Raw genomic sequence first — 143,606 nt, forward strand, 5'->3', positions numbered from 1 at the left:
AATTTGCAACCAATTGAACCCCAGCATCCATATTCTGGGGTGAACATTAGCCAAAAGCTAATAGCAGATCTACAAGCTCACAGTATGTCACAACGCGACACGTTTAAAGATTGCTTGTAGAACGGCTATTTTGGCCGAAGAGATTTGGTGTAGACGGAAAAAAAAGGTACAGAGCCAACTCGGGTTCAGTTCAGAGGGTTTAAGTGGTATACTGTGCTGTGGCTAAAACAAAATGTTTTGGTTAAAAAGAGAAAGCTATATATTCTGATAGAAATCATTGCTATCTAGAGTGTTTGTTCAGTAACAGGTCTCTCTGTCTCTCCAGCGCTTTAATACATAGAAAATAGATTTTCAGGGGGGTCACCAATTTCAGCTAGGAGAGAGAAACCATTTATCAGCTTAAATTTTTGTTCCAGTTCCAATTTTGCGTGCTCATTTGTTTGTTTTTTTCATCACTTTAAATTTTACTTGTTTATCCTACCCTGTATGAGTTCTCTATCCTGATTGATTGGATGAAATTGGTATCCTGACCTGAAAATGTAATTTCTGTTTACTGAAGAGCCACCCGAAGAGACATCCATTTTAACAAACACTCTATACTTAATACTCAATACTTTTTGTTTTACACTCTAAAGAGTTAAATTAACACTCTAGATGTTCTGTTCTGTTTTGTTATAGATCTGCAACTATCTGCAAAATATAATAAGAAAAATCATCAATCATGCCGTTTGACAGTTTGGGGATGTATTTTTGCTCTAACTTCAAATAAAAATAAAATACAATAATCTCCAAGTTTTAGATCGTCTTATGGTGGATTTTCCCCTATCGACTTTAACACTAGTGAAACACCTTGAATCAATATTTTGGGCATGTCATTATAGGCATTTAAAATAAATACATATAAATAGCAGATCTACAAGCTCACAAGACTTTGCAGACGGAACAGCTCGTCTTCCTCACAGACCTGTCAAACCACCTGTCAGCTCAATCAGAACAGCTCGTCTTTGTCACCAGCGGCGGCCAGGAACCCTGACGCATTGGTTTCCATGGTGCCGTTGTCATTCTGGAATAGGACACTGAGGATGACAGGAAAATACAGGATGGCCTTTCCAGGACATTTATGTGCGTGAAATGGTAAATAGATCAGCTCCGACGCAAAAAGGTCACCGGTCATTGCCGTTTTAGTGGCAGTGACATTTCAGGGAAAATAGGTAAAGGATTATGGTGGAATGTGATATAGTTTCACAAGGAAAGATTATTAAATAGTTACATGGGGGAATGGTTTTTATGACTGTGTTATCAGTTTGTGAGGTTGTAAGCGTGCTTTCTGAGGTCTGGGGAATAATTATAAAATAAAATAAAAAGACTTGTATTTTGGACTTAGCCATTGATTTTCCAGGATAATGATGACCGCTGCGATATTCATTTTCCAGGTGTTTCCATGGTTGGAAATCCACTCAACAAAGATTTGGATGGAACATTGACAAATGTTTCACAAAGTCATAAATCCAGTGTATCGAGGGAATTCTCTTTCTTCATTAACAATGATGTACAAATAAAGAAAAGCCATTGTGAATAATACAATATATTACATATATACAGTACATTATTCATATGCTGAAAGGAGGGAAAAAAACTAAGTTATTGTGCCTCTTAATTGCAACTTGGTCAGGAAGTATCCACTTTTTACAAAAATTACCTTTCTGGTAAGTCAGACCAAGGTAGCCAACTATAAATAAGTGTGGTCTATTCTAGACATAATATCAAAACTGAAGAGGAGGGAATGAATACAGCAGAAGACTTTATGAGCACATTCTGAGAATGATCTCATGGTCAAGTTGAGGATGGCAGTGAGAGGTTTGGTTGAAATGGCTGCATGATAAACCACAACATTATAAAAATAGAACATCTTACCCGCTAATCAGGTAAACCACCTACCCACTGGGTGCCAATCATACGTCCAGTCAGTACAGTCCTTGTAAACATCTCTGGGAAAACACGTGTGTGTGTGTGTGTGTGTGAGAGAGAGTCAATGTTTGTGTGTGTGTGTGCGTGTGTGTGTGTGTGCATGTGACAGATTGTAAATACAATAAATCAAAAAATATATCCATTGGTATAAAAAACTATAAAAAAGAAATTCACAGTAGCTTCTGCTCTCTCCATCCCTCACCTTGTCTTCTTCTCTCCTCTATTTCTGCATGTATCTCTCCGTTTTCTTGCCAAGTCATATCCCGTATAGACAGTGTTTATCCAGACTGCCATTTTCCAGGATAATTGGATGCCCTCTGTGATATAATATTTTCAGAGGTTTCCATAGGGAAATTAACTCAACACTTTGCGTGTGTGTCACGTTTTGGCTAAAACTTTCAAACAAAACATTTTCCAAGAAATTTCAAAATGTTCAGTTATTACAGTAGCTCCTATTTGTCGAATGACAAAGTATACAGTATATGGCTTAAGTGGTTAACCACTTGAACCCTAGAGTCCCTATTCTGGGCATGTCATAGTAGGTGAAGATTTGGAATTAATAAGCAGCCATTCATCAAAAAATAGTCAATCAACAAGCTTGCACTGTACATAAGATATTTTTGACAAATGGCGTAGCGTAGAGGGAAAAAAATGAGCGGACAAAGCATAGAGAAGTGGTTTAAAACAATGTCTTTCTCCTGTTCTCGTTCCGTGTCCTTCTCCTCTATCTGTCACAGCTCAGAGTGCAGTGGAGCTGTGGACGGATCGGACCCCATGTCGTCTCCTCCTCTACCCCTCAGCACCTCCTCGTCCTCATGGTTTTTGTCTTCTTCGCTGTCATTTCTTCCCACGCCCCTTCCTCTCTTCTCCTTGGTCTTTGGCGTTCGCTGCTGGGCGTGACCAGGTGCTTCCTGGTCCATGACCGACAGGAAGTCGTAAAATGGAGCCGCGGGCCTCCATCGTTCATTACCCATCATTCCTAGAGGTTGAGGGAGAGGTAGGTTGACAGATATGGTAATTTTTACTTGATTACTTTTTTTTTTTAAATATAATTTTGGGTCTTTTTCTGCCTTTATTTGAGAGGAAAGGAGGCTGACAGGAAATGGGGAGAGAGATGGGGGGGTGACATGCAGCAAAGGCCGTCGGGATCAGGAGTCGAACCTGTGACACGCTGTCAGACTGGATTACCAGCCTATGTGGTATGCGCCTGGACCACTAGGCCAGCGGGTGCCCTGCTTACTTGTTCATATTAATTGGATGTGTACACCCGTGTACAGAACGGGTGCAGAATCAACTAGAAAAGTGTGCTCTTCTGAGCACAAATCCCCGCCAGGCCAGGTTGCCAACCCAGGGCTGTGCCAGTCATGGGATGCAGTCGGCAGGACATGAGCAAGTTGGTGGGTATATGTCTATACTCCCTCTTTCTGTGTTGCCCAGGTGGCGCCTAAACCCTAACCTCACAAACACTATGCCTAACCTCACATAAACTATGCCTAAACCTAACCTCAAAACCACGCCCACCTAGGCGAAACACCGGGAAAAGACAGAGTCCGAGGTCTATAGAGGCCCCTCAACATAGAAAAAAAAACTTTTACCCGTCTATTCTGAATCAATGATGATCGTTAACAAGCCATCAATGTATAGTGAACAAATCCAACCCCCCCCCAGTCTGTCCGTCTCAACCAGGACATTACTGAATCAAAGCGAAAGAGAGAGTGAGAGTGCCACATAATTATTACGGTCAAGTGTTGGGTTTATCAACTTCTCATGATTCTTCGAGCAGGTGAGTTTATTTGTGACAAAGCGCCTCCATCGCTGTGTGCACACACACACACAACCAACGCACGTCATAATCCCCCAGTCTAATCAACATTTCAACGACGTGTAGATTGCTTAGATTGCTTTGCGTTGCACTTTGTCTTGTGATGTTCAGCCATGAAAATGTAATGCATTTCATTCCATTCCATGCATGCATACGATAGATAATGACAGTATCAGTATGCTATACAGTACCTGGTCAGATTTACATCAGACATGATGAAATTCATTCCAACGGTATGATAATGTCCGTTTCAGGACAACAATATGAAATATCAACATTATGCAAGTATAAAAACAGTAAAATTGTACATACATGGTTAATAATGAATAAATATTTAGTAAGTTACTTGATTCTGTCCCGGGGTCCGGGATTGAAGGTATTGAAAATACTGGAAGGGGTTCTTGGGGCAAAAAAAAAGATTGGGTAGTAGCCCTGGTTCAGAGGCTCCAAAATGTGTGATTTAGATTTGGAGCAGATGGAACGCTGCCATCGTGATGATGTATTTTGTGCAAAACAGGCTTTGAAAGGAATCTGAGTTTGAAGTTCCAATTTAAAACTGTTGCTGGTGGGGGACGACATGTTTACTAATTGCTTGTAAGTATTTTACTAACACTAACATGACATATAAAAGGTTCCTACGGTAAAGTCGTCTCAAACTACCACCCGTTCTGATTTTATTAAGACTGGACTGCGACAGTGAAATCGTTTAGAAGTCGGTTGGTGTAAGGCCACTATAAACAATCTCAGCTTGCCTTGCAAAAAATAAGCCAGTAAGTAGATTGTTGGCAAATACTTAATCTAGCCTACCGGTAAACAAAACACATCTGTGGAGGTTTAACAGAGAAAATGAATGGAATGTTGTTGGTAATAGTGACAGATTGGTTATGGAGTGTCTGGCAGATCAGAGACGACAGACGAGTATGAACGAGACCGTTGCTGCTGTGTTCAGGCGTTCAACTATACTGGTCAAAGTTCAAAACAGCCAAAGGTTCATGACTTAACCCTTAAATTAACTGAACGATCACCATCACCATCATCAGTAGCAGCAGCAGCACTTAGAGACCCTTTTATTATGAGAATTAGAATGAGGTCTGCATTCTTATTCTCATCTACATTCTTCTCACACAGAGTAATGCCTTCAGGTGAGATCATCACAATTCAAGTGGATCGAGAACCACTGCAGAGTAAAATCTGCGGTGGTACTTTTAACTCTGTGAGGTTACATTTGTACACTCTCAGAGTTACAAATGGATGAATTAACACAGAAGATTTTAGAAATACGTATTGAGTGCAAAAACATTTACGAGGCCCTGCTCAACGCTGAGAGATAGCAGACACCACCGCACGCTGCCATGACTGCATTAATGGATGGAAATTACCCCAGCTATAGGCTCACATATCACTGTAAAATCCCTTTCATATTAGTTGTAAAAACGTAATTTTGCTTGTCCATTTTTTTCCACATGAGGCCATTTATGAGCTTTAGCTTCCAGATTAAAATAGCAGACTGACTGCCCCATACTTTCCACCTAATCTCCACTCACTAACTGACCAAGGTTTTCACTGTCAAATAGCATTTTGTGCTGTTGTAATTGTGTATTGTACTGTGAATTTATACTGTAGTTATGTGCTTGCAACCCCTGATAGGACTGAATATTGGCGTGTAGCCATCTCTGGTGCAATTCTTTTTTCCCCTTAATTGTGCACGATCTCTGTTAAATAAACAATACATGAAGTGATTGAAAATGAAAATAAATAATACAGCCTAAAAACTCAAACACATTTTTTACGATGATTTGTGTGTGGTTTCAAAACAAAGCCTTAAAGGTACACTGAGGTCCTTGAGGCGGTTCCAGGGGATCCCCAGCTAAATGATTGATAGGAACCAAATGGACCCTTAAGGTCTGTAACGCTGAGAGTTATATTAACAGTACATTTTAGAGTGTACATAGATCGTGGTCCCAGATATTTAAAAAAGAAACATCAAATGGGGAATTACTGTTCTCCTCAATCTTTACTTATGGTCCACAGTTGGTTTGTAACAGTGTTTTTGTATCAGAAGAGAGCATCATTCCAAAACAAGAGTATATCTGGGGTTGGCTTTCACCCGCTGACAAGAACTTAAGGAGTGGAGGAGAGGACAACTTGGCACATCGTTTACAAGTGACAGAATGCAACTCAGCATATCTTTAAAACCAATTACGTAATGCAACATAAACTGCAATGTGTTGAAATATGAAATATGTACTGAAAATCTGTCTGTTGGTAATTAATTACACACTAAATGCTGAGATGGGTACAGCTCAGATACCTTATATGACATACTTTTACTTGTGCATTCCAACAGCGTCCTCTTGAAGTCCTGCGTTCTGCGTCTGGGTAATCTAATTCCTCAACCTCACATTCTCTGTAGTAAGGGGACCCCCGCTGATATATTCAAAGCACGTTGGCTTATCCCAGAAAGCATACTGGATACCGCTTGCTGTTTTAACTAATAGATGTTAGGACAGCAAATCCTGCTGTATTTCCTGCTAGACAAAGTTCTTTGGATGGCCACAGTCTCACAGTCTCTCTCTCTCTTTGTCTCTGTGTGTCTCTTTCCCTCCATCTCTCAGGCCTATACAAACCTGACACGGTGACCACAGTGTGATAGGCTAAAGCTGGCAGATGGAGTGAGGTCATATCTGTTGATGTGCAAGCAGTTATTATCTTGGCCTGCTGCTAACATATGTCAAAGGCGCATTTGTCTGCAAGCAGAGCTCGAGTTTCAGCATGCGCTCATGCCACAGAAAGAGACACAATGAGAGACAGAGAGAGAGAGAGAAAGAAAGACAGAAAGAGTGAGAGAAAGAGACAGTAAAAGAAGAGAGAAAGCCAGGGAGATTTACTGTATGCTGTATAGTGTAGGGTTTTAGGCAATTAGCTGACTTAACCAGAGCAAATGAAAACAATATGAGCTTGTGGGGCACCAAGATTGTAACAAACTAATAGCAAGGAGAACAAGTGTCAGAACCATAGAATATTAGATGTTTACAGCACACAGTGTTCCTGAGATGTGAAAAGATTAGATGAAAGTGAAGAGGCAGTGTATGAATCAGGAATAGGGCAAATTCACTGCAGAGGTAATTTTAAGCCTGGAAAAATAACGTTGCTCAACTTAAACCAGATTGGAAGACAGTACAGTTACTTCAGCACCACAATTTGGTTTTAGAAAACCATGACAGTTGTACTTTACTTCCCCCTAGAGGGTAAAACATGAACTGCAACATGAGGTTGAAACATTTGAAAGTGCTGTCTATCAGCGATCTGGATAGAATAGGTCTCTTCTCCTCTACTCCATTAATTTCCCTTTTAAAATGTCATACATTTCCAGAACTTGTTTGTATGTCTTTTCCTTTCTACCAGTATGTTGTATTCTATCATCTTATACGGTAGCATATATCCCCCACCTCCACCACCCCCAATCTTACCTGCAGGTGGTTCAGTCCCGTCCGCTATCCTCTTTAGCCACTGCATGATGGAGTGTGCCACTATGGGGGAGTTAGGGGGGTAGTGGTAGAGCTCCCGTCCAGTGGGCAGATGGGAGAGAACCAGAGCAGGGAGGGCGGGCAGAGTGCCCAGGTAGGACTCTAGGACAGAGGCTCCAGCTGGAGTATGGCCTCTTAGGAAGAAAGAGCAGGGGAAATATTTAGTTATCATTTTCAGTCAGTCAATAAATCAGTATTCCACAAACAGAACTGGTGAAGGACACTAACATTTGAATTGTTGGATAAACTGTTTTTGTTGTCTTTTATATTTTCTCCCCAATTTAGTCCTTATGCCAATTCCCCTAATGTAAATAGTTCCTGTCACTGTGCCAACACCTACTGGTTGGTTTTGGGAAGGGTGTAGACCACTGTTTCCAAAACTATGGCTTGGGACCCATTTGTGGGTCACGGACACAGTTTTATGGGTCGTGAGTAAAGTAAATATATATTTTTTCTTCATACATAAAAGAAAAGTAAAGTAAAAAAGAAAAATAGTACTGAAGATAGTTGATCTACAAGATCACAAGGTGTCGCATCAGGGTGCGCTGTGAGGTTTGAGTTTGTCTATTTTCACTAGTTTGGGAGATACAAATTTCACAAGCTAAAACGTTTGGGAACCACTGGTGAAGACAACCACATCCCCCTATATACATGGAGTCACCAGCCTGGCGGTGAGGAGTTTCACCAGGAGGACATTACGCATGGGGAGGAACAAACTCCCTCCCAGTTCTGCTCTCTCCTGAATAGGCCAAGCTGTAGGAGTTGCTAGATCACTGTCAACTTCCTACCCACGAGCGCGGCCAGTTGTATTTGTTGGAGCATCTTTGAACCATTCATCCCTCTCCTATGCACCCGTCTCAAAAAAATTATGTGCAGTGTTTGTTTGTTCCACAGCCATCAATATAACCACATGAACCCTAGCATCTCTATTCTGGGCATGTAATAATAGGCAAACATTCAGCGAATATAAGCAAACATTTGGCGAAAATATCAGATCTACAAGCTCACAATGTGTCATGTTGCGATGTGTTGTGAGCTTGTAGATTCTCAGGTGCAATATAAAGCATAAATACCAGATATTAATTAACGACATGAACCCTTGCATCTATGAGCTTGTAGATTGGCTATTTTCTGTGAATATATTTGGTGTAGACAAGAGGGGAAAAAGAAGGGAAGAAGAAGTATAGACCCCTGGGGGACCCCAGTCAATGAAGTATAAAGGTTTTAAGTGGTTAAAACATATGGACAGTTACGCATTGGATGATGTTGATGCAGTATGCATTTTGACTAACTTATTTAGTTCTAGTCTCTGCTCCTTGTTTTCCTTTTGTTCAGCACTGCGTTCCATTTTTGGAGATAAGAGGAGGTGACGTTATCACCCTGTCTTCCTTTGTGTTTGTGTGTGCAGTTGCCACAATAAAGAATTAATTCATTGAGTAGTCGCTGGCATCTCTTGTTCTTTGTGTGAGCAATGCTCGGGTCATTAAACAAAGATTGGCAGCCATAATTTGTTGTTTTTTACGCTGTTGGCTGCCGCCTATCCGGACACTGTGTGAACGAACGGACAGTCACAAGACTGATTTGCACTTTGACCAGTCTGACATTCAGTAAAACAACATCAATGAATTAACCACTTAAACCCGACATACTTCATTTACCAGGGTCCCCCAGGGGTCTGTACTTGACCCCCTCCTTTTCTCCCCCTCTACACCAAATGGAACCATTAAGTTCCATTTGTACACTCTCAGAGTTATGGGGGTCCTTGAAATTAAATTCCTCGGCAGTACGTACAGGTGAATCCAGCAGGGCAGGTATCTCTCCACCTCCTCTCCTCCTCCTGCTCTCTCCACTACTCCTCCCATCTCCTCCACCGCCGCCTCGTTCTCCCTCCTCCCTCGCTCGTCCTCCTCCTCTCCCACAAACAGCAGCAGGAGGGGTTTGCCCAGCGAGAGGTAGGAGGGCAGGTTGTCCACCGTCAGCTCCGGCTGAAGGAGAGGGAGACAGATTGGAAGATGGAGGAGGAGGAGGAGGAGGGTGCGAGAGGTGAGGGAGATGGATGTAGAATGGAATAGGAGGCGAGGGAGATGGATAGGAGGAGAGAGAGAGAACGAGAGAGAGAGGGGAGGGCAGGGCAGAAAGAGTAGGATAAGAGAGAGAAAGCAGGGGTGCAGAAAGAGTGAAGAATGGAACATTCAAAGGCGTTGGTTCCGTGTTAACGCAGCTGCGAACGTTTACTTTAGTGTGCGCGCAAAGTCAAACACACACATGCGCGCACCGCCCTCTGTGACGAAGGACTCATTTGACCTTGGAGAAACCCTGTGCCGAGTGCACTGTCAGTCTCCATATGGAGCTTGTTAGCTGGGACATACCGCTGAGTGCATCCATATGCGAGCCAACAAAACGTCCTGGGAGTTTCATAAACATTCTTTATGTGGCTGTTATCCCAACGTCTGTTTACATAGGGACGGAATCCCAACAGCTCATGAAATCAAGGCATGTGATCGTGAGACACTAGTTGGATTTCGGCTTTGTTTGTCACGATAGGGACAAATTTTTTTTTGTATGGGCACCACTGTCAACCAAAAAAACAAATGGCTATGTTAATATAGAACATAGACATTCATTCAAATGATCACTACGGCAGACACACTACTACTTGTTACGTTGTTAGTAGGTACTAGCTTGTTTTTACGTAACTCATAACAAGCATGCAGGTCCATACAATCTTCCACAATCACACATAGCACCCCACACACGTCCACTATATTAATTAACCGCAAGAACCCCAACGTCCCTATTCTGGGGTGAACATTCTGCAAAAATAGCCGATCTACGAGCAACGCAACGTGCATGTAGATTGGCTATTTGCCATTAGCTATTCAGTGTTGTGAGCCTGCAGATCGGCTATTTTCGGTGAAGAGATTTGGTGTCTGGGAAAAAAGAAGCAGACCTAGGGATAGAGCCCAGGGGGACCCCGGTCAACCAAGTATAGGGTTTAAGTGGTAAACACATCACACACACAAGCACTTGACACTTTGTATACTAAGATTGCACACACAAACATGCACACATACATGTGCAGTACACATACACATACTTTACCACGCACACACTTTGCATATCAAGACTGCACACACCAACGTATGCACACTGTGTGATGTACAGTATACACATGTAAATAGATAATAATACACACATACTGTGCAGTGCGCACATACACACACATATGGATAACATTAAGAACCATGCTTCAAGCATCTCACTGTACGTACATACTTTGCTATTTCTTACTGTTATTGCTATTTTTTATTATTTCTTTGTTATTGCAGTTATTGTTGCTACAATGTTGGGATAAGCCAAACCAAAGAACGAGTACACAAGAAGTACTCTTATGTACTCGTATTTGACATGTAACAAACAAACTCTTGAATCTTGAATACAAACATAAGGAACACATTCACAAACACACATGTGCCCCCCCGCCCCACACACACAGTCAGACGTACCAGGCTGTGGAGCAGGGCGGAGTGTATGTGTGTGGCCAGCTCTTCAGAAGACGACGGGATGGGGATGGAGGAGGGGTGTGTGTGTGTCCTAGAAGATCCAAATACCAGCACCACAGGAAGGTCTACATCGTAGTCCACGGCCCTGCACGCACGCACACACGCACGCACACGCACACACACACACACATTATAAGTACACAAGTAAGACGCGCGAACGCTGGAAGCGAACGCAGCTCGAAAATATTGTGTATTTACGGACTTGTAATCCGTGTTATTTCACCGTGATGGGGAGAGAACATTGACATTGTGTGTGTGTGTGTGTGTGTGTGTGTGTGTGGCAGGCTGTTGTGCATTGTAATCAGAGCAGGCTGTTGTGTATTGTAATCAGAGCATTATGAGAGCATGAACACAGACTGACACACAGACAGACAGACACACAACCTGAGCAGGGTTACATAGTAAGCTCCACTTGGTCGGAGGCGCCGCGTTCGCAATATTAAGTGTCGCGCACAGAAAATCGCAGATCTACACAACGCATCGCACTGACACGCGTTGTGAGCTTGTAGACCGACTATATTTGGTGTGCGACACAATGTGCAACCCATTCTTTTTTTTTAAATATGTTTTTTCTGGCTTTTTGGCCTTTATTGATAGATTACAGTAGAGACAGACAGGAAACAAGGAGAGAGGTGGGGAAAGACATGCAGCAAAGATCGCCGGGAACGGGACTCGAACCTGCGACGCGCTGTCAGGCTACATTAGAGCCTAGGTGCCCGGACCGGCTTATTAAGGGTTGTTCACACCAAGGGCTATAACAATTACTATGAATATATCGTTCATCATTGTCTTTGTTATAGCTGTGGTGTGAACTCTGCTATTCACTTGACTTAGAAAGAAACTATATACAGTATGTATAGTAGTTATAATTACATTTATAGTTGCTTGGCCCTTTAAATCAGGCATTTCTGTATTTTACAAGCTGATGAGAGGAAATACAGACAATGTATATAAATACATATCTAGCTATAATCATGAAAAGGACAAACCAGACGTATAGATTGAGACTGACCAAAGTCTGTGCTAACACGTGGGTTGGATGAGAATGCACAGACTGTGTAGGAATGTGCTTCTCCAGACACGCTTGTTTTTCTTACATAGTTCTTCCTCTGTATTTATAGTGTTTATATAGTGTCAGTGCTGGTACTTGCCCTGTAAATGACTTCAATCTCTGTAATGGGTTTAAAGAGTCAATTCTTAAAACATGTACCATCTCATTTCACCTTATGCTATACTGTAGGTCTGGCTGTGGTGCAGGCTGTAAACGAAACACTCAATTTGTAGTACATGAGAGTGAATCAAACCGATTCTGGTTCTTTTAAGCGAGTGCACACAGCCGTGTGTTAAGGGCTACTATACTTACCATCGTTCCGCAAGTCCATCCGTCAGTAAAGCTGTCAGCACTTCTCCTCTTAGTGACTTCGCTGCTTCAATAAAGACTGGTACATCTAAGACAGACAGACGGACAGACAGAAGTGGCAAGTCCAGTTACAGTAAAAGCTTAGTTCAGACCAAAGATTTGTGCCGAGATGAAAACGTTTTAAACCAGATCAATACTTACCTAAGTCGTACGATGGTGTCACACGCCTAAAATAGTCGATCTACAAGTTCACAACGTGTTGCATCTGCGACGCGTTGTGAACTTGCAGATCGGCTACAGTGAAGAACTTGTAGATCAGCCATCATAACATGTAAATCTGGTGATGGTGTATTTAGTCACCATAGTAGTTCTACTCTCTGGAACAACCTTTCTGATTACCTGAGATCTGCTACAACTGTGTCATCATCTTTTAAAAGCAGGCTTTCTAATGTTCACAGTTCCCACGTCTTTGATTAGTCCCAATTAAATGGTGTGACATAACAAATTAGTCTCACACACACACACACACACACACACATCCCCCATGTACAGTACCTGTGTCTGTGTGCGTCCGGAACAGCCCCAGTACCCTGTCAGGCCTGTAGTCAGCTAGGTACGGTAGGGGCACTTCCTGGAGAAATAATGTCACTTCCTCTTGGGAGGCCAACAGGACAGGGGATGCCAAACGACTCCTGAGGAGTGAGACCAGACCACACACTTGTAGTTACACAAAAACACACAAAACCAGCTTTTACTGGACCGTTCATTGTTTCCAGTTGGATTAGGAAACAGGAAAGACCAACGTAAACACACACAGCTCATTTGCATGTGTGTGTGTAACTGACTCAGTGTTCCTTTCCCGTCTGTATTTATTTATGCATTCATGTATAAGACCGACCGATATATGGGTTTGGCCGATTTATCGGGTATTATTTGACATTTTTGACATTATTGGTATCTGCAATTATGCTGCCAATGTGACCTTATTTTTAACCTTTAAATTAAAATAAAAAATGATAAAATAGCTGATTTGCAGTTTGTAGACCTGCTTCTTTTTTTGCATTTTAAATAGGGCATAAATGTTTAAATAAAATAAAGTTCAGTTCATGTGTATTTTATATTTACTTGTTTGTATAATCAAACCCAAATCTTCTTTTCATATATTGATGTTTAATATGGCTAATAAAAAAAAAATCTATCAAATATTTATTTGTGTTTATTTTCTATTTAATTATTTACTTATAAGTTAAACTACAAATACAAGACTTGCCTTTTTTCCCCTTGTTAAGTTCTTTAACAAAACATTGGTAATCAGTGGGCTACCAAAATAGGGATCGAACTTAAAATCTAGCACTAGTCTGGCTCTAGTGTGTAGCTGACTCAGTGTTCCTTTTGCATCTGTGTCCATGCATAAATTACAGGGAACAAATGTGGTTCACATTAAGGCTGGTCAACATGGAATATGGAATTCAGAGCAAAGGTGTTTATGAACTTCATGTTCCATTGTACCTCTTTACGTGGTTGTTAGCAAGAACTCACAGCATTATGAAACGATGCAGCGCCTCACTACCCAGCATTCCATTGTAGCGCTGAGCAACATCCTGGGGGCGGAGCAGCAGCACGCTGGGGAAGGCCGTGATTGGCTGGAACGGAGCAGGGTGGGAGCCGACTGGCTGCGCAGCGCAGAGGAGCGTCCACTCTCCACAGTCGACCACGCCCAGCTGCACGTCTTGAACCTCCAAGTCTGAACAGGCAATCAACCAGTTAACGAGAATGATCAATTGGTCGATATCTTTCAGTCTACGTAGACGTATGCATCTATGTATGCACTATCTATCCATCCATCTATCTATCCATCTACTTACCTACCTACAGTACCTATCTAGCTATCCATCGACCCCTAGAGTCATTAATGTAGCTAGCTACATTTTGCTAATGTTTATGTATGAATGAACAATAGTTCCGTTTTCAACTGGTTCTTAGTTCATTCTAAGGCCAATCAGCCACTTTAACACCCCATGAAAAAAAGTGAAAATAACTCGTAATACACTCATGTCTTGAAACGAAACAAAATGAAACCTGCCGAGATAACGGTTCTACTGTGGTGACATCTTTACCTGCCAGTCTCTCTGCCACCTCAACGAAGGAGCTGAGAAAAGCCATGGAAACTGCATCCCCTGGTGGTGAGAGGAAGCCATTACATCAGAACATTGCGACACTACCCTATTATACATAATATTATTACATTTTAATTATAATGAATTAAAAAAAAGTTTATTAAGTTTTCGAGAACAAAACACATAAAACAAAAGACAAACAATAGACATCACATATGCTGCCAAACATCATCTTATATAATAATAAAATAAAATAGAATAGAAGGAAGGCACAGGTGCGATAGTAAATGAAAACTGTATATTTTCTGTTCAAAAGGTTTTAGCTCGTTCAATTCTTACAACAACCAGTTTCATTTATATCATCTCACACATAGTACCTTCTCCCTAGATCGTCAGAAAAGAAAAACATATATACACATATATAAATATATATATATTTAAGAAGTCATGCGTTGTGTATATACAGTACATGAGTATGTATGTCATGGGTTAAGTATTGTATCAAGACCAAACACAGATATTTATTTGAAATAACTATCCTATTCCCTAGACCTCTTGTCGCTCATAATCAATCCATTTCCCCCATTTGTTCTCAAATATCTCTTTCTTCATCCTCAAGTTAGCAGTCATCCTCTCCATGTCACAAATCTCAGAGACTACTTGAAGCCAATCTTCCGCAGATGGAGATTCCGTCTGTAGCCATTTACGAGTAATGACTTTTTTCCCTGCAGCCATGAATATTTTCATAAGATATCTGTCACTTCCTGAAATTTCCTCTGGTAAGTGTCCCAGGTACAGCTATAATGAATTGATTTAAACATTTTCATAAAACTTTACATTTTAAATATCATTTGTGGACACTCATGTGGATATCAATTACTACAAACAAATTAAATCAACACGACACACAAACATAGTGTGATCCAGGTAAAACTGACGATGTCAAGCTCTATCACCAACAACTTGAGTTGTGCTGACTTACATTTGAGGTAGAAGAGTGCCACCGTGAGGCCACTTTGAGCTACTGCATCGTGGAAGTTGTCTGAGGTCAGCTGGGTGACAGAGTCCATGTCCAGAGAATGGCCTCTGTTTCTGTAGACAGATTCGCCCACTTCATCGTCCAACATATCTAGCAACAGAAAGACAGACAGAAATACAGTCAGAGACAGAAATATAGACAGTCTCTTCATCCCTTGCTGTTTCTGAAGTATTTTTACACTTGCTTCAGGTGGAAACAGTTTTTGTGAACACAGAATTTATGTAATAATAAATAGCAACGTAATCTTTTCAAACAATAATCATTTTTCTCATAATTTTTTTTCTCTCTCTTTCTCACCTATCGTTGACCACTTTTCCTCTGCCTCTTCTTCCTCATCTTCCTCCTCCTCTCCGTGTTGCTCCTCCTCGCCCCCTTGGTCTGTGAAGAGTTCCAAGACCTCCTCAAGGTTGGTCAAGGTCAAATATTTCACCTCTGACCCCTAGGGAAAAGGAATACAAAGTATTGATGGTATAAACATGTTAATATTGACGCACAGTAAACATACAGACAGTTACTTCTATGGAAAATGAACAACTTTACCTGCCCAGGCAGCCTGTAAGCAGCATTATATTCCTGAGGAGTTTTCACTGCAGGACTCTCCCTGGAAACACAGAAACAGAACACACACACACACACACACACACACACACACACACACACACACACACACACACACACACACACACACACACACACACACACACACACACACACACACACACACACACACACACACACACACACACACACACACACACACACACACACACACACACACACACACACACACACACAGCATAAATCACGGCGATGTACGAAGTGAACCACTGACTCGTAACCCTGATTACCCACTGGGGTTAACCTGAAGTTACAGTACCTTGCTTCGTACCAGCTTTGTAGTACAGGCCCTGGATTTGTGTATATGCGTGTGTGTATCTATTTTTGTCACTCACCTGTGTACCAACACCAGCTGGGCAAGGCCTCGGAGCCTCCAGGCTAGAGTAGTGGCTGTGTCCAGGTCCAGGTGCTCAGTGCCGGGGCGCGAGAACAGGAAGAGCAGTGGGGTGTGGAGATGGGGACCCTGGGACAGATGGACAGAGGACGGGTCCTCGTACACCTCAGACTGTTGGTCATGGAGGTGTGACAGGTTGGGTGGAGGGCACATAAAAACATGTTATTAGACTTCAGATGCTCTTGTTCAGGGTCACCACTTGTACGGTGGATCGAGACAGCGGCAATTCAGCACACGTCTATGGGAAGCTCTCTGGTGGTTGTAAATAAGAAGGCAATAACGAAGTGACAGCGCGCGTCGTGGGCGTAATCTCACTTTCATTTCATCCCTCAACACATGACTGCACAGTAAGATCCTGACACAGGTGCATTTTTACACTCTCAGAGGTAAATTAACACTCGGAATTTGACTGTGCAGTCTTGCATCCTTCTATGTCAGGTATAATTAGTGAGCTGCATTGATTTTGTAATAGCTTTATAAAGTATGTCAACAAACGATACAAGGTGAGTCCGCCGTGAGGTTTACCACTAGCGGAGCCTCCATGAGCTGCAAGAAGGAGTAGAGGTTGAGGGTGGACAGAGGCTTCCTCATAGGGGTCAAAGGGCATCGGTCAGAGGTCATGGGGATCATGAGGCCTCGGTGGACCCTGCAGTGGAGGAACCATACGCCTGACGAGCGAGAGGACGAACCCACTCTGAGAGAGATGAAGGGACGCGAGAGAGAGAGAGAGAGAGACAGGGAAAGGAGAAACAGAAATAGGGCAATACAAGAGAGAGGGAGAGGAAGAGAGGGGGAGGCAAGGGGAGAGAGAGAAATTGGGAGGGATAGAGGGAGGGAGAAGGAGAAAAGGGAGAGGAAGAGTGAAGGGAAAGAGGGGGTAAGAGAGAGGAACGGCAGTACAAACCACAAGGTAAAAACATTAGACCATAACAGAATGAAATCGAATAGAATCGAATAGAATCGAACTGAATAAAAATACGTAAAATGATTAAATAGAATAGACTAGAATCTACCCTAGGTGGTCCAGTATGGGTCCTCCAGTGGTCAGTACAAACTGGTACTTGGCTCCGTAAACAAACACGGTCTCCATCAACGACCTGTGTTCTGATAAGGACCATAAATCACTGGCATTAAAGCAATATCAACCCAATCAATAATAATCACACAATCATTGACCACTAATCTAATCGATACAATATCAGCCTTTCTAGCATTATTTTTCTCCATTTCTTCCATCATTCCTCTGTCCTTGCGTTACCTGGTGTTCCCAGCATCTGGATGTATCCCAGCACCATGTCTGTCTTTCCTCTAGCTGTCCTCTCCAAGGCCTGCAGGTCAGCATCTGACTGCACGTATCTCACCTCATCAAACAGAATGGCACTAAGACAGAGACAGACATGTGATACATACAACATTGACATGGTCTATGTGTTCATTCATATAGTATTACCTATGTAGATGCACTGCGGCGCGACAGCGGAGCTAACAACACTGCAGAGCTCAAGGGTGTGGAGAGCAGCGATTCAGGAGGCCTGAGTTGGTGTTGGCTAGACCAATGGTTCCCAAACTGGGGGTCCCCAAATGATTTTGGGGGGTCCCAAGATGATTAGCTTAAAATGCAACATTGTTTTCTCACTCAACAGTAAACAAATCAACATACAGTATAAGTGTATATAGGGTATCTGCACATTTCTAAAGTTTTTAAATTGTATTACCTTTAAGACCTTTTTAATACCAAATTGTCCAATATTACGTAAGAAAGAGGCAAGCATAGTGAAAATAGCCGATCTACAAGTACACAACGTTGTGAGTTGTTGTAGTTCGGTTATTTTCACAATATTTATCTGTGGAACAAAGTCAAACTAAATGTAATGCCTATATTCCAAGTGCTTGCCAGGGTGGCGGGTCCCCAGTTCAAATATGATTATTTTGGGGGGGTCTCAGCCTGAAAAGTTTGGGAACCCTTGGGCTAGACCGCACTCTCGCATCGCATCACTGAAAGCTGAAATCTGTAACTCTTGTACCGTACCTGGGATTCAAACCCGGGTCTTTCGTATGATCAACCAAATCTCTACCAGGGAAGATATTGCACTTACCACACAGATTATAATATATAAGTTATAACATATAACAATGAACATATGGCATCTGAAGGATGCTTTTACTCAGTGGGCCTCAATGCCAGTGCCATGCTCTAACCTCACTGTGCAAAACACAGCGAATGGAATCCTTTCCCCTAGCGCCATGTGGAACAGCTTCAGGAACAAGGGGCCCTTGAACCCATGAAATTGCAGGCTACACACACTTCCGACTGTTTGTGTAACATCACAGTCCAATCCTCTGTATCGTAATTCTAGCCTTTCCCCTGAAAGTAGTGTGTAGAACTATGGATCTAACCCCTAATCCTGGCGGTGTAAGTCCCATGCAGCAGGCCTACCGTACAAACACAATAGAAACAAATATAGGAGAAAAACATCTCCTTGCGTTCCGTTTCCTTTGGGCATTTACCTACGTCAGTGGTTCTCAACCACCTCTGGATCAGGGCCCACTTGAAAAATCTAATTTTCAGAGCATGTTTATTTTAATGATCAATCAATCGTTTGTGTTCCGGCATGGATCAAAATACTTATTTATCACGATGAAAAGACATTTTCAAGGTTTTAAAGAAAACATATCATGAAGTTCTTTTTTATATTAATGTTTTGATATGAATATCATATTATCAATCAAATCTTCATGTTTTGCCAATTATTTGGGGGCCCACTTGTAATATCTTCACGGCCCAACAGTGAGCCCCGGCCCACAGGTTGAGAGTCGCTGACCTGCGTGGTGTAAAATAAATCAGAGTCCAGTTAACTTACAACAGGATGTGAGAGACTATGGCGTTGACATCAAACACAGTGTCCAGGTCAAAGCTCTTCAGTACCTCACCACCCCTGAGAGACAGAAAACCAACACATACCTGTAAGGCAAGGCAAGTTTATTTGTCTAGCTAGGACAGTGTTTCCCAAACAATGGGTCAGGAAGTCTGCTTGGCAGACTCAATTTTTGGGTCAAACAACCATTTTTATGTAAGAAGTAAATATCCCTTTTCAGAAAAAAGAAAAACATTATTCAAAAGAATTCCAGAAATGTTAAAAAAGTAAAAGAAGATCCATAAATGTAAAAAATATTTTATTAAATAGTGAAAATAGCAGATCTACAAGCTGTATTTTTGTACGTTTGGGTCCTAGAAAGACAACAAAATGTTCTTTTGGGTCTCTCAGCTGTAAACGTTTGGGAATTAACCTGGTATAGGATATTTCATACACAAGGGTAATGCGAGGTTCTTTACATGAGCCATAACAAGGCATCCTTCCACACCAAGGAGTCTGCCCAGATCCTTATCCAAGCCTCCTTTCTCCACGCTTGACTATTGCAAATTCCTCCTTGCTGGTCTGCTTGAAAACACCCTACAACTGATCCAGTGTGCCACAGCACACCTGGTCTTCAACCTCCCACACTTCTCAGGTCTTGTCCTTAAGCGCAGTGGTTTCCAAACTTTTTAGCTTGAGACCCAAAAGAGAAATTTCGCCAAACTAGTGAAAACAGCCGATCTATAAGGATCTTGTGGATCTGCTATTTTCACTACTTCTGAAGAGTATTTTTTCCCTCTAATTAATGGATTTGTATTAGTTTTTTATGGAATTCTTTTGAAAAAAAAACGTTTGCATTTGTTTTTAACTCGTGAAAAATCGTGAATGTTTTGAAAATCTTTTGAAATAATAATAATAAAAAACTAAATGTAGGATACAAGAAATAAAGGGGTATTTGAGTCGCGACCCATAAAAATTGGTCCGCGACCCACATATGGGTCCCGACCCACTGTTTGGGAAACAGTGCTTTAGCATCCCCTTCATTGACTTCTTCACCCACAGTACAAAACACTGGTGATGAACTACGGCAACTTACTAGGCATTCAAGGGCATGGTACCCCCGTACCTTCAGGGCATGAGTCCCCCCTACACCCCTTCTCATGAATACAGGTCGAGTGGGAACCTAAACATTGTGGGCACCTCAATGTTAAATTGGCTATTATTTCCAAAATGAAACATTTTCAGAAATAATGTAAAGTATATATGATTTGAACATGAACAGTGCATCAGACCAAAGTTTTGTCTGCAACTTCTTGTTTATGCCCAAATTGACTGGCTATCCACAGGTTTGTACCCCTATCAGTTTGTTTTATATATGTTTATATATAACAGAAAAGTATTCAAAAGATGTGAAATCTCCAAATGATAGCTGCTATCTTAGTTTTGTTTTGTTTGTTTATTATTTTTATTTATGCATCTTTATTTAATGATGCATTCCAAACACATCATTAAAGTATACAGCTACTCCACCTGCTTTCCTATCAGCTCTGACAACATCTACAGACTTCAAATTAGGGGGCGCTGACTCAATAAGTACTGCTGCACTGCAATTTCTGTCTAACCAGGCATGAAATTAGGTTTATAAACAGTAATGACAATGTAAATATCAATCTACTTTTTATTTTATTTTTTACATCCACTTGCTGATATGATTGGATAAATATAATTACATTTCATAGTAGGCATAGATCAAGTGTGTATGTTTAAATGAGCCACAAAGCAATGCTGAACTACTGTAATGAGGCTGTGTATCCATTAGAGGGTGCAGAAAACTCTCACACATTACCAGAAAACCAAATCAAATGAAAGACTATGAGCCAAGCAGCTCAGTTATCCTTATCTGTAGGTTGAGTCTGTTTCCTCTGGGTCCGTCAACATAGTTATTCAGAATATAACCAGTAAAAAAAAAGGTAAAACAGGAGACAATAACTGCATATCTCTAGTGAGAAAGGCTGGATCTTGGAAGCTAGTGCTACAGATGCTGTTTTCCTGTCCTCTGATGGTATTGTTGGTGGGACCATCAGCATGTATCTACATTATATCTATGCAACTTACCTGAATAAATAGGCTTTCTTCATCAACTTCTCTCCTGTGCAGAATTGGCCACCTGCTCTTTACTGCAATTCACCTGCAGAGACAAAGCGATCATTACTAAAACATCATCCCTCCCTCCATCCATCATCAAACCATCAATTATTTTACTGGGGTAGAAACAGACTTTATATGCCTTGAACCAGCCTTAAGTGCATCCACTCTGGAAATTGCCCCTAGGCCATGAAAAAAGTGGCAGCTTCTATCGGTAAATGGTAATTATAGCAGAGCCTGTGGATGAAATGACTTTGGTTTAGAGCAGAAAGGTGCTCTTGGGGTTTAGTTACTATAAATATAAAAATGAACATCAGTTCTGAGCCCAGGCCACTGGCATGTATGCTTCAGTAGAACTTGAAGAACAACTAAGTAACCTTGGCAACAGATATCCCATAATCGAGTAGAGCCTCAGCAGACTTCTCCAGCTGGACCAGGAACAAGGAGATGTCAGGAGACACTGGACAAAGAAATGGAGAGCATGACAGTTAAGCCCTATTTTCAAAAATAAATGAAAGGAAGTGGAAAAATGTGGAATATTTTCAAAGGATTTTAACAACACAAATCTCATATTTTTTTCAGATGGTGTCTACGGCAAATTACATATTCATTTGAGGAAAAGGTTTGAGAAAGAGAGAGAGAGAGAGAGAGAGAGAGAGAGAGAGAGAGAGAGAGAGAGAGAGAGAGAGAGAGAGAGAGAGAGAGAGAGAGAGAGAGAGAGAGAGAGAGAGAGAGAGAGAGAGAGAGAGAGAGAGAGAAGAGAGAGAGAGAGAGAGAGAGAGAGAGAGAGAGAGAGAGAGAGATGAGAGAGAGAGAGAGAGAGAGAGCGTGCGTGCGTGCGTGCGTGCGTGCGTGCGTGCGTGCGTGCGTGCGTGCGTGCGTGCGTGCGTGCGTGCGTGCGTGCGTGCGTGCGTGCGTGCGTAGACAAAAGTGCAACTAAGGCATAATATTCTCTATTATTACCTAGAGCTATATTTTTGGATTACAGTGACATTTCAGTAAGTCTTTTTACTTATTATGTGATTACACTAAGTTCTCTATTATTGTTGAGGGGATTTTTTTTTATTATAGTCAGGGACATTTCAATAAGTCATTTATTTATTATGTGATTACACTAAAGTTCTCTATTATTGTTGAGAGTACACAGTGACATTTCAATAAGTCATTTATTTATTATGTGATTACACTAAAGTTCTCTATTATTGTTGAGAGCACACAGTGACATTTCAATCAGTCTTTTACGTATTATGTGATTAGGGCTGGCCAGACAAAATCAAATATCCCAGACGATATCTAGTGTCATATCACAATACCTATATAAAATTTATATATTGGAGCGTATTGTTTTGTAGTGGGGTCGCTACAATATATTACCCAGCCCTATACGTCACTGGTTCTCAATGTTGGGTCCGGAGACCCAGGGGGTCCAAATGGACCATTACAGGTCGGTAACTTAGTTAAATGAACACTGAGAATTTTACATTGTAGATTGGGTCCTATAGATAATTTAAAAAATGGTTCCATTTGTACTTACTCTCAGAGTAAGAGACCCATAAGGGTCCATTTGGACCCCTGGACCAGACTTTGAGAAACAGTACTAAATGATTGCTTGATTGAGGAGGAAGCCCAGCCCAGCCCATATGGACTTACAGGACTTACTTTTGTGTTCATTTAACATAAACAATGAACCGACGTGACAATTCACAAACAAATGATCAAACACAAAACCAACAAAAACACCCAAGCTACATACAGGGCAACCTAAACCAACCCAAGCTATATGTGACTTAGTGACTATACTAAAGATTGACTAGCTTACTGCATTGGTTCTCAAAGTGGGGTCCGGGTGGGGGCCATACCAGGGGGTCCCCAGCAAAATGTGATAATAAAGAGTCACAATCATTTTAACCCCTTTATCCATATACTTTGGTTATTCAAAAATAGCAGATCTACACGTTCATAGTGCGGCACTGAGAGTCGCGCTACGAGCTTGTAAATCTGCTATTTTTGAAAAATCTAAAAAATGTGTGCAAATCTTTAAATCTTTTTTTTTAAAGGCTAACATTTTTTTTTTTTTTAACTAAAATTTTTAGCCCACGATTTTGTAACCCCATTTTTTACACCCAGTGCCAATTGTCTATGTAATCCTGGATTCCTGGGCACTACACTCCCTCTGCCAACCTAGGGAGGCCAGGGCCGAGCTCATGCCTCCTTCAATGCATGAGAGCCAACTGACCTTCTTGTCACCTGACAGGGGAGAGGTCCCTGGTTGGACGTAGCGTGTGGAAGGAACACGTTATTCCAACCAGTTCCTTTCCCCTCCATCAGGCGCCCCGGCTGGCCAGGGGGAGGCAGTATAGTGACTGGGATTACTGCATGTTTTTGTGAGGGTACCTACCCTAGGAGACACAGGGAGAACATGCAAACTCCACAAAGAAAGGCCCTTTCACCAACCCCACCTAGGGTATGGGCACTGATGACGCGGAGGAGAACATGCCCCCAGCGCCCACAGCGTCCCCTGCGGGAATCGAACCCAGGACCTTTTAGCTGTGAGGCTAACATTTTTAACACAAATCTTTGATTCTGGGGGTCCCTGGCACAATACATTTTCTCAGGTGGGGATCCACGGCCACATACATATCAATTTGGGGGTCCATGGCACAAAAAAGTTTGAGAACCACTGGCTTACTGTACCTTGATGGCCAAAGTAGACAAAGAGTGTCTTCCCAGAATGAGCTTTCTCACTAAAGCTGGCTGCTGTGTATTCCACCAGGTCTGATGCGTTTCCTGAGGCTGTGCATTGTGACAGCGCTGGACCCAGCATGAGGATCACTGATACACACATCCATGACATGGTGAACTACCGAAGAACCACTTCCGTTCTTCAAACAAACACACGCAGCTGTGTTCTGTGTGGAGAAAAGGTCTTTGTTGTTAGACTGTAAGATGTAGATGCAAAAAGAAAATGTCATCCATGAAAAAGAATGGAGTGCCTCCATTCATTCTAAAAGGTTTGTACTTTGTTTAATCTCTCAAGACAGAAAAAAACGAAGAAAAAAACGAATTTTTTATACATTTTCTACATTTGAAACCTGTGAAATGGGACATTCTGCATAATAGTACTTTTACTTTTGGTACTTTAAGTACATTTTGATGCCAATACTTTTGTAGTTTTACTCAAGTACATTTATACCAGACTTTTACTTGTAAGTTGTAACAGAGTATTTCTACATTGCAGTATTGATACTTGTTACTTAAGTAAAACAATTTAGTACTTTTTCCACAGCTGTAACTAAGCACTTGGAGCAAATTTCTTGCCTGAAATTAGAATGCTGACCTTAACTATTTAGTGAATAGTCAGTCACCCATATACACTTGGCATCATGATGAATTGAATACATGATAGGACCATAATAGAAACAAGTCCCCAGGACCTTTTCGTGTTATCCTTTTAGCTCAAATGTGTGACAGTTTTCTAATAAAGTATTCAATCAATAAATCAACCAATCACGACCTACATTACCTGGAAATGTGAAGGCCAGATCCAACCTCAATGATGTTGTCCTGGTTAGTGGATCATGTTGTACACTGTGATGTTATCACACTATTAATAATACAATGATAAACAGTTGCACTTCTAATTTGACCATCTTACTGACGTGCAAGCTACCATATAGCGGCATATTTTGCGCAAATGTATAACATTTCTTAACAAATAAATAATATTTCATCAACTGGTCATCAAAACATCAGAAACATCCCAGGCCAGTTTCTCTCGGACTCTGTCTTTCCCAGATGTTTCGCCCGGGTGGGCGTGGTTTTGAGGTTATGTTAAGGCAATGGTTCACCATTTGTGAGTCGCGGACCCATTTTATGTTTGTGTCACGAATGGCAAGCAAATATCCCCTTTTTTAAAACTTCTTATTTAAAAAAATATTTATATATTTCAAAATATTTTCAATTCCTTTTTTCATTTTTTTCTTCACAATTATTCATAATAAAATAAATCTAAATTCCATAAAAAATGCATTAAAAACAACTTTACAAGTAGTAAAAATAGCAGATCTACTGTGAACTTGTAGATCAGCTATTTTCTGTGAGATTAGGAACCTTAGGTTTAGGCATATAACCACGCCCACCTGGGCGAAACACCAAAAAAATAAGAGGGAGTCCCCTACTTTGGTGTCTCTCTTCCTGTTACACAAAAGCCACGTGCTGAACCGGCCAATGAGATGGTCGTATGTTTTTTGACTTGATTAAAGCTCCAATCACACGCAAGCAAGGGGCGGATACTTCTTCCACAGCTGACATCATCACCGACCAATCGGGTGAGTTGATCCGTGGGGGCTGGGCGGGGAGATGGCCAATGGGTTGACGTATCAGTTACGTGGGCGTGGTTACGACGCTCGCTTTGGAGTTCCCCACGGAAACTGGGCTGGAATTGTGGCTGAGGCTCTAATATCACTCACACAGACACACACTGTGGTTGAAAAGGTACTCACATTTTTTACATTTTTTAAAAAGTATCAATACTGCAATGCAGAAATACCCTGTTACAAGTAAAAGTCCGGAATTCATAATTTACTTGAGTAAAAGTACAAAAGTATTGGTATCAAAATGTAAAATACCAAACGTAGAAAGTGCAGAATGTCCCATTTCATAAGTTTACAAATGTATTTTTTAAAAAAAAATCACCTATTTTCAAATGGCCGAAATGTATAGACCAATTATTTGTTTACTAACATTGAGACTGGATGCACAGGTGATTCTTTCATGCAATCAATTCTCAACCTGATGTTTTGGGGTGCACCCACTAGTAAAAGTATAATATTTGCCTCTGAGATGTATGGAGTAAAAATAAAAACATTGAAAATTGGAAATACTTCAGTAAAGTAAGAATACCTCAAAACTGTACTTAAGTACAGTAGGGCAGGCCCCTACTTGTAAATGTACTTATAGTTACTTTACAGCACTGCTCACACATTACTGAGAAGTACATTATTGTAAAAAGTAGCATTGCATTAATATTTAAAACAAAGTAAAAAGGCACGTATTTTCGAATATAGCAAAAGCAAATTAAACTAGAGCCATGGTTCACATGACGCTTGTATGACAGTCTCAGGGCTAATTAAACTATAAAATAGGGCTTTAACTGGTATGATATTTTATAATGATAATCTAAATCTACAAACTAACTTGCAACAAAACAAAGTCTTCAAATAACCGCAGTGGAGTAAAAAGTAGCACTTCATAAATGTTTGAATTGTAACTGTATGTCTTTATCCTGTGCTTCACAACAAAAATATTTGAAACAGATGGCATTCATTTATTACAGCACTTGAGTAAAAAAAGTAAGTATACTTTGAGCCAAGATGGCGGCTCACTGACAGCCAGTTTCCGTATCAGTGGAGAGAATGAGGGGGGTGTGTCCAGAACTGCATCACAGCTGATCTGTGTTGCCATGTCCGCTTATTATAAGAAACTTTGGGCTTGTTTTGCTGTCAAGTTGCTTAGTTGCGGGTTGCGGTTTTTTGGGGCCTGTTTGTTTCTAAAGTGTCGTTGCTTATTTGGGCTTGTTTCCTAATGTTGTTAAACTAGTGGTTCTCAAACATTTTCATGGCAAGGACCCCCAGATTAATATGTATTTGTCCCGTGGGCCCCCATCTAAAGAATATGTGGTGCCAGGGACCGCCGTATCAGATATGTGTTGTTAAAAATGTTTTAAAAAATATTCCAAAATTCTCTAAAAATATTTTTGAAGCTTACAAACGTGAGCCTGTAGTCGTTGTGAGCTTGTAGTCAGATCGGCTACTTTCAAATAGCCGTAGCAAATGAAAATTCAGGCTGAGTGTCAGGCTACATAGGGCTACATGTCGCTTCTTTTGGGCTTGTTTTCATAGACCTTGGTTGCTTGATTCTCTCGCAGAATCTGGCAACACTGCAGCTGATCTGCTGTCTTTTTTTTTACCCAAGTTGTTTTTTTGCAGACAGAGAGAGAGAGAGAGAAGCTTTGCAGAGATTCTTCTCAGAGGGGTATATGTATATCTCTCTGTCTGTCTTTTCTGGAAGACCTTTTCTTGTCACAATGTTTTTATTATTATGCCAGCCTCTTAAACTCCATCATCTTTCCTCAAACACACACCGGTGGGATTTAAAACATCAGTGCGTGGATTTTCAACAACAACAATGCCTCCTCTCCTTTTTTTTGGAATAAACTGCTTTTTTGTTGTTGCATTTTTTTGCACGGGACCATGTTGTTTACCATCGCCTTCTTTTCCTTCCGAATCCTAATGCACGGGTGAAGAAAACAAAAACCCCACAAGCTTGGGCCTAATAAATGTAATAATTCCAGTGTTGATCCCGATCCACGCACACTAACCCCCGAGTGCAGCCGTCGCTTTTTTTGTTGTTGATCACCCAATCTTTTTTCTTTTTAAATCTTCCAGATCTTTTTTTTTTTTTGCTTGATCACTCGGATCTTTTTTTTTTTTTTTTTTTTTTTTGATCATCCAGATCTTTTTTCCCCTTTTAAAAAAAAATCTTGATCACCCAGATCTCGAGATGTTTTCGCACCAAAATGAGGTCAACCCCAGCAGCAGCAGCAGCAGCAGCAGCAGCAATACACTGGTGTTTACCTCCTCCTCAACAACAAGGGAGCCCCTGCCTGCTGCAAACACAGGTACTAGGGCTGTCACGATTACAACATTTATTTAAGTTGACGATCAATTGTCATACAAATAATTGCGATTAACGATTTAATTGTTTCTGTCGCTGAAAACTGGAGCATATGAATAAAAGTTACATTTCTGTTTGGCTTTTAGGCTTCATAATCAAAAATTGCACTGCATTGATATGATGAATAACTTGAATATACAAAGAAATTACTTGCATATTTGATTAAATAAATAATAATAATAGCGGAAATAGCTGATCTACAAGCTTGAAAAAAGAACACGTTGTAAGCTTGTAGATCTGCTATTTCCACTTTTTTTCTTTTTATTATTTCTTTTTTTCAAGGCCTATGTAAAAAATATTATTTATAATTTGTATTTTTATTTTTCCCACTTTTTATATTTGAAAATTTTTCATCGTGGAAACGATTTTGACGATTATGACTTTGATTATGATTATTATGATGATTATTAAAAATTATTATCGATAATAATTATTTATTATCGCTTTGACGATTATGTAATAACTGTGACGGGCCTAAACACAGGGTCTGCAGACAATGCACTGATCATCATCTCCCCGACCCTGGAGCTCAGCATCACCATCATCTACACAGTCCTCTACTCCTTCCTCTTCATCTTCGTCTACCTGCAGCTGTGGCTCATCCTGCACTACGGACACAAGGTAAATGATCACTTCTCCCTTAGAAAGGTGACCCCCCCCCTTTTCCCCTACTCTGTACATTATGTTTTATTTTTGTGATGATACAGGTTTTTGGTGTTATTTTTATGTTATGTTGATGAATTGAATATACATAGGACCTCAATGGAAACAAGTCCACTGGGACTTTCTTTTGGGTGTGTAAATCCTTTTTAGACCAGGGGTCTTCAACAGGGGGTCCGGGACACCAAGGGGGTCCTCAGAGTTACTATAGGGGGGCTGCCAAATCTTTGTGTGATCTGGATTTTTTTTTTACATTAACCACTTGAACCCTATTATCCCTATTCTGAAGAGAACTTAAGCCAAAAATAGCCGATCTACAACTTCACAACGCCTCGCAGAGCTTGTAGATCGGTTTGGTGTTGGTCTATTAAATCTATGAAAATACAATATTATACAGTATGTAGTGGGGGTCCCTGCTTCATCTCTCTTTCAGCTAGGGGGTCCTTGGGCTGTAAAACGTTGAAGACCCCTGTTTTTGACCAAGTGAATGACCGTATACTCGTGCTGTGTGCATTTCCGTTTAACAAAGTATTCAATCTATCAAAAAAAGCGCTTCAGCTACCAGAGCGTGTTCCTGTTCCTGTGCCTGCTGTGGGCGGCGCTGAGGACCACCCTGTTCTCCTTCTACTTCAGGAACGTGGTGCAGGCCAGCCGGCTGCAGCCGCTGGTCTACTGGCTGCTGTACTGTCTGCCCGTCTGCCTGCAGTTCTTCACCCTGTGCCTCCTCAACCTGTACTTTGCACAGGTAATTATGCATGCATAATGTGTCTTGTTGTCTGCTGTGTTTGCTTGTTTTCCTGAGATTAATTGCACAGCTTGTGTTCTGTTGATTTGTATTAGGCTATTTATTTTGGAATGATTCATGCTGTGTTTTTACTCATATTGCATGTAAAGCACTGTGAGTCCTATCTGTGAGAAGTGCTATATAAACAGAATACTTACTTATTACTTATAGTTAAATTGAAAAAGCAGTGATTCTCAACCTTTTTTAATTTCAAGGACCCCCTAGTTTGATATGCATCAGGCCCATGGACCCCCCCCCCATAACTTTGGAGAGTGTACAGATGGAACCAAATGGACCCTTACGAGGTCATTTGGTTCCATCAGTACACTCTCAGAGTTACAGAGCGATTAAGGGTCAATTCTTGAATAGTATCAATTATTTCGCTGGGGACCCCTTGGAACCCCCTCTAGGACCCCTGGGGGTCTCTGGACCCCACTTTGAGAACCACTGGGATAAAGGAACGGGCCTCTGTGAGAATCCCTGTGTAAAATAAATAAGCTGCAATCCGTATTTTCTTGTGTCCCCTTAAAATAAGTCCCTGGATTGTAGCTTTAAACTCTGAGCGCGTGCAGATGGAACCAAATGGACCGTTACTCATTACAAATGAGTAACGGTCCATTTGGTTGGGGGGCGGGGGGTTTGGACCAAGGCAATCCCCTCTTGGCCAGGAGTGCTTGTGAGCTTCAGGCAGTACAACCTGTCAACCAGTGTCCTAGCCGACACCAGGGTATACATTTCTCTATTGAAGAGTAGGGGGACCACCCCTCAACCATTGCCGCTTTAGTTTTTACACACTGAAATTATGTACCCTCAGAGTTGCAAATGGATAACGGTCTATTTGTGTGTGTGTGTGTGTGTGTGTGTGTGGTAGAGGGAGATCTGCATAATGTGTGACCTGATTTCATTAAACGGCTGACATTGCAATATTTGCCCCCATTGTTTCATTCTCCATGTTAATATACAGCAATCACAGCCCGCCGTGTTTTACTCTTTATCGATATACAACACCCTGTTCTGCACTATATAACATCTATTAGAGCAGAGGGCTCCACACAGTCTATTCTAGTCTAGTAGGCATTTGGCCTGGGTCGTATAGACACAGATGGGTAGAGATTTGAACTCGGTCCAGCCGAACTCCATCATGGTAGCAGCTGGGTTAAGGTGGCTCGCTGCCTTAATGTAGATGATAGGCTGATCCGTACAGTCTGTGGCTGATCCCTTGTGCATGTAGGGGGTGCTACAGTTAATCGAAATAAGCAATAATAAAAAATAATCTTCATTTAATTAAATAATCGATGAATTACTAAAGACTATTTTGGGGAGAAGTAGTGAAAATAGCCGATGTACAAGCCCTAATACATGTATATTGTACATTGCTCAAAGCTGCTGAAGTCCCCCCGAGCAAGGACATACGCACAAATCTGATTTACACCTACCTGCCTCAAGGACATACAGACAGACAGCTAGCTGGATGTGGTCATATAAAGCGCTGGTTCTCATAGTGGGTTCCTTCAGGGGGGTCCAGGCGGTTCCCAGCTAAAAAAAAAACAGGAACAGTTTAACCAATTAAGACCTGAGGCCGATAGTACAAAATGTCTTTTAAATCAGTAGTTCTCACACTTACAAGATTTTTCAAAAATAGCAGATGTACATGCGAGCTTGTATAACTGCTATTTTTTAATAGCGAACGCTAAAATGACACAGATGCTTGGCCGGTTTTAATGGGTTAAATAGACATCAATTGTTTTGCTGATCTACAACCGACATGACGAGTTGTGAGCTTGTAGATCGGCTGTTTTCGAAAATTGTTGGACAAATCGTATCTCATGGGGGTCCGTGCCACAAAATATTTCTGAAAAACAGGGGTCCGGGGTCGAATACATACTGTATCAACTTGGGGCTCCTTGACATGAAAATGTGATATAAATGAATGGCTGGTACTGTTGTTGTGTTGGAGTCAGCGCTTGGAGAGAAATGGGCTCCTACAACTTCATGGTTAATTTTAAACTGTAACCAGAGTGGGAAAAAGCTGGTACACATTCCTATAAAATGCTTGTCACAGTCTGTGACAAGCATTTTAGTATATGTTCTATTAGGTTGTCTGTTTATCTATAATAGGCCAGTCAGATTGTGAGAGGCCACACATCTCATTATTGCATCATCTAGTAATATAATGGTGTGTTTATCTTAATATTCTATTATGCCAGTAGCCGCTCCTGGCGTAATGGAATATTAAGATAAACAAATCATGATCTTTCTGTCTCACATACACAAACACACACTTGGTGTGTAGAGCTGTTTTTCATTTTAATGGTGTTCCCTGCTGCAGCTATGTAACCATGCTATCCACTTCTAGTTTATCACAGCTGCTAGTTCCCATCCAGGTGATGGATTATTACTCGTATTAATTACGTCAGAATGAGAGCCAAAACGATATATCGGCCATTATTTGACTTTCGGTGGATCGGTATCGGCAATTATGATGATTTTTTAACACTTTCAACCTATTTTGGGCATGTCATTATTATACAGTAGGTGAATATTTTCAGAAGTCTGCAGAAACTTTCAAAAATAGCCGATCTACAAGCTCACAACGCGTTGCAACACATTGAGCTTGTAGATCGTCAGTTTTTTTTACGTTTTTCAAATGGATTAGAATTGATTTACTTTTTGACCAAAAAAAAGTCAACACATTGGTAATCGGTGCTTTAGGACTCTCCAAAACGGGGATCGGTATCGAACCCAAACATCTGGCATCAGTCGTGTGCTCTAGTCAGAACATTGCTTGTGTGCAGCATAGCCAGTGGTGCATCATAGTGACACATTTGAAAGATTCCCAAGGTCAGGGTCCTGCAAAGATGCCATAGGCTATATACAGTATGTTTTATAGCCCAATAAATATTGTGGTTCCAGTGTGATATCGTTGCCGTCGGATGGAAACCTCGTACTTTTCAGGAAATGAAAAGAAAAACACCCCTGTTCCAATGGACCCAATGTCGTTATTAGTTAGTCACAAGCTCTTGTTAATGCTTTTCTTTATATCAATAGTTGCGAACGCAGAGGAAGGAGGCGCGCCTCCGCGCAAGTGAAGCTTACTGTGAAACCGTGCTCGGCTTGTGTGTCTGTGTGCAGTATTGTGTGTCTGTGTGCAGTATTGTGTGCAGCCGCGCCCCCATGTGACTCACGCTCTCATTGGCTGCTGACAGAAGTGCTCCTCGTGACTACAGTCAAAAATAACACATCTAAAAGCATGTACACGAGTTCATCTATTGGGATATCTAAGAATTCCATGTCATTTGTGCATATTTCAGGCCGGATGGCAAGTTGAAAACGCCTTAGTTTGAGGACAGTTTTCTTATTGTTATTTTCGAGCTGCGTTCGCTTCCCGCGTTTGCGCGTCTTACTTGTTATAAAACCCACAGACAACCCTTTTCGCTTTCACTAAAAGATCGGCTGACTTTTGTGTGACTCTGTCGTACGACGCAGTAGGGCATACATTTTTGGAAGGGGAAAAGAAAAAATAAATATATGGAAATATGGAGATACAAGATTTCTGCCAGACAGCAACAATATGTAATATCCAGAGTATCAAGTGGCTCCCCTCCCCTGTGGGTGTGTGTGTGTGTGTGTGTGTGTGTCATATAGACTGGTTGGTTTGATTAACTACGGCTCAGGATGTAAAATGGGCCACAACTGCATTGCTTGTGTTGTGTGCAGGTACAGATCTATGCATGCTCAGGCTTACCTGGCTGGGCTGAAGCCCAATTAGGACAGTAGGCCATTGTAGAAAGCGAAAACGTATACAGTAGTTCTTTTTTAGAGGGTCTTCCCAGTCACTCCCCCACCCCCATCATCAACACATTGTGTCTTGGCCTGTCACAATTATTACATAATCACCTTATCGCAATTCTATTAGAAATAATCAGTTATTTTTGCATAATCGTCAGTATCGTTTCCATTCTATGTATAAATTAATTCATGCATTTTCTATAATCTCACAACGCGATCAGCTATTTCCACAAATTATGGTAAAGTATAAAATGGTTAAATATTACCTAATATTTTGGGTTTAGTAGATTATTTATATTGATTATTAGTTTTGGTCATTGTCAGTCATCTCTTTGTATATTTAAGTTATCATTTCTGTTGTCATATCAAGTCATATCTGCTCTGTGCAATTTCTGTTTACAAAGTCTAAAAAGAAAACGGAACTGTAATTTTGATTTATATGTTCCAATGTCCAATATCATGATCGTGACAGCCCTGTGACCCCCAGGGGTTGTTGAGGAGTTATAGGTCTGTAACTTTTTGCAGTATAGACTTGGGTCTCAAAGATAATAAAACAAATCTTATAAAACTAAGGGTCCTTGAAATGAAAAAGGTTGAGTATCACTGGTCTAGCAGACCCTGGGTTGTATATCCAAATCTTTACCTTTGCTGACCTCCCATTCAAAGATGGCATGCAGTGAATGCATGTTGTTTTTGTGAATTGTGGGATAACTGCTCTAGAATGAACTCTGTGGTACTGTCCATTGTCTAGTAGTTGATAGTCAAGTAGTCTAGTCAAGAGATGGCTGCATCAGTTGTACCTATTAGGTTGAAAAGCATGAAGAAGGAAAGAATGAGTGACTTGTAATCCAGCGTAGAATTTAAATCACGGACAAAATAATACTAATGAAAAGTAAATATTGTTTGTTTATTTATTTAAATATTTAAATTGTTTATTGTATGAGATATTTTAGTTATTGAATGCTAATATTATGGAGCCAATATGCAGCAACATGTGACCTCTCATTTTAAATGACACTTTAATCCCTGTCCGATGAGTCATCAACAAGAGCCCTAGTATATTTAGATATATTTCCTGCATCCCAGTAAAGGACAAACACACAGTAAAAGTAATGTTTGTATGCTGATCAGTCACAGTTGGCTGATTTGTAAGGTCATAGTGCAAGCTAATGAGTGACCGCTGACCGCTAAGTGTTTCTGTCGAGCAGTGGTTTTCACAATTATTTTTAATCACTACAAAATAATAAATTTTCATAAATTGTGCAAATAGCAGATCTAAAAGCTCACAACGCGGCGTTGGCTTGTAGATGGCTATTTCTGGTATAAGTACCACTAAGTATAAAATGGGGCTTAAAGCTGCGCTATGTAACTTTCCTCTTCTATCCCGGATTTCAACTCTCCTGTGGAAGTGCTGACATTTTTACTGTTGAGCTAATGGAGCGTGCCTGCTTGCTCCCGGGATAAATTGAATGTTGACCTTCAGGTCAAAATCTGTGTCAAACCAGAAACGGGATCGTGTCAAAGGTCATGTCTCACCTAGACACAGGATCTAAATGTCTCAATAGAAGAGCAGGGAGACAACCACCCCAATTGTATTTATTATATTAACATACTCTACCATATAGATTGGAGAAAATTACATTTTATTCATTAAAAAAAAGTTACATAATGCCACTTTAAGCGGTTAATCAGACAAATCAATTAGATTATTAAAATAATCTATTAGAAGGCTTTCATGTCAATTTGTTGATATTTAAAAAAATTAAATAATTCCCCCCAAAAAACACGGCACACACACACGCATATGCACGTACACACACACACACACACACACACACACACACACACACACACACACACACACACACACACGTTTCAGTGACCAGTGACTCACTGGCCTTTGGAGCTTTAGATGTAGGTGGTGAATTTTACATGAGGTTATGGTGTTGGAGACTCATGCATACAGACTGACAGCTACCTTTTATGAAAAAACTTAACCCTCCTATAGCAGTGGTTCTCAAACCTTTTCATGTCGCGATGCGACGCGTTGTGAGCTTGTAGATCTGCTATTTTCAAACATTTTAGTACTTTTACTTTTGGTACTTTAAGTACATTTTGATACCAATACTTTTGTACTTTTACTCAAGTAAATTTTGAATTCCGGGCTTTTACTTGTAACAGAGTACTTCTACATTGCAGTATCGATACTTTTACTTAAGTAAAGAATTTGAGTACTTTCTCCACCACTGAACCCATGCAACCGCTGTCAGCAAAGGAAAGACACAAACGCACTCAGACATCCTGAATGGATGTGGAGGAAAATATTAGATTGCAAAACTGTCCTCCACGTTGATTAACTTAGCTGATCTGGGGTTGGGTAATGAGGCTGCTGGAGTCTTGTGATTGGTGAACAAACATCATGGGTCAGCTGACCTGTCGTCAGTCACAATGAGGAACTCTCCACATGTGAAGAGTTTGACTTAAGGGTCGGTCAGAAGCAGTGTTGCCAACTTTGCAATTTTGTTACTAGATTTAGCAACTCTTCAGACTACTCATAACAACATTCTCTCTTCCCTTTTTTCAGCCCTTTTTTACAGCACTGAGCGCCAAATTTAGCTGCTTTTTAAACTTCATTTGGCACTTTTAACAACTTCTGAAGTGTAAAAAAAAAAAAGAAATGCTAACATGCACACATTCTCCCTGTAATTGACAAAACACATGACGTGCATTGTGCATTTGAGGTCTGCAGTAGTGAGTGAAGGTAAAAAAAAAAGAACATCTCATTATTAAAATTACGCCACGCAAGTCAGGAACGATGCGTTTGTGCAATATTCCTGACATGTCAAAGTCTGAGACTTATCTCACATTTTTGATACACCACCACTAATATTTCAAAGGGGTACCTACCTACGTGACGCAAAGCTCGGCCAATCAGTGAAGCCGACGATTCGGGTTAGCCAATCAGTGTCACATTGTGACACGTGAGCTTGTAGATGACATTTCTTACCTATAATGACATGCCAAAATAGGGTGCCATAGACATGCCATAATTTCTGATACCGATGTCGTCACACAAGTGTAATGATAGCCGACATATCGGCCAAACCAATATGTGTTGGACTCTACTCCGGACCTCTGTGTTATTTGACTTTCATGGTCACATAATGTTGGTAAAGGAAAGGGCTAGACTAGAGTGATTTGAGCCAGGCCAAGTGCAAGTTGCTAACTACCCAGGCTATTAATCTCAAAGAAAAGAAAAGAAAACAATTGATAGTGATACTACTGTAATGTAATCGTGCATTTTGGACATTTCTAATACTGCAGTGGGCTCACTGGGCTGCAGTTTTCTCATCAGATAGATAGTAGAGTGTAGCTGACAGATTCCTAACAAAGTGTTCAGGTACAGAATCCCTGACATTCAGCCGAACAAACCTCTGGCATTAGCACCCCATTTAACCGCTTGAGGTAAACGGCGGTCTAGTACTGTCCAAAATCAGGATTGCCTTTGGACCCAAACATCTTGCATGGCTCGGGCTCTAATCCAGTGACTCCACCGCCTGACAACGATCCACTTCAGTTTGCAATGGGGAAGAAGCAGTGAATTGACAACAAGGGGCCACACCATACAATATGACAATACATATGTGTGTCTCAAAAGCATGGGAGGGTAAAGGCTAAAAAGGTTAGATGCAAAGAGACAAATTCCAAGGACAGCTGTGCCTAATGGGGTGAATGAGCGGCTTAAATTGCCTAAATTCCTAGATTCCACTGGGCAAGGTGCCGTGGTGTCAGGGATCTCTTAGCTTGGGACCCTGATACCAAATCACTGAATAGCATGTCTGTTGTAGAGAGAGTCACACACAGCCTATAAACCCGAGTCTGAATGAGATGTTATTCTGTTGAGTTTACTTCTGGTTTCTTTTCCCTTCTCCCGGGGCCGTTGAATGGGTTCCAACCAGTGTTATGTTTGCTAAGAGGTTGTTTTTGTGCGCTCACAGATACTCATCATCTGGTGGCCAAAAGCCTCTGCATTAGTGCTGAACTTACATGGTAACATTGTTATTGTTGGTACTGCAGAGGTGGAAAGTAACTAAGTACATTTACTTAAGTACTGTACTTAAGTAAAATGTGGAGGTATTTGTACTTTACTTGAGCATTTCCAATTTCCAATACTTTTACTTCTACTCCACTACATCTCAGGGGCAAATATTGTACTTTTACTCCACTACAATTATTTGAAAACTTTAGTTACTAGTTACTTTTCAGAAATAAATTATTATATTATGAAACATACATTAACCACTTTAGCCCTATTTTACACATAAGCTATTTGAAAATAGCCAATCTACAAGCTCACAACACGCCGCATCGCGACGCGTTGTGAGCTTGTAGATCTGCTATTTTCAAACATTTTAGTACTTTTACTTTTGGTACTTTAAATACATTTTTATACCAATACTTTTGTACTTTTACTCAAGTAAATTTAGAATTCCAGACTTTTACTTGTAACCGAGTACTTCTACATTGCAGTATTGATACTTTTACTTAAGTAAAACATTTGAGTACTTTTTCCACCACTGCACGCTGTACCGTCAAACACAGGGGTCGTGGAAATCCTTCATACGTCTTGAGCGTGTCTGTGTGCTTTTTTCATGAGTCAGATACAAGCCGTGTCATGTGATTTAGTTCCCCTTAAGTTTCTCTCTCTCTCCCTCTCTCTCTCTCTCTCACCGCCATTTTATAAAGCGTCTTTTCTTTTGTAATAAAAAAATGCAACCACATTCCAAAAGATATTCCATATTAAACAGTATCATCTTTGATGTTTTGTCACGGGCCGTGCAGTATATGGGTGGGGTAGAGTGCATTACTAAATAAGGTTTTCACTAATCCTCAATTCATAACCAATTACATTTTGACAACCTTCCCACTGGGTATGTTGTATATCAGGCTGCTTTCTGAATTCTCCTTTGTGTTCTCTCTGTTCAGTAAGGCACAAAGACACTATTTCCAAATACCTGTAACCTACACTGTGTGTGTGTGTGTATTGTATGTATTTGTGTGTTTCATCATGTGAGGCATGTGTACATGCTTGCACACACACACACACACACACACACACACACACACACACACACACACACACACACACACACACACACACACACACACACACACACACACACACACACACAGTAATTTGTATTACTATACTTGTGAGGACATCAACATTTTAGGATGGCATTGAAAATAGCTGAACATACAAGTTCAAAACACTACAGTTGTAGACTAGCTATTTTTTTAATCTAATCCCAACCCTAACTCCAACTTTTTTTTATAACAATGTGATTACCAGGAAAATGGTCCTCACAATGTCTACTTCTCAAATCCTACTATACTTGTGAGGACTTTGTCCTCACAAGTATAGTAATACACACACACACACACACACACACACACACACACACACACACACACACACACACACACACACACACACACACACACACACACACTAACATGCGGTGTGGTGTTGACTGATGGCTTCATATCTAGGTTGCTAGTCAGTCACTGCTATTTGCACTAGACGGGCAGTGTGTTGAAGTTGAATATTTACACTGAGCAAGTTAAATATCCATTTACTCATTCATACTCATATAATTCATTCATTAATGAATGTTAAACCCTTTCATCTGACAGCAATGACATGTCCTTTCTGTCCGTCTGTTTGGACTAATCAAGTTTAGCCTAATGTCACTTAGAAGCAAATTGTCGCTGTTGGGTGGAAACCTTGTGTCCAAAACCATTACTTTTCAGCAAATAGGAAAAATAGCCTGTGTTCCAATGAATCTAATGTAGTTATGATTTAGTCACAAGCTCTTCTTAATACTTTTCATTGGTTCAATATTCACCCACAGACACACTTCCACTTCTTTCACTTTATACTTTCACGTTTGTAAATCTTTTTGCAGAAATAGCCGATCTCCAAGTTTTGTGAGATTGGAGAACGGCTGTTACTGCTACTTTTGTGTAACACTCTTTTATAACGAAGTAGGGCAGCATTAATTTACCCCAAAAATATGGAGATATAAGGACGGCAACAAAATTGTAGTTATAGGAGGTGAGTTGAATTGAGTGAATTCTGGGATGTTTTGGGGTAGTTCCACAACCCTCAGTGTCGATAGATCCCTCCCGGGTGTCATCACCAATACTTGTTGTGGTGCGAACTGCGAATACCATGGACTTGGGCAACTGTTCATGTTCTCCACACATTCCATATTATGTGTCATTGTCAACACAACAGTGTGTAGATGGATGCAACACACATGATGTGGTATAGTTTCAACACGTGTGTGTGTGGGGGGGTGGGCTACAGTATCTACTTCACAGGCATTGGTTTGATTTAGTCCTCAGACACACACATACGCGCACACACACAAAACAAAAGCCATAGCCAAGTCATAAGATTTTGTCAACAAAACATCATTTGAAACCGTGTGTGTGTGTGGGGGGGGGGGGGTCTGTCTGTCTATCTGTCTGTGATTTGAATGTATTGTATACACAGGAATTTGTCACAGGCTCTGTTAAGTTCACACTCTCCTCCCAAGTGGAACCAATGAATAAGTGTTTATTTGCCTTGCCGGCAGCATTTGCTGAACAAAGCCCTTGGTTAGATTGCGAACAGCTCAGAGACCAATCATGAAGTGTTCACCAAATAACTACTTTATATTTCCTGTTTTCTTTCTGAATTTAGGAAATACATTATTGTTCTAAATGTGATTTAATTTCCTCTGTCTGTCTCTTTGTCTCTGTCTGTCTGTCTGTCTGTCTGTCTGTCTGTCTGTCTGTCTGTCTGTCTGTCTGTCTGTCTGTCTATGTGTCTCTCTGTCTGTGTCTCTCTCTCTCTGTCTGTGTGTCTCTGTCTCTCTATCTCCCTGTCTGTCTGTCCAGGTAATGTTTAAGGCCAAAGCCAAGTACTCTCCAGAACTCACCAAGTACAAGTAAGTCTGTGTTTCGGTTTCGTGCTAATCAGTCGTTCTTGCAGTTTTTTACCAAAGAATAAAGATAACTTATTGGCAAACCGCATCATCTAACATTTCTTCACCAGGCGGTTATCACGTTTTTGGCAAATAGTTTCTATTCATCTACTTTGGCAACCATACATTTTTTTTTAAAATTATTATAACCTAAATTAATCGCTACCCTCAGCTGAACTGGCTGGCTTGCGGCGGTACCATTGGTTTCAATGAGCAGAAACCAAGTGAACAATTTTTTTTTTTTTTTTTTTTTTTTATTATTATGATTTTCACTGTTATAATGCATTATAGTGTAATTATCTATTCTAGTCACTATAAGTGGTCATTCGGTACTTTAACTAAAGTAAGGACATTCCTGAAGGTGTAGACAGAAACTTTTTGTGGTGTTCTTGCTAATGACTACTTATAGTGACTTATATAATCACACTATAATGCATTATAACAATCATTATAATGCATTGTAAAATGATGTATTACAACTATGATCATTTTAATACACTGTGATCCTGGCCAAAGAGTCAGATCATATTATGATAGTATTATGATACTTAAGTCATTATAAAAGGCTTTATAATGAGTTATGAGTGCATTATGAGTCCATATGAGTGCTTACAACTGTAATTATACAATGTTATAAGCCGATTACAATGCATTTATACATGACCTTATAATGCATTATGAAATGCTTTTATAATGTGTGTTGTGATAATTCTTATATATTTACTGCTATTCCATGGTGCTATGAACAGAATTCCCAAACCCTTTTTCTCTCTGTCTCTCTCTCTCTCTCTCTCATCAGGATCCCCCTGCGTTTGGCCTTTCTGTGTCTCAGTATATTTTTCCTGGTGGTGAATTTAACCTGTGCACTGCTCGTGCAAGGAGCGCTGGAGCGCTTTGAACCACCAAGGTAGAGGAGCAGCTCACATAAATCATCCATTATTGTACACTACAGTACATACTGATTATTTTCTTTGTTTGTCTGTGAACCACTTTATACTTAGCGGTAAATATAGACAAAAATGAAAACAATTTAAATAATTTCTGAAGATTTTTCTAAAATAGCCCGAACTGTAAGCTCAGTCTCGCGGGGACACGAGAGCTTGTTGATCGGCTATTTTCTAAAAATTGTTCTGTGGTTAAGTGGATAAACTACCAATATTCCACTAATTTCATCCAGTTCAAATTTACTTACTCTTCTAAATGTCTGTTTGCCTTTGTCAATCTTGTTTATCAGTATAGTAACTCTCTCTCTCTCTCTCTCTCTCTCTCTCTCTCTCTCTCTCTCTCTCTCTGTCTCTGTCTCTGTCTCTCTCTCGGTGTCACTGTAGTGATGCAGGTATCAGACATGCAGTGTTGGCCAGGGTGCTGGTCAATGATGGTCTGTTTGTGCTGTGTGCCATCTCTCTTGCCGTCTGCCTCTTTAAGATTGCCAAGATGTCCTCTGCCAATGTTTACCTCGAGTCCAAGGTAACGATAATAATAATAATTATAATGACGCACCCTCTCTGCCCTACTGTGAATTTAACCACTTGTCTTGAACCCTAGCATCCCTATTCTAGGGGGAACATTCACTACTTTTGCCGAAGAGACTTGGTGTAGAGGAGGGTGAAAGGGGTAACTAGTATGGGTGACCCCGGTCAACAAAGTGTAAGCTTTAAGTGGTTAAGGTGAAGTAGGCCCAATGAGATCACAGCCTCACAAAAACATTTTGAATTATCACAGGCCGACACATTTCATTTCTCCTTTGTGTAAATCGTGACTGTCGTGTGTGTCTCTCTGTCTGTCTGTCTGTGTGTGTCTCTCTCTGTCTGTGTGTCTCTGTCTCTATCTTTTCCATTATTGAGAAGTGAATGTAATTTTGTATCATTATGATTTTGTTGTCTTATAATCCCATAAGGGCTGGGCCTTTATAGAAAAGTTTGAATAGAAAGTTTATATTCACAGTTCCAAGATATGAAGCTTTACCACCACAAAAGGCAATTCAGTGGACACAGCCAAACCCAATCATTTAACTCTGTGGCCAGACTTGCATACATGAGAGGCGCAAATTTGTCTGTGTGACATTAACACATGATTTACGATGCTAATTGCACAATGTACGAATGGGACATTATTCTAGTCACATTCTTGCATGTGAGAAAAACAAAGTTTAAAACCAATTATATCATTTAGCTGACCGGGGTCTATACATGGTCCAGGGGTCTATACATGGTCGCCTCCTTTTCCCCTCTACAACAAATTCATACAGCAAGCCGTACAAAATGGACCCTTGTGAGTCCATTTGGCTCCCTTTGTATACTCTCATAGTATTAGGGGCCGCGTCCACACAAATCGTTTTTTGAGCTGACAGCGCCTGTCTGCCGCGTAATTCTATGGGAAAGACGTGCTGGTGCGCTCCTCTTCCCAGCGTCCGAACACAGCGCTTCAGCACTCCCGACACCCGGTGAAACTTGGCGCAGCGCCCTGGGCGCTTTGCGCTGGAAACTGTTCAACTTTTGGAGATGAGCGCTGCTCTTTTGATCCTCCTGGCTGTGTCTGACAACCCGGTAATTTATGACCCAAAGTTCGTTGAATCGTTGCCACAACCATGAGAAGCTCATGTTTACATTGTTTCAGCTAAGCTCGTGCTGATAACGTCGATCTGGACATTCGAGCACAGCAATGGTTGATCGGTTTGAGCGTTGCGGGTTTTAATAAACGCTGCATGCGAGCGGTATGGATAGGATATCCAAAGCGCTCCCTCCGATTATAAAACGCCTTGTGTGGACACAGCCCCTTACAGCACTGTTTCCCAAACAGTGGGTCTGGAATAAATGTAAAAAAACATTTAAGAAGTAGGGTAAATAGCAGATCTACAAGCTTGTGACGCAGTGCGAAGCGACGCATTGTGAACTTGTAGATCCGCTATTTTCACTACTTTGGGTCCTGAGTAAACGGGACCCAAATGTATCTTTTGGATCTTGAGCTAAAACTGTGTGTGTGTGTGTGTGTGTGTGTGTGTGTGTGTGTGTGTGTGTGTGTGTAGGGTACATCTGTATGTCAGGCCACTGCTATAGGAGCTATGGTGGTCCTGTTGTACACGTCCAGAGCCTGTTATAACCTGGTTGTGGTGGCACTGTCGCCACAAGACCAGCCCAGTCCATTCAACTACGGCTGGTACAACGTCTCTGATCAGGTACGCGGTTCCTCTGTGTGGGGGTGCTGTTTTCCTTTAGCTAGTGTGTATGTGTGAGAGTGAGTGCGTGCGTGCGTGCGTGCGTGCGTGCGTGCGTGCGTGCGCGCGCTTGCATGCATGCATGTGTATACAATCCATCTTAGGGGATTTGGTAAGGCAATGCTCAGTGGGGCAAAGGGCTTTGTTTGTCTATAAATAACTGTGTGTGTGTGTGTGTGTGTGTGTGTGTGTGCGTGTGCGTGCGCATGTGTGTCCTACATCAGGGTTCAACCTGTGAGACAACCCAGTCAAAACATTTGTGTGTGTGTAATCCCAACAATGAATTACAGATTATAGATCTGTTGCTTGCTATACAAGCTGTCCCTCAGGCTGTGTGCTGTGTTCCTTTAAGGATACCACCACTGTTGTTGGGAGAGAAAAGAGAAAGATTACATTTCAGAATTGCATGTATGGTTGTGCCTCTTAAAGCAAAATTACCCTTGGTTGAGGATTGGCTTGTGCAGTTACCTTGCCATGCCATTGATGTAACTCCAAATATTAGTGAGATATTTTCAATAGTTGCTTCATTGATTATAAATTCAAAAATGTCTAATTTGATTGGCATCGCACAGTGCAACGGGTAGAAAGTCAATTTCTTTTATTCACTGTCTCACACAAAAAAAGCATTGCAATTCATTTTTAGGTAACACTTGCTACACTATGCCCATGTCTATAATGCATTATAAACATACTTAGGCATTGTAATTTGCTTATAACACTGTATAGTTATACAATCATAATGCTTTATAACAATAATCACAACACATTGCAGAGCATTTAAAATGACTTATGTCAAGTATTATAATACTTAATAATTGTATTTGTTCCAGGCTGACGTGCAGGAAGTGAGTGCTGAGGCTTACATCGTGTTTGGAATCATCCTGTTCTTTTGGGAGCTTCTACCGACTAGTTTAGTGGTGATCTTCTTCAGAGTTCAGAAACCCAACCAACTGGTAAATACTTCATTCTATTCTATTCTACTCCACCACAAACATATAAAAGTATTGGAGATGAGATCCATTATAACTGATTGTTGTGCATTGTGAGTCATGAAATATGGTAAATTTCCAATTCAATAACTAAAACTAGAATTGGAAAAACTAACTAAAGGTAATAATAATAAGAGAAAATGTCCCTAGTTTGAGTCTTTGTCAAAAATAGTCAAATACAATACGTTGTGGGCTTGTAGATCAGCTATGTTTGCTACTTTTCTGACCTTTTTGAATTTTGCCCCTGACTAATTCATATTACAGTAAAAAAATATACTATTATAATAATACTAAAACTAATTAATAAAAACTGAAATTGAAATCAATTCGAATGAAAAATCTAAAACTATAATAACCGTGGTTCTGTCTGTCTGTCTGTCTGTCTGTCTGTCTGTCTGTCTGTCTGTCTGTCTGTTTGTCTGTCTATTGTTGTCCTTGTAGACCTCAGGGGGAATGATCAACAGTCACAGTTTCAGCTCCAGGGCTTATTTCTTTGACAACCCCCGCCGTTATGACAGTGATGATGACTTATCCAGGAGTATCACCAGCAGAGCAGATAGATCTAGGTGAGCATGCACACACACACACACACACACACACACACACACACACACACACACACACACACACACACACACACACACACACACACACACACACACACACACACACACAGAGTTACAGATTAGATTACATGCACACAGATCATCCATACATTACACACACATACTCTCTCAGTAACACTTAAAATAACATGACACATACACACACAAACATACAGTTCATGCATGCATCTCTGCTTGTTTGCACGACAGGAAAGACATTGAACATGTGTCTCACTTCCTCTACATGGAGGTGTTTGTACACACACACACACACACACACACACACACACACACACACACACACACACACACACACACACACACACACACTTATTGCCACTTCTGTATTTCTGTCAAATTGCATTTCTCTGGTAACCACATCAACCCTGGTGCGCCTATTTTGTGCATGTCATAGGGGAACTCCTTGCTTGTAGATCATCTATTTTCAAAATAAACTTGCAATTGTGAAAATAGGGCTTAAAAACCACTTAAACCCTATAGATAGTAAGCTGGACCTGAGTTGACTCTGTACTTGGACCGCTTTTGCCCATCTACACCAAATCTCACAACGCGTGTGATGCGTTTGAGCTTGCAGATCTGCTATTTTTGGCTAATGTTTCCCCCAGAATATGCATGCTGGGGTTCAATGGGTTAAGTGATTAATGAAGAGTTTGATTGATTGATTGATTGAGTTTTTCACCCTCCCCCTTCTGTGTACCTCTGTCCTTCCCTGCCCTTGTACACCCTCCCCCATCCGCCCCCGTCTCCCCTCAGCTTCCTCTCCTCCGCCCCCCAGCTGCTTCCCTCCAGCTGGTACGGCTCCATCCAGCGCGCCGGGAGCTTAACGGGGGGGAGCGTGGTGCCCGCCCATCCACCCGCCTCCTCCTCGTCCTCCACGGCCCCCCTGCTCTTCGCCTACGGGAACATCCAGAACGGCCACCACCACCACCACCATCACATCCACCATCACAACTACTATTCCACGCCGCAGGGCAACAACCTCCACCATCATCAGCATCAGCACCAGCACCAGGCCAATTGCTACTCCACGCCTCCGAACTACCACTGCGGATCACAGAACTACCTATGCACGCCGCAGAATTAGAGGGTCAGGGGTGTTTTTTTTTTTGCCAGACACCGGCAGTCTGGGGTCCACCGTCGAGGTGGTAACATGAGGGACCGCAACAGTTAACCATCGTAATCGCCGCCATCACCATAATTAGCGTTTGACATTGTTTGCCGTCGTGGCTTTTAACAGCAGCGTTGACTCCAAACGTTGGGGGGCAGGGACTCCCAAATTGTTCTGGAGAAACGCAGGGATGTAGTGGCTGAAAAGGCTAGCGGTAGTTTTGAATTTCATAAATGTGAGGCGGAAATCACCAGAAGGTTCTAACTATGCTTCCTGGGGTTGCATTATCGCATCAAAAGCCAGGACGCTAAGTTCCTTTCCGTTGATTTGTGCACAGTGCAGCCGAAACCAAATAGGCTGGGACACAGAAGAATGAGTTCCACGATTAAATGACCACGGGATGGAGGCTGTGACATCACATAACAGCCTAAGAATACATGACTCCTGTCTTTGCGTACATTATCCCCATATACCTTGTAAGTTCCTCTGATGGAGACTTCTGCTGGCCGGCATTCCTCCTAAGCTCCTGACGGCTTCTGAGGGATAACGACCAACTGAAAATGGTTTGTGTCTCAAATAAAAGCATGAACGACGTCATACAGCAGGACAAATACGGATGCTGCTGAACATTACAATGGCTGAAATCTTTCTACATACGGCACTGCCTGGTCTAGAGTGCGCCTTGTTTGAGAATATAATATAATTGTTATATTTACCATCCCTGCCTGGCTGCCTCCCATTCCATATGAATTTGGGTTCAACCAAATGGGCAGCCCCTGCCTTCTGGATCTGCACATACAGGACAATGGAGAAAGCATGGCTGCCGCTTAAAAGCTCCAGTGGTCAAAACTGTCAATGTGCAAGCTCAAGAGTCTAGAGACCAAAAGAGGAATGTTTTTAAATGACAACGAACGACACACACGTTTTGAAAGAGTGTGGTTCCCTAATGTGAGACAGAATATAATCGGTTGTTTTGTTGAAATGGGAGAAGGAAAAACAGTGACTGGTCTATAAGGATGGATAACAGTTCTTTACATGGATGTGTGTGGGACACATTTAGAACTGAGGGACTTGGGGCACTGGACTGATGCTTGACTGCCGCTTATTTTCCAGTTCCATTAGCAACTGTCTGCTAACATTTGGCTAGTGAGGATCCTGGACTGAAACACGATAACTAGAACATTGTTGGCTGGCACCGTGAAAGTCACAAATAAACATTCAGTGTGTGATGGTAAACATTACATCATACTAATGCCTGATTTATACTTGGTTGCACATTGTGTCGCGCATTGAAAATAATATCTACAATCTCGCGCCGCAACGTTCTAAGATTGTAGATCGGCTATTTTCGCTGCACGACACCTGTGTTTATGCCACCAACAACAAAAAGAATTTCTGTTGTCAAGAGTTGGGTAGAATTATGTAGTGAAGCAATCAACATGTTTTCCCTTGTTCTCTTGCTAACTGTTGGCTTCCCTGACAGAAATTACACCCACAGAATTGTCAGTTAGAAGTCCATTGGTACCACTGTCCCACTTCCTACATAATCACCATAGGTTCTTTTGCCAGGCATATCCAGTTGAAAGACGTAACAGGCCTGTGTTTGTAGTAAGAAAACACATATGACCAGCCACTAATTATAATTATTTTTTAATTTAATTTAATACCTATATAGATTCTCAAAGAGCTTGACTATCAAATGAAAAAGGGGGGGAAACACATTTGAAAGTGAGTTTTTACATGGCTTCAGCAATATTACTTTTAATCACCAATATCTTTTGTTTAGATTGCACCCTATCATGTATCATGATGGATGAAATTCTTCAGAATGGTTTAAACTTTAAGGTATGTATGGAGTTTACTGTACATGGAGTAAAGTGTTCACTGAGAAATGGTACTTGGCCAGGAGATGGCGCTAAAACACATTTGGACCACGTAACACTGAAAATATATATTGAGATCCACACACTAGCTAATCCTCTCTGAATGGGAGGCCATATTTTGCACTTAAAAGAACCTTTAAGCTTCACCTTCTGAAACGGCTCCTGGGCTTGAATGTAGAACTTAATCTAACTACGTGGTACGCATATGTGTGGGGGTGTGTGTGTGTGTGTGTGTGTGTGCACGCACACGCGGTGTCATCCTCTCTAAATGTCTGTATTCCATAGATTATTTGTGTAATTAGAGAGGAAATGTACAATGTACCATCATATCACTTGATATTTGCTAATTGTTTGACTCTTTAAGGAAAGGGTTTTTGGACGGACGGACGGACGGACGGACGGATGGATGGATGGATGGATAGATAGAAGTGGTTGGATTTTCATGGATGGATGGATGGATGTACAGAACCTTCTACTTTTGTGTCTCCATGTAAGGCAACGTACAATATTCCTGGTACTGTGTGTGTGTGTGTGTGTGTGTGTGTGTGTGTGTGTGTGTGTGTGTGTGTGTGTGTGTGTGTGTGTGTGTGTGTGTGTGTGTGTGTGTGTGTGTGTGTGTGTGTGTGTGTGAGAGAGAATGTTAAATATCTTTCTTTTTTCATCACTGGAATTTTCAACTCAATGTTATTTCATTCCATGCAAAGGGCCATATCTTTTGATGTATTAGAAATGTGTATGTTTATTTGACTCTGTCTTTGATAGATTCCTATGTGATTCTCACCGACTTACCGACCAACTTCTACTTTGGTGGCACATCCATAGCTTTTGGCACAATAACGTTAATGTATTGAAACCTGTGTATCTGATAAAAGTTAACGTTTTCCAGGAATGAGGCAGAGAAGGATTGTTTTCTCCGTGACACCAGTGTACATTTATAGTTACACTAACAGTGGGTTTCTAAAGGTCATGCACCCGACTTCACACACAAAAATGAAGCTACCGGCTTTCAGTTTGGAAAACTTAAAGTGCACAACCTGCGGTGAGGTCCACTTTGTTTTGTTAGGTTTGCTGGGAGTTGAGAACCACCATTGGGTTTGTCCTTCTTACACTTAGCTATTCCACCCATCTGCTTTCATTTTACATAGGTTACATCTGATGGTTATACTTCTATTACTTGTACCAGCTAAGACTTTAGCTATTTTAACTTGTATATTTAACTCAATATATTAACTTCATCCAAGAATTCGCTCAAAGTGTGTGAAAAAAATTATGAGAAATAAGGTACATAGTGCTTCTTGTTTCAGTGTGATATCAGTAGATTTCATCTGTCAGGACAAATAGTATTTGCAGTGCATGCAGAGTGAGAGTTCAGTGTTATTTGTTTCTGGGTTTATTTTCATTTCTGTAAAAGATATTGGCTATCTCTGCTTCATGATGGATATTGATCATTGTTTTACAGACTTTTTATTTTATCGTTTAATCTGTGGCCATATTGAATGTACTCTATTGTGCTGTAGATCACTAATGATGTATGCAAGCCAAGCACTACCATGTTTAAATAAAGGCCTACTGCACTGTTTTTAAGAAAACGACAAACTGAAATGTGTTGACTTGCTTTCTGATTTGTTCGAAGTTTACGCCCCTCAGACGAAAGATGCAGTGGATTGGAACTCTGTCTCCATGATTGACGTGTTTCAGTACACTTAAAGACTTGGAACCCCAACGCTCCCTATTATAGGTCGGAACATTCATCAGAAATGGCCACGCCGCGTTGTGAGCTTGTAGATCTGCTATTTCTGGCGAAGATATTTGGTGTAGAAGGAAACGAGCAGTAGTACAGTTGCAACTCGGGTCCGTTTCACTAAGAATAGAAGGTTTAGGTTATAAGGTTCAGCTGATTAGCATGCTTTCCACAAATGAACTGGCATACTTAAAGGACCACTTCACCCATTTTCACCCATTATATCTTCATATAATTCGTCCTCACTAATGCTCATTATAACATGTTACAATTTCCGTCGACTCACTCTGTGTCTCAGAGGAGGGCTGTGGACAGTTAAGAAACCTGCCTACCATTGACATCATCGGTAGGCAGGTTTGGTCATCTCAAACAAGATTTCAACTTTTCTTTTTCTTTTTCTCTATGCAAGAGTAATGGATTCTATTTCAGCATGCCAACTTTCCAGGAAGAGAGAGGCTGTAGTTTCTATTAGCTTGGAATCCCCACCAATGATGTCACAGTTTGGCAGGTTTCTGAACTGTCCATTGGCCACCAATGAGACGCAGAGTGAGTAGATGGAAATTGTGCCATCTTACGATTAGCATTATTGAGGGCCAACTATGAAGATGGGTGAAGTGCTCCTTTAACCACATTTACCCTGGCATCGCTATTTTGGGCACATTTTCAACAACAACAAAACAATACTGACCATGATACAAACATGATACTGTTGTGTCAGTAGCATGGTAGTAGTAGTAGTAGTAATTTTATTTATTATAAAAATATACAATGAAAAATGTACAATAATGATAAATACTGGAGGTAATTTGGGCCGGTGCCACTCAAGGATTGGCCATTTCAGATGAGAGACAAGCCGGTGGGGCAATTAAAAAAGTGGAGAAAAAAAAAACGTAAAAAAAAAACACCTGGTTCGGCCTGGAATGGAGCGGCCGTTTGGGGAATTGTCCCAAATTTCACAGTACCATACTCCTCATAGAGGTCATCCATGTTGATGTCTTTCAAATTGCAGGCCTGGACACTGCTGTCCCACCATTTGACTGAACTCTTCAAAGGGAACATCACTTGACAGATCCAATTTGGAGATTTTGCTGTGAAGGCTGCTGTCATCAAAGTCATACCTATCTCTCAAGTACTTCCTAGCCCTCTTATAGAATGTAGTGAAGTCAGCATCACACTTCCTGGTCTGGTCTGGAGTCAGTTGACGCAGCTTGGTGTTTACAGCAAATCCAAAGAAGTGGTCATCATCCTCCTCGCCGCACAGCCCGATCTGCAATAATCACCTATTTAAACCTTCCAGGTCAGATACAGCTTTTAACTTATGGAGCAAGTAAGTTTAATTTACCTCAGTCTCATCTGTTCCGTTACTTTCAGGCCCGCGACTACGCTCGTACCCACTTTATACATTTTCCTCAGTCCCCAACAGGCTCAGTGGTTAACAAGATACTCTCTCTTCCCAAGGCACAAGGCGGGATCTCGATCCTATATGATCTTATATCATCACTGAAAGTGTTCTCGCTTGCAGGGGTTAGAGGTAAATGGGAAGCGGAGCTTGAGCTCGACTTGGCAGATGAACAGTGGGAAGAGGCAGTCTTTAGGGTCAATAATACATCCTCATGTCCTCGCCTAAATCTAATTCAGTTCAAGATCCTGCACAAGGTTCATTTTACAAATGACAGACTTAGCAACCTTTTCCCAGGGATGAGTGACACCTGTGACAGGTGTGGCTTGTCACCTGCCAACCATACCCATATGTTCTTCTCCTGTCCCAAGATGGCTGAGTTCTGGTCGCTAGGCAAAGCCCTAAATATCAACCTAGATCCATGCCCCTTGGTAGCCATCTTTGGGGTGCCCCTCACACCTGCTGGTTTCTCCAGGAATGAATTAGACGTTGCAGCCTTTGCCTCACTCATAGCCTGTAGACGTATCCTCCTGCACTGGAAAAGCCCAAGCCCACCATCCCCTGACTTAATGTCATTTCTATCATCGGAAAAGGTAAAGTACTCTCTAAGAGGCTCAATTGTCCCTTTTTATGATAGATGGCAACCGCTTATCACATTCATAAACACCCTCACATCCCTTGACCCAGACTGATCGTAAAGAAATACTCCTTCTCTGAGGTGAGCACCTCAGATACTCCGCCCTATTGTATCTTGGTTATTTTCTAATCTACTTTATTTTTGTCTGTTTTCGATTCTGTTTTGTTGTTTGTTTTTGGTTTTAGTTTTTTGTTGTTCTTGGTCAATTTCAGTCTTGTCTGTGTCTCGTCAAAAAAATATATCATGGTGATATGTTAATATTGATAACCAACCTTCGTTTCTCTGTACCACCTGTTTCACCAATAAAATAAATTTGGTCAATGGCTGGCAGAAGTGATAACCATCTGGTGACAACAATCACAACATGCCGCAAAAGATTATTCTAACTTGGTTAAAAGCTGATCGGTGATGGCTGCTGATGTTTCATCACTATCACGATAGAAGTTCAGAAGGGCATTCTTCTGCACACCTTTCTCAAAATGCAAATATCTCAGCATGATGGGAAAGCACTTTGTAGTGGTCTTAGTTGGAAGCATCAGTGGCTATAGAGAAAGGATAAAGAAGCTCATTGTCCTTTATATAATCAGTGTGGGTCTCCACACTGAGAGAATTTGTCAATGCGACTTTTTTTTAATGAACTCCAGTTCCTTGCTCCATTGCTCACTAAAATAAGTTTTTCTTTTCGGCATCTTTGGAAGATTATCTGCGTTTCACAAACAGTTTCTCTACTAGCACAGTGAGCGCCGTTTCATCCACATGGGGGGGGGGGGACACACCGGCGAATATCTTTCCACCTCATGATTCTTAACCTTTTCCGCACATCTTATCCAAAAAGTAAAAGTATTCTTCCCTGCTGTCGGATATTTTAACTTTTAGCGGTCAAGAAAATCTAAGGGACGGGTTCAAACAAGCGTTTAAATCGCTTATTTAGTCAGCCTGTGGCCAGCCAACCCCCGTCCGCATGCGCAGTACTGCTCCCGTAAGATTGCATTGGGAAAACATGGCCACAGGCTGACTAAAAAGCCATGCAAACGCTTGTTTAAACTCGTCGGTTAAATTTTCTTGAGCGCTAGGGAGAGGTTCCAACGAAGCAGGGGTGAACCATGGCAAATAGGCCCATCACATCATTTCAATTTCAACCCTCTGACAGATTGACCTAGCCTTAAACGTTTTATTCTTCTCCACCATGGACGCAGTATAATAAGATGCATTAAAATTATCATATGCATGACAAGAAACATGCAATATTTTTCTGACTTCCCCCACATGATCACTATCAATCCACCAGTAACCAGAAATACAAGGGTATGTCTCTCCGGTGACAGCATTTAAACACTGGCCATAGTGCTCAAATGATTTTGGATAATATGATGTGAGAAATTTCACAAGTGCCATTCTTTCCTCCTTTGGTAAGTCAAACAGACTTTGTTTAAAAACAGTAGGTAACACGTTAGTCCATTTACAATACCAAAGGCAGGTATCATATCGTGCTTTAACGTAATCATTATCTACGAGTATACACGACTTGCCCCATCGCCACCACTGACCTGCCCAGTGGGTATTAGCTGGACAGGTTGACACTATTGTGTCATAGCGGGCCTGGACAGCTTGGTGAGCCGTATTCATTCGAAATAAATTCAATTTCGTTTGATGGTACATTTCATTGAAGGAGCCATTCTTCTGCGAGGTGTTGTGTTGCTCAAAACGTCCATCATTCACAGAGCCGTGGGCACAGCTTCCCACGTGAGAGGCATTGGGCGCCTTGTCTCCTCCTGACACTTCAACCATGGGATGTGGAGAAAACAGCTTGGAGTCCCTCTCCTCCATCAAGTTAAAGTCCCTTCCATGAGCTTGGGAGTTCAACTTCAGAATGTTGTCTTCAAAAGAGGCGGCCCTCTTCTGCAGGGCTTTGTCATACAGGCCTTCATGGTGACGGATCATGTTGTGGTCCTGAGCGCTTCTGTCTTGACATCCGATCTTCTGTAGACACAAAACTATCAGAACCACCTTCAAACATCTCATCTTGAATGAATTCATTTTCATCTGAAATTCTGAGAAGTCTAAACTTCTGCAAAATGTCTGGTCTTAAAGTTACAAGTGATGGAATCGAACTGAATAAGAATTATTATTATATAACTTTTAATCCTACTCTGATCAACATCTGCTGGAACTCAAATTAATGCTAAAGGGATCTCCTTTTAAACTATGGGCCGATGACGTAAGCTCACTGCTGAAGCAGTAATTGTGACGTCAGATGGCTGACAGGTGGTTCAACCCCAAGAGAGGGAAATAGCAAGAGTCACCATCTCCGGTTTACTTCCCGTATCTGCGTGACGTAGGTGGATGCCTTTTTAGGAGACAGGAAGCAGGTTGGAGTCTATTGATTCCAATGGGAGAGTGAACGTGAACACAGCTTCTGAACCATTCTTTAGCTCCATGGTTACTGAACTAAATATTGGACCCGATCGTCACAACACACACAATATGTACAAGATTTTCACACTAAAATGGCTTATTTTATAGACACAAATGAGGATAAAATCAACTTTGTTATCGACCTTTCTCTATCAGCAACACACTCTCGCGAGATTTGGAAAGATATCTGAAGAGTCCATCTGCAGTCTGACGGACGAGACATAGAGGGCTCTGTCTGTCCCTTATATTATATTTTATTATTATATTAGATTTTAACTGTATGCTCTGTCCCCATAAGATGTTCTAAAAACTGATAAACTGAGATTATATATGTGAATATAGTACGTGAAATCATTATGGACATATTCAAAATTAAATAAAATGTGTGTTCCAATGCTCAATAAGTATGATTTGGGAATCATAACATTTTGCTAAACATTCATGCTAAACACACTATAGTGGTACTGTACTTTATAAATAAAAGGCCCTGTTACAATGTTGAGCAGAAACAGGAACACATCTAGCATAAGACTGAATAATCCGTGTGTGTTTGTGGGGGGAATTTTATGGGTTTCTTAAAAAACATCTTTGCCAATAGCAGTGTACTTTCAAACATGTAAAGCATTTATTTTCTTTAATGAAAAAAACACACAAATACACATCCACATGATGTTGTCGGGGACGGGGAGGGTGGTGGGGCAGAAGCAAACCACGCCTACTTACGAGGCCATTTGTAGGATTTGTGTACTATTTCGCCTCTAGTGGCTCCAATTGAGATCGTGTATCTCCCTATATTAACAATCTTTGTTCAACGGTGGCATGGGGGATGCAGTTATAGGACTTAGTATTAGCACTAAACAGTGAGCCTGTTGTTCCATAGGTCCAGCAGTGAGCAGGACTTCAAGGTGAACTGTGGTCAGTAGCATATGCCAAGGGCCTCAACACTCAATGAGAAGATATAGATAGTCCCATGTGCAGTATGGTCCAATGTTTTTCTGCAAGACACTTGATTATCTATCATCTATACATCAACCCGTCTGTCTGTCTGTCTGGTGATCCTATTGCTTGCATGTTAGACTTTTATTTTGAAGGACAAAGACCATGTGATTTGACATGTGGTCATGTGAGTTGTTTGTTTTGATTAAAAAGGGTTATTAAAAGATGACTGACATTTCAAACAATAATTAATAGGAGCTGTTTTGATTTGGGCTTTTTCTAGCTGAAACAAAAATGCAATATATTGTCATGTCAGGCTTTTAGATTCCAGATGAATTAACAGAAACAAAGACAAATAAAGACCTTTTACCTTTGTCAGTCCCAAATCAGGAAAATTGTCTCTTTCACCTTTATCTTATCTTTCACTGAAAATCACAAAGTTGTACAAGATAAGCATAAACCACAGTGGTCCAGTGGTTAAAGTGCAGGGCTTGCAGTCGGAAGGTAGGCTACCTGGTTCAAATCCAGCAAGGAAATCTTTCCAACTTTTACCTGACTCTTGCACCTTTATCTAATATTTCAGTGAAGGACGTACAAGAGAACAGGGAAAGTATGAACCATGGTGGAGAAGTGGTTAAGATACAGGCCCTCCAACCGAAAGATTCTTGGATCAAAGCCAATAAGGACATTTTACCAACTTGTATCTGATAGTCTGTATCTAATCTTTCACTGAAGATCGTGCAAGAAAATAAATTCAGTATGAACCACGGTGGTGCCGTGGTTAAGATATAAACCTTCCACAGAATTTTCTTGGTTCAAAACCAACAAGCACATTTTCCAAGTTCGTACCTGCATTACCACAAGCAGAACCTTTTGTTGTTGCTTTTGTAACCTAATCTAACCTGTACATGGCTCTTGTAACCTAATCTTTCACTGGAATGCGCGTAATAGAACAGAGTAGGTTTTAATCACAGTGGAACAGTGGTTAAAATACAGGGCTTGGAATCCAAAGGTACCTGGTTCAAGTCCAGCAAGGACATCTTTCCAACTTTTACCTGACTCTTGCACCTTTATCTAATCTTTCACTGAAGACTACGCAAGACAACAGTTCAAGCATGAGCCATGGTGTTGCAGTGGTGAAGCTACAGGACTAATAAACCAAGGGTTTGTGTGTGTGCGTGTGCGTGTGCGCACACGCGGTGTCATCCTCTCTAAGTGTCTGTATTCCATAGATTATTTGTGTAATTAGAGAGGAAATGTACAATGTACCATCATATCACTTGATATTTGCTAATTGTTTGACTCTTTAAGGAAAGGGTTTTTGGACGGACGGACGGATGGATGGATGGATAGATAGAAGTGGTTGGATTTTCATGGATGGATGGATGGATGTACAGAACCTTCTACTTTTGTGTCTCCATGTAAGGCAACGTACAATATTCCTGGTACTGTGTGTGTGTGTGTGTGTGTGTGTGTGAGCGAATGTTAAATATCTTTCTTTTTTCATCACTGGAATTTTCAACTCAATGTTATTTCATTCCATGCAAAGGGCCATATCTTTTGATGTATTAGAAATGTGTATGTTTATTTGACTCTGTCTTTGATAGATTCCTATGTGATTCTCACCGACTTACCGACCAACTTCTACTTTGGTGGCACATCCATAGCTTTTGGCACAATAACGTTTATGTATTGAAACCTGTGTATCTGATAAAAGTTAACGTTTTCCAGGAATGAGGCAGAGAATGATTGTTTTCTCCGTGACACCAGTGTACATTTATAGTTACACTAACAGTGGGTTTCTAAAGGTCATGCACCCGACTTCACACACAAAAATGAAGCTACCGGCTTTCAGTTTGGAAAACTTAAAGTGCACAACCTGCGGTGAGGTCCACTTTGTTTTGTTAGGTTTGCTGGGAGTTGAGAACCACCATTGGGTTTGTCCTTCTTACACTTAGCTATTCCACCCATCTGCTTTCATTTTACATAGGTTACATCTGATGGTTATACTTCTATTACTTGTACCAGCTAAGACTTTAGCTATTTTAACTTGTATATTTAACTCAATATATTAACTTCATCCAAGAATTCGCTCAAAGTGTGTGAAAAAAATTATGAGAAATAAGGTACATAGTGCTTCTTGTTTCAGTGTGATATCAGTAGATTTCATCTGTCAGGACAAATAGTATTTGCAGTGCATGCAGAGTGAGAGTTCAGTGTTATTTGTTTCTGGGTTTATTTTCATTTCTGTAAAAGATATTGGCTATCTCTGCTTCATGATGGATATTGATCATTGTTTTACAGACTTTTTATTTTATCGTTTAATCTGTGGCCATATTGAATGTACTCTATTGTGCTGTAGATCACTAATGATGTATGCAAGCCAAGCACTACCATGTTTAAATAAAGGCCTACTGCACTGTTTTTAAGAAAACGACAAACTGAAATGTGTTGACTTGCTTTCTGATTTGTTCGAAGTTTACGCCCCTCAGACGAAAGATGCAGTGGATTGGAACTCTGTCTCCATGATTGACGTGTTTCAGTACACTTAAAGACTTGGAACCCCAACGCTCCCTATTATAGGTCGGAACATTCATCAGAAATGGCCACGCCGCGTTGTGAGCTTGTAGATCTGCTATTTCTGGCGAAGATATTTGGTGTAGAAGGAAACGAGCAGTAGTACAGTTGCAACTCGGGTCCGTTTCACTAAGAATAGAAGGTTTAGGTTATAAGGTTCAGCTGATTAGCATGCTTTCCACAAATGAACTGGCATACTTAAAGGACCACTTCACCCATTTTCACCCATTATATCTTCATATAATTCGTCCTCACTAATGCTCATTATAACATGTTACAATTTCCGTCGACTCACTCTGTGTCTCAGAGGAGGGCTGTGGACAGTTAAGAAACCTGCCTACCATTGACATCATCGGTAGGCAGGTTTGGTCATCTCAAACAAGATTTCAACTTTTCTTTTTCTTTTTCTCTATGCAAGAGTAATGGATTCTATTTCAGCATGCCAACTTTCCAGGAAGAGAGAGGCTGTAGTTTCTATTAGCTTGGAATCCCCACCAATGATGTCACAGTTTGGCAGGTTTCTGAACTGTCCATTGGCCACCAATGAGACGCAGAGTGAGTAGATGGAAATTGTGCCATCTTACGATTAGCATTATTGAGGGCCAACTATGAAGATGGGTGAAGTGCTCCTTTAACCACATTTACCCTGGCATCGCTATTTTGGGCACATTTTCAACAACAACAAAACAATACTGACCATGATGCAAACATGATACTGTTGTGTCAGTAGCATGGTAGTAGTAGTAGTAGTAATTTTATTTATTATAAAAATATACAATGAAAAATGTACAATAATGATAAATACTGGAGGTAATTTGGGCCGGTGCCACTCAAGGATTGGCCATTTCAGATGAGAGACAAGCCGGTGGGGCAATTAAAAAAGTGGAGAAAAAAAAAACGTAAAAAAAAAACACCTGGTTCGGCCTGGAATGGAGCGGCCGTTTGGGGAATTGTCCCAAATTTCCCAGTGGCCAGCACGTGGCCTGCTTCACAGTACCATACTCCTCATAGAGGTCATCCATGTTGATGTCTTTCAAATTGCAGGCCTGGACACTGCTGTCCCACCATTTGACTGAACTCTTCAAAGGGAACATCACTTGACAGATCCAATTTGGAGATTTTGCTGTGAAGGCTGCTGTCATCAAAGTCATACCTATCTCTCAAGTACTTCCTAGCCCTCTTATAGAATGTAGTGAAGTCAGCATCACACTTCCTGGTCTGGTCTGGAGTCAGTTGACGCAGCTTGGTGTTTACAGCAAATCCAAAGAAGTGGTCATCATCCTCCTCGCCGCACAGCCCGATCTGCAATAATCACCTATTTAAACCTTCCAGGTCAGATACAGCTTTTAACTTATGGAGCAAGTAAGTTTAATTTACCTCAGTCTCATCTGTTCCGTTACTTTCAGGCCCGCGACTACGCTCGTACCCACTTTATACCTTTTCCTCAGTCCCCAACAGGCTCAGTGGTTAACAAGATACTCTCTCTTCCCAAGGCACAAGGCGGGATCTCGATCCTATATGATCTTATATCATCACTGAAAGTGTTCTCGCTTGCAGGGGTTAGAGGTAAATGGGAAGCGGAGCTTGAGCTCGACTTGGCAGATGAACAGTGGGAAGAGGCAGTCTTTAGGGTCAATAATACATCCTCATGTCCTCGCCTAAATCTAATTCAGTTCAAGATCCTGCACAAGGTTCATTTTACAAATGACAGACTTAGCAACCTTTTCCCAGGGATGAGTGACACCTGTGACAGGTGTGGCTTGTCACCTGCCAACCATACCCATATGTTCTTCTCCTGTCCCAAGATGGCTGAGTTCTGGTCGCTAGGCAAAGCCCTAAATATCAACCTAGATCCATGCCCCTTGGTAGCCATCTTTGGGGTGCCCCTCACACCTGCTGGTTTCTCCAGGAATGAATTAGACGTTGCAGCCTTTGCCTCACTCATAGCCTGTAGACGTATCCTCCTGCACTGGAAAAGCCCAAGCCCACCATCCCCTGACTTAATGTCATTTCTATCATCGGAAAAGGTAAAGTACTCTCTAAGAGGCTCAATTGTCCCTTTTTATGATAGATGGCAACCGCTTATCACATTCATAAACACCCTCACATCCCTTGACCCAGACTGATCCTAAAGAAATACTCCTTCTCTGAGGTGAGCACCTCAGATACTCCGCCCTATTGTATCTTGGTTATTTTCTAATCTACTTTCTTTTTGTCTGTTTTCGATTCTGTTTTGTTGTTTGTTTTTGGTTTTAGTTTTTTGTTGTTCTTGGTCAATTTCAGTCTTGTCTGTGTCTCGTCAAAAAAATATATCATGGTGATATGTTAATATTGATAACCAACCTTCGTTTCTCTGTACCACCTGTTTCACCAATAAAATAAATTTGGTCAATGGCTGGCAGAAGTGATAACCATCTGGTGACAACAATCACAACATGCCGCAAAAGATTATTCTAACTTGGTTAAAAGCTGATCGGTGATGGCTGCTGATGTTTCATCACTATCACGATAGAAGTTCAGAAGGGCATTCTTCTGCACACCTTTCTCAAAATGCAAATATCTCAGCATGATGGGAAAGCACTTTGTAGTGGTCTTAGTTGGAAGCATCAGTGGCTATAGAGAAAGGATAAGGAAGCTCATTGTCCTTTATATAATCAGTGTGGGTCTCCACACTGAGAGAATTTGTCAATGCGACTTTTTTTTAATGAACTCCAGTTCCTTGCTCCATTGCTCACTAAAATAAGTTTTTCTTTTCGGCATCTTTGGAAGATTATCTGCGTTTCACAAACAGTTTCTCTACTAGCACAGTGAGCGCCGTTACATCCACATGGGGGGCGGGGGGGACACACCGGCGAATATTTTTCCACCTCATGATTCTTAACCTTTTCCGCACATCTTATCCAAAAAGTAAAAGTATTCTTCCCTGCTCTCGGATATTTTAACTTTTAGCGGTCAAGAAAATCTAAGGGACGGGTTCAAACAAGCGTTTAAATCGCTTATTCAGTCAGCCTGTGGCCAGCCAACCCCCGTCCGCATGCGCAGTACTGCTCCCGTAAGATTGCATTGGGAAAACATGGCCACAGGCTGACTAAAAAGCCATGCAAACGCTTGTTTAAACTCGTCGGTTAAATTTTCTTGAGCGCTAGGGAGAGGTTCCAACGAAGCTATTCAGGGGTGAACCATGGCAAATAGGCCCATCACATCATTTCAATTTCAACCCTCTGACAGATTGACCTAGCCTTAAACGTTTTATTCTTCTCCACCATGGACGCAGTATAATAAGATGCATTAAAATTATCATATGCATGACAAGAAACATGCAATATTTTTCTGACTTCCCCCACATGATCACTATCAATCCACCAGTAACCAGAAATACAAGGGTATGTCTCTCCGGTGACAGCATTTAAACACTGGCCATAGTGCTCAAATGATTTTGGATAATATGATGTGAGAAATTTCACAAGTGCCATTCTTTCCTCCTTTGGTAAGTCAAACAGACTTTGTTTAAAAACAGTAGGTAACACGTTAGTCCATTTACAATACCAAAGGCAGGTATCATATCGTGCTTTAACGTAATCATTATCTACGAGTATACACGACTTGCCCCATCGCCACCACTGACCTGCCCAGTGGGTATTAGCTGGACAGGTTGACACTATTGTGTCATAGCGGGCCTGGACAGCTTGGTGAGCCGTATTCATTCGAAATAAATTCAATTTCGTTTGATGGTACATTTCATTGAAGGAGCCATTCTTCTGCGAGGTGTTGTGTTGCTCAAAACGTCCATCATTCACAGAGCCGTGGGCACAGCTTCCCACGTGAGAGGCATTGGGCGCCTTGTCTCCTCCTGACACTTCAACCATGGGATGTGGAGAAAACAGCTTGGAGTCCCTCTCCTCCATCAAGTTAAAGTCCCTTCCATGAGCTTGGGAGTTCAACTTCAGAATGTTGTCTTCAAAAGAGGCGGCCCTCTTCTGCAGGGCTTTGTCATACAGGCCTTCATGGTGACGGATCATGTTGTGGTCCTGAGCGCTTCTGTCTTGACATCCGATCTTCTGTAGACACAAAACTATCAGAACCACCTTCAAACATCTCATCTTGAATGAATTCATTTTCATCTGAAATTCTGAGAAGTCTAAACTTCTGCAAAATGTCTGGTCTTAAAGTTACAAGTGATGGAATCGAACTGAATAAGAATTATTATTATATAATTTTTAATCCTACTCTGATCAACATCTGCTGGAACTCAAATTAATGCTAAAGGGATCTCCTTTTAAACTATGGGCCGATGACGTAAGCTCACTGCTGAAGCAGTAATTGTGACGTCAGATGGCTGACAGGTGGTTCAACCCCAAGAGAGGGAAATAGCAAGAGTCACCATCTCCGGTTTACTTCCCGTATCTGCGTGACGTAGGTGGATGCCTTTTTAGGAGACAGGAAGCAGGTTGGAGTCTATTGATTCCAATGGGAGAGTGAACGTGAACACAGCTTCTGAACCATTCTTTAGCTCCATGGTTACTGAACTAAATATTGGACCCGATCGTCACAACACACACAATATGTACAAGATTTTCACACTAAAATGGCTTATTTTATAGACACAAATGAGGATAAAATCAACTTTGTTATCGACCTTTCTCTATCAGCAACACACTCTCGCGAGATTTGGAAAGATATCTGAAGAGTCCATCTGCAGTCTGACGGACGAGACATAGAGGGCTCTGTCTGTCCCTTATATTATATTTTATTATTATATTAGATTTTAACTGTATGCTCTGTCCCCATAAGATGTTCTAAAAACTGATAAACTGAGATTATATATGTGAATATAGTACGTGAAATCATTATGGACATATTCAAAATTAAATAAAATGTGTGTTCCAATGCTCAATAAGTATGATTTGGGAATCATAACATTTTGCTAAACATTCATGCTAAACACACTATAGTGGTACTGTACTTTATAAATAAAAGGCCCTGTTACAATGTTGAGCAGAAACAGGAACACATCTAGCATAAGACTGAATAATCCGTGTGTGTTTGTGGGGGGAATTTTATGGGTTTCTTAAAAAACATCTTTGCCAATAACAGTGTACTTTCAAACATGTAAAGCATTTATTTTCTTTAATGAAAAAAACACACAATTACACATCCACATGATGTTGTCGGGGAGGGTGGTGGGGCAGAAGCAAACCACGCCTACTTACGAGGCCATTTGTAGGATTTGTGTACTATTTCGCCTCTAGTGGCTCCAATTGAGATCGTGTATCTCCCTATATTAACAATCTTTGTTCAACGGTGGCATGGGGGATGCAGTTATAGGACTTAGTATTAGCACTAAACAGTGAGCCTGTTGTTCCATAGGTCCAGCAGTGAGCAGGACTTCAAGGTGAACTGTGGTCAGTAGCATATGCCAAGGGCCTCAACACTCAATGAGAAGATATAGATAGTCCCATGTGCAGTATGGCCCAATGTTTTTCTGCAAGACACTTGATTATCTATCATCTATACATCAACCCGTCTGTCTGTCTGTCTGTCTGGTGATCCTATTGCTTGCATGTTAGACTTTTATTTTGAAGGACAAAGACCATGTGATTTGACATGTGGTCATGTGAGTTGTTTGTTTTGATTAAAAAGGGTTATTAAAAGATGACTGACATTTCAAACAATAATTAATAGGAGCTGTTTTGATTTGGGCTTTTTCTAGCTGAAACAAAAATGCAATATATTGTCATGTCAGGCTTTTAGATTCCAGATGAATTAACAGAAACAAAGACAAATAAAGACCTTTTACCTTTGTCAGTCCCAAATCAGGAAAATTGTCTCTTTCACCTTTATCTTATCTTTCAATGATATTCACAAAGTTGTACAAGATAAGCATAAACCACAGTGGTGTAGTGGTTAAAGTGCAGGGCTTGCAGTCAGAAGGTAGGCTACCTGGTTCAAATCCAGCAAGGAAATCTTTCCAACTTTTACCTGACTCTTGCACCTTTATCTAATATTTCAGTGAAGGACGTACAAGAGAACAGGGAAAGTATGAACCATGGTGGAGAAGTGGTTAAGATACAGGCCCTCCAACCGAAAGGTTCTTGGATCAAAGCCAATAAGGACATTTTACCAACTTGTATCTGATAGTCTGTATCTAATCTTTCACTGAAGATCGTGCAAGAGAATAAATTCAGTATGAACCACGGTGGTGCCGTGGTTAAGATATAAACCTTCCACAGAATTTTCTTGGTTCAAAACCAACAAGCACATTTTCCAAGTTCGTACTAGAACCTTTTGTTGTTGCTTTTGTAACCTAATCTAACCTGTACATGGCTCTTGTAACCTAATCTTTCACTAGAATGCGTGTAATAGGGTAGGTTTTAATCACAGTGGAACAGTGGTTAAAATACAGGGCTTGGAATCCAAAGGCACCTGGTTCAAGTCCAGCAAGGACATCTTTCCAACTTTTACCTGACTCTTGCACCTTTATCTAATCTTTCACTGAAGACTACGCAAGAGAACAGTTCAAGCATGAACCATGGTGTTGCAGTGGTGAAGCTACAGGACTAATAAACCAAAGGTTCTTATTTCAAATCCAGCAATGACATTTTTCCAAGTTTGTCCCTAAGCTCTTCTCTAATCTTTCAGTCAAAATCGCACAAGAGAACAGGTTAGGTATTAACCAAAGCAGAGCAGTGGGTAAGATAGAGGGCTTGTAACCGAAAGGTTGTTGGTTCAAAACTGACAAGGACATTTTTCCAAGTTCTATCTGACTCTTGTGGTCTGTATCTAATCTTTCACTGAAGAGCGTGCAAGAGAATAAATTCAGTATGAACCACGGTGGTGCAGTCTTTAAGATACGGGCCTTCAAAAACATAAGGTTCTTGGTTCAAAACCAGCTTTTTTCAAAAGTTTGTACCTGCATTACCACAAGCAGAACCTATTTTTTTTTTTTTAATTACACTTTTCCACGTTTTACCTAGCTCTTGTCACCTAATCTTTCAATGAAACCTGCATAATAGAACAAAAGTGGTACTGATCTCAGTGGAGCATTGGTTAAGATACAGGCCTTGCACACAGAAGTCTCTGGGTTCAAAACCAGCATGAACATTTTCCAAACTTTTACCTGGCTCTTTCCCTTTATCAATTGTCTTTCAATCAAAACCACGCAATTGAACACAATAAATATAAACCATAGTGGTACAATGGTTAAGATACAGGGCTTGCAACCAGGAGATTCCTAGTTCAAATCCAGCAAGGGCATTAACTAACTTTTACCTGAGTCTTTTACCTTTATCTTGTGATTCAATAAATAGCATGCAATTGATCACAAGTATAAACCACAATGGTTACGATACAGGGCTTGCAACCAATAGGTTACAAGTTCAAATCCAACCTAACATTTTCCCAACTTTTACCTGGCTCTTTTACCTTTATCTTGTCTTTCAATGAACAGAACGCAATTAAACACAATAAGTATAAACCACAGTGGTACAGTGGTTATGGCACAGGTCTTGCAACCAGAAGATTCAAAGTTCAAATCCAACATGAACATCCCCAACTTTTACCTGACTCTTTTACCTTTATCTTGTCATTCAATGAAGAGCACACAATTGAACAGAACAAGTATAAATCACAGTGGTACAGTGGTTAAGATACAGGGCTTGCAACCAGAAGATTCCAAGTTCAAATCCAGCATGGACATTTTCCAACTTTTACCTGGCTCTTTTACCTTTATCCTGTCTTTCAATGAATTGCACACAATTGAACACAACAAGTATAAATCACAGTGGTGCAGTGGTCAAGATACAGGGCTTGCAACCAGAAGATTCCTAGTTCGAATCCAGGAAGGGCATTAACCAATTTTTACCTGACTCTTTTACCTTTATCTTGACTTTCAGTGAAGAGCACGCAATTGAACACAACAAGTATAAACCACAGTGGTACAGTGGTTGAGATACAGGGCTTGAAACCAGAAGATTCCTAGTTTGAGTCCAACAAGGGCATTAACTAACTTTTACCTGACTCTTGCACCTTTATCTAATCTTTCACTGAAGAGTGCACAAGAGAACAGTTCAAGTATGATCCATGGTGTCGCAGTGGTGAAGATACAGGACTAACAAACCAAAGGTTCTCGGTTCAAATCCAGCAATGACATTTTTCCAAGTTTGTCCCTGGCTCTTGTACCTGTACAAGAGCTTTCACTTAACAGCATGCAAGAGAACAGACTAAATATGAACCACTGTGGTACAGTGGTTAAGATAAACGCCTCAGAGTGCAAAGACTGTGAGTTCAAACCTCACAGATGGCGAAAGAGTAACCCCGAAAGATGGTAAAAGAAAAACCCCGAAAGATGGTAAAAGAAAAACCCCGAAAGATGGTAAAAGAGAAATCCCAAAAGATGGTAAAAGAGAAACCCCGAAAGATGGTAAAAGGAAATATCCCGAAAGATGGTAAAAGACAGTTCAGAACATGGTGACAATCAGTGAGACAAATGACAGAACAGGCCGTGAAATGCAACAGCTCAATACGAACGAGATTCCCAAAGCAACAGCTCAAGTGTACGAAATTCCCAAAGCAACGGCTCAAGACAAACGAGATTCCCAAAGCAACGGCTCAAGGTGGTGGAGATGAAAGGAGGCAGAGAGAGATGAGTAAAGAAAACGGGAAAAAGCATTTATAAATAAAACATTTTTTTTTATTATTCAATTTTAAGCCCCTCCCTCTCCAACCTGAGGAAGGCGGGCTAAATCCATCCTCAAAAAAACTAAAATAACTATAGCCAGGATTCAAACCCCCAACCTTCTGCATATGAATCCTATGCTTTACCTCCAAGCCACCAGGCCTTACATATAAACATTATATTTTAGGTCATATTTGAGGTTAAAGGAAGAGCTAGCAGGTCAAGAGATACAAATATTCAAATGTTTAAATATTTGCATATTAGATTTATTAATTTGGTGTTTCTTTTTTTCATCATATTTAAGTAATTTGATCATTAGTTTTAAATGACCAAAATTATTGACGTTATTTCCTAATCAAACACATTAGCTGTTGGGTTTTTACATTAATTTAGGTCTTAACAAGGTTGTCAGACAGAGTGGCATTACACCCATACTTAAACTTCTCTCTGAGTATCTGAAATGAGTTTAACTCATTATATATATCACTCATGGCACGCAGCATATCACATTCATGAACAATTATATGCTGAGCCAAATAGTTATCAACTACATTCTGTTTTTTAACTGTTTAGACAGCATTCTGCCTGTTTGGCTTGAAATTTACATTTAATTGATGCCAACCACTTCCATTTGATGTCTTTGTTACAACATAAAAACCTTATGTCATATGCTATGTTCAATATAACCATCAATATAGTAAAAAACTCATGCCATAGGACACTACATAGTATCCCATGACAACATACTGTAATATAATACTGTCAAAAAACACGAACATGAACCTAACTAACCCCATGTCGTCAAAAAACATGAAAAGATGGGTTTTGATTTCAAGACATCTTTATTGACACAAATGCATACTGAATCAAATATGTGTGTGTGTGTGTGTGTGTGTGTGTGTGTGTGTGTGTGTGTGTGTGTGTGTGTGTGTGTGTGTGTGTGTGTGTGTGTGTGTGTGTGTGTGTGTGTGTTGGGAGGAGAGTAGATATGATTAAGACAGAAAAACAAAACCAATAATAAGGTTCATTAAAATGTCCAATTAACCATACAACTAAAATAGCATTAACAATATGGGTGTATAGAACCTGCTTTTAGTCACTCACAGTGGATGTCTTTTAGGTTTTAGGTGCTTTTAGGTTTATAGTGTCATTTTGTGGGATCTTGTCCTTTGATAACACTCAGGCAGGGTGTGGTGTTAGGGTTAAATTCTTACCCTCTGGTAACATTCTGGTAGGGTGTGGTGTTAGTGTGGTGTAAGGGTTCATTGTTGTGGTGCTATGGTTAAATTCTTACCCTCTGGTAACATTCAACAAGGGTGTGCAAGGTCTATAGAAGGTGGAGTTCTCTGCATCAGGATCCTGATCGACTCCCTCAACAATGGATCCACACTGAGGTCAAACACAAAGGTCATAGGTCACAAACCGATGCACACAGTGATATTTATAATCCATTCATTTCACTGAGGCTCTTTTAAAATCAGTAGAATAATGATCAGATCCTACAGCCATAGACAGAGCAGTAGTGGTCACACTGGGGCCCGTGGGTTAGATTATTATTTTTTAGTGGCCACCTGTGGTATGTTGGGTCACTACGGCCCTTTGTGAGTGATTCAGATTGCACCTCTAATGTACAACTGTGTTCAAAGAAGTTAACCCCACACACACACACACACACACACACACACACACACACACACACACACACACACACACACACACACACACACACACACACACACACACACACACACACACACACACACACACACACACACACACACACACACACACACACACACACACACACACACACACACACACACACACACACACACACACGTTTTATTAGCCTTCATAAGCTATAAAAAACTACATATGTCCTAAACAGCCTGCACTGTGGCCGGAACGCTATACCACGGATAAATATCATCACAATCAACCAATAGTAAGGAGTAAGGATAAAATCTTAGATAAGTGACATTAAAATGTAGGCTTTTAGCAGACTCTTATCCAGAGCGACTTACATTAAGCAAGGTAAACAACATACAGTACATAGAATGCAGAGAGACGGTGTTGTGCCTCAGTAAACTATGAGGTAAACCAAGAACCTAGCATCAGTCTAAACCAAATCTTTGTGTGATAGGAACTTCTTTTTTTACAATAACACTTTTAGACCCGAGGACGATTTTTAAAACGGCCTCTAAATCCTAACCTACGTTTTCAGAAAATCTATTTATTTTTTCCAAAAATAAAAAAAACATCCTGTTGCTACATAGCATCCCTATTCTGGTGAAACATTCGCCGTAAAATAGCTGCTCTACATACTCACAACGCATCGCAGAGATTTGGTGTAGAGGGAAAAACGAACAGAACTGTTCTGAAAACAAGTTTTCTGAGTATTGAGGGTTTAAGTGGTTAAATGTCTGAAAATACACGTTAACATGAGTCCAACACAACACTGATGACAGTGCTGTCAAACAAGTCTATGAAGCTATCTATGAAATCTATGAGAAGGTTTGATCTGCGACACAATTTTAACTGTACATTTGAAACTATACCAGGTAAACACTGAACCTACAGTAGCATCTGTCTAAATAACATGCCATCTAAATCAAAATGTTAACATTGTGGTCAAGAAAAACAAGCTTAAGTAACAAACACATGAGAACTAATGACCAGGGTATGTCTGCATGGTCGTCATATCTAGGTCAGTCGCTAGCATCAATGGAGCAGAATGTGAAGGGTCTCACACACTCTCTTCACCTCCAGGCTAGTGTGTTAGTCCAGTGGTTCTCAACCTTTTCAGGCCTACTGCCTACCCAAAATAATCATATTTTAACTGGGGACCGCCCAAAATAAATCATATTTGAACAGGGGACCCCCACCCTGACAAGCATTTGGAATTGTAGGAGTTGAGGCATTACATTTAGTTTGACTCGGTTCCACTGATAAATATTGTGAAAATAGTAGATCTACAAGCTCACAACGCCTCGCAACGCAACACGAGTTTGACACGGTTCCACAGATAAATATTGGGAAAATAGCAGATCTACAAGCTCACAATGAGAGACGTTGTGAGCTTGTAGATCGGCTATTTTCAACATTTTTGCTTCTTTCTTTTATTATTTGACAATTTGGCCAATGTTTGACCAGTTTTGATTGTATAGTTTGTTGATTACTTTTGATGGAGTAATGGTCTTTTTCTTTTCTTTCTTTCTTTTTTGTTTAGGTATTAAAAAGGTCTTAAAAGTCCTTAAATTGACACTGCACTGTCATCTGAGGACCCCCCAAACATCATGTCGGTCCCGACCCACAGGTTGACAGTTGGCAGTTCTAACTGCAATGGGGAGTTCGTTCCACCGTTTGGGAGCCAGAAGGGAGAAGAGTCTGGGACATGAGGAGCGTTGTCCCGGATGTTTTAGCGAAGGTTCTGACAGCTTCCCTGTGTTAGCTGATCTGAGTGAGCGGGAGGGGTTATAGGGTTGAATCAGGCTTGAAGGTATGGGGGTCGGGGCTATGACTTTGGTTGCTTTGTAGGCCAGCATCAGTGTTTTGTACTCTGTGCGGGCAGTGACTGGGAGCCATTGGAGGGAGTGGAGAAGGGGGGGAAACTTTTGCTGGTTCAACAAAACCAGGCATACATGCCTTATTTGCTGGGGCTTACTGTAAGTGCACATGCCGGGAGGCCAGTAAGGAGCGAGTTACAGTAGCCAAGTTTTGATATGACTGACTGACTGTTAGTCAGTCAGTCAGTCATATCATATCGAATGTTGTAGAGTGTAAACCTACAGGATCGAGTGACCGCTGCAATGTGTGCCTAGAATGAGAGCTGACTGTCCAGGACAACACCAAAGGTTCTTGGCCATTTGAAAAGAAGCCACCAGGGAGTTGTCTACGGAAACAGTGAGATCCTGCGTGGGGCAGGACTTACCTGGGAAGAAGAGAAGCTCGTCTTGTCTGGATTCAGCTTGAGGTGGTGAGAAGACATGACATCCACTGTGAGTGACGGGGGTGGAGAAAGAAAAACAGTTCAGTGTTTACAATGGTTACAATCAACCGTAAGGAGTATAAGGATCAGATCCTAGATCAGTGACTAGGGCTGTCAAGATCATGAAATTCCACTTGACGATTAATTGTTATACAAATAATTGAGATGAACAATTTAATTGTCTTTTTTCTGTGAACATTGGAATATATAAATTACATTTATGCTTAGCTTTTATGCTTTGCACACAAAAAATGCATATGGCAAATAACTTAAATATACGAATAAATGAATGATACCAATAATTAAAATAAATAATATACTATGGCCAAAATAATAATCTTTACAATTATTTTGTTTTTTAAAAAGCAGTGGAAATAGCCGATCTACAAGCTCACAACGTGTCGCATTGCAATATTTCCACTACTTTGGAAAACGTTTGAAAACATATGAACATTTCGATTATGACGCCGATTATATCATAATTGTGACAGGCATATCAGTGACATTTCAATCACAGATGAAAAAGAGAAAGTAGCAGTGGATCACTCTGCTTTCATTTCTAAATGATTTAAACATGAAGGACCCATCCAGTTCGAAGGAACACTTTAAACAGTTAACTTCACAAACCACATTTATTTTTGTCCTGAAGGCTTGTTGGAGTGATTTGAAATCCTCAATGAAAGTATTGTCTCTCAGTCCCTTTGAACTGCTGCAAACAGTTTCCCAAAAAAGATGAACTGGAGAACCCACTACTACCCCACTTGTCTGTGTGCTGAAGAACCCAATACCCCACCTGTCTGTCTGTGTGCACCTGGATCCTCTGGTAAGCAGTGACAAGTCCTGATCACCTCTACTGCAACAGCTTTGGTAGCAGGTCCTGAAGCACACTATCCAAAACACCACAACACTATTAAACGGTCCTAGCCATAGAATGGCTGTGATATTACATACATTCCATGTATTCCATATTAAGCCCTCCTGTGTCAGTGAAATGTATCACAGCCTTCTAGGGCTATAAAGGTCCAATCCTTTAACTAAATGTCCATGTCATTACAGTTCTCAGAAAGCGTCCATACTCACTCAGAAACGTGTTGAAATGTCTCACACACTCTCTTCTCCTCCGGGCTAGTGTGTTAGTTGACCAGCCACAGCCCATCTTGTATTGTTGTATTGTTATTAATGTCAGCTGGCTATGGTAGAAATACTCCAAACACACATACATGCTGATATATCCACACTGATATTTTCCCCTGGCTCTTAATTTGCTGACAACGTTTACCAGATTATTGAATTTATAAACATCTTTGTTTTCACCTGTTCTCCTTCCTGATTTTTTTGTTGATGTCCCACCTCCTCTCAAAACCTGCTAGGTTGACTAGAGTTGATTGACACCTGGCTGTCCAATGACATCACTTCCTTGAGCTTGGTATAAATGTAACATATATCTGACCAAGTAGCTGCATGTCTGCTCCCTAGTGGTTCTCAAACTTTTTCATGTCAAGTCATCCCAAATTGATTCTTATTAGCCCGCGAACCCCCATTTGAAAAGATATGCCAGGGACCCCCATAAGAGAAGATTTTTACGGCTCTAGCAGCGATTCTCAACCATTTTAATTTCAAGGACCCCCAGTTTGACATACATTAGGCTATGGACCCCCATTTAATGGGATTTCTATCTCTGGGACCCCAATTTATATTGTAAAATCAATGTTAATTTAACTCTGAGAGTGTACAAATAGAACCAAATGGACCCATAAGGGTCCATTTGGTTCCTAACTATCAACAAAATGAACACTGGGTCAAATACATATTAATTTGGGGGTCCTTGACATTAAACAGTATGAGAACCACTGCCCTATATACTTCCTCAGACGGTGGGTCATATTTTAATCCTCATTTCCTCACGTCCACATGATGTGCGTGACCCCAGTGACCTTGAACTTGGGCTGACCGCACAGCAAAGTCAAAACACTGCAACACCTGCACTATATCGTCTCTGTCGGGGTGGAAAGCTCATATGTTCAAAACTATTGCTTTTCAGGATTCAAATTCAAAAACATCAAAAGTAGCAGATCTACAAGCTCAAAACGCGTCGCTTCGCACCGTGTTTTGAGCTTGAAGGATTAGAGTCAACGTCCGAACATTTTATTTTTCTGCTTTATTTGACAGTGAAAGGAATGGCAGGAGAGGATTTTCATCTTTTCACCTGCCAGGCTCTTCCTTCAACCTCAAATGTCCTGCATGTTGAATCTTTAGTTTTGTTCTTTGTAAGGCGAGGAGCCTAATACATTTACATATTACACAAAGTGATTCCATTTTTTTTTATTACGCAATGAGTATTTTACATCAGTTAGTAGTAATGAGTATTTTACATCAGTAAGTTTAATGATGACAGCTGTCTTATTTTGGGAATCAAATGATTGGTGACACATTTGATTTTGATTCATTTCATTAGTTTCATGACTGTTTTAGTTTTATATTGAGGCATTTAACCTTTTCTTTGTTTTTTTTTAGTCACTTGAGTTTTGAACTTAGAACCTTTTGTTTATGAACTCCTGACTTTTTGTTTATGCCACGCTGGCATAGAAGATGTGAGTCAGAAGGAAATACTTAACCTTTTAGAATTTAGATAGTGTAAATGTTCCCAACAGTGGTTTGATCCACAATCTACTTAGTTAAGACAATTTTTATGGTGATAAGTTAGTCTGCAGTTGTAGCATGCAGAGGTCTGAAATGAATTGCGATGCAGTCTTTGAACTGACCGTTTCATCGTATCCACAACGTCGCCTGGACAAGAGAAAAATACATCTAAAAGCTTTCAGTTTCAATCAAAAATCAACCATACTGTAATTGAACGTGTTATGTCCATATCCTCATTCTGGCATGCTCTTCAGTGAAAGATTAGAGCCAGTGCAAACTTCATCAAAACATCTCAACCTCTGGAAATAGTGTGAGAAACACTGCTGTAGGCAGTGAGAGTATGGTACTGCTAGCTTCCACAGCAGTGTGGATAACGGTAAAATAACCCCACAAAGCTCATTTGTCAGCTTTAATTTGATAATTTTCCTGTTCCAATTTTCTCTGCTCTTTTTTTCACTTTTAATTTAACTTGTTTATCATGTATCCTTTATGAGTTCCTGTTGAGAAACACTGCTGTAGGCAGTGAGAGGAGAGTATTGTACTGCTAGCTTCCACAGCAGTGTGGATAACGGTAAAATAAGATAAGATAGTAAGGTAAAATATGGTGAGAAAGAGAACTGATCAATCATCATGACCTGGATTTAAACCGGCAAAAGAAAAAAAAAAAAAGCACACACATACACAATATAAATTGCCAGATGGTGGACAGAAGCAGAATACTATTACTACAGAATATGACTACTAGAGAACTATAGTTCTGTTCACCTCTGGATTCAAACTAGTCAATGATTCAAATCCTCCACCTTCAATGCCATGCAACCATTACAGAGAAGCCGTTTTACCATTTGCGGTAATCAGAGACAAATTTTGCATTCATTCAGCCTTTATTTAGTTCCAGAGAACGGATGTGTGTGCGTGCACTCAGACACACAACTAAAATGTGACAGAAATCTTTGTTTGTTTCCAACTTTGACAGTGTAACATCAGAGCTGATCAAACTTGACATGATCAGAGTTCAAATGCAACTTGACATAAGTTCAAAAGTTTCTAGTTGTCAATTATTGACAATAACTGTTTTTACATGCATGGTATTAAATTTGTCTCCACTAGACTATATGGAACAACTTACAAACCTTTCAGTGAAAATAAGAATATTTCAATTAACCATATGAACCCTGGTGTCCATATTTTGGGCATGTCAAAAAATACATTTTAATTGCAAAAATAGCCAATCTACAACTAATTGAAGACGATGCAAGTATAATTGAAGACTGGAGCCGCTGTAAACAAACCCATATGATGTAATAGATAACTGTTGGTGCAGAATCATGTTGATAGAGCAACGACCAATAGGGAAACTCCAACACACAGCTGACCAATCATCATTCAGTGACTCAGTCAGTGTCAGAGATCTAGCCAAAAATGTTTGCTCTTCACTGTGGTGCAGTGTTCATTTTGACAGTGTGATAGTTTAGTCTTAGTCGACTAAATATCAAAATCTTAGTCTTTTAGTCTTAGTCAACAAAATTAAAATAACACTGCCAGTGTTAATTTTGACAGCAAATTCTGATTTAGTCTTAGTCTTTTGAATAACACACCATTTAGTTTTAGTCCTATTTTAGTCATCTGAAATTATTTAGTCTTAGTCTTAGTCTAGTTTTAAGATTAAATATCAAAATCTTAAAGGTACTACACCATGAATAAAAATAATAATAATAATAATAATTTCATATTGTTTATGTCCCTCAAACGTTTTTCAAAAGGTTTGAGCCTAAATCAAGCCTCAGATATACTCATTCCAACAAACTTCTCTCTGGCTTATAAAGCACTTTCACCTGCAATACCACATTGTCCTGTTTGGCACGGGGCGCTATTGAGACAGTTTGTATGCATGTTATCTCCTGGTTCTGTGTGGAAAGTGTAAAAAAATATATATATATATATTATTTTTTTTGGTTGGAACTGAAAAACGTGAGGGATTGTACCTTGACGTGACGTCAGGGACCAAATCAGTTTGGCCTGTTTTGAGACCAATTTACAGAAAACCCCAGATTTGCTGTGAAAGCCTGAGTGTTCAAACTGGGGTATTTTTGGGGATAGAAGACAGGTAGGGGAGACCAAAAACACACAAAAAAGAAGAAAAAGTTAAAATTCATGGTGTAGGCCCTTTAAGTCTTTTAGTCTTAGTCAACAAAATTAACACTGCTCTGGAGATCCAAGGTTTTCATATGACAGCAGAGATATCAATGCGAGATCAATACTTAGTTATTCTTAGTTACATTATATGTATTAATTAAAGGGTCTCGTTAAAAGGTTGTGCAATGTTTTAAGTTGTCAGCTTTCCAAATGGCAACAAACAGGTTTGATATATCAAAGGACTGAAAGGAACCTATACAAAATAGCATTTTAAAAGCAGTTTAAAAGATTGAAAAGAAAATATTAAGAATGCTGGATTTATTTTAAATACAATAAAAGTATTGCTAGAAAAATCAGAAGAGATTTTCTTTCCTCTAAATCAGTGGTTCTCAACCTTTTCGGACTCAGGGCCCACTTGATCCCATCTGAAGTGTTTCGCGGCGTGGACAGGTGGGTCTGCATGCATTTTCAAAGCATGTTTATTTTAATGATCAACCAATCTATTTTGTTTCGGCTTGGATCAATGGAACTAACATAGTATACTTTTAAGTTCATATTTATTGGTATAACAAAGAAAACTATTTTTTCAAGGTTTTAAAGAAAAATACCATGACTTCTTTATATTTATATATACATTTTCAATCAATGTTATATTATCTTAAAAATCTTAGTGCTTTGCCAATTTCCATCCTCACCCCACCTGTGGGCCCCGGCCGGTTGAGAACCACTGCTCTAAATCACCCATTATACTGTATCCACAACATACAGTACATGGCATGATTTCTGTGTACAGCGTCATACTACCAGATTACCGTTTTCTTTCCACACCCAACCTCCTGGCACATCTACACAGACACGAAATATTCAAAAACAAAAACATTTTGTTTCAACCACACGATTAATGTCTGTTTAAGGCAGTGGTTCTCAACCTTTTCAGGCCGCGACCCCCCAAAATAATCATATTTGAGCTGGGACCTCCCACCCTGATGAGCACTTGGAATGTAGGAGTTGCAGCATTACATTAAGTTTAATCTCTCAAGAACAGATTCTGCACTGCGTGAGAACAGACATAGAACAAACAGCAGAGGGCGCTGTTTTTCATTTTCAGTTGGCGATGGGTTCCCAGATTGCATTAAGTTTGACTCTGTTCCAAGGATATTAATTAATTAATAATATTAATTAATTAATTAATAATATTGTAAAATTGTGAAAAGAGCCGATCTACAAGCTCACAACGCCTCGCGTTGCGAGACGTTGTAAAGCTTGTAGATCTGCTATATATATTTTTTTTTTGCCTCTTTTATTATCTGAATTATTTTTTACCAGTTTTAGAATAGTTTGTTGTTACCTTTGATGCACTAATGGTCTTTTTTTTAGGTATTTAAAAAGGTATTAAAAGTCCGTAAATTGTCACTTCACCGTCATCTGGGGATCCCCCCAAAATCATGAGGGGACCCCCCTGGGGGTCCCGACCCACAGGTTGAGAACCACTGGTTTAAGGCACTTGTGGTCATTCAAGTAATAACACGCCCGATACACAAACGTGCGTCTGCGTCAGTAACAACTGGACATAAATCCACATATATGTACACAAACTCACCAGCACACATCTACGTATAGATCCACAATTCCTTGGAGACCCACACCGGCCTCATTAATGTTGCTGAAAGTGATATTTTGTGATAAAAAACAAAACATTTGTTTTTGTTTTGTTAAAAAGTTAAAGCTCTATATTCTGACAGTTACTATTGCTACAGTGTTTGTTCAGTAACAGGGGCCTCTGCATCTCTCCAGCTCTTTAGTAAACTAAATATAACATTTCAGGTTGGGATAGCAATTTTATCCAATCAGAAGAGAGAACCTCACAAAGCCAATTTGTCAGCTTCAATTTTATAATTTTACTGTTCCAATTTTGTCTGCTCTTTGTTTATCATGTATCCTGTATGAGTTCTCTCTCCTGATTGGATAACATTGGTATTTGTTGTTTATTAAAGAGCTGGAGAGCCGTTTCTGAACTACAAGACTATAGAGCTATTTAACACTTATTTTAACAAAAATAAATATGACTTATACATCACCTTTAGACGATGTAAGTATCTACTCTCCAAACCGATTTACAACTGTAAAACATGACATGCGGTGTCATGTTATCATTATCTCCACCAGGCCAAAGGCAGGGCCAGAGATTATGTTTTTGCCCCAGTGTATATGTGTGTGTGTGTGTGTGTGTGTGTCTCGGTGGCTAATCTCGCGAACAACACCACCGATCAGCATCGGATTTTTTGTACATGCTGCCAGTAGGCCAAGGAACTAAATCATGGTGGCGCTATAAGTCTTGAATCGTAGATCATAGACTCAAAAACGTGATTTTGTTCAAATGTAAAAATAATAACCTTGCTCTGTACAAACATAATTGACAAAAGGCCTCGTTTATCATACTCCGTCCCCACGTTGCCAAGTGCCGTTTCATACACGCACTCAACCTCAAAACGATGTCATCACATGCACCACACACAGATATAATGATGGAGGGAGGAAGGGTGCATCACCTTTCTAGAATTAATGTTATTTTTTCAGCGAGCGAAAGAGAACTATTTGGACCCACCCAGTCTACAGTAAGACCGAAAAACTATGGTCGGATTTTGATATTTTCGTTCTATCAAATAATGTAACTCTTGTCTGAATCAAAGTAATACTTGGTCACAAAGTGGTCATCATCTGTTCAACTATCATATTTAGTAGGCACTGATTTGAGAATCATGTGTCTGGTTTTGGCAACATCACACCTGAGAGTAGAAATTGTTTCTTGAATTGCTCTCGCTTCCGAGAAGGTTGAATTTACAAGCAGTCTAGTCTCACGTAGCCAGACGATCAGAAAATGTTTTAATGTAAGGACTTGTGGAGAACTGTGAGGAAAACCAACAAATCTACGGCCACTGCTTTGAAAACCAACCCTGATACCCTCCCAATATGAAGGACCGGCCTTAAGTCTTTGCATTGGTACTGCAATGCTGCAATGCTCTACCTTCATGACCCTCGACCTCCATTAATCCCGACTCTTTATCGTCAGGATTCCAACAGCACTTTCTCAACACTACCCAGGATCTAGGCACATCTTTCTTTGGCTTCTGCTACCAGTTACCTTGAACCAACCTTCAAACAACACGGGTTAGATATCTCGGTTTAAGTCTGGTCCTGGTCTTAGACAACCAGTCCCCTTTTCTTTGAGTAGTATTTTTCATGTTACATTTCCAAATTGTTTCCATCCAGATTTAGGACATTCATTCATTTAGATGTCAGATGTATCGGAGAGAGATCTGTGATCATCTGGCTGAGTACCAGCGGCCAAGCTCGACATTAAAGTGAATAGATGAAGAAAATATTCAGACAATTTCGAACTGAATTTGTTTGTATGAAATATATGGCGCTGTGTGTTGCCCATCCGAGTTCTGGTCCAAGCGCTGGTCCCACCCATGGCATCCCTCTGCTGTGATGACATCAATATCTAAAGAATTGATTCAATTTTCAACGTTTTTTATTTTATGTTTTAAAAAAGGCGCATATTACTGAAATCCTTACTTGCATTTTTTTCCTTCAATCTTTTTTTTTCTTTTTTTTCTCCCAGACGCGACCGATGCAGAAGCTTTTCAGATCAATGCTGGGAGACCCGACTGCTGGTGGTGAACGACTCTTCTTGGGTCCCAACCCACAATTTGGGGAAATCAGCACAAGAAAGGAGCGAGGGGGGGGGGTCACACTCAGAGTTTCAGAGTTTCTAAAGATCAGAGTTTCTAAAGTTCAAGGCCTCTTCGCTGCTGCTGCTGCTGTCCCCGGAGGCGTGGCATAAACCTCGATGTGGGAGGAGCTTGCATGTCTGTCAGGAGTTAAACTCCTCCCCCGCTTCCTGGTTGTCGACGTGATGGTAACCACGGCTGCCAAGGGGCTCCACCTGCCGGTGGAGTAGGATGAAGAGGAGGACGACGAGGAGGAAGAGGATGCAGCCCGACACCGCTAGACCAATGATCACCTCTGAGAGACAGAGAGAGAGGGAGACAGAGCAGAGAGAGACAGAGAGACGCAAGATAACATAAGTTTGATCAACTTTTTCTTTTTTTCTCCACACATTAATGCCCTACTTTGTCATACAAGACAAAGTCACATGAAAGGAGTGAAACTTGGCAATCTACAAGTTCACAATGTGTCTAATCACGACGCATTGTGAACTCATAGATCTGCTATTTCACCTACAGTATGTGTGGCAGTATAGGGTTCATTTATTTGTCATTTACATGCTTGCACTTGAAACAAAAATCGTACTCAGGACCAGCAGTGTACAATGAAATAACTATCAATAAATAAAACTCCTTAAGTGCAGTGTATTAAAACTGAACAGCATATTAAAAACAGTCGCATCCAGCATTTATCAAAACAAGATAACATGCCATTATCTTTCTATTCTACTGTATAGTCTTACTGTCTATGCAACTAATAAAATCTCAAGATGTCTATGAAGGTTTTGCCAACAATGGGATTGGCATAATTTCTTCCATATCCTCACCAGCCAGAGCCTACTTTGGTTTCCGGGCATTTCTTTTTTAGATGTGTCGTTTTTATAGCCTGGAATCCAGACTGATTCACTCCATTCAGCGGACTTGTCTGGATTCCAGGTTTTTGTTTTTATGTAAATGTTTTACTGTACTGTAGCACTTTGAGATTTGCTTCAAATATAAAGTGCACTATAAATGAAATGTATTACCGTATTATTATTATTATAGCAATTGGTCATGCCATGGTGTAAAATGAGCTAACCCTGAATAAGAGCATGAATGCACTAGTTGAACCACTAGCGACCCCTTTTGGAATTACTGCACATTACAGCCACTGTTTCTCAATGGAAAGCCTCAATGCCAATTTATCAAGTCAAATTATGTTTTATCATCTTGGGTAAACTGCCTGCTTTACTGAGTTAAGGTGTATCTGCCCTCTAGCACCCCTAGTTCTGCCAGCTATTGAGAAACAATAAAAAAAAAAGCCAGATACAAATGCAACAGAGAGAAAGACTACCCTTATCTGTTTGAGTGATCTCATCTGTATGTGCTGCTAGATTCAAGGTGATTAACTGTCACATAAATATACAATACAGCTGGTAGAAACGTTGCAAGCAGTGAAATTCTTGTGCTCCAACTTTGAAAGAGATAGAGATTGTGTGTGTGTGTAGTTGCTATAGGGATGGGAGTTTAGGCGTGTACAGTTGGAAATGACAGCGGTTAATCGTAACATTACATCATACTTAAAGAAATAACTTTGCAGTGCACACCATGAGCCTTGGACACACTAACTGGATCACTGAGTTGTACTTGTGTTGTGCAACTGCCATGGATACTTGAAGCTAGCCGTCTCATTACAGACAGAGCCTACAATGCGAACAGCAGTCAGATAAGAATTAAGCAAGCAGTGATCTGTCTTTCAGGAAATGTTTTCTACTGCCTTGTGGTTTTCTACCGTAGTTGTCTCTTTATCAGCTATAGTTGCAGAGCAAGGCTTTTCCTTTATGTAAAAACCAAGCCATTAAAAAGGAAAGTGAAACTTAAATGGGGTTTGTATGTAGAATACAAATCAGCCGTTCCTCCTTAGTGTGCCCTTTGTTTTGAAGTTAATTTAATAGACTTTGTGGCGGCTTTCTATCCAGCAGAAATGTGTCTCCGGGCAGAGTAGACTGGTTCAACAGCCATCAGCTATTTTCATGTACACAACACACTCCCGTCCCTAGTGTGTGTGTGTGTGTGTTTCTCACCATTGTCTCCAATAAAGTTGGAAGGTACTTGGCACTCCTTGGCCCAGTCGTCCGGTATGAAGGAACGTGTAATTCGGACAAAGTCCTCCAGGGGACAGTCAGCGTCGCAGCCTGGGAGAGCCAGCGGGTAGGCAGCCGCTTGGCTGTCATTACGATAGAACATGGACACCGACGCATTGCTGGTAGAACAAGGCAGAAACAGAGAGTCCAACAGGCGGGTATAATGAGTCAAATGAATGGAGAACAAATCATCTTAACGCCTACAAATGCATGTTTCCTGTGAGCTTGAATGATTCCCTGAGTGCAGATAGACGTGTTCTTGTCAGTGTCTGCTCGCTTGTTCCTTTCCTTTGCAAATGCATAAATCTACATCTATGTGCTTCTGCATTTGTGTATTATTCTGTGCTGTATTATCATGTTCATGTACAGTACGGTATGTTTGTATTTCCACACCTATAGTGCCCAATAAACATTAGTGTTAAATGAACCATATACTTGGTTGTTCAACTAACAGTGGAAATAGCCCATCTACAAGCTCACAATGTGTCGCATTGCGATGCGTGTGAGATTGTCAGCTATTTCGGAATTTTTTTAAAAACATCTGACTATTCTTGACAATATGTGGAAGAAGTACTCAGATATTTTACTTGAGTAAAAGTAGCAATACCACAATATAAAAATACTCTGTTACAAGTAAAAGGCCTATGTTAAAAACTTTACTTGAGTAAAAGTACAAAAGTATTGGCATCAATATATACTTAAAGTACCAAAAGTAAAAGTACTGACATGTTTGAAAATAGCAGATCTACAAGCTCACAAAGCGTCGCGTTGTGAGCTTGTAGATCGGCTATTTTCAAATAGCCTATGTATAAAATAGGGTTGAAGTGGTAAATGTATGTTTTATAATATAATAATGTATATCTGTTAAGTAAGTTTTCAAATAATTGTAGTGGAGTAGAAGTAAAAGTATTGAAAATTGGAAATACTCCAAAATTGTACTTAAGTACAGTACTCGAGTAAATGTACTTAGTTACTTTACACCACTGGATATAATGACATACCCAAAATAGGGATGCCAGGTTTAAAGTTGTTAACACTCGACTGCTTATGTGCGTGGTTGTGTGCATGTACAGTATTTTGTGGTGTACTGTATGTATGTGTGTGTGTATGTTACCCATTGTCATCCCTGTAGAGCTCAATAATGTGACAGGAGGCGTAGGGCGGCTGTCTGCCATTGAACACACTCAGACTGGCCTGGAGAGCTGCTACTGTGGTGTCGTGCTGAGAAGCATACAGTTCAGTACAGTACGTTAGTCAAATTACACCACTGCAGTCTCACATTTTGATTAGATTAGACTTATTTGACATTAGGTTCTAAAAGGAAACACATGACATAGACAAGCTTCTCAAAAAGGAAGAACATCAAGGATCCTTCCTTGGTCTCGGACAAACAAAACAAAGAATAGGCATTATATAAAAAGTTGATAGACAATACAAATTAATAACCGTTTGTAGCATAAATGACCTTAATAATTTTAACATATGACCATGCTATTCTGTAACCTTTTCTAAAAGCCATGATTTGACCTTTTTCTTAAAAAGATGTTGACTGCTAATGCTCTTCATCGTCTGGGGTTTGCTGCTCCACCATATCTAAAGGAGCGTTCAGGATGCAGATACAGTTAGTTTTAGTTTCTATTTAGTTTTTCAGTTTAGTGTTTGATTTCAGTTTGGTTTTAGTTTGTTTTATTAGAGCATGGGTAGTTTTAGTTTTATGAATAGTCTAGTTTTTATTTTTGTTTTAGTCTAGTTTTAGTTTTCAGGTATTATGAGGAAAGCCTCGATTTACAGGAGCTGAAAAAGGTACGATGAAAACCTAAAATGAAGATAATTTTACATGCAATTCTATTTTACATGCAATTCTATTTAGTTTTAGTTCGACTTAGTTTTGCATTGTTTATTTTAGTGTTAGTTTATAAAAGGTCTATAATAACCCTGGTTACTGTACAAGCCCATATGCAACTAGCTGTTGTATCTGTAGGAGTAGTAATAATACAGCTACTGCACCATGATTACCGTTATTACAGGATTACAGAATCCTATTCAGATTATTGTCTTCAATAGCTATAGTAACAGTAGTACCATAATCATCATCATCACTATAATCTCACCGCAGAGAGCATCATCATCTTGAGACGTTGTTTTGAGTCTGGGGCAGCCATCTTGGAGAGGTTTGTCACTATCTCTCCTAACAGGACACCTGAGAGAGAGAGAGAGACACGGTAAAGAGGAACGGAGACAGACAGAAAATAAGAGATGGTCATAGAAAGACAAATACGACGAGTTGTTTGGGTAACAGGTGACAGATTCCATACAAGGAACTTTGGTTAATGCCTGATTTATACTTGGTTGCGTGTACGCACCAAAAATAGCACATGCAATTCTCTTTAGTTTTAAATAGAATTGCTCACATCGCTCACATCGTGCCATGCTGCGACGTGTTCATTTCTGTGCAGGACACATCTGAGCGCAACTAAGTATAACTCGAGATTAAAGTTGCTGTGACAGACCAACATATGATTCTTTTTATTTATAATCTTTTTTTATCCCACAATTTTGCAACCCTTTTTCACCCGGTGCCAATTATCTAAGTGATCCTGGTCGCTACACTCCCCCCGCCAGCCTAGGGAGCCCAGAGCCGAGCTCATGCCTCCTTCAATGCATGAGAGCCAACTGACCTTCTTGTCACCTGACAGGGTGGAGTTTCAACATATGATTCTTAATGCAGGACTAACACCACAGTACATAAGGCCGTACAGGATTCATATCAGTGCCTTGTACATTGCAGATCATGCATTCAGAAAAACTGCACATAACGTATGACTCGTGGTTGTGATTTTTCGATAGTAGGTGTCATTAACAGAATGAATGAGGATCGCAGTGTAGGAGTGAGTACAGATATAAACATGACCCACATCAGTTCAGCTCAAACCAGTGTTTTGACATGAGTAGGCTTTCTCATGCCAGTGGATGGCAAGGTTTGTCAATAAATCTGACGGGTGGATTTCACACATTTTTACACATGTTCAGTCCTCTGTATAGGTGTGTGTGGGTTACCTATAGCCAAGTACTGTATATGATGTGCAAAACTGCCTGGTGGTATTTGGAGGCCCCTCCAGTATTTGTAGTGTTTTTCATGTGTTTAATGTTTCACAGTCCTAACCTGCAGTTCGACACATTGATTCCACAGATACCACAGACCAATTTTGACAAAAGAAAGGGGCCTTTCGAATCCACTGTGGTGCATCCGGCTTTGTCAAGCGTCTCTATATGAACACAATTGGCCCGTGTTCAGGGAAGGGAAGCCGGGCGGGGAGGGTGATATTTGTCACTACACAGAGTTCAAAATGTGGAGTTCAAAATGTCAAGCTCCTCTGTAAATAGTATTAGGCTTAAAATGATGTATGATCCCATCGCCTCGAGGGACAGTGACTGGCTAGCGCTACTCAACCCGCGGCCCGCGGGCCGCATGCGGCCCGATCGCAGCGTCTTGGCGGCCCCCTCATGGTCAAAAAAAAAAAAAAAAAAAAGCACAGGATAAAAATATACATTTCCGTTGAAATATATGGGTTGCTAAAACATTTTTCAAAAACAAACAGACAGACATACATACAGGTGCGTCAATTGTTACAGGTATAATGCATAGTTTTCTATGCATTTCGGGTTTTTGGGGGGTTTTGACCCCCACATTTTTCCGGCCGCGCGGCTTTGCCGCGCGCCCAGGATAGGTGTCTGCCACTGGACATACACACAACACAAAATAAACTGGTACAGTGAAAAGAATATGATGTCAAAATGTACATTTTCTTGTGCGTTACAAAATCGAAAAATCCAAAATAGGACCGTCATTTTTATGGCGGCCCCTTGGACTTTTGGTATTTTGCTGAGTGGCCCCTGAGCCATCTTAAGTTGAGTAGCCCTGGGCTAGATGGTTGTCAAATGCAGTCTCTGCCGTTTTGGATTACTTACGTACTTTGCTGTGCTCGGTTTCACTTCCATTTACTACACCATTGTGAGACTCAGCCTAGTCTGTCTGGTTGCCAAAGTGACCTGACGTTCGATTTCAAACCACAACCTTAAACTCATCATGGTGAGAGAATGAGCGGTGGAAAAATACAAAAAGCGGGAAGTAAAACTGGCTGACCACATGAACCACATGAACTCTCGCATCCCTATTTTGGGCATGTCATAATAGGTGAACATTCTGCAAAAATAGCAGATCTAAAAGCTCACGTCAGAACGCAACACTTTGTGAGCTCGTAGATTCACTATTTTCGGTAAGGGATTTGAGGTGGAGGGGGAAAAGGGAGGGGACCACGTATATAGACCCCTGGGGGACCCGGTCAACTAATTTTATAGGTTTTAAGTGGTTAATGAGGTGCATTTACTGTAGACGTTCCACACACAGCCTGCAGTGACCTACCTCCCTGCAGCCTGCTCTTCTCTTGTGCTTTGTAGACTCCAAACATGACCTGATGAAATGGGGAAACATATTCTCGCGTTACCATCTTAACATAGCCTCACTTTTTAAAAAGACAAGTGGACAAAATAAATACCAACACACTCAGCGTATGAATAACTGTGTTGGTAACTAAGACTGGGCATAAGTAAGTACTGGGAGCTGACGGTAGGTGTTCCATCTCCCAGGGGTCTAGTGCATTGATAGACACACTCGTTGCTCGGCTGATACCAACAATAAACCACTCCGAACTACTTACTTATTTACTAACTTATCACACACATCATGGTAGAATAGAATATGTATTTGGCCGCAGACACCCATTTGAAAAGATGTTATGCCGGAGACCCCCATAAGAGAATATTTTTCAAAAATTGCAGATACTTTTGAACAGCCGGAAAAAATGAAATAGGGCTTAAGTGTTTAAACTGTTCATTTTGCTGGGGAACCCCCTCAAGGACCCCCAGACCCCACTTTGAGAACCCCGTGATGGCCTACGTGATGACCTCTGTGAACTTTTGTATCCTTACCTGAAAGCCAAAGTCTTTCAGTATCCTCAACGTCTCCATGACATCAGGAGTCACCCAATCAGGAGCCGTCAGGTTGTGACGCGACTGCACACACACACACACACACACACAGGAAAGTTAGAATTATCCAAAATCTAAAAAAGAAAACTCTCAACTTGTACATTCTTAGATATTTTAGATATTTACATATCTATCTTAGATATTTCATATCCATCTTAGATATTTACATACCCAGGTGCCCTTTTGAGTAAAACATTTTTTCTTAAAATGTTACGATGCGGATCAATCTCATTGATGAAAACTCATTTTGTGAAAACTTTTTTTTCTTTCTTTCAAAATCTGTCTTGAGAGATGAACATATTATGTTGAACCTTTACAGAGCGCTGAAAGTAAACTGATCTCATCTCGGTTTACTTTCACCTCAAATGATGTTCTCATGCGATGTTGCTAAATTCCTCTGCCTTGGCCCTAGACAGAAAGTCTGCCTTCCTCCATATAACACCTGGTAGGTATCTGGACAACTTCAACTGGATGAAACTAGCTGTTTGGATCGAAACCAGGGGATCTGTAACCTTTGTCATTACAACCATTTGAGAGATGAGCATTATATTTTGTTTGAATGTAAGCATAAGGAATTATAGAGAAATGTATTTATTTGTTGTTATTACAATCAAATTGTTTTACCATTTTTATGCATTATTTCAGATCAAGCGTAGATAGACAGGAAACCATAGGCAAAAAGGAGGTTGGATTCAAAGTCGGGTCCTCGCACTCACAAGGAGTATGATCTGTGCACTAACTGGCTGAGCCACCAGGCACCCTATGTAATATGTTTTAACATGCTGTTGCCGTCTCTGGGCAGAATGCTTAATGCATATTATTTAGTAGGCAGTAAATGCTGCGAAACACACCCACCGAGTGCAAGCAGGTCTACTGACTAACATTAACTACACTTGCATAAAAGAAAACACTAGAACAGGTCAGGCTGGTCTGACCTGAACACACATGATCTGATCACGTGGGTCTCTGTTAACAAAACGTCAACCTTGGGCCCAAGCTGTCACCCAGCTCTGGGTGACATATCCTGGCTGGGGTTCTATTTTTGATCTAACTGTGTGCTACTTAAAACCCCTAAATACTTCATTGTACATCAATAGCGAAAATGGCTATATTTGCTATTGATGAATTTATGTACAAGCTCACAATGCGTCGTAGAACGGCTTTTCCCACCAAAATATTTTCTGTCAATTTTCACCTATTATGACATGCCCAGAATAGGGATGCCAGGATTTATGTGGCTAAGTACTTAAGCATGGTTAATAACAAATATAAACCATAAAGGGTTTTCCCCACTACAGTGCGAGTTCCGTTCCACTTGGGAAACTTATACCCAGGCAATTTACTTTAGGCACAGTAAGGCTCAGGTAAGGCTCAGGCCTTACCTGAGTGAAGCAGTGCCTTCCTTCAGCCATGGGCAGATGTTTGTGTGTTTGATATAAAGGCTATCGCCTCTTGACTCAAGGCCGATAGACAGCCTCTATACATCCTGCATGTTGCCTCTGACGGCTGTCTGGTGGATGTCTCAAGACTTTTATGAGTGTCTGTGTTTATTCTGATCTTTTGTGATTAGGTGTGTGTCTGGCTGTCTCCCCATTCACAAACACAAATCCGCTTCGCGACATCATGACACACACAGTATAAGCAGCACACAACAACAGGGTCCCTCATTCTTGGTTTTAGATTCTTGAAACACAGCAATGACGCTGCCGGAAGAAAAACGACTTTGCTGTCCAGGTGGCAGAACAACGCACCACCACCTGCAGTCCCGCATTGGGGGAGAAAGAAGAGGCACCCGTTGCTGCTTCATAATTCCATCGAATTATGACAGCGTCTACCTTTTTCCTATCTGGAGCTGACACTTTTGGCATGAAATAACTTTTAAAGGTTCCATCCATGTGATTTGTATGGGATTGCAATCGCTGAAATGTAACAACGCGCTTGGTTCATCGATAACATCAAACAGAGGATAGCCTAGATCAGGAATAAACTCCCAACAACAATCGAGTAGCCTACTGGACTGGACAGCTGTCCTGCGAACACTAACCATCCTCTAACATCCTGCTGTATGGAGAGACTTTTCTCTGCAACAAACAGAATACAGAAAGCGCCTGAGAGAGATCACCTTGACTGGTCGCTTGAACTTGATACTTTTCTCATTTGAAAAAGAACTAGACGCTATTTGGAATGGATTGTATTAGCCTGTTATTGTTTTAGAGGGGTTTTTTTTGTCTTGCGTTGCCCTGTGTAATTTGTATTGCCTGTTATGTTGATTAATCTCGTAACGTAAGTCACATCAAAGTAGGGTGACGCCGGTGACCAATGACCACATATTCATCGCAAAGCCTTGTAATTTCTAAGCTAAAAGGTGTAAAAACATAAATAAGACCGCCTATTATTATTTCAGGTTATTTCAAGAAGTTATTCAACTCTCTCCAACTGTCTGTCAATCGCACATCATTTGCGGCATGCACGACAGATTGCACTACCTGCCCCCCATGGTAGGCCCTCTAAGGGGGCTCCATGGGGGGCCTACCATGACATTTCCAGGCCTGCCCCACAAAGACATTCTGCGTTTGCCACTGCTTATACCCCTACGAACAATGAACTCATTAAGGAAGTATGCTGGAACAACATTCTCTGGATTTTACACTGACATGTAACCAATTTGGTGTCATTACACTAAAGGATATATAGTATATATAATATATTGGCCAGTGTTCACTCAAGGAGAGATAGACAGTGTTTGATTAGATTAGCATGTTATTTAGATTTTAGATAGATGCTAGGTTCACTTTTTACCTGGTATCATTTAGTTTGTGCAGATTATTTTTGATAGTATATTGTTAAATAATTAAATAAGAGTCTTCGAAATGCCTAATTTGTAAATGTTTAATTGTAGATCGTGTTCATCAAGGTAAAGAATATTTATTGATAAAGTTTAACAATGGCTATTAGGTCATTGGACTGGAGTACCACTTAAAAAGACAAACTCAGGAGTCTTTAGAATCATACGATTTCTAAAAATAAATAAAACATATAAAACACAAAATCCATTCCATTTAGATCCCAATGCTATGTTAAGAGCAAGTAACAATATAATCTAAATAATAATAATAAAAACAGCTTAGAGGACAGGATGGGTTCAATTCCATTTAAAACTGCAGGTGCGTAGGAAGCTAAATGTGATCCTCTGTGTCAAGATAAACTGTATATCTATTTAAGGAACATTGAACCAGTGAAACCTGATGAAAACCTTTTAAAGAAACACTTTCAGTCGGTTTCTTTCACTTCCTTGTTTTGAAAGCGCTTTCATCAGGCAGATGTCTGGCAGTCTACAACTACAATATATGGTTGCCGTCAGGGCAACACCTTGAATCTCCATATATATGATATTTTTATGTAATGTAAATATCCAATCTAAAAGCTCACAATGTGTTACGATGTGATGAATTGTGAGCTTGCAGATCTGCTAATTTCAACAGTTGTAGAAAATATTTGCCTATAATGACATGCCCAAAAAGGAAATGGTTAAGTCTTTCTGTGGGTTTTATGAATATTTAACCAATGAAAAAAGTATTAACAAGTGCATGTCACTAAATAATAACATTGGATCGATAGGAAAACAGGTTCTTTTATAGATTTTCTGGAAAGTAACCGTTTTGAATATACAAGGTTTCCACCGGACAGCAATTATATGTGCATGTCTTCACATGCCAACACATTATTGTACGTTTTGTGTGTTTCTCCAAGTGTGCGGTGCACAAATGTGTGTCCTCACCTCACAGAAGAGTGTGTCATACACACTCCACACCGACTCCACGGTAGCATTTTTCAGCCCTGTGTTATTCTTCACCATCTCTATGAAGTCCTGAGGAAAGGGACAATGTTAACTTAAACAGGATGCGAGCACCGCTCAAGTTTCTTCTAGTCATTTGTTACCGGGTGCTCGGTCTAGAAAATTGACTAAGTAAAGTTTAAACTGAAGACTGCATCCGGGTGTTTTGTGTGGACACACCAAGGAAAACACTGCCAACCATGAACCAGTACATACAGTCCTTTCCTTCCCTTCACTATCCCTATTTTACACTTAGGGATTACCAGCATTCGCGGAAACATCCAATAGGCACTTTTATTTTGTTGGCACAGGCAGCATACTGAGCAACGTATGTATGCTGCCCTTGCCATCTACTGTACAAAAGTGCCTGAATGACAGTTCCGTGAGTGCTGGTAATCCCTCAGATTAATAAGACCAATAAGACACAATACTGGGTAAAAAACAGCAACAACACACCAGTAGAAAAATAGAAACCAAAGAGAACAGTAGTAAGAAAAGACTTGTAACTTTTCCTTCAGCTCAAAGGCTGATCCCATCATTAAAAAAGAGAAAACAATTAGATTAAAAGGGACATTTTCCATTGTCTTATATTGTGTGTACAATCATTGGAGAGGAGAACCTTGTAGGTGTTGGTCATATTGAGGAACTCCTCACTGTGTTCCGTTTCATTCATCAGCTGCTTGTATCGGGGACACTGTCCCATCGGGAAGGACAGCAACTGGAGAGAGACGATGAGAGACGCTTACAGATGATGACAGAGACAAATGGACAGAGACCAGCGAGAGAGCTATACAGAGAGTAGTACCTTTAGCCAAAAGAAGTGATAGTCAAATATTTTCTAAATTTGTTTGCATACATACATCTGTAGAACATATCTTCACGTGTTACCATGCTGTGAATTAAGCAATAATAGACAAGAGGGAGTGCTATACCGTGTGATAGTCAGCTGACTGGTGCGCTAGAGTCGTAGCACAAGACCAAATGCTGTAGTCACTAGTCAGCACACCAAGTACTGAAGAAAGCAGTGGTGTGTTTGCTATATACGTAGTATGCCATCCAAGATCTTTTTTTTTATTATCGTATACCCTTTACTAGCCATTTCATTCGGTGGCCACGCGCAAGTGTATATACGCGTGCATGTCGGGAGTGTGGGAGGGAATAATATCGTATACCCTCCGAAAAAACCTAGAACACACCACTGGAAGAAAGGGAGTACCACCGCCTATCAAACTGTTAACAGCAGATCCGGTGCATCACAGAAGCCCTGATGAAGATGCACTCTTCATTGAAACTGTACATACTGCACCTTATAAATAAAAAAAACAACTCATCGTCCGAGATGCTCCAGTGCTTTCTTTCTTCTGTCTATCCAATAGTATTGCCCTTCCCCAAGTGTATCATTGCAACTATACCACAGTTAATAATTGATATTTATCATTACAAAGCGATGGGAACTAAAACTGCTGTTACCACAGTTGGTGGCTGTTGCGAGGTTACAGTTATTAACTAAGGTAAACAACAAGGCGGATGTGTTTACTTTGGAGTGCTGTTATCAGGAGACATTGGCAGTGGCGCTCATTAGAAATCACTCTCAGCCAACTAATCATGGTATAATTTACAATAATGAAAGATAGAACATTTGCAACACTATTGACAACACTATTGACAAAGTCAATACAGGCACACGCACACGCACACGCACGCCCTACCCTCTCTTGGTCTTGTGGTACTGTGTGTACAGGTATTGGCTGCCACTTCAAGTCCGGATTGAAGACCTGGCCGCCGCTGGGCGGATACAGTCCTAGGAGATTATGATAATAAATATACAATTAAAAAGAGGCCTACAAAATGAGGATGTAACAGTGAGACAGAAAAAGTTACAAAAGAAGAGATTGACGAGGAGAGAGATGATGAAAGAAGTGAATAGGGTTCAGACCTGCCAGGTTGGACTCTGCGCTCATCAGGGTCCGATCGTAGTCTGTACTACGAACTGAAATCTGCGGAGGGAAACAATTCATTGGATGAGTTTTGAACTTTACAGATGCAACAAACTGTAGCACTCACTTCCTGTTACAGTCTGTACTACTGCTTGTACCCCAGATTTTGAGAAAAAGGAAAAAGGAGATTATAAATATTATCTACAGCCACACACAAACAAAAGGATTTGCCATTGTTTGCATTTTCTCCAAAGTCATTCAAATAATACTGTAGATACCGGAATCATTTTTGTCAATGTTGGCTGAACATGATTGTGTGATTAATTATGGACATTGGAATTGTCTCTGTAAATCAATCTTTTCTCCAGGGGCTAGCTATTTCAAGAGTACAGCTGTCAAATAAATCTGCACTTTAAAATGTATTAAAATCCAATGACAAAGTAACTTTGACAACAACAAAAAACTGATGGTATAAAAATTACCCTAGGTAACCCTGTGTTTTGGTGCATTGCAGTGTCAAGCTGGAGAGTGGAAACGAGACAATAGGAAAGGAAAGAAGACAACAGTGAGAAAGGACAAGTGCGTGTCATACCTCATGTCGATCGTAGGCTGCACTGAGGAAACCATTGTAGCGCGTTCGGAGAAACTGGCCGAGATCTAAGTGCTGCCTCATCCCCTCCTACGCATATAGGACACAAAACACACAGAGAGGAAATTAACAAAAGAAAAGGAATTGACCGAAGTCAAACGGGATCTGTCAATGCTTGCCTGTAAATCAATAGAAATTAGTTGGGGTGGGGTTGGGGCGCGGCGCGGCGGGGCATTTCGCATGCGGATGCTCGCCTGTCTTGTTTCTGTACCTGAGACAGTTGTCCGAATCCTTGAGGCCAGGCACTCTCTTGGTGTTCGTCAGTGGGGTAGGCTTTGACTGGTGACCTGTCACCATGACGGAACAACTAGGGAGTGAAACAGAGAATCATTTTTAGTGTCAAGAAAAGAAGCGAAATGGCTGGCGATACAGTATGGGCAAAATCAAATATCACAAGATTTGTTGATAAAATACTTGTCGATAGTACTAGATGGTGCATTATAGCGCCTTTATACCAAAGTGTTTTACAATGTGCATTATATGCACCAATTCCCACACACATTCACACATGGATGACAGATGAAACCATGCAAGGCAGCAAGCTCCTGCCCTGTTAAATGTCTTGCTCAAGGACATTTCAACACTAAACCAGGGGAAGCCGGGGATTGAACCGGGAAAGCTTCCGATTCCCAATCGGCCACACTACAGTACTAGCCTGGTAAACCCCCCTCCCTCCGGAAATCTCATTTGCATTTGGTTTCAGGAAGGAGGGTCTGGGATTGCTCACAGAGTAAAGCTGCCCGAACCACTGCGCATACGAACCAATCAGCGGCTGCTAGGGGCGGGATCATCCAATCACCTGCCTAGTAGCTTGAAAAAATGAAACTCCGTCTGTCATCGATTCTGCGCCCGGAGTCTCAGATGCAAGTACGCTGTGAAACAAAATGTGTGTCGCAAGCTTCTTCCATTTGACGGAGTGAGGTTACTACAGTACCTCCTGAACCACTAAAGCCACTGCCTCGCCGATACTGTGACGACATTGTGGGCATGACTATTGGTGCTTTCATAAAATATTTTATAATATCGATAAAACTGCCCAGGCCGTGACATAAAACAATAGGACAACATTAATTATTTAAAAATACGAAATTAGAGAGAAAAGGATAGAGAATATAACTAGATTGATTACAAAAAAGGTAGCACTTTAAAGAAACATTAACAGTTACTTATAAGATGGTTATTAACTTGATTATTTCTTAATAAGGCTATTTCTTAATAAGGCTATATGATTGTTTATAATAGCATTGTTAACACACTGTTAGACCGTAATAAGCATTAATTAATAGTTAATAAAACGGGCTGATTGAGGGGCAGTGAAAGCGTTCAACCTAAAGCCTAGTTTTGCTCATCCACACCACAGAGTGTCATAAAATACTAGCGTGGTAAACCACCCGGTCACGGAATTCAATTTCATTTTCAGCTGCATGAAAATGAAGTTGAATTCCGCGACCGGGTGGTTTACCAGGCTGATACAATTCTGGTGGGACAGTAAACATCAAGTGTTTGTCAAACTGACAGCTTTTTTGATCGATTGAATACTTTATTAGTCAGAAATGTAAACAGCACGACTCGAGGTACAGTCAAATATTAAGGCTAAAATGATAACACAAAAAAGTCCTGGGGACGTGTTTCCATTGTGGTCCTATCTCACTACACAAATGGAGAGGTGTCCCTTTTGGAACCTCAACCTCTTAGGTACTACTCACGGCCAAAGCACTGCTCCACTTCTCTCCCAACTTGCTACAAAAATCGCTCATGCAAAAGTATAGAAGTACTTCTATTTTATTTTCCACCTTCACATGTGTCTCCTTTTATAATAATCATAAAGTGCTCTATATTTCATCTCGCAATTTACTTCCGGGTGTTCCGTTTTGAACAGCCAATCATCTGCGAGATAGTGAGCACGGAGAGGGAGAGAGAGAGAGAGAGAGAGAGGGGTGAGAGAGAGAGCGCGAGAGAAAGAGGGACGTGCAAGACAGCGACACAGACAGGGAGAGAGGGAGAGAGAGAGCTCAAGAGAGAGAGAGAGTGAGGGAGGGAGTGAGGGAGGCAAGGAGAGCATGTGTGTGTGTGTGTGTGTGTGTGTGTGTGTGTGTGTGTGTGTGTGTGAGAGAGTGAGAGTGAGAGTGAGAGAGAGAGAGAGCGAGGGAGAGAGAGAGGGAGGGAGGGAGAGAGGGAGGGAGGGGGAGAGAGAGATGATGAAGAAACGACACACAGCTGTGCGCAATGACTGCACAGACAGACAGACAGGAGAAGCACAGGCTGCACAGCTGATTTTCAGCGTTCGCTGTTGTGATAACTATTAAAGTTTCTAAAACGTAACTTTCAAGTGACGTTTATAGGGGGAAACATGATGAAAGCATTTGTTTTCGCATTGGTAGGTCAGGAAAAAAATTAGAATACTATAATACAATTAAAATTACATTAAAAAATATATACTTATATATATACCCGAACTTCTAGTGTATTCAATTCATCAACATAGCATAAAAATAACACAATAATACATGTCATCAACAAATACAAAACACTATACTACCAATGTACAAAGGAGAAAAGGGAAAAACATCGGCAGTTGATGACACCTCCTTTCTATGGGAAATTGCATTTACTGTGCCTCCCCTAAGCTAAGGAGTGCCCCGGTTACAACTGAAATATTGGCAGATGCCCATTGGCAAATCTATTAGCACGTCAGCTTTCTAAAGAAAAACACTAGCAGTGTGTCATAACCCTAAGAAGACACCTCAGGATGTTGGAGTAATATTAAAATTTGTTTTAAATTGTTGTTAATTAATAACAACTGGAATATGATTAACTGAAAAACAACCTCATCTCCTCAAGGAGAAACATCCTTCAAAGTCCAGTTAGAGGGTTTCTGTTTAGAGCGTCTTGTTCACAAGGGCTTTATATTCACACAGAGTTAGTTTGAGTGGGAGAGTTCAGTCAGGGCAACCAACATAAGAGACAACATTCTTCCAATAGACAAAAACAGACTCATCCAAGTAGAAGAATCTCACACCAGTCTTAACCCATTCAATCCAGGAACGCATCTGTGTCATTTTTAAGATTTCTTTGGCTATTCAAAAATAGCAGATCTACAAGCTAATGAAGCTATGAAGCTTGTAGATCTGTTTAAAGCGAAACATTTGTAACTCAAATATTTGCTTCATGGGGGGTTCCTGGAACAAAACATTTTGAGACAGGGGTCCACGGCCAAATACATTTAAAAATGTTCTCTAAATCCTAACAGTATGTTGCTATCTGTGGTGCTCCAACTTTTCCATGTCAAGGACCCCCAAAATTATATGTATTTGGCCACGGACACCCATCTCAAAATATGTTGTTCCAGGGACTGCCCAGCAGCACAGATTGGAGTTAAAAATGTAAAAACAAGCCCAAAAATTTAAAAACATATTTTATATTCAAAGATTTGCACAAATGTTCCACGATTTTTCAAAAAATAGCAGATCTACAAGCTCTACAGATCTACATGAACTTGTATATCTGCTATTTTTGAATAGCCAAAGAAATCTTAAGATGACACAGATGTGTTTCGGGCCTTAATGGATTAAACTGCATTAAATGCAACTGGGCCCAGACCTTGACCTGTCCCACTGTTAGTGATTGGGGAACTTCCCTGTTTTGTTCACACAACTACTATAGACTAAAAACAATGTTTCTGCCCAATTCAAATACTGTTAGTGTGTCTGCAGAGTCAGACTGCTATTCACTATCAATTAAACAGGTTAAGCTACTGTCACGACATGACAAGTATTCTGTGTTCCGCTCCGTGCAGATGTTAAATTATCTGGAATAACATGCAAATGTTATTATCCATTTAAAGCACCTAGCCTTACATTGCACAATGTTCCATTTATATAGCCAGCTGATAGCCTATAGAGATCTTAGTACACACAGTACAGTAGGTCATAGTTTAAGAATCGTAACAACAGGGCTGCTTTCAGGAAACATCACTCTGATAATCATCTCTATGTCCGCACCAGTGTTCCTGACTGCGAACGTTCTTAGAAGATGAACTCTCTTACCTTTTATAATGTTTTGTTTACGGTTCCTGGAAACTTAACCAATATATTGGGGGGAGGGGGGGGGATATGAAAGCCAGTTAACCACTTGAACCCTACCATCCCTATTCTGTGCCTGTCATTATAGGCAAACAATCAGTGAAAATAGATGAACATTCAGCAAAAATAGCTACAAGCTCGTGACGTGCGAGCTTGTAGATCGGCTATTTTTTGACAAATACATTTTGGTGTAGAAGAAAACCGGAGGGGACCAAGTATAGACCGCTGGGGGACCCTGGTCAAAGTAAGTGTATAGGGTTTAAGTGGTTTAATGCAGCCTGTGAGCCTTTTTGAAAAGTCTTCAGAGAGAAAAAGCCCTTGGCTGTCACATTATCTATTCTACAGTACACTGTCCCCCACAAGGAAAGGATTCCTGGCGTTATCGCTGATTCAGCGCCCGCCTTGACAAAGGTTGTTAACCACCTAATGTCCACGGGCCTCCTCGGGTCACACGAGACCATGAGATGAATCTCACACCTAGTTGCAAAGCATTCTCCACCAACCAGTAGATCAAATCAAGGCTCTTTGCGATGAGATTGTTGTCGTGCCGAGGGTAAATAATATGGCATGTTGTGTCTCGAGAGCTACTCACATAAAACAAGGCCATGCAAAGAAGCACGGAAGCGCTGCACCCCTGGCATGTGTAAATGACGCATCTGGGAGGCAAACTGGTTCGATGGAATGCATTGAAGTCGATGACAGACAGAAGGACGAGCAATTTTTTTAATGATTGTGTCCTATATTTTCAGGAAAATGTTTTCTGATCTCTTGTTTTTCGATGTGCACTTTATATAAGCCCAAGGAACACCTGAACTTGTCTCATGGCACACTGTTTGAGAACAACCGACATTGACCAATTGGTCGGAATTTGCCTCGGATCCTGTTGACTCCTTTTCCCCTGTTCCTCTGTTGTATATTGTTATGTAATGAGGTGAAAGTGTGTCAGGTCAAATAATAATCCAAGGTTTTCATCTGACGTCAGCAAATAATTCCCTCTTTCTCACCCGGATAGTGTGCATTCTATAACCAACACACTAAACAGACGTCAAGTTGGTGACTTCATCACCATGTGTGATCATTAGTGCCCTGGTGATAATCAGCTGTATCCTCATGCAAGAGAATAAACAAAGTGACTGTTTCCACCTGTCTGGATTCTCCAACAGTTAAATTGAACTAATCGATAATATTTATTTTTTGATTTTTCCACAATTTTATATGATAATATTTCAAAAATAGCAGATCGCCAAGCTCACAACTTGACACACCGACGGCAGAGGAAACCATGCAAGGCACCAACCCGCTCATCAGTTAGAGGTTCAGTCTTCAGTGTCTTGCTCAAGGACACCTCAACACTAACAATTTCCATCTTGTCACCAAGTGACCCACTTAACACGTGTTGCCTGATGTGACCCTGTTGAAACAAGTTCAACCAAGGAGGATTCCAGGAGGCTGTTCTGACCCTCCTGACTCAAAGCTTCACGTCTGTATTTGAGACGTGTGGGTGATATTATTTTGTTAAAATAAGTGTTATTCAGGGGTCTACCCTCTCCAGCTCTTGTGTAAACAGGAAGTACATTTTCAGGTTGGAATACCAATTTCATCCAATGAGAGAGAAGTCAATGATCCACAGGATACAGGATAAACTAGTGAAATTGGAAGTGATGAAACAAGAAAATGAGCAGACAAAATTGGAATTGGAACAGTATAACATTAAAGCTGACTAAAAAGCTGGAGAGACGGGGAGACCCCAGCTGTTACACAATCTAGTGTATAGCAATGATTACTATCAGAATATAGATTAAACTTTTTAACAACAAAAACACATTTTAACCCAAAAATATCAGCACCTTTAACGCTCAAGTCCTCACTCAAAAATAACTGCGAGTGAACTTCAAGTTAATTCAAGGCAAATTAATGAGGGAGGTACACTGGATTTGTATTTTGTACACTGGAAGTGTTTTATTTTCATTTTCTATGTGAACAGCATCCACTTGCACATCCTGTGTCCTATCTGCCAGTCCTTGCAGGAATTGCTCCGGCCGGCCTCCGACGAGAGGCTGCAACCATTAAGCTAGCAAGGAAAGCCCAAATACATGACTGGCACATCCTGCACAATGCTACTGTGGAAATAGAGCCTCCAAACAGACTCAAGTCCCGCCACCCTTACAACAAGGCGGCACAAGAGATGCTCCGCTCCATCCCGGAGGACTTGTCCACAAATGCATGGATGGCAGCATCCTGGAGGCAGGAGTGGGAGTCTGCTGGGCCCTCCCGTATCCACAGTTACATCTGGGACCCGGGAGGTGGTGTTGAAGGAGCGGACCTACCACGCCGGCAATGGACCCTACTGAACCGCCTACGCACTGGAGTCGGCTGCTTCAAATCAGCTATGAAGAAGTGGGGCTTGACAGACAGTGCAGCATGCGAGTGTGGCGAGCCTGAGCAGTCTGCCGAACACATTATTAACACCTGCCCCCTGTATCGACCACCTTCGGAGGCTGGCCTCTTCCAACTGGGACCAGAGACAAGGGCGTGGCTACTCGTTACTGAGTTGGACATTTGAGGATGATACACGAAAGAAGAAGAAGATCCACTTGCACCAGTTGTGTTGTACAATGCTGGTTCAATATGAGGACGGTGAAACAGTGGTTCTCAACCTTTTCAGACCCCCAATATAATCATATTTGAACTCAAACTGGGGACCCCCCAAAAATTATCATATTTGACCAAGGGACTCCCCACCCTGACAAGCATGAATGTAGGAATTGGGGCATTCAATTTAGTTTGACTTGGATTTCCACAGATAAATATTGTAAAAATAGCAAATCTACAAGCTCACAACGCTGCACGCTGCGAGGCGTTGTGAGCCTGTAGATCGGCTATTTTCAAAAATGTAGCCTCTTTCATATATTATTTGACAATTTGGCCAATGTTTGACCAGTTTTTATAGTATAGTCTGTTGATTATTTTTGATGCAGCAATGGTCTTTTTTTTGGGCGGGGGGGTTATACATTTTTAAATGGTCACTTCCTTTAAAAAAAAATGTAATAGTCACTTCCCTACCCACAGGTTGAGAACCACCGCATTAAAACACATACACAGTTTAAAAGTTCTGTGAACTCCAATGACCATAACCTCAAGCCAACTACAAGTTATTTGCACAAAACAAGTTATTTTGTCGGGAATAAAGCCATGTTTGTTTCGGGACTAATTTTGTCCCAAAACAAACATGGCTTTATTGACACTGTCAGCACATAAGACAGTGACAGCCACCTAACAGTCAGGTGACTGTTAGACCATCACCAGAAGCTATGCAGGCTGCCCTTCCTCATCCTTCTCATTACAACAAGTAGCCTCCATTTACATCAATATGCTGTATTTTGCTAGCCTCAGATCAAGACTATCATATATGTATTTGATCGATTTTGACATACTAAAGTAAAGGTCAGACTAGATTAAATACATCTATGATAGGCTTGATCCAAGGTAGCCTTGGATCAAGACTATCATAGATGTATATATTTTTTACCGAGTCTGACTTTTACTTTCGTAGATATATAAAAATGTCAAAATACATCTATGATAGTCTTGATGCAAGGCTAGATCCAATGCTAGTGTTTTGTCAGCATGTGCCATGTGAGAACCATGTAAGATTTAACCACTTAAGCCCTATTTTATATTTTTAGAAGAATTTAGAAATGTTTAGAAAAAAATCCAGGATATTTTTTTTTTTTTAAGTACACATTTTGGTAGGTCAGAGTGAAAGAGAATTAATAACAACTGGAATATGATTAACTGAAAAACAACCTCATCTCCTCAAGGAGAAACATCCTTCAAAGTCCAGTTAGAGGGTTTCTGTTTAGAGCGTCTTGTTCACAAGGGCTTTATATTCACACAGAGTTAGTTTGAGTGGGAGAGTTCAGTCAGGGCAACCAACATAAGAGACAACATTCTTCCAATAGACAAAAACAGACTCATCCAAGTAGAAGAATCTCACACCAGTCTTAACCCATTCAATCCAGGAACGCATCTGTGTCATTTTTAAGATTTCTTTGGCTATTCAAAAATAGCAGATCTACAAGCTAATGAAGCTATGAAGCTTGTAGATCTGTTTAAAGCGAAACATTTGTAACTCAAATATTTGCTTCATGGGGGGTTCCTGGAACAAAACATTTTGAGACAGGGGTCCACGGCCAAATACATTTAAAAATGTTCTCTAAATCCTAACAGTATGTTGCTATCTGTGGTGCTCCAACTTTTCCATGTCAAGGACCCCCAAAATTATATGTATTTGGCCACGGACACCCATCTCAAAATATGTTGTTCCAGGGACTGCCCAGCAGCACAGATTGGAGTTAAAAATGTAAAAACAAGCCCAAAAATTTAAAAACATATTTTATATTCAAAGATTTGCACAAATGTTCCACGATTTTTCAAAAAATAGCAGATCTACAAGCTCTACAGATCTACATGAACTTGTATATCTGCTATTTTTGAATAGCCAAAGAAATCTTAAGATGACACAGATGTGTTTCGGGCCTTAATGGATTAAACTGCATTAAATGCAACTGGGCCCAGACCTTGACCTGTCCCACTGTTAGTGATTGGGGAACTTCCCTGTTTTGTTCACACAACTACTATAGACTAAAAACAATGTTTCTGCCCAATTCAAATACTGTTAGTGTGTCTGCAGAGTCAGACTGCTATAGGTTAAGCTACTGTCACGACATGACAAGTATTCTGTGTTCCGCTCCGTGCAGATGTTAAATTATCTGGAATAACATGCAAATGTTATTATCCATTTAAAGCACCTAGCCTTACATTGCACAATGTTCCATTTATATAGCCAGCTGATAGCCTATAGAGATCTTAGTACACACAGTACAGTAGGTCATAGTTTAAGAATCGTAACAACAGGGCTGCTTTCAGGAAACATCACTCTGATAATCATCTCTATGTCCGCACCAGTGTTCCTGACTGCGAACGTTCTTAGAAGATGAACTCTCTTACCTTTTATAATGTTTTGTTTACGGTTCCTGGAAACTTAACCAATATATTGGGGGGAGGGGGGGGGATATGAAAGCCAGTTAACCACTTGAACCCTACCATCCCTATTCTGTGCCTGTCATTATAGGCAAACAATCAGTGAAAATAGATGAACATTCAGCAAAAATAGCTACAAGCTCGTGACGTGCGAGCTTGTAGATCGGCTATTTTTTGACAAATACATTTTGGTGTAGAAGAAAACCGGAGGGGACCAAGTATAGACCGCTGGGGGACCCTGGTCAAAGTAAGTGTATAGGGTTTAAGTGGTTTAATGCAGCCTGTGAGCCTTTTTGAAAAGTCTTCAGAGAGAAAAAGCCCTTGGCTGTCACATTATCTATTCTACAGTACACTGTCCCCCACAAGGAAAGGATTCCTGGCGTTATCGCTGATTCAGCGCCCGCCTTGACAAAGGTTGTTAACCACCTAATGTCCACGGGCCTCCTCGGGTCACACGAGACCATGAGATGAATCTCACACCTAGTTGCAAAGCATTCTCCACCAACCAGTAGATCAAATCAAGGCTCTTTGCGATGAGATTGTTGTCGTGCCGAGGGTAAATAATATGGCATGTTGTGTCTCGAGAGCTACTCACATAAAACAAGGCCATGCAAAGAAGCACGGAAGCGCTGCACCCCTGGCATGTGTAAATGACGCATCTGGGAGGCAAACTGGTTCGATGGAATGCATTGAAGTCGATGACAGACAGAAGGACGAGCAATTTTTTTAATGATTGTGTCCTATATTTTCAGGAAAATGTTTTCTGATCTCTTGTTTTTCGATGTGCACTTTATATAAGCCCAAGGAACACCTGAACTTGTCTCATGGCACACTGTTTGAGAACAACCGACATTGACCAATTGGTCGGAATTTGCCTCGGATCCTGTTGACTCCTTTTCCCCTGTTCCTCTGTTGTATATTGTTATGTAATGAGGTGAAAGTGTGTCAGGTCAAATAATAATCCAAGGTTTTCATCTGACGTCAGCAAATAATTCCCTCTTTCTCACCCGGATAGTGTGCATTCTATAACCAACACACTAAACAGACGTCAAGTTGGTGACTTCATCACCATGTGTGATCATTAGTGCCCTGGTGATAATCAGCTGTATCCTCATGCAAGAGAATAAACAAAGTGACTGTTTCCACCTGTCTGGATTCTCCAACAGTTAAATTGAACTAATCGATAATATTTATTTTTTGATTTTTCCACAATTTTATATGATAATATTTCAAAAATAGCAGATCGCCAAGCTCACAACTTGACACACCGACGGCAGAGGAAACCATGCAAGGCACCAACCCGCTCATCAGTTAGAGGTTCAGTCTTCAGTGTCTTGCTCAAGGACACCTCAACACTAACAATTTCCATCTTGTCACCAAGTGACCCACTTAACACGTGTTGCCTGATGTGACCCTGTTGAAACAAGTTCAACCAAGGAGGATTCCAGGAGGCTGTTCTGACCCTCCTGACTCAAAGCTTCACGTCTGTATTTGAGACGTGTGGGTGATATTATTTTGTTAAAATAAGTGTTATTCAGGGGTCTACCCTCTCCAGCTCTTGTGTAAACAGGAAGTACATTTTCAGGTTGGAATACCAATTTCATCCAATGAGAGAGAAGTCAATGATCCACAGGATACAGGATAAACTAGTGAAATTGGAAGTGATGAAACAAGAAAATGAGCAGACAAAATTGGAATTGGAACAGTATAACATTAAAGCTGACTAAAAAGCTGGAGAGACGGGGAGACCCCAGCTGTTACACAATCTAGTGTATAGCAATGATTACTATCAGAATATAGATTAAACTTTTTAACAACAAAAACACATTTTAACCCAAAAATATCAGCACCTTTAACGCTCAAGTCCTCACTCAAAAATAACTGCGAGTGAACTTCAAGTTAATTCAAGGCAAATTAATGAGGGAGGTACACTGGATTTGTATTTTGTACACTGGAAGTGTTTTATTTTCATTTTCTATGTGAACAGCATCCACTTGCACATCCTGTGTCCTATCTGCCAGTCCTTGCAGGAATTGCTCCGGCCGGCCTCCGACGAGAGGCTGCAACCATTAAGCTAGCAAGGAAAGCCCAAATACATGACTGGCACATCCTGCACAATGCTACTGTGGAAATAGAGCCTCCAAACAGACTCAAGTCCCGCCACCCTTACAACAAGGCGGCACAAGAGATGCTCCGCTCCATCCCGGAGGACTTGTCCACAAATGCATGGATGGCAGCATCCTGGAGGCAGGAGTGGGAGTCTGCTGGGCCCTCCCGTATCCACAGTTACATCTGGGACCCGGGAGGTGGTGTTGAAGGAGCGGACCTACCACGCCGGCAATGGACCCTACTGAACCGCCTACGCACTGGAGTCGGCTGCTTCAAATCAGCTATGAAGAAGTGGGGCTTGACAGACAGTGCAGCATGCGAGTGTGGCGAGCCTGAGCAGTCTGCCGAACACATTATTAACACCTGCCCCCTGTATCGACCACCTTCGGAGGCTGGCCTCTTCCAACTGGGACCAGAGACAAGGGCGTGGCTACTCGTTACTGAGTTGGACATTTGAGGATGATACACGAAAGAAGAAGAAGATCCACTTGCACCAGTTGTGTTGTACAATGCTGGTTCAATATGAGGACGGTGAAACAGTGGTTCTCAACCTTTTCAGACCCCCAATATAATCATATTTGAACTCAAACTGGGGACCCCCCAAAAATTATCATATTTGACCAAGGGACTCCCCACCCTGACAAGCATGAATGTAGGAATTGGGGCATTCAATTTAGTTTGACTTGGATTTCCACAGATAAATATTGTAAAAATAGCAAATCTACAAGCTCACAACGCTGCACGCTGCGAGGCGTTGTGAGCCTGTAGATCGGCTATTTTCAAAAATGTAGCCTCTTTCATATATTATTTGACAATTTGGCCAATGTTTGACCAGTTTTTATAGTATAGTCTGTTGATTATTTTTGATGCAGCAATGGTCTTTTTTTTGGGCGGGGGGGTTATACATTTTTAAATGGTCACTTCCTTTAAAAAAAAATGTAATAGTCACTTCCCTACCCACAGGTTGAGAACCACCGCATTAAAACACATACACAGTTTAAAAGTTCTGTGAACTCCAATGACCATAACCTCAAGCCAACTACAAGTTATTTGCACAAAACAAGTTATTTTGTCGGGAATAAAGCCATGTTTGTTTCGGGACTAATTTTGTCCCAAAACAAACATGGCTTTATTGACACTGTCAGCACATAAGACAGTGACAGCCACCTAACAGTCAGGTGACTGTTAGACCATCACCAGAAGCTATGCAGGCTGCCCTTCCTCATCCTTCTCATTACAACAAGTAGCCTCCATTTACATCAATATGCTGTATTTTGCTAGCCTCAGATCAAGACTATCATATATGTATTTGATCGATTTTGACATACTAAAGTAAAGGTCAGACTAGATTAAATACATCTATGATAGGCTTGATCCAAGGTAGCCTTGGATCAAGACTATCATAGATGTATATATTTTTTACCGAGTCTGACTTTTACTTTCGTAGATATATAAAAATGTCAAAATACATCTATGATAGTCTTGATGCAAGGCTAGATCCAATGCTAGTGTTTTGTCAGCATGTGCCATGTGAGAACCATGTAAGATTTAACCACTTAAGCCCTATTTTATATTTTTAGAAGAATTTAGAAATGTTTAGAAAAAAATCCAGGATATATTTTTTTTTTTAAGTACACATTTTGGTAGGTCAGAGTGAAAGAGGTTAAGAAGGAAAGTGTAACTTAACCTTTTTACTCACCACTGTCACGTAAGATAACGTTCTGTCTGCAGACACTGCGGGGTCCCACACACAACCCAAGCCCACCAGCAGGAGATATGCCGCGTTGGACAACATTGTTGCGTGTTGTCTAGCTCGACAAGACCTCTAACCATACACATACATACACACACAGCTTACAGCGAAGAACCACAGGCAGTTACAGTGAAAACACAGTAAAAACATAGACAATCTACAGTAAACAGCTATTGTTTGAGTGAGCAGCTCACGCGCCAGCTTCCTCCTTAGTCCTTTCGGGGGACTGTGTTGTCATCGGTGTTGCCAGATTGTGCGAGAGAAATAAGCAACCAGGTCTATGAAAACAAGCCCCAAATAAGGAACATGAGTAAACGACGTTATGAAACAAGCCCAAATAAGCAACTACACTCTAGAAACAAGCCCAAAAAAACGCAACTAGCCTGACCAATATTTATAAGCAACTTTACAGAAAAAGAAGCCGCTTATAATAAGCGGACATGGCAACGCTGGTTGTCATTGTGGAGAAATCAGTCATGTCACTTTTAATAGAAATTGTACTTCCGGTAGCTGCACTTCAAAATAAGATCAATGAATAAGACCAACGATGATACATTTTACGCTATTATTCATTTATTTACGAAAAACAAATAGTGTATTGTAAAAAAGTAGATTTTGCTAATAGGAATGTGAAGAAGAAAACTCACAAACATAAGTTTGTGTATCTATATCATATTATATTCATATTATAGATAGATGCCATAAATTCTAATCCCAACAGGTCAGGTCTTATTGTATTGAAGTAATTTTTGTGCTTATGTAAAATATATATAATTTGACTTGCGTGATTAATCCTTCCAGCTGTTATCCTGAATAACACCACATCACAGCCAAAATATACTGATATTTTCTTTTTGACAGTATTTTATTTTGAATGCAGAATGCGTTTCCCCTGAATGGTGGTAGCTTATTTCCGCTCATCTAACGCAGGTCGCACACTGATCATGAGATCCTCATCATGAGATGTGGTTGTCTTGTCATCAATACTGTATCAATACTGCAATGTAGAAGTCCGGAATTCAAATGTACTTAAGGTACCAAAGTAGAAAGTACTCATTATGCAGAATGTCCCGTTTCACCAAGTTTTCAAATGTATAAATATATTTTGAAAATAGCAGATCTACAAGCTCACAATGCAGCATTGTTAGCTTGTAGATCGGCTATTTTCAGATGGCCGAAATGTATATAGGGCTGAAGTGGTTAATGTATGTTTTGTAACAATAATCAGAATCTACAAAGTAACTAACTAAAAAGGTTTTCTAAAAATTGTAGCGAAGTAAAAGTACAATATTTGCCTCTGAGATGTATTGGAGTAGAAGTAGAAGTAGCCTACTGAAAACTGGAAATACTCGAGTAAAGTAAAACAAATACCTCAATATTGTACAGTACTTGAGTAAATATACTTAGTTACTTTCCACCATGGGACATTATGGTTGCCCGCAGTCCACACCATAGAGAAGTCAAGTCAGTAGTCCACACATTGAGTTTGTTTATTGAACTGAAACCACGTTTATTGTGATCATTGTAAACATAGGATAGAAATTAATTGTGACTATTGTAAACATAGGAAAAGCATGTTAAAACCAGGTACACAGTGTTAATTAAATGACAAAACAGGAATCACTCCCCCCTCCCATGTTTTCATCTCCATGTGTCCATCCATTGTCCAAACAAAACACGGACTAAAACTGGAAATAAATGCATAAGGTTCACTTTGAACTTTTGTCAACTCTTTAGGCTAGATCCATGTGTCGAAGGCACCCAAATTGGAAATAAATGCATCTTCACTTTGAATTGTTATATTCTTTCTTTAGGTCCATGTGTCCAAACAAGGCCTAAAACTAGGGTGGCCAGGCGTCCCGTTTTCAAGCTGCGTGTCCCGAGTCCCGACTATTAAATATTGTGTCCCGGTTTTCAACATGCACAACCAAAATTGTCCCGGCTTTGCCCTTGCCCAAAATTTACGAATAATAGTTTACAGTGGTTGCATAGGCGTTTATCATGTTCTTTTCATGTAAACAAGCTCACACCCAATCAGAAAACATGGACAAAATCCACTGCGTGTCTGAATTCAAGCTGAGGCTGATGTTTGTCATCAATCAGTCGTAGAAACAAAACACATGAAGATATATTGATTTATTCTTTAAGCCACATCCATGTGTCCGAGGCCCCAAATTGGAAATGCATGCATATATTCACTTCGAATAGTTATTCTTTAGGTCCATGTGTGCAAACAAGGCCTACAACTAGAAACAAATGCATTGAGATTCACTTTTGATTTTCATCTCCATCATGTTGGCTAAACAAGGCGTGAACTAAAAGAACGGGACATCGAGTGGCGCAAAAATGTCATGAACATCACGGTTCATTAATTCAGTGGTTCTCAAAGTGGGGTCCGGGGAACCCCCAGGGGTCCGTCCTTGGAGGGGTTTCAGGGGGTCCCCAGCAAAATGTGTTACCGTGGCTATAAAAAAAAAAAACCAGATCTACAAGCTCGCATTAATTCAGCCATCTTCACAGAGTCCAGGGTGCTATATAGCCTCTAACAATGGTTCTCAAAGTGGATTCTAGGGAATCTCTGGGTTCCTTTTAGGGTGTTCTAAATGGACCCTTCCAAGTCTAACTCTGACAGTATACAAATGGGACCAAATGGACCCGTTAGGTTCCATTTGTATACTCTCTGAGTTAAGGGGAGGCCTTGAAATTGAAAGGTTTGAGAACCACTGCTCTATGCACTCTTCACACGGTGATCCACTCATCCATCCATCTTCAAAGAGTCCAGGGTGCTTCTGAATCTGGCCTCTAGTACGAACCCTCCTTCATAACTCATTCATTCGTCCATCTTCACAGAGTCCAGGATGCTCCTGGCCTCCACGAACTCCTCCCGCTCGGCCAGGTCCTGCTCCGTCTCCAGCAGCTGCGAGAGGTCCGCGTGGGCCGCGGTCAGGCGCCGGCGACAGTCCGGCACCATCATGCGACACTCCTGCAGCACCTCCAGCTGCTTCTTGATCACGTACCGCTGCTCCTCGTCGTCTCCCGCATCCGCCTTCAGACGCTCGATCTTGTCCTCCTGCTGCTTCACCTCCTTGATGTAGCTCACCTCCTCCTTGGCCAGCCGCCTCACCACGCCGGTTTTGATCTTGATCTGCCGTATCCTGGGATCCGCCATGGTTTTTGGTTTGGATGCTGACTGGCTATTCTGCTTAATGACACACGATAACAAACAACGCAGTTGTTAAAACGGGATAGACGCGCCTTCCAGAAACGTCCAAACTCACTCTCTGAAGGAAGAGGGAAGTAGGAAAGGATGTGACGACATATTGATTCTTTGCGTTTTTTTTGGGAATGTGTAAACCAGGTTAGAGTGCAATTACCGCCACCAGCTGGACTGGCGTGTGTGTGTTAGCACAGTGGTTCTCAAAGTGGCATCCGCAAAATGTGTTTTGTATTTTTATATAGCATCAAAATCAGTTGAACCACTTTTAACATTACATTGGCTTTGAAAACAAATGAAAAAATCTACAAGCTTGCGCTTGTTTATCACAGGACCCCAATGGAAACAAGCCATATATAGTGCTATATTGGGTTTATCCTTTTAGCATCCTCTTGTAAAGAACTGTACTTTCTGTGCTTTTTTCTTGCAAACTGTTAATAAAGTATTCAATTAATCAATCAATCAATATCCAGTGAGCTAATTACACACACACACACACACACACACACACACACACACACACACACACACACACACACACACACACACACACACACACACACACACACACACACACACACATTTTGTATTCTAATTTGTATTTGTGTTCAATTTAATCTCAATAAAATGGCTTATGCTTTGTTTAAACTAAAGCTTCTAGCCTACTTTTTGGTGAACAATTAGTTGTCATGTGGCCATTGCCTTCTGTGAGCAGAGTAGACCAATGACTCCATCTAGTGGTGGATTCAGTCATCTACGTACAGCATCTATTAATCTACCTACACATTCTGACAGTCTGTACAGTACCTATCTATCTACTAGGTTACTACTACTAGCATATTATCTACCGGTGACTTACCGTGGTGAAGTTGGTTTCAGGTTGGATATTCACCCAGTTTTCCTAGACAGACCAAAATACATCATAATGTATCTTTACTCGTGCCTATACAATTGCCCATTTTCCTTCAAAAACTATTTTAAATTAATTTCTGAAATCTAAGAAATTCAATAACTCAACATGTGATGTGACAATAAAGTTGATTCTGATTCTGAAAATAAACGTTTCCATGACACACACACACACACACACGCACACACACACACACACACACACACACACACACACACACACACACACACACACACACGACACGCATGCATGCATGATCCACTTGGAGGAGGCATATTAAAGCTGTAATAACACTGTGGACCCCCTATGGGCCCCAGACCACCTGTTGAAGACCAGTGACCTTCTCAACTCCACCGAGGTTTCATGATGTCATGAGTCAATGATCTTAAATTCCGACTAGGAACTGCAGTCAACTGGTGACGAATGTTCACATGACTGCTGCGAAATCACGGAAAGTTAATGTTTAGGCTGAGCAAGATTAGCCTAGCGGCTAGTCTGACATTGAAAGTAATAGTCTACGGTACATTGACAGACAGTGGCACTTTCATGAAAACCGTCTCCAACAAGTAAGTGTAAGTATAGCCTAGGCTACACTAATAACTGTTCGCTGCTCAGCAGTGGTGGAAAGTAACTAAGTACATTTACTTAAGTACTGTATTTACGTTTTTTTTGCCAATCATGTGAGATTTTGAGGTACTTTTACTTTACTGGAGTATTTTAAAAACAAAATCTACCTTTATTTTTTTACTCCGCTACTTCTCAGAGTCAAATATTGCACTTTTTACTCCACTAGTTACTAGTGAACATACGTGAACCACTTCAGCCCTTTAAAGGTCTTAAAAAAAATTTTAATCTATTTTTTACTTTGGCTATTTGAAAATAGCCGATCTTCAAGCTCACAAGCTAAGCTTGTATATCTGCAAATTTCAAAAGATTGTTATACATTTGAAGTTGAAACCTGTGAAATGGGACATTCTGCATAATTGGTACTTTTACTTTTGGTACTTTAAGTATATTTTGATGCCAATAGGCCTACTTATGTACTTTTACTCAAGTAAATGTTTAATTCTGGACTTTTACTTGTAACAGAGTATTTCTATATTGCAGTATTGATACTTTTATTTAAGTAAAACATGTGAGTACTAGTACCAACACTGCTGCTCAGTGCACCATGGCATGTACTATAGCCATCATCAGTCTGTAGACCAGGCAGCTCTGTATCCATGTGTAGCTTGGAAGTGTGTCAAACTGAACTTTTGAATTGATTTTGTTACTAGCAAAGAGTCTACGAGTGTAATGTAGTACATGGAATGGACTGCTGCCTATTTCTATCCAGCAAGTTATGGTGTCCTAGTGTGTGTGTGTGTGTGTGTGTGTGTGTGTGTGTGTGTGTGTGTGTGTGTGTGTGTGTGTGTGTGGGGGGCTTTATAAATAGTACACACATTGTTATATTGATATTTTTGTGTCTTAAACTGTCTGTCATTTTTTACGTTTTTTAATAAAGACAGGACAACTCCTTAATTAGTGGCAATGTTCTTCCGCTTTGAACTGCAGCCCAGTAGACTTTGGACAGGGACTTGTACTTCATTTGAGAATCTAGAGTGAGTGGACCAATGAGAGAGAGAGGGAGGGTCTTTGTAAGCTATAGTCTTCCTTGCAATGTAACACAGCTCTGTTTAGACATTTCTTTATTCGCTTTTAATTGTACATACATTATTTTGACCACTTTGCTTTGGCAATGTAAACATATGTTTTCTCATGCCAATCAAGCCCCTTTGAATTGAAAGCACAGCCACAGCATTATTTAGGGCCAGCAGTATTAGTATCCTATTAAGCTCTATTAGACAATTTCACAACAAACATTTCACTTGGAATTGTAGTGCAGTGAAAACATGACATCACAATAATAAAATGGTATAAAATTTAGACAACTTATCAGGTATTATATTAAACATCAGCACAGTTGTATGAAGTGACCTGAGGTATGTTTTCAGTCTGTGTATCCACAGGCTCGGCATGGAGAGGAACTGCGTGGGTGATCGTGAGGGTCTAACGTTCTGGTTAGCCCAGCCTGAGGACTACGAGGAGGTCATGTCCATGTCTGAAGGCATCTATGGAGGCAATGATTACCTGCCACACCGCTACCATGAGTGGCTGGAAGAACCAGGGAGGACGGTTATACTGGCACGCAGTGAGGGAAAACTGGTGAGGACACATTCTGACACATAGCGGACCATTCATTCCTGAAGGAGCACATGAGGCCAGAATTATTTGCTCCCTTGTACATCAGAATCAGAATAAACTTTATTTTAACATCAACTGGTTTACATGTGTAAAGAAGCTCCATCATTTAGATTTTTTCCAGAAATGGAGAAGAAGAAAGGGGGGGGGGGGGGGGTGCAGGGAGAAAAAATCCAACATTAAATAATGATGTCAAAGAGAACATAAAAATCTACATATATAAGACCAGCAGATACTGTAGATGACTTTAAGCATAATAGTGCAAAAGTGGTAACACGTTGGTAGGTCCAGGTATGTGCATGATTAGACATGAGGAGAAAAATATATTATATACACTGCTCAAAAAAATAAAGGGAACACTTTGATCATTCTTTTGAGCAGTTTTCGTTAGCATTATGTACACAGTTCATGAAAAAACTCAAAATAATTTAGGGATCAAAGTGTTCCCTTTATTTTTTTGAGCAGTTTATATTTCTCTGTGACACATTATTTCCCTTCCTCCACTAGGTGGCACTAGAGTCAAGCCTGGTGGTTGATGAGGGGACCACAGTGGTGGTGGAGGGTCTGAGGGTGTGTGTCTCTGCCAGAGGTCGTGGTGTGGCTGGGGTCATACAGAGGTCGGTACTCATGGTCTTTCATTATGAAAACCAATGGCAGCCTGCAACACTGCAGCTGCAACATCTAAGACAGTGTCTGTTTAAAGCCACGTTCAACCTGGCGTCCCTATTTTGGGCATGTCATTATTGTCTAAAATGTTCAGAAATAGTGAAAATAGCTATGTTGTGAATTATGTAGATAGGATATTTGCACTTTTTTTGTACAACGCCACCATGAAACAAAGTATAAAATAGGGACTGACTGATTAGGCAGAATTTACTTGGTTTAAACACATATACCTGTATACAGCAACTTTTTAGTCAGTGAGTAGCTGGCTGAAATAAATCAATATGACTAAAATCTAACTAAATTTACAGGACATGTTTTTTTTTGAAGGTCTTGTAGGTCTCGTGTCTGATGTGTAATAATTGCATATTTTATCATTTAAGTGTTATCCACACTGCAGCTTGAAGTACAAGAATTGTAGAATTTGGCTACATGTAATTCTGCTACAAACTGTATTGCGTGTGACCATAAACACCTTGAACCTTGTACTTAACCTATAGGTTTGCTGACAGTTATGTCCGACAGCTCTATCCGACCATAAAGATGAAGAGATTGACCAGACCAGATGACCAACTGGCCAAGTACAGCTTGCTGGCACAACGGGTCTGTGTGTGTGTGTGTGTGTGTGTGTGTGTGTGTGTGTGTGTGTGTGTGTGTGTGTGTGTGTGTGTGTGTGTGTGTGTGTGTGTGTGTGTGTGTGTGTGTGTGTGTGTGTGTGTGTTGTTACATACATACAATATACATATACTGTATATAGTCCGTACCATGTTTGGTTATGATAAATACTTATTAGCAAGGGCTTATTAGCAAATAATCCTTAATGGCAGACTTAGGGAGACATTAAGGCAAACAGTCTTTGCCTCTCTCCTCCTTTCTCACCGTCTTTTCATCTCATTCTCATCTCTCCTTCCGTCTTACAGGCTGTCCTTTCTTTAGTTGGTGAAGCAGAATATTTCAACAGCTTCATCTCCCACTTGAAGAACAAGTTATGTTCTGCAGGAGCAGCAAGCGCCTTAACTGTGTCCGTCCCTGAAATGGTTCCCCTGGAAAAAGAGCAGATGAGAGATGTTCTCCTTGACCCCAAACTCCACTCCAGGGTCCAGCTACCTGGCGGGGCCATCATCCAAGACTGGCAGCCGCTGCGGCCAGTCGAAGGCAACCTGGAGATCCTGGCCAGGCGGAATCTCACATGGTTGGCTGACAGCCAGGAAGCTCCTGTTTTCCTCAGTTTCTACTCGCCTCCTTACCCTGTCCCATATAATGGAGGGTCGATACGACTGAACATTGACATGTTTGGGACAGACCAGGTCCTGGCTCAGTGCGCACTGGTGGGCCTCCTTGAGAGAGTGTCTGAGAAGGGGGAGTTGAAGGGGACAGTGATTGTTCATGTTTATATGGCATTGTCACTGTGGGAGACGCTGCAGGGTTTCTGTGAGGGGCACACGGGGGTGACGAGGAATAGGGAATATTGGGAGCAGTTGTTCATGGAGAAAGAATTTTAGGGGTGAAGAGAGGTGTTGAATGTGCCTTCAAAAGTGACCATCATCGGTAATGCAGATTATTTCATCATCTTTAACCTCTTGAAACCCTATTTACCGGGGTCCCCCAGGGGTCTATACAGGGATCTATACTTGGTTCCTTCTTTCCCCTCCCCCCTCTACACCAAATCACTTCGACAATAGGCCCTCTAGAATTTCAGAGCTATTTTTGCAGAATGTTTGCCTATTATGACATGCTCAGAATAGGGACACTAGGGTTCATGTGAGTACGGTAATTCCATCCTGATTTAATATAATGTTGAAGGAAATTACTGGAACACAGCAACAAGGATCAATGTGTTTACGATCTGGTGCACTTCTCCTACAATAACTGTCTGTGGAGACAGATACTGAAGAGCTAGTGTATTGCATTCCTTTTATGTTTCTGCTATGTTTAAGATTTGTTAAGTGCATAACATTTGTAATAAATATGACTGAACAAATTTGTATACTTTTTATGTTTGTTATGTTATGTTTAATACATTAATACAATTCATTTAGACACTTCAGCTCAGGAATAACCAATACCATTTATTAACTATTTACCACATTGCATATCTCTGCTGTCCGGCAGGAACCAGCTAACTCCAAAATGTCAATTTTTCAGGAAATGAAAAAAACAAAACAAAAATGGAGTTAGGAGGTTTTGTTCATCATTGATAAGAACAGCTGAATGGACCTCCAAGCTCACAATGAGGTTGGAGGTCCAAAGGGGTTGGAGCCTGGAGTCAGCAAAACCAGCTAACTCCAGCCCCCTTTGCTGGACTTAGCTGGTTTAGCAGAAAGTTTGAGGATCCAATGGAGTTAGCTGGTTTTGTCAGAAGTCCTTTTTAATACTTTTCATTGGTTCAATGTTTTTTTTTTTTACCAACACACAGACGTAAAGGGTGTTTTATGGAAAGAAATGCAAAAGCGGAAAAATGGAGTTAGCTGGTTCCTGCCGGACAGCAATATATAACCATTTACAGCAACATTAACCATTTACTGCAATGTTATTGCATTCACATTTGGTGGTGTGACTCTGCTCATGTGATATTACAGATTACCAGCGCAAGCAGGACAACAGATCTGAAATCATGAACCCCCAGAGCAGAGCATAAAATAATTTTTTACATAACATTGAACCTTCAATGCATAATTAAACTACCACATAGATTCATAGTACAATCCATTGAACATTGAATCAGTACAATACACAGAATCATAGAACCACAGTACAACACCGAATCAACCTAACAAATATGAACTAAATGCCACAGGGAGGAGGCCGGGGAGGTAGAGGGAATTTGAAAGCAAGCAGCTGTACAACCAGCTTAGACAGCGAATCACGTAGACTGAACAGAGAACAGGCTGCTTAAATGAACCGCTGAGAGGAATGAGGGCGTGAGTGAGTTTGCTTGTAGCGAATGAGAATGGCGTGAGGATGAACGTACTGACTTGTGGGAGTACGAATGAATTAGCTTGTTAGCGAATGAATGGGGGGCGGTCCGGGGAGTGTGAACGTACAGTAGCATAAACCTCCTGCCTTCCGTGTCTACATGAACTATCGCTTCGCTGTATTAATAGTAAATTGTTTTCAATATACACTATAGCCTTATAAAGAGCAATATACATGTACAATATACAGTGTGTACACTATAGCAATATATTGATTCTTGCACATTGTAAAGGTATATACAGTTGGTAGTCGCATATACCGTACCGTATACAGTATTCCACTGAACACTTGAATGAATAAATAAAGGAATTATTGCACTTGTCTGAATCCAACATGGGTCTTTTTTCAGGTTACCAGCTAACCCTAACCGTAAGGAGGGCATACGCTAGAACAAGGGTCTTTAACGTTTTTCAGGTCAGGACCCCTTAGCTGAGAGAGAGAGGAAGCAGGGACCCCCTCTACATATTGTATAATTGTGTTGCAGATTAAACGTTTTCATAGATTTCATAGAAAGCTTCGTAGACTTATTTGACAGCACTGTCATCAGTGTTGTGTCAATTAGTGCTTTATGGTTTATTTGTTTACACATGATCTTTTCTGTTGATATGTTGTATTCATGTTAACGTGTATTTTCAGACATTGGTAAACTTGACGTTTGGCTCTGTACTTTTTTCTCTCTACATCTAAACCTCTTTGCCGAAAATAGCCGATCTACAAGCTTGAGGCGAGGTGAGCTTGTAGAGTGGCTAAAGTTCTCAGACTAAGGAGGCTAGGGTTCAGGGGGTTAATGAAAAAACAATATCCTATCACACAAAGATTTGGCGGACCCCCCTGTAGTAACTCTGAGGACCCCCCTAGGGATCCCGGATCCCCTGTTGAAGACCCCTGCGCTAGAACATCCACATGTAGGCTACTGTATGCATGTGGATATAACATCATTTGTAAACGCATGCTCTGTAATGCCTGATTTAAACTTGGTTGGATACCGATGTCGTGCACTGTAAATAGCAGTTCTACAAGCTCACAAGACATTGTGCTGTGGACTTAATGTACTAGCTGAGATATATGGATTACTGGTATATTTTATCTCTAGCAGAATCATAAATCGTAAATAAAACAAATGAAAATGAAAAAGCTGTTAAAAAACTTTAGATCTACTGTAGGTATCAAATATGTTAGATTAAGTACTGTCCCAGTGCTGCAATCTGGTGTCTGTGTATATTGTGTGTACCACCACTGCGCATTTCACTTGACTTGACAAACAACATATGTCTATTGTAATCTCGCAGTAGCTTATCGATGTTTGATTAATCCAAGGATCCCCAAGTAAATGGTCTCAGAGCAGGCCCTCAGCAATCTGTGTGTGTGTGTGTGTGTGTGTGTGTGTGTGTGTGTGTGTGTGTGTGTGTGTGTGTGTGTGTGTGTGTGTGTGTGTGTGTGTGTGTGTGTGTGTGTGTGTGTGTGTGTGTGTGTGTGTGTGCGTGCGTGCGTGCGTGCGTGCGTGTGTGTGTGTGTGTGTGTGTTCATACATGGAGGGGTTAACCTTTCAACCTTTGATCCAGATCTGGCTTACTTAGACCATGAGGCGTAGGGTTGTAATTGTGTAATTGTACTTGCCTCATTTAAGCAGGTTAGTACCAATCGCAGAGGTGTGAAGTCAAAGTTGAATCTGCATGTGTATCGTACTTGCTTCATTTAAGCAGGTTAGGACCAATCACAGAGGTGTGAAGTCAAAGTTGAATCTGCATGTGTATCGTACTTGCTTCATTTAAGCAGGTTAGGACCAATCACAGAGGTGCAAAGTCAAAGTTGAATCTGCATGTGTATCGTTGCAGGTCAGCTGGTGGGGAAAGTTCAGTGTCTTGCTCAAGGACATGTCGGCTGTATAACAAAAATAAAAACCCTCCAGTTTACAGCATGGTATCTCTGTCCTAGTCTCACCCAGCTGCACATTGTTTGTCTGAACAGGCTTTCAGTGTGTAATTACACTTAAAGTGGAAACTCCTGGTTGCTGTTGGCTCGACCATGTGACCTTGTATGCTGCTGATCTGTTTTTGTTTAGAACAGCAGAAAGCAGCTTTGTGGTACAAGGATCTGGCAACCCGGTACCCCCTAAGCTTTCAAGACTTCACTCATCACCCTCTGATCCCTAGAAATGTACAAACAAACCTCGGAAGGAAGAGATGTCACTCAAGGTCACCACCAGTAAGATTACCAGTGCTATAAGTGACTTTCTAGATCATTTTCGCTGTTGGCTCGACCATGTGACCTTGTAGGCTATGCTGCTGATCTGTTTTTGTTTACAACAGCAGAAAGCAGCTTTGTGGTACAAGGATCTGGCAACCCGGTACTTCCTAAGCTTTCAAGACTTCACTCATCAACCTCTCTGATACCTAGAAATGTACAAACAAACTTCGGAAGGAAGAGATCAACTCACTCAAGGTCACCAGTAAGAATACCAGTGCTATAAGTGACTTTTTAGATAATTTGCCCCAATTCACTGGTCAAGCCATCACACTGAGACTATAAAAGACTATAAAAGCAAATGGTGTGCATTTATATACTGTATGACGGGGTGGATTACATTCACCCATTCGCACCCCGACGGTGGAGGTAGCCATGCAAGGTAGCCTACTAGCCTGCTCTCTGTGGGAAATTAGGGGTTCAATGCCTGGCTCAAGGACACACACACACACACACACACACACACACACACACACACACACACACACACACACACACACACACACACACACACACACACACACACACACACACACACACACACACACACACAGGTAACATCAAGCAGGAATGTAGGAATAAATTAAGCAATATTTCTTCAGCCTGCACAGGTGTGCATACCGTACAACCTTCTGGCTGGGTGCTCTGCCAAGAAATGCAAACTGACTTGGAATACTTGGGAAGCACAGGAGTGGCAGCACTCCATTCTCACCAATCACACGTCAACATTTCACAGACTGCACTTATGAGCCAGTGACAAATAATACATCCTGAATCATGAAACTCCTAAGTAAGTAATACTTGATTTATACCTGTACTGTCGTACGACGGTGCCGCATGCTGGAAATGGCAGATGTACAAGCTCACAACGTGCCACGCATGCGACGTGTTTGCTTGTAGATCTGCTATTTTCGACCCGTGACACGTGGTAGTACAACAGAGTATAAATAATGCTTAAGACTTGACCTCACCATTTTTATTTCTAGCCACACCAGACAACCATGTTTCGGTAAAAGCTTTAATCAGACCACTATAACATGCGAATGGGCCAAGATTAAAAAATGCACTGAGCTTTGTCTCCCTTCAAAGCAAGTGGTTCAGACAAATCTTTTGAAGAAAAGAAAGAAAGAAAGAAAGAAAGAAAAACCTCTGGCAGCCATCACTGCCCCACTATTTGCATTGTAACTCTGTTTTTTGAGACACTAGTATTTTCGAACCCTTACATGACAACCACTTTCCATGTGGAGGTCAAAGACCTAGGGTCAGCCATAGAATGGAGCTTCAGGACACTTCAGCAGATAGACTTCTTGTACCACCAGGTCCTGAGTTACACCTCAGAGCTGCAAGTATTGTTTACAGCTAATGTGCAATATATTGTGTTAGAAACGGAGGTGGGTAGTGAGTTTCATTTACTCAGTTGCAGTACATTTACTTAAGTAATGTTTTGAATAATATAATATGCCCTTCAGTTTTAATGAAACATACACTTCACTTTTACTCAAGTATATTTGTGAAGATTTTTTTTTACATTTACTCCTTTACATTTGGGCTAAATGTACTGTGTGAAGCTTCCAGGGGATTATCATAATTATGATTAACCTGACTGTGCTATTTGCCTTACATAACAGGGTTGTGTACTGCAAGTCAAAGGTCTTCTACACTGAAAACACGATGGTGTTATTCACCTGTGCTGTTATTGTTGTTGTCGTTTACTGGTCTGACTCAAACTACCTCCTGCGGCTGCCTCAACATCAGACAGTTCAGCAGCATCATCTTGTTGTTTACATGTTGTCTAGCCCCTTCCCAAAAACTCAAACTAAAAGCTGCATATTGGCTATGCAAATAATGATAGAAGTGTACGTTACATTTAATAAAGCCATTATCTACTAACTCACAGTGAATCAAAGCAACAATAACACTCATTTAGCATGTTTATCAGAATCCCCATCGTGTCATAATCTACTTCTTTCAGTGGTGTTTGTCTCACGCTGTTTAATACTAGGCCTTTGTGTAAATCCAGGCAGAGGCGTTTGTTTTTATCAATGGTGTCAGATTAGAGGTTGCTGTTAATGCTGAGAACACATGCTACGGGCTACGATTAACCCCAATAATTCAACACTTGTCCCAAACAGACAAAGAGGCAACAGCCAAATGTCACTGGGATCACAAACACACTGTCACCAACAACACCAGAGAACGTACAGAAGAATGTACTTGTTAGATATCAGAAGGGATTATTCTTAATCCGCCGCAGTGACTGTGTGTGCATGTGATAAAAAAACAAAAACAATGAACAATATATAGTCATTAAGAGGGGATATGGGGAGACACCCCACACACACACACACACACACACACACACACACACACACACACACACACACACACACACACACACACACACACACACACACACACACACACACACACACACACACTCACACACACACACACAGCAACATAATACAGGCTGTTTGCTATTGTCACCTTGATGGGCAATGTATGTAATCTTCTTTTTGAGAGATTATGAAAACCAATCAAAGTGTTGTCGTGGGGGGCTGGGAGGCTCATGGGGGGGGGGGGGTCTGGTGTCAGGGTGACAGTTACTTATCATAAGCGAGATCAGGGGGAGCTTTACCACCATCATCATCATGGGACATGATTACCAAGATGATCTGTTGAACATATGTCCCTCCTATTTACCTAACATTATCATCCAACAAGCCCCTTCTCAGCCTATAGCCTAATGATAAAGTTTCTCCAAATATTTGTACTTTCCATTTCTGTTTTCATTGCCTATAGATAATACAGTTGCTGCAAATATTTGTTCAATTTGTTTATTCACTGGCCATGTTTGTGTCTGTGAAGAATAGATAACGAAGACACACATTTTACTTAACTGAATATTTCCTATTTTCAGTACTTTTACTTCTAATCCACTATCTCAGTGGCAAATATTGTACTTTTACTCCACTATAATTATTTGAAAACATTAGTTACTAGTTACTTTGTAGATTTTGATTATTATTACAAAACATACATTAACCACTTCAGCCCTATATACATTTTGGCCACTTGAAAATAGCCGATCTACAATCACAATCACAGTTATGCATTGTGAGCTTGTAGATCTGCTATTTTCAAAAGATGCATGTTTTTTATACATTTGAAAACTTGTGAAAATGGGACATTCTGCATGAGTACTTTCTACTTTTGGTATTTAAGTACCATTTTGATATCAATACTTTTGTACTTTCACTCAAGTACATTTTTAATACCAGACTTTTATTTGTAACAGGGTGCTTCTACATTGCAATATTGATACTTTTACTTAAGTAAAACATGTGAGTACTTTTTCCACCACTGAATGCAGGCAGCACGGCCAGACGATGGCAGTATTTCTATTGTTTGGGGAACCGCGTCTGACGCACGCATCTCCCCCTCATCTTTATTAGATGGTTGTTTTCATTCAAGATTATGTATAAGAATACGCACAAGTCAACCTAGCAAAGAATGTGGGTGTATATTAATATACCTCCCCAAACACACTTTTAGGACTTTGGACAGTCGGTGTAGGATGTGCATTTACAATAAATAAAACCAAACATAATGGCAGCTGAATGTTGACATGTTAGTTTTATCTAGCTATATGCTACAAGCGAGCATTAAAAATAACGCAGATTATAAGTGGCGGATGTTGTCCCTCCCTGGTTGCTGAAAACTGCTGTATCAAACAAAATAAAATGCATTGTAATCATAACTGGCTCTGTTTTGGAAAGAGACTGAGGCTATTAAACAATTTGCATTTTATTGTTTGCAGTTGTTGTTGTTTTCACGGAAATTGATTATGTTCCTGGGTGAATGCAGTGCACCAAACGCCTATAATTATCTTCCACAGGTCATTTTCGGTGATCTATTCAAAGAACGCCTGGGGTTATTTTGTTCCCCATTGAAGACACACACTCCTCATTATAGAAGTGGTTTCACAATGTGCCATTTCAGAATGAAGGAGGGGGGCAGTGTTGCCATGTCTGCTTATTATAAGCAACTTTGGGCTTGTTTTTTCTGTGAAGTTGCTTGTATAATTTTTTTTTTTTTTTTTTCCAAGATTGTTTTGAAAATAGCCAATTTACAAGCTCACAATGCGTCGCACCATTGTGAGCTTGTAGATCAGCTATTTAAATAGCCAATATAAATAGGTTTAAAGTGCTCATGTTGTTGCTTCTTTTGGGCTTGTTTTCATGGACCTAGTTGCTTATTTCTGTCGCAAAATCTGGCAACAATGGAGGGGGGGAGGGGGGCGGGTCCGCAGATCCCTACCTACCCGTTTATCACTGCTCTCTCGGCCAATGAGCGGCGCGGACCGTAAGTGATTGACAGGCACGGCCCAGTTCCAGGCAGCACCGCCTTTTATGACCGTGTGTTTTCTTCTCTCTTTTTTTTTTTAGAGCCTCAGCGTATCAACGTCACATGTTGTTTTTCTCCTCCAGCCCCCAGTCAGTCAGTCAGTCGCACTTCAACCACTGCGGACAGCGGACATGTTATTACGATCGGTGCCTGCAATGGATGCCAATAAAAACGGGTCTGTTTTAATTTAATTTAAAGTTTTTTCTATTTTTTTTAATGCAATGGATTCCAATAAAACGGCTCTGTTTTAATTTAATTTAAAAGTTTTTTTTTCTTTTTCTTTTTTTAATATTGCGTGTTACAACAAGCAGACATCGAAATAGAACTATTTGAGAAGTTTACAAATCGTGAGAATATGGCGAGTCCTCCGGCGACGGGAGATCGAGGAGGAGGACACCTGTTAGTATCCAGTAATAACAACAACAACAACGTGAAGAAGTGCGGATACCTCAGGAAGCAGAAGCACGGACACCGGCGGTTCTTCGTGCTCCGGGAGCACAGCGCTGGCTGCTCCCCCGCGCGCCTCGAGTACTACGAGAGCGAGAAGAAATGGAGGAACAAGTGCGCCGCCAAGCGGGTCATCGCTCTGGACTCGTGCCTGTGCGTCAACAAGCGCGCCGACGCCAAGCACAAGCACCTCATCGCCCTCTACACCAAGGACGAGTACTTCGCCGTGGCTGCCGAGAGCGAGCAGGAGCAGGAGAGCTGGTTCGAGGTGCTGACCGACCTGATCGCGGAGGGGAAAGTGTACGAGACCCCGCCGGCGTCTACCTCCTCCCTGGTTGGCTTCGAGGATCAGTCGAGTTGTAATTACGGCGTTATTACGCCCGTGGCGGCGGCTTATAAGGAGGTATGGCAGGTCAACTTGAAATCGAAAGGACTGGGTCAGATCAAGAATCTGACCGGCGTGTACAGGCTGTGTTTGTCCAGCCGGACGATAAGCTTCGTGAAGCTCAACTCCGAGGTGGCCGCTGTCAGTTTACAGCTCATGAACATTCGGAGATGCGGTCACTCCGACAGCTTCTTCTTCATAGAAGTGGGCCGTTCGGCGGTGACGGGGCCCGGTGAGTTTTGGATGCAAGCGGAGGACTCTGTGGTGGCACAGAACATCCATGAGACCATCCTGGAGGCCATGAAAGCCATGAAAGAGCTCTCGGAATTCCGGCCGCGGAGCAAAAGCCAGTCTGCCAGTACCAACCCCATTTCAGTGCCCACGCGACGTAATCTGAACAACCTCCCCCCAAGTCAAACGGGGCTGGTCAGAAGATCAAGGACGGACAGTATGGCGGCCACATCCCCAGGGCGGAAGTTCACATCCTGTCGGATTAGAACAGCCAGTGAAGGAGATGGGTGCACCACAGCACGTCCAGTATCCATGTCTATATCTGTGAGTGGCAGCCCTACCAGCTTAAGCTCTGGAAACCACCTCATCAGGTCCCAGACACTTAGTAGCGGGCGTACCTGCCGAATGCTGGAGACCTCCTCCAACCTGCAGCACAGCAGGTCCATGACCATGTCCAACTCCCCTCCAACTGCCTTCAGCCCAATCAGTTCGTCTCCCAGAGGGGGCGCCAACATCTACACCCCAGACAAGGCCCGACGCCCCTTCAGCTGCAGCGCCTCCATCTCCGGTTCCCTCAGCGACACAGGCTTCATGCTGTGTGATGAGTACGGTTCTAGCCCCGGCGATGCCAGATTCCTCCCTCTGACCCGGAGTGACACCCCTGACTCCCTCTCCAGCACGCCTCCCTCTCGTGACGCCAACGACCCGTGTGGCTACATGATGATGGACGGGGCCAGCGGCCACAGGCATGGGGGCGGTATGGACGGCCTGGCGTTGGACAAAGCCTACAGGAAGCGCACCTACTCTCTCACCACGCCGCGTCAACAGCGGGTGGCTGCGCCGCTCTCCTCGGCCTCCCTGGATGAGTACACGCTAATGAGGGCGGCGAACAGCCAGCGCTTCCATTCCGTCTCCCCTAAAGTGTCCTACCCAGAGGACTATGGGGACATTGAGATCGGCTCCTCCAGGAGCTCCATCAGTAACCTGGGAGATAGCGGCTACATGCCAATGACGCCAGGTGTAGTGCCGCAGTCCACCAAGGTCGACAACTACGTTCCTATGAGCCCCATGTGTGTCTCAGCCCCCAAGCAGATTGTGAACCCCAGGGGGCACACCCAGTCAACGGTGGGAGGCGGGGGCTGCAAAACCAGCTCGCCTTGCAGCGGCTCTCTGGAGGACAACGGCTACATGAGGATGTGGTGTAGCTCCAAGTCATCCATGGAGAGCCCAGACAGCCGTCTGGGTAACGGAGAGTACATCAACATGTCGCCGGGCAACCCAGGCCCTCTCCAGACCCCACCAGACTACTACCTTGGTCCACTGGCCAGTGAGCCATCATCATTCAGGCCAGCACACACTGGCGGTTCCCTGCCACGGTCAGCCAAGCTGCAGGCCCCCAAGAATGAAGACAGCGACAACCAGTATGTTCTTATGAGCCCTCAGAGCCAGAGGCCTAAAGGGGGAGAGTCTGACTACTACGCGGTGATGCAGCCCAATGGTGCAGCCCAAAGCTCAGGTCTCAATCCTTTGGCGCCCTCCCCAGTTAGACACAGCCAGAGCCTCGCGTACAAAGGGAGGCTGAGCAGACCCAACAGGTTGTCCTTGGACACCCTCCGAATGCTTCCCAGCATGACTGAACATCCCCTCCCCAGTGAGCCCAGGAGCCCTGGTGAATATATAAACATAGACTTCAGCAGCAGCAAAAGTTCACCACCCTCCACCATTTCCAGCGAGAGCCAGTCTTCATCGATGGGCTCCAGTGGCGGAGGCAGGAGGAGGTCCCTCCTGTCAGATTACATGAACCTGGAGCTGGGCTCATGCTCGCCTAAGGAGGCTGACACCCCCATTGAATGCTCAGACACGTTGCCGGAACTTTCCATGTGCCCATGCTCAGAGGAGTACCATCTGGACAACAACAGTGGCTCCCAGGGCTGTCCTGACGAGGTGAAAAGTGACTACACTGAGATGACCTTTGGAATGGCCAGTTCGCCTCCACACCTCGTTCCTCAGATCACAGCATGGTAGGTATTTTGCAGTATGAGGATTACGAAAGTAGCTTTTCATTCATTTTCATCAGAAAGTAGCATGCCTGAAAATGAACATAGCAAACATAAAATGAAAATCACAGTCAGTGTTTCATTCATTATTGTTCATTTTGATGTAGTATGAAAATCTGTGACTTTCTCCTCCAACAGCCAGGCCATGAGGGAGAGGGGGCTGTCTTTGGAGGACCAGGGCGTCAGCGGAGGTATTGGGGTGTTCCTGCTAGGGGCCTCGTCCTCCTCAGTTGACCCCGACTGCTCAGCCAAGGTGATCAGGGCCAACCCACAGGGCCGACGGCGCCACAGCTCTGAGACCTTCTCATCCACGGCCACCGTCACACCTGTCTTCCCCTCCTTTGCCCGCGGCGACACAGCCAAGAGGCACAGCTCGGTGGAGAACATCTCGTCCAGGAGCAGCGAAGGCTCGGACGAGGAGTGCGGGAGCCCCATGAGTCGGCAGACGTCGGCCGGCTATCAGAACGGGCTGAACTACATAGCTCTGAACCTGCTGGACGACAGGGACATGGACAAGTGTGAAGACCTGGTTGGCTTCAAACCCACCAGCAGCTGTAAACGAGGAATCCATGGATTACACACCGCACCCTACGTCTGTTTGGGATTCAAGGAGGCTGCAACGACTGCCAAAGGTGAGTGACTCTCATGTTGGTTGGTGCATGTGACTGGCTTGGATGGATACACACCAACGCCAGTGAGAACTGGCTGAAGTGGCTGTCAATGAATGTGCATCAATGACATTTTGCATGCCCATTTGTGTGCAACATGGTATGAAAATATATTTTCCTCTCAATTTGGAAAACTTAATATAGTATAATGTGATGATAACTGTGATGAATAGACTAGTATATGTCTTCTGGCAGCATATCTAAAGTGCTGCTATGTGTGACCTAATTCGCTGCGATAATGTGGCGTGCAAAACGTTCTGAGGGAAACAGAAAAGGCTGGTTCTACTGTATGAACAGGATAAAGAAGTGTGGCTGTAGCGTGCACAGTCTAAATGGAGTCCCTGTGCTTGAGGAGAGGGGGTGTGAATAAATGAATAAATAAATTGTTTGCTGCCCCTTGATTTGAACGCAAGCACTGAGTCTGAATCAAGCGACACTTTTTGAATTTTGAAGTTGTTTATTTCGAAGAGAGCGGGACGGTGGCTGTGCTCCAGTGAAACGTGACCAAGCTGACGCACGTTGGACCTGAGAGAAGCACTGAAGTAAACAAGCCTTGTGCGTAGGCACTAGGCACCATGACGATGCAGGATAATGTTGTTGCGTAGTTGTTTTTTTTGCTGTTTCTTTCTATGGGCACACCTATCTACGCAGGGTTTATTATTATTATTATTGTTACTATTATTTATTTAAATAAAGAATTACAGTATGAGTAATGTTAAAGTAAGCAGTAAGCGGTTATAACGCTTATTATAAAAGGTTCTTGGACATGACCAGAATGAATGAGGGATTTCTTTTTTTTTATCATTAAATTACATGAGAGAATTGCTTTTATTAAGTGAGCGGGAGTCTTGCTTTACGAAATGCTTTAAATGAAAGCCTTGCCTATTACCATGCATTCCGTTAGGATTAGGGGCATTTATGTTTTAGAATTAGTCTAGCTTTAGGTATGTATTTTTCAGAAGCCATAGCAAATGGTAATGAAATGAGGGTTGTCAGAAAGTCATGTGGGTTCCTGCCTGTCAACAGTAATGTCACAGTGCGCCCCAGGCATTTCCGGCCCTTGCTGCATGGTTGGGTACTAGGCATTAGGATGCATTGCGCGTCACCGTGACCCTGCCCCCTCGAACCCCTTGCTCTCCCACTCGTCTGATCAATATTTTGTTCCAGAATACCCCTCACCAACAAAACTGTGACAGGCCCACTGGGGTGTTGTTGGGGTGGGGGTGTGGGGTTAGTTCGGTTGACACCGTGAACACGGGGCAGCTGAGAGGCGAGTGTTGACACTTCAGTGAGGCGTGACCCTCCCGTGTCCCCACGCTGTTATCGGTCACAAATGAACCCACGTGTGTTTGTGAGCTGAGTGGGGGCCGCAGTGACATGTGAGGCCCTGACACATGTGCGTTTGTCCTTGCGAGTAGCGGCTGGCAACCCCATGCGTTGGGGTGGGGAGGGGGTTGTCTGTTGTTTAGCTGCCAGCAGGTAACTCAATGTCACAGTCCACATTCCTGACAGTGCGTTGTTTGAAAAAAAAAAGAAAAGGTGCCTGTAACGCTGTTTTTGTCTCGGCTTTAGGACAAAATGAATAGTGTGTGTCGGCGTAGGTGTGTGTGGGAGTGGGGTTGCGTGACATCTGGGGGAGCACTCTGTGTATGAAAGAGAGATGTAGTCTACTGCCTTCAAAATGTTATGATTGATGAACAGACAGTGGAACGATTATTTGTAATGTTATAAATCATCTATGCAAATTACAAACAAGCACTTGGTTATATGTTTTGCACATGGAGATGTAAGAATGATGTAATTGCGGCAACAAATCTTCTTGAATAGAGATGTAGAGAGAGAGAGAGAAATAAAGAAATAATGGAAAAAATATATATTGAAGTACGGACTCTGGCACGTACACACACGCACACACACACACACACCCATAAACACGTAGCAGTCATGGGGAGCGAGCGAGAGAGAGAGAGAATAGCCTATTTTGTTTTTCAACTCTGGCTGTTTGTGGGAGAGCGAGCAAATTTGCACTTAATGGGTAGGACCTCACGTGCACTCCACTGCCTTTCTGCCTCATTAGGCTGTTCACTTAGCAGAAGTAAGACAAGCAGAGAGGAACGGAGAACGAGAGAGAGAGAGAGAGAGAGATAGAGATGGCTCATAGTCTCATAAGCTCACAGGAGAAAGCAGAAGAGAGGGAAGGGGCGGGGCTTAGAGTAGGGCAGGCACTGTAGAGCCCTTGCTTTTTAAAGCAACAAACAAACCGTTGGTGAGGCCCCTTAGCCAAGGTGAATTCTGGGAGCTGGGTGCCCGGGCTAGCGAGGCTGATCGCTTGTTTACTGAACATTCTGTCCCAATAGAGCGGGTTGAGGGAGGTCAAAGTGCGGCGGTGTGTTTTTGGCGCCACCCCCTCTCCCCCCTCCCCCCGCCTCCTCCTCCTGGCAGAGGGCCCTGATACAGTGTTTATCAGGACCCCTCACTGGGGGCCCCTCAGAGGGAAGATGTTGACCGTGCGCTGGGATCAAAGTACCAGTAAACCCGTCGACCTGCAGCCCCGCAAGGAATTTAGCGTCTCTGCGCCCCCTGCTTGACCATGTGACAGCTCGCCTCAGGGAATGCCGCGGCTTCTTTGACCCAACAAAACGGAGGGGCGGTTAGGCGCTCAACCCGGTCGATATCTTACACACATAGGTGTTTTTTGTTTTGTTTTGTTTTGTCTGGAGCTGATGCCTTTACGGAAGTTATCTAATATCTATCGGGGTCAGGTGTTTGTTTACCTGTTGTTCCATCTACCAGCCAGGTCATGTGACGTGGCCTCCCCCCCTCCCCTGTCACCCAGGCTGAGGATCAGTGACTGCAGAGCTCTTGCTGCTGGACCTTCTGTCTATCAGGCCCAGATTAGCCTCATCGGTCGTCTCTGCTTCCGGCCTCCTCACTTTTTAATACCCTCACCGTTTTGTCCGTGTTTGGAATCAGAACATAAAAACGCAGCCTGCCTCGGAAGGGAGGGGAGTGGCTGGCTATCAAACGCTGGATCCAAATGGACCCGTAAGGATCCATTTGGACACCTGGTGGTCCCCGGGCCACATGTTGAGAGACAGTGTTTTAGTTCATGCGTTGTTGGGGGGGGGTCTCCGACACTCAGAGTTCCTCCTGAGGGCCGGTGACAGATGGGTAGGTGTGGGGGGTTGTGTGTGTGTGTGTGTGTGTGTGTGTGTGTGTGTGTGTGTGTGCGTGCGCGCAACCACTCCTCGAGCGGTCAAGCGGCAGTCCCGACGGACGCAGCACTGTACCTCCTCTCACCTCCTCTCGCCGCTAATGACAACCCACCATCTGCTACACCCACAGGGCACGCAGTGCACGTTGTGTGTGTGTGTGCGCGTGTGTGTGTGTGTTCGTGCAAGCGAGTGAGTGCGTGTGTGTGTGTGTGTGAGTGAGCGTAAATATGATTCATCACCAGGGATTAGTGAGCTGTGCAGGGCCATCATATCACACAATGACCTCTCAGCCACTCACAGTGTGTTGGCCAACTTAACTTACGCTAGCTTCCGGTGACGTGTGTGTGTGTGTGTGTGTGCGTGCGTGCGCGCGTGCGCATGTGCGTTGTTTATTCTGTAAACGAGAGCCAATGAGGAGAGAGAAGGAATACAGAGAGAAAGAAAGAGAGCGAGAGAAAGAGAGATAGAAGGTAAAAGTAGGGCTTGACTGATGCCAGATGTTTGGGTCTGATTGGCTGATATATTGGCCAAACCAATATATGGGTCATGCTCTAGGTTTAGGACAAGAGAGAGAGAGGTCTAGGACGAGAGAGAGAGAGAGAGAGAGAGAGAGAGAGAGAGAGAGAGAAGAGAGAGAGAGAGAGAGAGAGAGAGAGAGAGAGAGAGAGAGAGAGAGAGAGAGAGAGAGAGAGAGAGAGAGAGAGAGAGAGAGAGAGAGAGAGAGAGAGAGAGAGAGAGAGAGAGGAAGGGGGATCCAGTTGCAAGGCCACGCATCTCTAACTAGTTTGTGGAGCGTGTGAGCATGCTCAGTGCGTGCACCTGTCGCAGCACAGCGTTTGTTGACACAGATGAGAGGGAATCAGAGAAGTGTCTGGCTTGCAGAGCCCTCGCCGACCTCCTTGCACTCTCCTTCCACTCATCCTCTCATCTTTCTCACACCCCCCCCCCCCTCCTTCTTCCTGCTTGTGTGTTTTTCCACATTTGTTACCTTATCGGCTTTTACACAGTGTACACGCGCGCACACGCACACACACACGCACACGCACACGCACAGAGAGAATATACAGTATATTGTATGTAGACTCAAATGCTCATCAATCAGGACAGGGACAGAAACCTTAGCAAAGCGGACATATTTTGCATAACTAGTTATCTTGGCACACATTACAGCACAATACAAACAGACAAGGAATACTTGTGTTACATGACACACACACACACACTGCCTTCTGCCAAGGAAATCTGAAACGAGGGTCTGCAGTGTGTGCGTGCGTGTGCTTACGTGTGTGTGCGTGTGCTTATGTGTGTGTGTGTGCGCGCGTGTGTGTGTGTGTGTGTGTGTTGACACGCAGGCTAAAGTGGGCCGGGATGTTCCAGACAGGAGTGCTAGCTAGATAACTGCGTGGACAGCATTCCCCACATTTAGCCCGCCACACGGCTCCAGATGAGATTACAGCCCACTACTGTGGGCTGGATTAGGCCGCGCTGGCTGGCTGTCTTTGGCCCACGCTTACCGAGAGCCACTTGACTGACAGGGCCGACGGCCACTCTCCTGCCACTATACTTGTAGCACACAGACACGCCCCCAGCCTCAAACAGTGAGAGAGAGTGGTTTTCAAGCTCTCTCTCCCTCTCTCTCTCCCTCTCTCTCTCCCTCTCTCTCTCTCTCTCCCTCTCTCTCTCTCCTTCCCTCCCTTCATCTCTCTCCTTCTGCCTCTTTCGTTCTCTCTCCCCCTGTCTCTTTCTCTCTCTCTCTCCCTCTCTCTCCTTCCCTCCTTCCCTCCCTTCATCTCTGTCCTGCTGCCTCACACAGACACATAAAAAAGATCCGGAAATATCCGTCTCTGTGCACCGGCTGACCCCACGTTCCGAGAAGAGCGTAGCCCCGAGTTATACTTGGTTGCGTGCCGGTGTCGCGCACTGAAAATAGTCAATCTGCAAGCTGACAACGTGAACTTGCAGATCTGCTAAAGTATAATTCAGGCATAAAACAATAACAGTCGTTCTTGAGTCTTCTCTCCACAGAATGTGTAAACGGCTTGAACTCTACCACCCTGTTGCTTGCTATGCTGCAGTATGACATTACAGTATATTCAATCATACTGTGTCACTTTTTTTACTTAAATTATTTTTGACATAGTCTTTCACTGGTATATTTTTCACAATAACCATTCCACATACAGTAAATGTGTTTTTGACAACTTCTCTAAACAAGTCATCGTGTCTTGCTCTGCGTATAGTATTGGACAGAGTGAGGATAGCCCTGCCTGGCCTCTGCGTTAAGTCCTTCACTGCTGGTCGCCTCTCTCTGATTCCTGGAATGACCGGGGGTCCCCTCTGAAGACCCCTGTGGCCCCCTGTACCCCCTCTCCCTCACACCCACCCTCTTCCTTGCCTAGTTGTGAGTAAATCACCCCACAGAGCAGTGTGCCCCCAGCAGCATTGCATGTGCAGCCGACTGCGGAAACGTGCTTCCACGCGCTAGGAAACACGTCACATGTGTCGGGATTCCACGTATTTTCCAGCATATTCCTCTCTCTCTCTCTCTCTCTCTCTCTCTCTCTCTCTCTCTCTCTCTCTCTCTCTCTGATTACAGTACAACTGTACGTCGTGCGCGCTTGCCACCTCGTATCTCTGCCGCAGTGCCGAGTGCGACACGCGGTCATGGCAACACTTGCAACTCTGCATTACACTCCCCAACACAGCATCCCTGGAAGACCCTTTCTCTCTCTCCCTCTCACACACACACACACCTCCCCCACTACCGCCCATCCAGATTATGCAATTTCTGCTGTTAGTAGAGGGGGGATCACCCCCGGTGCTCGCTTTAGGCTGGGAGTGCATAGGTCTGAATGTGACTCCTGTGTCTATCACATATACACACACACACACACACACACACACACACACACACACACACACACACACACACACACACACACACACACACACACACACACACACAGGCAGAATGTTACGGCAATGGGATTAGTCTTGGGGGATTATAGTGACAGCGTCAGTCGCACCGCTGGAACGGCAGCGGTGGTCAATGTGTGTGTGGTGTGTTTGCATGCGTGCATGTGTGTGTGTGTGCGTTATCAGAGGATGGAAAGAAGGGAATGTTGCATCTATGCAGCAGCTCCTCCTGGGTGTGCTTGGGAGGAGAAAGCGGACGTGCGTGTGAGAGGAAGGGACAGATAGATGGATGAGTAGGGGTGCAACAGTTAATCAAACGAATTGAATATAACAAGTAATCGATTATTTAATATAATGATGCATTGATATTCTATCCCTAAGTTGGGCATGTCATTTTAGGCGAAAATAAATAAATACATGTCAAGATTTTTCTTTTGAAAGACTTTTGAAATGTTTTGCCTATAACAACATGCCCAAAAGACGGATCCCAGGTTGAAAGTGGTTGTTTGTTTTTGCTCCAGTGTGGAGCTGTTATTGTGCCACTAATAAACAGGATAATCTCATTCGGGAGGCATGGAACGAACTCAGTCTGCACAAGGCTTTTAGTTCAAAGCACTTGAGGCTTTCTTAATATGTCTGCTGTCTGAACTGTCAGCGAGGTTCATTCCATTGTACTGTTTACAGACAAACAAACAAACACCAGTTGTGAAAAACCGTTGGGGACTTTACAGTGCAAAACCTGCTTAATAAATCTGTGTCACATTCTCAATGCCAATCATTTTGGATTAACATCCAAGCCTTGAACTAGACCAGACCAGTTTAAATGTACAAATGATTTTTGTATGACATCATCTCATACCAAATGGTGCTATTAATGCCATTATGCCACGGCATACTGTAAATGAATACACTGACATATCGTCACTGTCGGGTGGAAACCTTGTATGTCCAAAACTGTTACTTTTGAGGAAATGTAAAAAAAAAAAAAAAAAAGAGCCCCTGTTCCAATGGATCCAATGTAGTTATCATTTAGTCACACGTTTAGTTTTTCCTTGGTTCAATATTTATAAAACCCACAGTTACTTTTGTGTGACACTGTTGTATGATGAAGTAGGGCTTTCATTTATGAAAGAAAAAAAGTTGAATAACATGGAGATACAGTACAAGGTTTCTGCCCGACATCAACGATACTGATGTTTGATGCTGCTTCTGTACATTAATAAATTAAAATCTCAATTAACACGCCTGTTCATCCTCTCTGTGGTCTCTCTCTTCCAGACTGATGGTCCGAGGGGGAGGTTCGAGTCTCTCCGCCCCCCCCCCCCCCTGTGTGTGTGACTTGGCGCGGAGGCAGACTGCTGCTCAACAACCCACCCACCCATCTCCTCCTCTCCAACTCCAGCCCAGTGGAGAGGACAGCTCAGCCCTGTGGACTGTCTGAACCCTTAACAGAATGAACACACACACACACACACACACACACACACACACACACACACACACACACACACACACACACACACACACACACACACACACACACACACACACACACACACACACACACACACACACACACACACACACACACACACACACACAGTCTTGGTAAACAAGGAGGTCTGTGGAAGTCATATGTGTGTAGATGTGTGTGTGTGTGTGTGTGTGTGTGTGTGTGTGTGTGTGTGTGTGTGTGTGTGTGTGTGTGTACGTATATGTGCGTACATCTGGCAGTTCCCTGTGCTTTAAGTGGCCATTTAACCCGTGACCCACATTTTCACGAACACAGAGACGCAAACTTGAGTCGCTCAGACAAAGCAATCTTAACTCAAGCGGTACCTGCACACTTTATTTATTCACGGAGGGGTGCGCAATGCGCGAGAGTGCTGCTCGCATACGTGGGTGTTCTGTTTCGCGCGAGGCGACGTAACGTTACTGTACGTCTGACCTCTTTCTCAGTCCATGTGGTTAGAGAGAAATGGTCCTACCTCACGCATGGCGAGGAGGCCTGACCTGAGAGGTACACTGATCACACGTCTACAACACAGGTAGATTAGATATTGTATTTATTTTTGGAACATGAATGTTTGATATTATAGACCAACCCGATGCCTTAATGTCTATACTGTCCTTATGTTTTCTATCACATATGAGAAAAGATTATTGTATTACGTCTGTTTTGGACCTCTACCACATCTATCATCATCAGTATATTGTTATTCTTTCATGGAAAATCTATTTAAAAAGCTAGTTTACCAGAAAATGTATATTGATATTGTTTTGGGACTGTACAGTGGGGGTTGCCTGAGAGCTGATAATATTATATTGATATTAAAAGTATTTTCTTAAATATACATTTCTTATTTATTCTAATCGAGGTTTTGTTTTGTTTTGGGGTGGTTTAATTAGTCCGGTACAAAGTGCTGGACTGGAAAGAAATATATTTCCTAAATGTCTTTAACCACTTACACCCTGGCGTCCCTATTTTGGGCTTGTCATTATAACCGAAAATCTTCACAAATGTTCACAGAGTTTCTAAATTGTTTGAATAGGGCATAAGTGGTTAAAGAGTAATGCATGTGTTTATTACCGTTGCCCAGAATTCCCCACCTACCCACAACACCAGGCATCTGAACGCACTGCATCTCCCACAATTCCTCACTTGAGCCTAAAAACCTCAGACACTCCTACCTGCAACCCAGCAGCTGTGTAATCTTAAAGCCTAACTCATACTTCGCTGACACGGTTTTCAGCTAAAATACGTTATTTTCAGCAAGCGACACAGACAGACAAACACGCGTGACCGAAGTATGAATCGGGCTTTACTCGACGCTGGCCACATTTGCTGTGTTATCGTTGGTCGGTACGGCGGTTTTCTTGAATGGCCGATAAGGTAGAGCCATTGGTGTTGAGGCGAGGGCACTAACGGGCCTCGTTCCATTCCAGTCGAGTCAGCTGCTACCGCTACTCAACATGCTCTGTTGAAATGGAATGGGACCGTCAGTGTTGGTAGTGCTGGTAGACAAAAACGGGTGGTTGGGGGAGGGGGGGCTTCTTGGACCACAGAGATCCTGTCAAACAACACAGGGCTTAAACCAAATGTACACGTTGTCACATGACCTTGTCACTCACTGAAAAGCGGCATGTTCATACGACAAAGTATAGATTAAAAGTTGACTCAAACCAATAAGTCAGTGGTTCTCAAGGTGGGCTCCAGGCATCATCAGGGACCATTTGGAACCCCCTCGAGGAACCCTGAGGGTCCCCCTCAGGGTTCCTCGAGGGGTCTGTAACTCTGAGAGTGTACGAATGGAGCCAAATGGACCCCGTACGGATTTGGATCCATTCGTACACTTTCATTGAGTTATGGGGTTCATTGAAATTAAAAAGCACCACTGCAGTAAAGCAAATTCTGTGGTCCTCTGATATCCCCCTAACCCTCCCCCCACCCTAACTCGATGCTCAGGCGAGTGGCTCACAACCTGCTTAACACAGATTGTAAAACACTAACCGTGTGTGAATGTATTACTGAGTGCGTACGTTACACCACAGTTTCATACGTGTGGGAAGTGATCTTTGGACACTGGACAGTAATAATAAACCTCACTGAACCACACATCAAGGTTATCTATATTGTCCTCAAATTCCTGAATGTATATATTGTGTACATACAAAGAGTTTAACTGAAAAATAACAAATATGTTTATTGAAGATGCATAGAAGAGTACCTAGATTTTACCTATGTCGCAATGTTATTCCTGTCTATAGACTTTGGCTACAGATTTTTAAAAGGGGGGTGGGTTTTGCGTTGGGGTGGGGTGGGGTTAACAGTATATTGTATGCTTATTGCTCTTCACAGTTGATGTGACTGTACAGAAAACATACTTTCAGTCTATTTTATTATAGAAATCTCTTTGCCTTGCTGACACGTCACCTGATGGCATAATATGCAATAGTAACATGAAGCTAGTTTACAACCGTGGAACCAAATGTAACATTGCATTGATGACTTTGTTTGTACATTTTCTTTGTTTGTTTGTTTGTTTTTTTGGTTGTTGTTGTTGTTTGTGAAGAAAGGTATACTACTTTGCTCTTTGTACATTTCTTCTTTCTGCCAACTTCTGCTTTGTTGCTGGAAGCTGGGGGTCTCGACACACACTTTGAGCCCCCGCTTTTCTATACATGGACAGGTTTATTACCAGACCATGTGGTCTCAGAACTGGGTTTGAATGTGTCTTCGTCTTCCATTGTACATAGTTCGATATACTGTTCTATTGTGATGCTCACCATGAGATGATGATTTCAATTTTCTGATAGTAAAGTATTGCTATTGTCTGTATTGATTATGGATAGCAAATAAAAGAATTTATTTAAAGAGGAGCAATTTTGTCTGAATAGTTTTTGTCTGCATGAATAGTAGTCGCTAACGACCATATCAATTATAGACTTATAAACATCATACTCATAGAAGGGGAGTTTAAAAAATGACAACTGTAAGTAACATAATAGCAAGCAATATGTAAACCCCAGCATATTCTGGGGGAAATGTTTTTGAAAATAGCCGATCAGCACGTTGTAAATTTTGGGATCGGCTATTTTCAGCAAACATTTAATGTAGAGCAAAAACAGAAAAGTCACTAGTATAGAGCCCTGAGGGACATTTCATCATGGTCACATGAGAAGACTCCATATCCCATCATCTTCCCATCATCCATATATCCCATCCTCTCGCACAGTGGTGGAAAAACTACTCAAATTGTTTACTTAAGTAAAAGTATCAATACTGCAACGTAGAAATACTCTGTTACAATTAAAAGTCTGGTAATCAAAATTTACTTGAGTAAAAGTACAAAAAGTATTGTACTTAGAGTAACGAAAGTAGAAAGTACTCATTATACACAATGTCCCATTTCACAAGTTTTCAAATAGATAAAATGATTGATATGAAATGATGCATTGAAAATAGCCGATCTACAAGCTCACACGCGACGCAGTGTGAGCTTGTATTTCGGCTATTTTCAAATGCCGGAAATGTGTATAGGGCTGAATGTATGTTTTGTAATAATGATCAAGATCTACTAGTAACTAAAGTTTTCAAATAATTGCAGTGGAGTAAAAGTACAATATTTGCCTCCGAGATGTAGTGGAGTAGAAGTAAAAGTACTGAAAATGTGAAATACTCCAGTAAAGAAAAAATACCTCAAAATTGTACTTAAGTACAGTACTTGAGTAAATGTACTTAGTTACTTTACACCACTGCTCTCACATGGGATTAGCCCACATTGGCACTGTGACAAATAACTTCCAGATAACTTCCTGGATGAAAGAGAAGGATGTCCTGCCACCGTTTATTCCCAGGAGGGCGTGGGGGGAGGAGGGGGGGGCAGGATATGCCACGCTTTCTCTTTCTTAAAATCCCGTTCAGTTTTTTGTCCCTGTCCCTGTCCCCCCGCCCCTCCCCTCCTCAGATGGAGGCTGCGACAGGAAGCTCATAGCGAGCCAATGATTTCCTGCCAAGCCACGCGGCCAGACAGTGGGTTCGGCTGGTCCACGGTCAGCCGGTCAAGAGGTTCAGCGAGTAAACAACACACACCCTCTGTCGCTCCGCCGGCCTGCCTCTTCTTTCCCACACATAACATCTGTGGTGGAAGTCTTTGTTACAAATAAAAAGGGCCTGTATTCAGAACTTTACTCGAGTAAAATGTACAGAAGCATCGGCATCAAAATATACTTACAGTATCAAAGTGAAAGTACTCAAATACTGTATGTCAAAGTTTGCCAAACTATCGGAAAAAGGCAATGTAGAAGCTCACAACGCATTGCATATCGGCTATTTTCGAATAGATGATGTATAAAATACTGGTATTAATTGATTAATGTATGTTTTGTAATAATCTACATCTACAAAGTAACTTGTAACTAAAGTTGTCAAATAATTGTAGTGGAGTAAAAAGTGCAGAACTTGAGTAAATGTACTTAGTTGCTTTCCACCACTGCATAACATCCATGCTGTCAGATGGAACCTTTTATATTTCCATGGAGCAGCTCGAACAGCTTGGAGAACAGTCTGTCTTGCTCTTATTAATAATGTCAGGGTCACAGGAATATTTGGTACATTTACTGTATTGTTGTTTGATGCAGTACAGTATTTGTTCTCTGTTTTTGTTGTCCTTACGATTGGCTGGCAGTATTCTACTGTTGTGGATGTTGTAAGATGCTTTTTGGATAAGTGTCATTGCACACCACAATGGCCTCTAGTACAGAAAGGCCTGTAGGTTTGTGGTAGGCCTACTTAACCCATCACGCAGGACAGCTCAAGCAAGCGTAGAAGAAGTAGCATGACTTTCACAGGGCAACACTGAAATGCATGCAAACTCTCTCACACACACATACACACACACACACACAGTCACACACACACACGCACGCACGCACGCACGCACGCACGCACGCACGCACGCACGCACGCACGCACGCACGCACGCACACACACACACACACACACACACACACACACTCACACGCATCCATGACTCCTCTATCACGCTCAACCAAGGTGTTTCGGCAGTCCCTGAGGGAGTTCACGCATGCGTGCCCCCACGCACACACACACACACACACACACACTCACTCTGGTCCAGCAGCAGTCATGGGACGATGTATACGTGGTTCATGTTTATTCATCGTTGGCTACGTGACGTTGTCAGAGGAGCACAGTTGGCATCGTGGGCACACACACACAGAGCACATCTCTGCTGCCAGGCAGAAACCTTGACTTACATAAGAGCCAAGCCCCTTGCCGACACATGGAGCCGCAACACCGTCGTGCGATGAAGTCTATGAATCCTGCATAAGAAGGGACACTGTGTTCCTTCCCCCTCACTCCGCACAAAAAAAAAGGAGGCTTTGAGGGGGGGGGTTCCACATGGAAACTTTTGTTTTGTTTTATTACAAAGACAAGCCTGTCGGCAGTGGTGTAAAAAGTACTCAAATTCTTTACTTAAGTAAAAGTATCAATACTGCAATATAGAAATACTCTGTTACAAGTAAAAGTCCAGAATTAGAAATTCACCTGAGTAAAAGTACAGAAGTATTGGCATCAAAATGTACTTAAAGTACCAAAAGTAAAAGTACTAAAGTGTTTGAAAATAGCCTAGGTATAAAATAGGGCTAAAGTGGTTAATGTATGTTTCATAATATCATAATTTATATCTGAAAAGTAACTAGTAACTAAAGTTTTCAAATAATTGTAGTGGAGTAAAAGTACAATATTTGCCTCTGAGATGTAGTGGAGTAGAAGTAAGTAAAGTACAAATACCTCAAAATTTTACTTAAGTACAGTACTTAAGTAAATTTACTTAATGTTACTTTACAAGTAACAACACTTAATGTTACTTTCCACCACTGCCTGTCGGGTAATTCCGACCACTGCAATTTTTCTCCCCAACATTCTAATGTTGATTTATGCTCCATCACATGACGGTGTCACACCGGAAATAGCAGATCAACGGCATTTACTGGGGAGGCCGCTTTCCATTGATTATTAAAGCTAACCTTAACCATCATCACTGCATGCCTAACCTTAACCTAACTCTAGTTCTATCACTAAACCATAGTCCTCCTAAGGGCGCGCTCCCACCAAGAGTTGGCTGGCCGCTGTTTGCAGAATCTGCCAATGCATTGTCAATGTAAATGCGTGGATTCACGCAAGAGCAGATTTTTCCGCTTGTCGCGCAGACCTTGCGTTTATCTGCTCTCCGCGACGAAGCATAAAACTGCTGGAGGCAGGCGCTGATTTTCTCCCTCTGTCCAATCGGGTGAGTCGAAGGCGGACTGTCTCAAGACTCAGGAAGCAACATGGTGCTCAAGGCAGCAGGCGGTGTGCCCCAACTGCCACTCAAAGTGACTACTGGCCAATCACAGTGCGTCTTTCCCGGGACTTAACCAGCCCTACACAAACGCAGCACATTCCCAAAGCTGGCGCAGGCGGTGCGGGCTACTACGGGGAGGCTCCTGAAAGTGAGTGACAGGCGCGACACTCCCGTTTTTTAGAATCCGCTGGCTGCAAAAAACTGTGGCCGCGCACAACCTGCGTTTAACAGCGGCCAGCCAACTCTTGGTGGGAGCGCGCCCTAACCCTAAAAACAGCCCCTTGAAAAGTGAAGACCAGCAAAATGGTCATCATTTTCCTCATCTTTCCATTCTTGTGAGAACATTAGTTTTTCCACAAAGAAAGCAGTAAGTAGAAGCACACGCACATGAACGCACGCACAGACACACACACATGCACACGCACGCACACACGCACACGCACACGCACACACACACACACACACACACACACACACACACAAAATCGCTGGAATAGTTGCTTTTTTTAGCTGACATTCTCATAAACTGATTGATATTTTCCATCACATAATACATTATTGTCATAAGACGGTCATGAGAAGAGAGTGGAACCAACCGAAATACACGCCACTGACGTTAAGCTTAGGAATGTGTTATTAATCTATTTCAGGGGTCAAGGACATGCCGTGTAACTTGGAGGCCTATCAGTAGACTTTCAATCATCTATTCGAGTGGTACTCAAACTTTTTAATTCCAACGAGCCCCATAACCCTCAGAGTTACAGACGTGTAAGGCTCCATTTGGAACCCCCTCAAGGAACCCTGAGGGTCCCTAGAACCCACTTTGAGAAACACTGATGTATTCACCATAGTATGTGAAAAGGGGAAAGAAAATCGATGTCAGTGTGTTGGAGTTGAAACAAGGTGCTTCTTGTGTGGATTTGGCTCCTTTTTTCGTGGCTTGGGAGCTTGGAAAATGACTATTTGGACGTCCCTTCTTAATTTTTCAAGTTGGAATTCCCTGCACTACAATACTTAGCCATAGTTCTGCACTAGGACCGAAAAAGACATCACTTTATATCTCACAAACTCAATGCTGATACCTGTGTTGTTTGCTTGCAACTCCAAGACTACAGTATATGGCACACAAGTATATGGCACACAAAAGACAGGGTTACAGATTCCGCCAGCTGTTAAAATTAAGCCTTCTTAAAAAAGTCACTGTTTACCAAATTGAGAAATACATATTGATTAAAGGACGACTTCACCGATTTTCATATAATTGGTCCTCACTACTGCTCATGATAAAATGTCACCATTTCGGTTTACTTGGTCTGTGTCTCAGAGGGCTGTGGACAGTTCAGAAGCCTGTCTACCAGTGACATCATCGATTGGGAATCCAAGCTTATAGAAACGGCAGGCTTTCTATTCCTGGAAAATTAGCATGCTATAATGGAAGCCATTGTTCTCACGTTAATAAAAATCGAATTAAAAACATTTAAATCTTGTTTAAAAAAAAACCTGCCTAATGATGATGTCACTGGTAGACGGGTTTCTGAAGTGTCCACCGCCCTCCTATGAGACACAGACAGAGCAGAGAAAAATTGTACCATTTTATCAATAGCATTAGTGAGGACCAATTATATGAACATGGGTTGAAAATGGGTGAAGTCGTCCTTTAATTCAAACTGGTTGTGCCACACAAAGTAGGCTACAACTAAGCTGTACAGCTCGTGTAACGGTTGTGCTAATATAGGCCGCTTGAAAAAAAAAGAGAAAAGCTTCCACTAACAGATGTGTAAATGGCCATGAGGAGTCTGTCAATTAAAAGGCGTTTTCCATTAATATTGCAAGCCCGGAGTCCCAGCGCGACCACCGTATGTTTGGCCCAATAACGCGCACTATGCATTTTAGATTAGAACTAGAACCATGTTCAGGTCATCAGTGCTTCTGCTCCACTACGGCTGCATGGCTCAGAGGGGATTGGCCGATTGGGAGCAGTGATGGAAGAAGTACTCACATGTTTTACTTAAGTAAAAGTATCAATACCGCAATGTAGAAATATATACAAGTAGAATTCCAGTCTTTAAAATGTACATGAATAAAATTACTAAAGTATTGGCATCAAAATATACTTAAAGTACCAAAAGTAAAAGTACTCGTTGTGCAGAATGTTCCATTTCACAAGTTCAAAATGTATACAAATGTTTTGAAAATAGCAGATCTACAAGCTCACAATGTGTTGCATCGTGACACATTGTGAGCTTGTACAGTAGATTGGTTATCTTCAAATGGACGAAATATACAGTATATAAGGCTGAAGTGGTAAATGTATGTTTTGTGATAATAATCTAAATCTCAAAGTAACTAAAGCTGTCAAATAATTGTAGTGGAGTAAAAAGTACAATATTTGCCTCTGAGATGTAGTAGAGTAGAAGTAAAAGTATTGAAAATTGGAAATACTGAAGAAAGTACAAAATACCTCAAAATTGTACTGAAGTACAGTACTTGAGTAAATGTACTTAGTTACTTTACACCACTGATTGAGAGGGTTGGAGCTGGGTCTACTACATAGCTACTCAATGAGCTCCATCACGCAGCGAAGGCTGGACTGACCCACTTAACCGCCAGCCAGCTTACGCCTGATTTATACTCTGTTGTACAGTGGGGCATGAATTAGACATAACGTTAGGAGGCATGGAGGCATGGAGGTTAGATTTGAAATACAATTATGATCAAAATAAAACAGGATATTGCAGCAGTAAATAAATGCAAATATATACAGTATATAGGCCCTGCCGTAGATACTGTATGAATATGTCATATTGTATGTACGTATTTACTGTACTTTATATATAAATATATATAAGATTATTTATTAAAGTAAAATGTTGTTTCTAGCTTCTCCCGCTGGCTACACCAAACCGGACCAAAGCGGTTTGAACTGATTGACATCACTATCCTCACAGCCTCGTGCTCTCACTAGTGAGGCTAAAAAAAAAAAAAATGCATTATTTTATTATTACTAGAGCCAGAATCAACACATAATTGTACACTTTATAGTTACAGTTTAGGCGTTTGACAGTCGTCAAACGCCTCAAAAGTCGACAAAAACAACCGACCTATACAAGATAGGTTGTGTGCTTGTAGGTGTGCTTGTAGGTCGGCTAGTTGATGTTTTACGATGGGAGTCCCTCAAATGGTAGGATGAACCCTATAGGTTCATCCTCTGAGAAGCAGGAATGTGCTTTTAATGCCTATCCGCCCATTCTATTTTGAGATATCTTGTGTGCAAGTGGAAATTTTGGCCTAAGGGTTGTGATACAGGAAAGGTCACCGGAATCAGTAGCGTTCATAATTCCGGGAGCCTGAACGTGCACAGCAAATTCCATGGCAATCCAGCCAATATATAGCTTCCGAGATATCTTGTTTGGGAAAACTGACACTATGGGAGCCAACCAAAGGCACAGCTAGGAGGGGAAAGAGGCGCACCACCTA

At 41.6% G+C, this 143,606-nt stretch overlaps 6 protein-coding genes across 9 annotated transcripts; 3 read left to right on the plus strand and 3 right to left on the minus strand.

The window, feature by feature from the left end:
- Positions 1-1,514: 1,514 nt before the first annotated feature.
- On the minus strand, positions 1,515-25,155 carry txndc16 (thioredoxin domain containing 16). Its single transcript, XM_080422723.1, is given in 21 exon segments — positions 1,515-2,947; positions 7,261-7,451; positions 9,109-9,302; positions 10,824-10,965; positions 12,244-12,328; positions 12,796-12,932; positions 13,780-13,984; positions 14,358-14,417; positions 15,340-15,486; positions 15,694-15,835; positions 15,937-15,997; positions 16,350-16,519; positions 16,934-17,102; positions 17,422-17,512; positions 17,667-17,788; positions 19,270-19,344; positions 21,379-21,421; positions 21,424-21,451; positions 21,786-21,868; positions 24,103-24,317; positions 24,932-25,155. Coding segments are annotated over 20 exon segments (2,553 nt in total). The 5' UTR covers positions 24,263-24,317; positions 24,932-25,155; the 3' UTR covers positions 1,515-2,699.
- A 2,814-nt stretch (positions 25,156-27,969) lies between these two features.
- gpr137c (G protein-coupled receptor 137c) lies at positions 27,970-46,391 on the plus strand (the record flags this gene model as incomplete). The annotated part of the gene is made up of 10 exons (XM_080422431.1): positions 27,970-28,087; positions 28,628-28,764; positions 29,354-29,548; positions 40,325-40,374; positions 41,210-41,317; positions 41,739-41,877; positions 43,436-43,585; positions 44,455-44,577; positions 45,055-45,179; positions 45,993-46,391. 10 exons carry the CDS (start codon positions 27,970-27,972, stop codon positions 46,321-46,323), a joined length of 1,476 nt encoding a protein of 491 aa, XP_080278557.1. The 3' UTR covers positions 46,324-46,391.
- A 27,711-nt stretch (positions 46,392-74,102) lies between these two features.
- Positions 74,103-105,898, minus strand: acp2 (acid phosphatase 2, lysosomal). 2 transcript variants are annotated; one of them, XR_013932730.1, is made up of 14 exons: positions 105,631-105,898; positions 92,909-93,004; positions 92,641-92,727; positions 92,048-92,108; positions 91,821-91,912; positions 90,731-90,829; positions 90,055-90,144; positions 86,217-86,300; positions 85,651-85,699; positions 83,339-83,427; positions 82,342-82,448; positions 81,168-81,346; positions 76,517-79,402; positions 74,103-76,405 (listed from the first exon to the last, which is right to left on the minus strand). XR_013932730.1 is itself a non-coding variant. In XM_080422683.1 (13 exons), the coding sequence occupies exons 1-13, from the start codon at positions 105,724-105,726 to the stop codon at positions 79,251-79,253; spliced, it is 1,281 nt and encodes a 426-aa protein (XP_080278809.1). In that variant the 5' UTR covers positions 105,727-105,898; the 3' UTR covers positions 74,103-79,250. The 2 variants fall into 2 exon arrangements, 1 of the variants encoding a protein (XP_080278809.1); XM_080422683.1 differs by having other exon boundaries at positions 74,103-79,402.
- Positions 105,899-107,156: 1,258 nt separating this feature from the next.
- Positions 107,157-108,965, minus strand: LOC308080398 (tubulin-specific chaperone A-like). Its single transcript, XM_080422240.1, has one exon. The coding sequence runs from the start codon at positions 108,851-108,853 to the stop codon at positions 108,515-108,517; it is 339 nt and encodes a 112-aa protein (XP_080278366.1). The 5' UTR covers positions 108,854-108,965; the 3' UTR covers positions 107,157-108,514.
- A 1,270-nt stretch (positions 108,966-110,235) lies between these two features.
- LOC308080407 (putative N-acetyltransferase 16) lies at positions 110,236-114,592 on the plus strand. Of its 3 annotated transcripts, none has more exons than XM_080422250.1 (5): positions 110,236-110,380; positions 111,803-112,013; positions 112,557-112,666; positions 113,213-113,315; positions 113,633-114,592. In XM_080422250.1, the coding sequence occupies exons 2-5, from the start codon at positions 111,825-111,827 to the stop codon at positions 114,212-114,214; spliced, it is 984 nt and encodes a 327-aa protein (XP_080278376.1). In that variant the 5' UTR covers positions 110,236-110,380; positions 111,803-111,824; the 3' UTR covers positions 114,215-114,592. The 3 variants fall into 3 exon arrangements, with proteins under 3 accessions (XP_080278376.1, XP_080278377.1, XP_080278375.1); XM_080422251.1 differs by having other exon boundaries at positions 111,818-112,013; XM_080422249.1 differs by having other exon boundaries at positions 110,236-110,374.
- Positions 114,593-122,452: 7,860 nt separating this feature from the next.
- On the plus strand, positions 122,453-133,898 carry LOC308080939 (insulin receptor substrate 2-like). Its single transcript, XM_080423054.1, has 3 exons — positions 122,453-125,423; positions 125,598-126,091; positions 133,537-133,898. Exons 1-3 carry the CDS (start codon positions 122,695-122,697, stop codon positions 133,539-133,541), a joined length of 3,228 nt encoding a protein of 1,075 aa, XP_080279180.1. The 5' UTR covers positions 122,453-122,694; the 3' UTR covers positions 133,542-133,898.
- The last annotated feature ends 9,708 nt before the right edge of the window (positions 133,899-143,606 follow it).

This window comes from Gymnoscopelus braueri, assembly GCF_963280865.1.
Source record: "Gymnoscopelus braueri genome assembly, chromosome: 24".
Taxonomy (NCBI): Eukaryota; Metazoa; Chordata; class Actinopteri; order Myctophiformes; family Myctophidae; genus Gymnoscopelus; species Gymnoscopelus braueri.

Coding starts and splice junctions, on each gene's coding strand:
- LOC308080407 (XM_080422249.1), top strand. CDS start 110,268: ATGTTTAGGCTGAGCAAGATTAGCCTAGCGGCTAGTCTGACATTGAAA. Junction 112,014..112,556: donor CACGCAGTGAGGGAAAACTG/GTGAGGACACAT, acceptor TTCCTCCACTAG/GTGGCACTAGAGTCAAGCCT. Junction 113,316..113,632: donor ACAGCTTGCTGGCACAACGG/GTCTGTGTGTGT, acceptor TCCGTCTTACAG/GCTGTCCTTTCTTTAGTTGG.
- acp2 (XM_080422683.1), bottom strand. CDS start 105,726: ATGTTGTCCAACGCGGCATATCTCCTGCTGGTGGGCTTGGGTTGTGTG. Junction 83,428..85,650: donor GAAGAGCAGGCTGCAGGGAG/GTAGGTCACTGC, acceptor TCTCTCTCTCAG/GTGTCCTGTTAGGAGAGATA. Junction 82,449..83,338: donor AGATGATGATGCTCTCTGCG/GTGAGATTATAG, acceptor TATGCTTCTCAG/CACGACACCACAGTAGCAGC.
- LOC308080398 (XM_080422240.1), bottom strand. CDS start 108,853: ATGGCGGATCCCAGGATACGGCAGATCAAGATCAAAACCGGCGTGGTG.
- LOC308080939 (XM_080423054.1), top strand. CDS start 122,695: ATGGCGAGTCCTCCGGCGACGGGAGATCGAGGAGGAGGACACCTGTTA. Junction 125,424..125,597: donor GTTCCTCAGATCACAGCATG/GTAGGTATTTTG, acceptor CTCCTCCAACAG/CCAGGCCATGAGGGAGAGGG.